We start from the raw sequence: 144,179 nt of genomic DNA, 5'->3' as shown, positions 1-144,179 counted from the left end.
CAATTTTACATAAATGTATGTTTTTGTTTTTGTATTCCAATTCTATTCTATTGACCTATATGTCTATTCTTATGCCAGTACCACACAATCTTATTTACAGTAGCTTTGTAGTAAGTGTGAGTCATTCAACTTTGTTCTTTTTTTTTTTTTCCAAGACTATTTTGGCTATTCTGGACCCCTCGAATCTCCATACAAATTTTAGGATCAGTTTGCCTATTACTGAAAAAAAAAAGGGATTTTAATAGTGATTGCATTGTAACTGTAGATCAGTTTGGGGAACACTGCAATCTAAGCAATATTAAGTCATATGATCCATTAACACAGGATGCCTTTCCATTTATTCAGGTATCATCTAATTTAACAAGGTTTTGTAGTTTCCAGTGTAGAAGTCTTGCATTTCTTTTGTTAAATTTATTTTTAAGTGTTTTTTTGATGTTATTGTAAATGAAGTTGTTTTCTTAATTTCCTTTCATTGCTAGTATATAGAAATGCAATTGACTTTTGTGTATTCTTCTTGTTTCTTGCAACCTTTCTGAACTAGAACTATCAGTTCTGATAGTTGTGTGTGTGTGTGTCAGTGTGTGTGTTTGCATTTCTTAGGATTTTCTATATACAGAATTGTGTCATATGCAAATAGGTATATTTTTACTTCTTTCTTTCCAACCTGGATGCCTTTCATATATTTTTCTGGTCTAATTAGCCTATGTAGTGCTGCCAGTAAACTGCTTAACAAAAATGGCAAGAGTGGATATTTTTATCTTATTTTTGTTTTGTTCCTGATCTCAGGGGCAAAGCTTTCAGTATTTTACTATTAAGTATGGTGTTAGCCATGGGCTTTTTATAGTAGTCCCTTGTCAGGTCAAGAAAATTTCCTTAGATTTCTAGTTTGTTGACTTTTTTTTTTAAATCACAAAAGACTGTTAGATTTTGTCAAATGCTTTTTCAGTATCTATGAGATGACCACATGGTAGTTTTTTTCCTTTTATTCTCTTAATAAGGTATATCATGCTGATAGATTTTTAAATAATGAATGAGCCCTGCATATGTGGGATAAATCCCACTTGTTAATGACATCTAATGCCTTTTATATATTGTTGGCTTCAGTTTGCTAGTACTTTGCTTAAGCTTTTTGCATGTGTATCATAAGGTACATTGGCATTGTCTGGTTTTGGTATTAGGTTATCACTGGCCTGACAGGGTTGGGAAGTGTTCCTCTTCCTCTTCACTGCTTCTTCTTCTTCTTTTTTTTTTGAAAGAGTTTGTAAATGATTCATTTTAATTTTACTTTAAATGTTTGATGGAATTCACCCATGAAGCTATCTGAAACTAGGCTTTTCTTTGGGGAAAGTTTTAAAATTACTAATTGACTATTCTTTTCTTGGTATAGATCTGTTTGGATTTTCTATTTCTTCTTCTTCCTTCTTTTTTTTTTTTTTTTTTTTTTTGAGACAGAGTCTCACCCTGTCACTCAGGTTGGAGTAGAGTGGTATGATCACTGCTCACTGCAGTCTCAACCTCCTGGCCTCAAGTGATTCTCTCACCTCAACATTCCAAGGAGCTGGGACCACAAGCATGCACCACCATGCCCGGCTAATTTTTGCTTTTTTTTTTTTTTTTTTGTAGAGACAGGGTTTTGCTTCTTGTCCAGGCTGGTCTCGAACTTTTCAGCCCAAGTGATCTGCCCGCCTGAGCCTCCCAAAGTGCTGATATTACAGGCATGAGCCACCATATGCAGCCTAGGTTTTCTATTTCTTCTTGAGTCCAGTTAAGTAGTTTTTGTTTTTCTTTGAATTTGTCTATTTCATCTGTTTTCTTATTTGTTGGCATACATTTACTCATAATATTGCCCTGTAGTCACCTTGCCTGACCTATCGGTAGCCTATGACACAGCTGATCATTCTCTCCACCTTGAAATCCTTTTTTTTACTTAGTTCCTGAGACACTGCACTCACCTGTTTCTCTGAGCTCCTCATTTCAGGTTCTTTTGTTGTCTCCTCATTCCCCAAATCTCTAAACATCAGAGTGTCCCAAACCTCAGCACTGGACTTCTTCTCTTCTCTATCCATTCTTCCTCCTTGGTGCTCTCATCCAAACTCTTGATTTTAAGTATCATCATTAATTAGGTGACATCTTCAAGATTTATAACTCCAATTCCAATTGCTCTTCTGAATTCTGGCTCAAATATGCAATTGCCTACCTGACATCTATACTTAGATGTTGCATATCCATTTCAGACCTCACCTGTCCAACACTAAACTCTTGATATTCCCATGTGAATGTGCTGTTCCCTTAGACTTCCTCATCCCAGTAAATGGTGTCTCCATAATTTCAGGTGCTCAGCCACAAACCTTGGAGTCATTCTTAACTCCTCTGTCCTCTCATATCCAATAGCTAATCTTTTTAAGAATCCTGTGGACTCAACCTTTAAAATATATCCAGAATCTGGCCACTGATTTCCACCTCCATTGACTACCACCACTGCCACAGGTCATCATCAACCCTCACCTACACAATGAACGGCCTCCTCAGTGGTCTTCCTACTTCTGTCCTTGTCTCTTTACAATCCATCCTCCATATAATATCTAAACAGAGTACACTAACGTCTTTAGTCAAGTCATGTCATTCCTCTACTGAAAATGCCCTCAACTGCTCTCGTGTCTCTCATGAGACAGAGTCCTTACAGTGGCTACCAGCCCTTTACAGTTCAGCTCTCAGTATGTCTCTCATGTCTCCTGCTTTCCCCCTCATGTACTCTTCTCCAGGAACACTTGCCTCTGTGCTGTTCCTTAGACATGCCAAGTATTCTTCTGCCTCGGGTCTTTTGCACTTACTGTGCCCTCATACAGGGCCAGAGATTCTCACGCTCCTTCCCTCCCTCTTTCAGGGATTTCCTTCAATGCCACCTTTCAGTGTGGCCTTCTGAGATTTTCTCCCTCTCCCTTTGCCGGCATGCTCTATCCTTTCTTTTGTTCCATTGTTCTCCGAAGCACTTACCACCACCAGTAAAACACCATGTATGTTTTCATTGTTTGTTTCCTATCTCTCCCACTAGAGTCTAAGCTCCATGAGGGCAGGAGTTTTCGCCTGTTTCATTGTGTACTCTATTCCAAGCACCTAGAACAGTACCTGGCTCATGGTGGCTTATATGATGGTTCCCATATCTGGCTGTGCTTCGTTCATTCATTCAACAATATGCATATTGCATGTGCATGAATGAATGATGCACAACCAGGTATGGGAACCACTATTAGGGAGGGCATTCAAACAGCATGAGGGTAGGTGGTCTACTCTTGGGGCCAAAATTATGATATTGTGTGATTTGGGGAAATGTGTACTGAGTGTCTACTATGTGCATGACACTGTGGAAGACAAAACAAGACATTGACCGGACCCTGATCCTTTCGATCAATTCAATTTGACAAGTGAGCTCCTGCAGAGAGTCTGACATTGTGCAAGTTGTTGGGATTCAGGGACAACTAGGACACACAGTAACTGCCCTCAGTGAGCCTGTCAAGAATTCAAAGAAGCAAATACATTATTATAATACAGGATTATGAGTGCTTCTTTGGAGGAAAATACAAAATACAAAATTGGGCCACTAGATATTTCAAAGGTTGGCAGGGGCCCTCAAGGCTTCCACTGGAGATGATTTTTAGCTGGCTCATAAGTAAATATATGTCAGAGAAGCTTATTATTTCATAGGATGATGAGTAACATTAAAGACAAAACAGTAGTTACAGGAAGTGTGCCACTCATCTTTGAGTTGCCTCATACCAGCTTGAGAGAGCTGATTGCTAAATTTTCAGAAATTTCAAGAGTTGATTAACATCATGTTGGTAGCTTGAACTTGGCCATGGTGGGAGAATACAGCACATAAACCAGCTGCATATATATCAGGGTTTCCCTGCCAGCACCTACTCAGTGGAGCTGTTTGCTAAACATTTACCAGTGCACCGCTGGGCATAGGACAGATGTGTGCCCATGGTTTATACCATGGGATGGTCATAGCAGCTGTCAGTTAGGGACAATACACCTAGGTGATGGAATCTGAGCTGGGCCTTCCTGGTGGGCAAGACTTGAACATCCCAAAGTGAAGATACTGGGTGGAATAGAATCCCCCAAAAATTCAAGTTAATCTGGACCCTTAGAATGTGATCTTATGTTAGAAATAGAGTCCTTGCAGAGGTCACTAGTTAAGGTGAGGTTATATTGAATCAAGACCTTAAATTCAACAACTGGTGTTTTTATATGAAGAGGGAGATTTGGATACAGAGACGCAGAGGAAACCCAGGAAAGAATGTCATGTGAAGAGGGACACATGGAGATATGTAGCAATTAGGTTGGTGCAAAACCAATTGCCATTACTTTTAATGGCAACAACCGCAATTGGTTTTGCACCAACCTAATACAAGCCAAGGAATGCAGAGGATTGCTGTCAACCATCCGAAACTGGGAAGAAGCAAGGAAGGATGCTTCCCTGTAGGATTCAGAGAGAACACAGTCCTGCTGAAACCTCGATTCTTGATTTCAGACCTCTAGCTTCAGAACCGTGAAAGAATAAGTTTTAAGCCACCAAGTTTGTGACAGTTTGTTACTGCAGCCCAAGGAAACTGACACAGAATTGGATGAATAAGGAAAAAGAGGTGGGGATGTAGAAGGTATGCCCAATGGATGGGGAAGGATAAGAACTGTTCCCATGTATTGAGGGCTTCTATAAGCCTCCTCCATTCCTACGATGTGCTTCCTGCCTCTTAAACATCATTTCTGTGAATCCTTAAAATACTCCCATGAGGCAGAGTTCATTATGCTCATCTTGAAGATAAAAACAGCACAGTTAAGAGATGTTAAGCAGGTTGGGCATGGTGGCTCATGCCTGTAATCCCAGCACTTTGTGAGTCGAGGCAGGTGGATAACCTGAGGTCAGGAGTTCGAGACCAGCCTGGTCAACATGGTGAAACCCTGTCTCTACTAAAAATACAAAAAAAAAAAAAAAATAGCTGAGTGTGGCGGCGGGCAGCTGTAATCCCAGCTACTTGGGAGGCTGAAGCAGGAGAATCACTTGAACCTGGGAGGCAGAGGTTGTAGTGAGCCGAGATTGTGCCATTGCACTTCAGTCTAGGCAACAAGAGTGAAACTCCATCTCAAAAAAAGAAAAAAAAAAAGCAATTTGCTCAAGGTGACACAGCTATTTATGACAGAACTCTGCTTTGAAACAGCCTTGTTGGCTTTTAATGCTCACATTCCTTCCTCTGCCTGGCTGATGTTCTCTTCCAGGTGGGCAAGAACCATCTCAACAATCTCAAGTGATGGAGATGGAAATGAGATATTAAAATCTTCAATGTCTACATCAAGGAAGAAGGACAATGAGATTTTAGGGCCCAAGTAGAGTTCAATATCTTTTGCATTGCAAAAATCACCTCAACCTGGTAGAAAGATTCGGAAGTCATTAAAGAATAACACTTCAAGTAATCACAGACATGCTAAGAAAAATTCTATAGGGGAACTGAGACCCTTTGTATTGGAGGAAACCCACCATCATGTTAAGAAGAGATAGAGCAGCTGAGGTATATGTTGATTAAAATCTTTTCTCCCCCCAAATGGTGCCTTTTATGTGGCATTGCAGTCAAATGTCACAGTTAAGGGAATAAAAATCTGGTTACTAGAACAGCAGGCCACAGGGAGACAACATTGTGCACATTTGTACACATAAGACAAACTTCAACTGTGAAAATGTTTCCAACAGAGTTAAAAGGGAAGAATCACATCAAGCGACTGTGGTGAGTATTGCACTGCATTCAGGATATATTTAATGGATAAAAAGCCAGTGACTAGCCAGGCACAGTGGTGCATGCCTATGTATAGTCCCAGCTACTCGGGAGGCTGAGGCAGAATGACGGCTTAGCCCAGGAGTTCAAGGCTGTAGTGCAGTGAGCTATGATCTCATTTTACCATTAGGATTTCATTTGAATTTGTATATGGATAAGGGTGATCAACCAATTATGTAATATAAGGGAACATTTCTAACATATGTGCACTAGTTAAATGGGAGGAGCAGGTAACTATAATTTTCTGAATTCCTCACCTTATCTTGTTTACAAATACGTAGCCTACATATGGGATATGATTTTTCTCATCTAATTACTAAATTTATTAAAAGTCTAACATTAAAAATGATGACATTTTACCTATTTGTTTTTGTTTTTTTTTTTAATTATGGTGGTTAGAATGTTTTAATCTGTGATTCTAACTCTCTGGGGTCTGAAGTTGGCTTAGCAACAAGAATTGGCTTCCATTAGGCCCATATCTCACTGGAGTATTCAACAGAGAGATAAAAAACTAGTAGCCTGAGGGCAGCTTGGCTGTCACTAAAGTGAGTTATGTTTGGCTCTTACTGGTTGGTTGTCTTAAACATTTGAATTCAAATGCCTTTAGTTGAAGTTTGACCACACTCTGTCTCCACCACTCTTTATGGTCTCACAACCAGCCCAGTGCCCATAGTTTGTCATCTGGGTGGCCCTTGAAAACCTTTGCTTCTGCTATCGTTGAAGGGAATGCTTTGTTGGACTATTTTTTCCCATACTTGCAGAAATATTTGTTATTTTGATTATGCTTCTAATTCCTACAGAAGGCATATTAGTTATTCATACTTCAGGGTGAAATAGTTCAGTTGGATCGCTGTTCTCTTCAAGTCTAAAGTCCAGCCTGGAGAATCCTGGAGTTTTTCTGTTAGGGAGTGTGTATCCTTGAAGCTTAAATGATTAAGGGAAAAGGGTAAGCCGAGAGGGACCAGGTAGAAGGGAAGTTTGGGTGGTCAGAGCACCAGGCCAGGAAAGAGGGAGTCCCCACTGATGACCTGATGAGTAGTGTGGCCATGAGAAAATTCCTTCCCAGCATTTCTGGACAATTTATATACTCTTCTACATCCCAAATTCTGAGACAAATCAGTTGAGAAAATGGAAAAAATGTATTGCAATTCTGCGAGAATTAAAGCTTAACAATCAGCAGAGGCCCCAGTGGTTTGAGAGATTCATCGAGGGATCCACTGAAGGCAAGATCAACTGACACAGCAGTTGAAGGTTGAGGTCAACATTTCTGAGAGCAAGGCAGGGAGCACATGTAGAGAAGGTGCCATGGGCTGATCAGTCTGCCTTGCTTATAACTGATACCATGTTACAAGCATGTGTTCCTGGCCCTGTCTGCTGCTAACTGGGAGGCGTTCTTGCAAATAAAATAAATATTAAGAACTTTACACTTTTTAGGTCAGGTGCGGTGGCTCACACCTGTATTCCAAGCACTTTGGGAGGCTGAGGCAGGTGGATCACCTGAGGCCAGGAGTTTGAGACCAGCCTGGCCAACATGGTGAAACCCTGTCTCTACTAAAAGTATAAAAATTAGCGGGGCATGATGGCGGGTGCCTGTAGCCCCAGCTACTCAGGAGGCTGAGGCAGGAGAATCACTTGAACACAGGAGGCAGAGGTTGCAGTGAGCCAAGATTGTGCCACTGCACTCCAGCCTGGGCAACAGAAAGAGACTCCATCTCAAAAAAACAAAAAAAGAGAAAGTTTTAAAAATAAAATTGAAAAAAGAACTTTGTACTTTTTATAGCATACTTTACACAGACCCTAAGAGTGATGTTCCAAGAAATAACAACTTTTGGAAGCAAAAAAATCTATAAATTGATGATTTTGAATTTGCGATTTCTATGTAATGCTGTTAACTTTGCTGGGCTAGATTTGAATGTTAGATTATTCAAAAACTACTTAGTAATGTTTGCTAGCCTTTGACAAGGTTTGGATATTTGCTATAGGTTATAGTTCTTTGTAAATACTACTAGACAGAATATTTCTTATTTATTAAAATATGTTAAATCTAGGCAGGCACGGTGGCTCATGCCTGTAATCTCAGCACTTTGGGAGGGCGAGGCAGGTGGATCACTGGAGGCCAGGAGTTTCAGACCAGCCTGGTCAACATGGTGAAACCCTGTCTCTACTAAAAATACAAAAATTAGCCGAGCGTGGTAGGGGGCACCTGTAATCCTAGCTACTCGGGAGGCTGAGGCACAAGACTTGCTTGAACCCAGGAGGCGGAGGTTGCAGTGAGCCGAGATTGTGCCACCGCACTCCAGCCTGGGCTAGAGAGCCAGACTCAGTCTCAAAACAAACAAACAAACAAACAAACAAACAAACAAAAAATGTTAAATCCAGAATAATGAGTAAATAACTTCTGATTTCTCATTTCCAAGTTCTAAGTATTAATATTTATTGAGAATTTGAAAACACTACAAAAAATGAGAATATAAAAAGGTGAGTAAGAGTCTGTTTTGAAACTTTGCCTCAGGCCAATCTTGTTCCTGGAGGAAAAATAATGGTCTCCAGGAGGCATGGGTTTCTACCAGGAAGCGAAGTTATTGAGTAAATGTCACAGGCTAAAGAAGCCACAGGGATTTGCTCTTGTTTGTCCATCTCCCGTGTTCTCAATTTCATCTAGAAACATCACTTGACTTTTATCTTGGCTGACAAATCAGCTCATGTACCTAAGGAAGCTTAACTGAACGTGGCAACCCGAGCTGCTGTTTTGGTCATGGAATCAGATGTCTTTTACTATTCTGAGGCCCAAAGAGCCCAGGGTGAAATAGCAGGATCTGCGGCTTCCCATGTGTCAACTGCATGTTTTCCAGCCCAGACCAGTTCCGGTGGAACAAGATGTGATCAACCATATCAGGTTCTCTAAGTGCAGTGATCGCTCTTCTGAGAAGAAACTATTCTTTATCACCATTGTGATGAATTGTGAGACAAGTGTCTCTGCATCTGATGCCCTCTCATCCCGGGATGCTGGCAAGCAAAGACAGAGCAGGAATGAAATTTATCAGGCACGTGTTTAACTTCTCACTTCGACCCAAATCAAAATGGAAGCCTCCTTCGTTGCTTATCAAAGCCCATACACCAACAATATTGAGGTGTTTGCTAGCAAGGACAAAGTTGGAAAACAGCTCATGCCTCTTATACTTCAAGGAGTATAATAGAAAATGATTGGCCTCTGTTCTACTCCCTTTTTTAAAAAAACGGGAGAGCTGGGCGCGGTGGCTCATGCCTGCAATCCCAGCACTTTGGGAGGCCGAGGTGGGTGGATCACGAGGTCAGGAGATCGAGAGCATCCTGGCTAACACGGTGAAACCCCTTCTCTACTAAAAAAAAAAATACAAAAAAAATCAGCCGGGCATGGTGGTGGCGCCTGTAGTTCGAGCTACTCCGGAGGCTGAGGCAGGAAAATGGCGTGAACCCGGGAGGCGGAGCTTGCAGTGAGCCGAGGTTGCACCACTGAACTCCAGCCTGGGCGATAGAGTGAGACTCCGTCTCAAAAAAAAAAAAAACAAAAAACAAACAACAACAACAACAACAAAACAGGGGATAGTGAGAACATAGTTCCCACTGCCGCAAATTATGCAGTTGCGTTTCCCACATTTGGGGAAATCACAGGATCAGCACCTCTGGAGTGCAGTGGAACCTCACCCTGGGAAAACCACCTTCATGATCATGGTATCTCCCCTGCCAGGTAAGGATCTGTTCCACTCACGTTTTATGTGTGTGGCCAGTGGAGGGAAAAATTAAAATTAGATTTGCTTTCTAGTCTAAAAGGACCACTCATTTTGATATAACAAGCATGTGTTGATTATTATATCATGTATATAATTAGATATAGATGTGCATGCAAAGTTTAGATCCCGTAGCTGTGGATGATGTACATGGAGTGGATGATGTCGATGTAGTTGACATAGATATTGTAGATGCTGTAGAGGTAGCTGTCGATTACGTAGATGCCAATGTAGAGTAGATGGTGTAGATATATACACAGATTTAGATAGAGTAGATGCAATTACAGATGCAGATGTGCATGGCATAGCTGTAAATATGGATGCAGATGAGGTAGGTGACGTAGATTAGGGTTTCTTAACCTCAACGCTATTGATATTTTAGGCCGGATATATCTTTGTTGTCAGGGACTATCCTGTGCATTGCAGGATTTAGCAGTATCCCTGGGATTTAGCAGCATCTCTGGCCTAGATGCCGAGGGCATTTCTTCCCCCAACCCTGAGTTGTAACAATAAGAAGTCTTTCTGGAAGTTGCCAAATGTCCCTGGGCAAAGTTTCTCCAGTTGAGAACCACTGGTACAGAAGGTGTAGATAAAAACATTGATGTAGATAATGATGTAATATAAGCATAGGTATAGGTGATGTAGATAGTAAAGATGAAAATGTAGCTGTAGATGATAAAGCTGTGAACACAGATGTAGGCAGAGTATGTGTAAATATAGAGGCAAATGATGTTATAAGATACAGCCTATAGATAAATGATATAGCTGTAAGCATAGACATAGATGACATATTTGATATAAATAAGGTAGATGTTATAAACTTTATGATCTGGGCAGAAAAATATAGGTGCTGATAATGCAGATGGCATTTCTTTGACCCCCTTTTGTTTTGTCTTGTTTTGTTTTGTTTTGTTTTGAGATGGAGTCTCGCTCTGCTCCCAGGCTGGAGTGCAATGGCGAGATCTCGGCTCACTGCAACCTCTGCCTCCTGGGTTCAAGCGATTCTCCTGCCTCAGCCTCCCGAGTAGCCAGACCAGCTGGGCTAATTTTTGTATTTTTAGTAGAGATGGGGTTTCATCATGTTGGCCAGGCTGGTCGGTCTGGAGTGAGCCACTGCACCCAGCCTGACCCCACTTTTGGAAAAATTTCCAGACCGTGGATAAGCAGCGTCCTGTTAGGAATAGTTTAAGCACGGTATAGCCTGGAGACTGAGAGACTGCCCAGGTGACCTATTAAGGTTCTTTTTGATGAAACCACCTGATCCTGAGATATCACAATTTCTATTAAAGGCTGATACTCAGGATGAAAAAGAAAAAAAAATGAATGATGAAAACCAGCAAGACATGAAACTCAAAGATATCCCTTCATTAATATAAGATCACATGGGAAACCTTAGATGGTCTTTCAATTCCTTCAGTAAATCTTAGTAGGATGTTCATACACCAGACAAAACTAAGCAAGTGTTTCTGCTTTCCCCACAATCCCAGCCTCTCACAGACATCCCCAAGTTGCCAGCTCACAACTAGCTGACCCACAGTTTAAGCAAATTCTATCCATAGTCCTGAAGGAACCCGACCTATGTCCCAGAGAACAGAAACATTCTATTCTCCCAAGGTCATGGTTCTCTACCAATCCCAGACTCAACACATTTAGCAAATTGTAAACCTCTCCAAATCATTTTTCAGGACCTGCTGAAAGTGCATTGGCTGTGAACTGTGGCATTTCCAAATATCCAGGACATTTGCTGAATAGAAGGAAATGAGAATTAGTCAATTAGTCAGCATTTATTCAGTTATGCCAGGGCTGTGGTCAGGGTCTGTGGGCTGCTGATGAGTTTTCTGGCAGGGTTGAAAGAAGATTAAACCTGAGTGACTCTGCAACACGGGTGGAGAGTTATTGAGCAGTAAATAGTGAAATAAGCCACCTGTACCAATTAGGAATCTGGTGGAGGATGTGCACCTCCTGATTGATTCTGGGAAGAATTTTTTTTTTTTTTTTGAGACGGAGTTTGTTGCCCAGGCTGGAGTGCGAAGGTGCGATATTGGCTCACCACAACCTCTGCCTCCCGGGTTCAAGCGATTCTCCTGCCTCAGCCTCCTGAGTAGCTGGGATTACAGGCATGCACCACCAAGCCAGGCTAATTTTGTGTTTTTAGTAGAGACAGGGTTTCTCCATGTTGGTCAGGCTCGTCTTGAACTCCCGACCTCAGGTGATTCGCCCGCCTTGGCCTCCCAAAGTGCTGGGATTACAGGCGTGAGCTACCATGCCCGGATGATTCTGGGAAGATTTATGCTGGGCTTTGAATGAATGATGAACAGGAAGTTTGTCCACAAGTCTGGAGGATGAGAGTGGACACAGTACAGCAGATGTTTTGGGTGCCCTGCCCGTGCCCCCTCGGGCCTTAGCATTTTGTGCCACAGCACCTGACTTTCAACTGCCAGCATCTGCCTCTTTGCCCGAGGGCTTTGTCTGCTGGCCAGAGCTTGCTTTGCCCATTCAGACAGCAAGCTGGAAGCACTGGGAAATTAGTGCCCTCCCAGTTTCAGCCTTCAACCAAAGATGGATGGGGACTGGTGTTTAAATACCCTAGCTGCCTTACTCCTTTTGCAGGATAACCTTGAAGCTTACAATCTGCACTGGCTCCAGTAGGCTTAAGTTCCAGATGCCCACAGTGGTAACTTGCTTGATAATGTACCTTTTACTGCTTCTTTCCCTCTCCTTTCTCAGTTCCTTGCTTTCCCACTCAAATAAACTACTTGCACTTGAATTTGTGCCGGAGAGTCTATTTCTGGGGGGAACCTAAGACACACAGGCCGTGGATAGATTCTCTGAAGGTCCTTCTGGCTCCTTATTTTCTATCTTGATATCCATTAAGGCAAACAGAAAGCAGAGAAGGCAGGATCTGCCAAACTTTCTTACCTCAGCCCAGAAAATTCAAGGGCATCTTTTCCTGGCAACGAAGAAACTCTGTGCCTTTGGGAGCAACTGCCACAGTGTCAGCTCTGGCCTCATGTTACTTAACCACAGACATCAACACCTCCCCTTATGGAATTTGAGAGGCATCAGAAATACACTGAAAGAACAATGGCAGAATCCTGGCTGTCACCTCAACACATCTCTCATGTTCCAGTTCATCTCTGTCCCAGTCTGATACGTGGCAGCATGACATACTTTAAAGTGCACGTCTCATCACTAATGGAACCCTTGGAGAAGAAGTTTCCATGCCCCTGGAAGCTAACTGCACACTAAGCATCTGAGCAAAAGTCAAGTGGACAGATTGATCTTTGGTTTTCCCCCAGACATTGGGCCAGAAGAAGGCAATCAGTGAACTAGCGAGACAGAAGAAGAAATTCTTTCCCCTTCAGTGAGGTTAAAGCCTTTGCAAACTCAGCACTTAGAACAGTGCTTTTTGTGGGGGGTGTAACTCATTTGAGGAGTGATAGGAAATGCCTCCATGTTTTGTAGAAATAAAGTAACTGCCAGGCACAGTGGCTCATGCCTCTAATCCTAGAATTTTGGGAGGCCAAGGTAGGAGAATTGCTTGAGCCCAGGAGTTCAAGACCAGGCTGGGCAACATTGCAAGAGCTCGTCTCTACAAGAAATTAAAAAATAAAAAACTAGCCAAGCATAATGGCTCATGCGTGCAGTCCCAGGTACTCAGGAGGCTGAGGCTAGAGGATTGCTTGTTCCCAGGAGGTCAGAGGCTGCAGTGAGACGTGATAATGCCACTGCACTCCAGCCTGGGTGACAGAGTGAGACCCTGTCTCAAGAAAAGCAAAACAAAAACAAAACTGTTGGTGATGTCTATATGCTCACAGAAGTCCAAATGGGGAGGTGAAATAGTCATTTGCGGTTGTGAGGGTTACTTAGCATCCTAATGCCCTTCCCTCTGTGATGTGGTCATGAAGGCAGGCAGGATCTACTTCCCACTATAGAAAGGAGCCGAGCCAGATGCCCTTTCGCTGGTCCCTGGCCACTAGAGGACAGTCATATTATCTAGTCTCAGCAAATTCAAATGCTCCCACCCAGGAGGAAGGGGTGGCCTGCCCCTCCACACCTGTGGGTATATCTTGTCAAGTGGGACGAGAGACTGAGAAAAGAAATAAGACACAGAGACAAAGTATAGAGAAAGCACAGTGGGCCCAGGGGACCGGCGCTCAGCATACGGAGGACCAGCACCAGCACCGGTCTCTGAGTTCCCTCAGTTTTTATTGATTACTATTTTCACTATCTCAGCAAGAGGAATGCGGTAGGAGAGCAGGGTGATAATAGTGAGAAGATCAGCAAGAAAACATGTGAGCAAAGGAATCTGTGTCACAAATAAGTTCAAGTGGAGGTACCATGCCTGGATGTGCATGTAAGCCAGATTTATGCTTTTCTCCACCCAAATATCTCAGTGGAGTAAAGAATAACAGAGCAGCGTTGCTGCCAACATGTCTTGCCTCCCGCCACAGGGCGGTTTTTCTCCTATCTCAGAATAGAATAAATGTACAATCGGGTTTTATACCGAGATATTCAGTTCCCAGGGGCAGGCAGGAGACGGTGGCCTTCCTCTTTCTCAACTGCAAGAGGCTTTCCTCTTTTACTAATCCTCCTCAGCACGGACCCTTCACGAGTGTCAGGCTGGGGGACAGCCAGGTCTTTCCCATCCCACGAGGCCATATTGCAGACTATCACATGGGGAGAAACCTTGGACAATACCCGGCTTTCCAGGGCAGAGGTCCCTGCGGCTTTCCGCAGTGCATTGTGCCTCTGGCTTATCGAGACTGGAGAATGGCGATGACTTTTACCAAGCATACTGCCTGTAAACATTTTGTTAACAAGGCACATCCTGTACAGCCCTAGATCCCTCAAACCTTGATTCCATATAACACATGTTTCTCTGAGCTGAAGGTTGGGGCAAAGTTACAGATTAACAGCATCTCAGGGCAAAGCAATTGTTCAGGGTACAGGTCAAAATGGAGTTTCTTATGTCCTTTCTACATAGACACAGCAGCCGTCTGATCTCTCTTTCTTTTGCCTACACCAGGACTTTTAATTTAGACTCAGGGATAGTTTAGAATTTCAAGCAGTCGCGGCATCTGGCTCCTGTGTTCAGTTGTGTTGATGTCCAGCAGCCAGAGTGGCAGCAGAGCCACAGTTAGGGACATCCTACCCAGACTGCCCCTGAAGCATGGCCTAGGCTGTGTCCTTGCTACCCGGCCTCCCTCAGAGCCTGCCTGATTTCAAAACCTGGTTACCCATCCTGTCAATTCTGTTAGCCACCTACTATCCTTCTATTAAAGTCAGCCAGAATCCTCTTCTGTTATGTGCAACTGAGAACCCTGAGTGGCATAGAAATTGATATCCCATATACACAGAGCTTCCTCTGGAGGTCAGAGACCTGGGCCCTTGTCCAGGAGGCACCTAGATAGCTGTGGGGGCTTTTGTCTCCATCCCTTCAGGGGCCTGACTGCATAGTTGCTGAGATTATTTTTCTGTTCTATGATTTTTCTATGATTCTTCCTAAAATGTTGGCCAGTGAAGACCCAAAGCTACCTGAGCTCCTGTAGCCTTAGTGGTGACGAATATGGAAAAAGATGTCATTGTGTGACAGCCACAGATGGGTCTGGTCCAAATCAAATCACTTGAGTATCTCAAGTCATATTCAGTTCCTCACTTTCCCACTATGCCCACTATATGTCTGCATAGGTCCCCGAAGAAATGAACGTACCTGGTAAACACTGCTTTGGCACATCAAGGGCAAGAACATCCATGGTTCATTTAACAACGTGCACAGATATCTGCTCAATGAATGGGCCCATTGGAGACAAAGAGAACCAGAGATGATAAGACAGTGAGAGTGACTGGCACTTTTTTAATACATGGTAATCTAAATAGTTCTGGTGCCCTGGCAAAAAGTCTGGGGAATATAAATGTGCCTCTAATAGGCACAGATAATGGGCATTTTTAGGGGGAAGAAGTAATTTGTTTTTAAGCCACAGTCACACTGTGGCACAAAGCAAATGCATGGAAAAACTGCTTGAAGCAATATGGGTCAGGAAGCCTTTTATAGTTAATGGTAAACCAATCTATTTGGAGAGTGGCTTAAAAACAGCTTTTAAAGGAGAGAGAGACTACTATAGTTTGGCTTAAAAGGTATGTCAACCAAATGCAAAATCCTTGTTTGAATCCTGATTCAAACAAACCAACTGTAAGAAGGCATTTTTGAGACAATTGGGGAAAATTGAATATGGACTAAATAGTAGATGATGTTCAGGAATTATTGATTATTTTCTTGGGAGTATTATATTCTGGTTGTTTTTAAAAAGTACGAGGCTGGGCACCATGGCTGATGCCTATAATCCCAGCACTTTGGGAGGCCGAGGCGGGCAGATTGCTTGAGCTCATGAGTTCCAGACCAGCCTGGGCAACATGGTGAAATGCTTTCTCCACCAAAAATACAAAGAAATTAGCCGGGTGTGGTGGTGCATACCTATAGTCTCAGCTACTTGGGAGGCTGAGGTGGGAGGATCACTTGAGCCTGGGAGGCAGAGGCTACAGTGAGCCAAGATCACACCACTGCACTCCGGCCTGGGTGACAGAGCAACAACAACAAAAACATACTTATCCATTGGAGATACATGCTGAATTTGCAGCTGCAATAAAATAATGCCGTAGATTTTATTTTAAAATACTCTAGCGCATGCAGTACTACTCAAAGTCTGAGGATTGGGGCCAGTTTGCAAATTGTGTGCTCTTGGTCTGTAATAAGTGCAGAAATTGACAACAAATATTTAGAAATGGCTATAGTACTTTGACATTGCCATGGCATCCAAGTAGTGAGTGGTGGACTCTAATGAGAATAGAACTTAGTTTGGGTGTTGTCGAACCTGCATAGTGTGTTATGTGTGGCTTGGGTGTGAGCTGTGCGCTGGTATTGGTCCATGGCAGATCGGAAATTGAACAAAAGAGTCCTTAGCTTGAGGAGCAGTGTCTTGGCGCACACACACACACACACACACACACACACACACACACAGAGGGAGGTGCTGGTGGGATCTGCTGAAAAAGAATGGCAGAAAGCTGATGGCTGTTGAAGGTAGGTGATCAGTACATGGAGTTCATAATACAATTCTCTCTATTTTTGTGTATATTTGAAAATCTACATTATTTGGTATATTGAAAAGTTTTAAAAATCAGCCTGTTGATGGAGATATTTAAAAATATACATTTTAAATGCATATATTTACATTGAAACATACTGTGTGTGTGTGTATTTCAAATAAAATAACATAGAAATGACACATAGAACACACAGCTCCCAGGGGTATTATACGTAATGATTCAAGTAAAACTTTCTTATTTTACAAAAGAAGGCTTAGGTAAACAAACAATGCCATTTGCCAGATCATGAGCTTGGTGAGCTTTTATTATATAATAAACTCTAATTACATAATAAACGTTTTGAAGCTATGGATCTGGTGAGATACAACTTCTGTGTCTCCATAGCACTCCACCCATGATACTGCAGAATAAATAGTGCCTATTAAACATTGGTTGATAAACAAACTCAGGAAATGAACTGTTATGGACAGCAGTTTAACTCTCCGTGCAATAACTCCACACTGCTCAATTAATTTGAAAATTAGTTTCCCGAATCCACCCTCTTAGAGATTTGTCACAGAACGTTTAAGCCTGAGGGGGACTGGGAGCTTTGTTAATGTCCTCATTTGCAGACACGGAAATGAAGTTCAGAGGAGGTAGATGAGCCTCACTGGACACCCTGCTCGTTAATGGAAGTGCTTTAGCCTCTCACGCCTGCAACTGGACTCTTCCTTCCGCCATGATGTCTTTCAGAAGGTACGAACCCATCTCCGACACTGGCCCCTTGCTCTTGGTTTTAAAATTATAGTTTCAGTTGTAGGAAAGAGAAAGATGTTGTCAAGCTGGCTCCACCAGGAAGCTGAAAAGGAAGTGTGAATACAGAAAAAAATGATGTCTTGGTTGCTATTTACCCAGCACTAGTCTGTGCCTGGTATGGGTGGTATAAGCTCTCCAGCCTTCAAGAACTTTCTGCCTGTTCAAGGAAGGCAGATGTACACATGTTAACAGTTAAAGGACAGTCCTGCTGGGTAGCAGTTAAAGTGCAAATGAGTAGTTGGGTAGAGCCGTGGGAGCTAGAGAAGGAAAGGAATGTTTTGGCGGGTCCAGTCTCAGAAATGTGGAGAGGGCAGGACATCTGGGTTCGATCAGTGTGGACCTGTGGTGGCGCTTCCTTTTGTTGGCATTAAGGAGCTTTCTGTGGGGGATGAGATAGGATACCCTCGGTGATTTGGGAAAATCAACGTGGTAGCAACAGTGCATGGAAGAGGCTGAAAAGGGGAGAACTGGCAGCAGGGAAAACCTTCAGGAGGTCCTTAAGGAGATGAAAATGATGCAGGTCACGTGATGGTGTTGGGAAGAAAAAGACAAGGAGGTGTAAGAGGTTGTGTGTGTGTGTGTGTGTGTTTGAGACAGGGTCTCACTCTGCCCCCCAGGCTGGAGTGCAATGGCACAATCATGGCTCACAGCAGCCTCTATCTCCCAGGTTCAGGTGATTCTCGTACCTCAGCCTCCCAAGTAGCTTGGACTACAGGCACACGCCTCTCAGCCCAGCTAATTTTTTGTATTTTTTGTAGAGTCAGGGTTTTGCCATGTTGCCCAGGCTGGTCTCAAGATCCTGGGCTCAAGCGATCTGTGCACCTTGGCCTCCCAAAGTGCTTTCTGGCTGGGCGCGGTGGCTCACACCTGTAATCCCAGCACTTTGGGAGGCTGAGGCGGGCAGATCATCTGAGGTCAGGAGTTCGAAACCAGCCTGATCAACATGGAGAAACCCCGTTACTACTTAAAATACAAAATTAGCCGGGCGTGGTGGCACACGCCTGTAATCCCAGCTACTTGGGAGGCTGAGGCAGGAGAATCGCTTGAACCTGGGAGGCGGAGGTTGCAGTGAGCTGAGATCACACCATTGCACTCTAGCCTGGGCAATAAGAGCAAAACTTCGTCAAAAACAAACAAATTTTAAAAAACCACTATATACTAGGTGCTGTTCTGAATACTATATAGATGTTCCTTGATTTAAGATGAGGTTATATCCCGATAAATCCATCATAAATTGAAAATATCTTAAGTCGCTTGATTTAGAATATTTTCAATTTATGATAGGTTTATGAAATTGTAATCCCATCAAAAGTTGAGGAGTGTACTGAATGATTTCATGCCATTGTAAAGATAAAAAACCTTAAGTTGAGCCATAAGTCAGGAACTGTCTGTAAAAATCTGAACTCATTTGTGCCTCCTGAACTAAGCACTATTGTTGTTCCTGTTTTACAGTTGAGGAAGCTGAGGCACAGTCAGGTTAAATAACATGCCCAAGGACATACACTAATAAATGGCCAAGTCAAAATTCACACCCAGGCAGGCCGCCTCCTGTGTCTCAGCTCTTAACCACCACTTCTTGCTGTATACAGTGAGACATTTAGAAGTAAAAGTCATAATGAATCCACACTTCGTCAAGCCTGAGTGACTTAGAAAATGTTAGTGCCATGGATAGATTAGAGGCATCAAATGAGAATATTAACTTGTGGGAAAGAGGATACATTTGATTTTCTATACATTTTCTTTAAAGTGACAAGGACACATATGAGTAGAATGTTCCATGGGAAATTAGAGTTATATAGGATAGAAACTTGGTAAAGACTTGAAAATTGGCAGATGAATAATAGCTGGAGTTTTGAGGGAAGATAAATTCAAAAGAATGATGATATGGTTTGGCTGTGTCCCCACCCAAATCTCGTCTTGAATTGTAGCTCCCACAATTCCCATGTGCAGTGAGAGGGACCAGGTAGAGATAATTGAATCATGGGGGCAGTTTCCTCCTTACTGTTCTCATAGTAGTGAATAAGTCTCATGAGAGCTGATGGTTTTATAAATGGGAGTTCCCCTGCACAAGCTCTCTTACCTGTCACCACGTAAGATGTGACTTCGCTCCTCATTTGCTTTCTGCCATGAGTGTGAGGCCTCACCAGCCATGTGGAACTGTGAGTCAATTAAACCTCTTTTCTTTATAAATTACCCAGTCTCAAGTATGTCTTTATTAGCAGCTTGAGAACAGACTAATACAAATGGCAAGTGTGAAGTTGAAGACTATGGAATTGCTAGTTCTTGGCTATTTTGACCAACAAAAATAGCGGTTTCATACGGATCAAGCAGGGCTCAAGATTGTGCTTCAGGGAAAAATGAGAGGTCAAGGTCAGGAGGGAGAGGGACTGCTTGGGAGACAGACATTAAACAGGGATTGGGGAAGATTTAGATCACACCCTTTTACATTATTCATTTTTAAATTACATTTTTGTTTATTTTTGAATAGGCAAGACCGACATATAGCTGATAATTCAAAAAGAGATTTTTATCCACCAGCGTTACCACCTGCAGACAACAGAATCCACTGTAGGGGTGAAGGGAATTTTTCTTCCCCCTGCTTCTGAAGGTTCAATAATTTGGGTCTGTAAAACACATGGACAATAGACAGATTAATAGGAGAAGAGGCATATAAATTTATTTACATGCAAATGCACAGAAGCCATACAAAATATGAGACTCAAAGAAGAGCCAGATGACTGAAGTTCTTATACCATATGGAAAGAAATAGGAGCTTGGGGCTCCTGGGGGTAGGTGGTAACAGGTTATGGGAGGGTGAAGGGAAGAAAGGCAAGTCAAGCAAAGCCTGTCTTACTATGCAGATGAAATCTCTCAGATAGCAGTCCTGAGAATAAAATAGATGGCAGCCTGTGGTAAAGGTTTCTCTGTCAGACCTTTAAAAGTATCAGGCTGGGCATGGTGGCTCACACCTGTAATCCCACTGCTTTGGGAGGCTGAGGTGGGAGGATTGCTTGAGGCCAGAGGTTCAAGACTAGCCTGGGCAACATAGCAAGACTCCATCTCTAAAACAATTAAAAGAAAATTAGCTGGGTTTGGTGCCATGTGCCTATAATCCAAGCTACTCAGGAGGCTGAGTTGGAAGGATGACTTGAGCCTAGGAGTTCAAGGTTGCAGGGAGCCATGATCATGCCCCTGCACTCTAGCCTGGGTGAGAAAGTGAGACCCTAACTAACATAAATAAATAAATAAACAAAAATAAAAGTGTCAGACCACCAGTCTCATTTTCCTGTGAGTTACTCTTTCCTAGATATGGATAAGAGAACCTCAGAGAAAGCCTGTGCCTACATCTCCTGTTTGCTTTACTAATGTAGATAGATGTAAATTTCTTTTACAGGAGGGTAGCTTTTTCAGAGCTATTCCCATCTGCAGCTTTTCTGAATAACCAACTTGAAATATGCCAAAGAAGTATATTTTGGGGTGGCATATTTTGGTTTCCCACACCACTCTAGCTAATTTAAGGAAGAGGGATTTGCTAGAAATGCATTAAAATGTTGAAAGGGCTACAGGAATAAGCTATAGGCTGGGATTATAGCAACAACTTTCCAGCTCACACCACAGAACTAGAATGGCAAGGGAAATGTGGCTGCCTCTGACTTCTGTACGAGGCTTCCTTCATCCTGGTCAGGAAACCACCCTCACCCTCACCAAGCCCTGAATCACACCACCTCTGCCACAGTCAAGAAGCTGTTGTTGCCACCCCTTCCGAAATATGCTATTTCCAATTGCCTCAGCTTCAACAAAATGGATGCCCAAATGCCCTGCCTGTTTCTTCACAGGTCATCTCTCAGCCTCACACTTGTGTCTGGTTGGCAGAGCCAAGTCCTGTGTGTGCAGCACATTGACAGGGGAAGCTGGGAAAGGTGTTTCCCAAGGCTGGGAAATATCTAAATGTGGAAAGGTGTTCAAAAATATGTGAGCAGGCCGGGCATGGTGGCTCATGCCTGTAATCCCAGCACTTTGGGAGGCCAAGGCGGGCAGATCACCTGAGGTTGGGAGTTCAAGACCAGCCTGGCCAACATGGAGAAACCCCATCTCTACTAAAAAATACAAAAATTAGCTGGGCGTGGTGGTGGGCACCTGTAATCTCAGCTACTCAGGAGGCTAAGGTAGGGAGAATTGCTTGAACCTGGGAGGTGGAGATTGCAGTGAGCTGAGATTGTGCCACTGCACTCCAGCCTGGGTGACAGAGCAAGACTTGGTCTCAAATAAAAAAAAAAAAAAGAAAGAAAGAAAAGAAAAAGAAAAATATGTAGCAGATCCAAGTGATAGATGTTCATAAAGAAATATGATTGAAAAATATTCTCAGCAAGGCACAGTGGCTCACACCTGTAATCCCAGCACTTTGGGAGGCCGAGGTGGGCAGATTACCTGAGGTCAGAAGTTCGAGACCAGCCTGATCAACATGGAGAAAACCCATCTCTAATAAAAATACAAAATTAGCTGGGAGTGGCAGTGCAAGGCTGTAATCCCAGCTACTCGGGGGGGCTTAGGTAGGAGAATCGCTTGAACCTGGGAGGCAGAGGTTGTGATCACGCCATTGCACTCCAGCCCGGGCAACAAGACCAAAACTCTGCCTCAAAAAAAAAAAAAAAAAGAAAAAGAAAGAAAAATATTCTCACCCTTTGTGGGAGATCATTTTAGAAATGGCTGCCAATGAATCATGCCTCCTTGTGTTACATGCCCGTGTGTAGTGCTTTCCCATAATGACTCTGAGTATGGTCATGTGACTTGCTTTGGCCAATGGGGCATGTGATGTAAGCAGAGGCTTGAAAAGTGCTTGTGTGGTGGGATATGCCCTCTAGGAATTCTACCTCCATGTAATGCCCCAGTCAACACCAGCCCTAACTACCAGAAATGCAAACAAGGCCATCTTGGAGCATTCAACACCAGGTGATATAGCAGGTGACTGAAACTGCATGAGTGACCCCAACTGCTCAGATGAAACTGGCCCAACTTGTTGACCCTCAACATTTTAAAATTAAACTTTTTATTTTGAGATAAATGTAGACAAATGTGCAGTTGTAAAAACTGACAGAGATCTTGTTTATTCTTTACCCAGTTTCCTTCAATGATATCATTATGCAAAACTGTAGTATAATATCTACAACAAGGATATTGCCGTTGATACTGACAGCTTTTATGCCAATTTCTCCATTTTGACTTGTACTTACGTGTGCATATTTAGTTCTATGCAATTTTGTCACACATGTGTAAGTTTATGTATCCACTATCATACAGAATAGTGATATCGGTGATTTTTACAGTTTCTCTATTTTTGAAGAACCAGCTTTTGGTTTCACTGATTTTCTTTTATTTTCTTTTTTATTCTTCTTATTTTTTTTTGAGACAGAGTCTCACACTGTCACCCAGGCTGGAGTATAGTGGTGCACATGTGGCTCACTGTAGCCTTGACCTCCTGAGGTCAAGTAATTCTCCCTCCTCCACCTCTTAAAGTGCTGAGATTACAGGTGTGAGCCACTTTGCCCTGTCTGATTTTCTGTATTGTTTTCTTTTTCTCACATTTGTTGACTTCTGCTCTTATTTTTATTATTTCCTACTTTCTGCTTACTTTGGATCTATTTTGTTCTTCTTTTTCTAATTTCTTGAACTAAGAACTTAAATTTGAATTTGTTTTCCTAATTTCTAATGCAAGCATTTAGTGTTATAAATTTCCCACTCAGCACTACTTAAGCTGCACCCTTCTTTAAAATGATGTATTTTTTCATTTTAATTCATTTCTGTGTGTCTCCCCTGCAACACTTTCAGACTTCACCTTTGACTCATGGGTTTAGAAGTTTGTTCATTTATTTAGAAGTGTGTTACTTAATTTCCAAGTGTTTGAAGACATTCCTGTTATATTCTGTTATTGATTTCTATTTTGATTTCATTATGATTGAAGAAAATCTCTGTATGATTTCAATTATTTTAAATTTATTGAGGTTTGTTTTGTCATTCAGGTTATTGTGTATCTTGCTGAATGCTTTCTGGAGGCTTGTACAGAATGTATGTTCTACTATTGCTGGATAGAATATTCTATAAATATCAGTTAAATCTTGTTGATTGATGGTGTTGTTCATTTCTTCTATATATTTGCTAATTTTATGTCAAGTAGTTATATTAATTGCTGAGAGCAGGGTGCTGAATTTCCCAAACTATAATTGTGGAGTTCTGTTGTTTGGTGCATATACATTTAAGATTGCTTTGTCAGATTGATTGTTTCATAATTGTGTAATATGTTTTCTTTGCTTTGAAGTTCATTTTATATGATATCAATATAGTCACCCCTGTTTTTTGTTTGTTTATTTATTTATTTATTTATTTAGAAATAGGGTCTCACTGTCACCCAGGCTGGATTGTGGTGGTGCAATTATAGCTCACTGTAGCCTTGAACTCCTGGGCCCAAACAACCTTCCACCTCAGCCTCCCTAGTAGCTAGGACTAACAGGCTTGTGCCACTATGCTCAGCTAATTGAAAAAATATATTTTTTAAGAGATGGGGTCTGGCTATATTGCCCAGGCTAGTCTCAAACTCCTGGCCTCAAGCGATTCTCTCATCTTGGCCCCCCAAAGCACTGGGATTACAGGCACCACTACCACTTTTTTACAGTGAGCCACTACTCCCATTTTTTTACAATTAATGTTAGTGTAATATATATTTTTCCATTCCCTGAATTTAAACCTACCTGTTGTTATATTTGAAGTTAGTTTCTTTTAGACAGTGTATAGTAGGGCCATGGTTTTTTGTTTTTTGTGGGAGGGGAGAATTCTGACAATATCTGTACCGTAATTTGTGTATTTGGACTGTATACATTTAAAGTGATTAATGATATGTCAGGGCTTAAGTTTGCCATTTTAGCATTTCTTTAATCTGTATTTTTATTTGCCTTTCTAGGAGTTACTTGAACATTTTTGAGGGTGTCACCTTGGTGTTTTATTTATATGTGTTTGAATAAATCATTTTGTATAGTTTTTTTTAAGTTGTTGCTCTAGGTGTTAAAATATATACACATATTTTATTGCAGCATCCTATATTGACATTTTATCAGTCAGTGACATACTGAAACACTACTTCCATTTAGGTCCCTTTACCTGTGTGTATGGGAGGAAAAAATAAACTGACTGCTTTCTCCTACTCTACTCTCATACTCAACACACTACACACTTCTGTGATCAGATACGAGAATGTTTTTCCTTATACCAAGCAATTCTCCAGCAGACACCGAGTGTGCTAAAATTTAACTCAATTCTGACACTATTTACCTAGAGATAGCATCAGATCCCGCAGGTTAAGGCCCCAGTCACACAACACTGACCCCCACTTCAGACACCAATCTCATGCCCCACATTGTCACCTATACTTCTAGCTACGAATTGGGATTTCCAAAACCCTCTCTCTAGATTTGATAATTTGGCAGCATGGCTCACAGATCTCAAGGAAACACTTACATCTACTGGTTTATTATAAAGTATATGATAGACCAGGTGCGGTAGCTCACTCCTGTAAATCCCAGCACTTTGGGAGGCCGAGATGCGTGATCACTTGAGGTCAGGAGTTTGAGACTAGCCTGGCCAACAAGATGAAAAAAAATACAAAAATTAGCCAGGCATGGCGTTGCACGCCTGTAATCCCAGGTACTTGAGAGGCTGAGGCAGGACAATCGCTTGAACCTAGGAGGCGGAGGCTGCAGTGAGCTGGGATCATGCCACTGCACTCCAGCCTGGGTGACAGAGCGATACTCCATCTCAAAAAATAAAATAAAATAAAATAAAATTAAATTAAATTAAAGTATATGATAAAGAATACAGATCAACAGCCAGATAAGAGAATCATAGGGCGAAGTTTGTGGCAAGGGCTGCAGAGCTTCCCTGCCCGCTCTGGGTACATCATTTTCCTTGCCCCACCATGTGTTCAGCAGCCCAGAAACTCTCTGAACCCTGTAGTTCAGGGATTTTTATGGAAGCTTCATCATGTCTATATGATCTATTATTAACCCAGTCTCCAGCTCCCCTCCCCTTCCCAGAGAATGGGAGGTGGGGCTGAAAGTTTCAAGCTTCTACTTATGGCTTGGTCTTTCTGGTCACCAGCCTCCATCTAGGAATCCACCAAGAGTTGCCTCAATAGAACAAAAGACCCTCCCATCCCCCAGGAAACTCCATGATATTAGGAGCTCTGTGTCTGGACCTGGGCTTAAAGACCAAATATTACAGTGCACTCCAGCCTGGGCGACAGAGTGAGACTCCATCTAAAAAAAAAAAAAAAAAAAAAAAGACCAAATATTAGAACAAAAGATGCACTTGGCATGTCTTTTGCTCAGGACTTTACAATGGTTTTAGCAGCTCTGTGTGAGAAACTAGAGCCAGAGACAAATATGTATCTTTTATCACATCACGATATCGTAACCTGCCTCTCTTTTTAAGTATAATTACCTCAAGTATTTCCTCTGCATCTATTAAGCACCACAACAGATGTTGTATTTTTTGCCTCAGCTATCAAATACGAGTTAAGAAACTCATAAGGAGAAGAATAGTCTATTATATTTTCTTTTCTTTTTATCCCTTCTGTTGTTCTTTCTTTTCTGAACTTCCAGTCTTCTTTTGGCATTTCTTTTCTGTTTGGAGAGCTTCCTTTAGGCATTCTTTAAGGGTAGGACTGCTGGCCACACATTGTCTTATTTCTCCTTCATTCTTAAAATACAGTTTCACTGTATGTAGAATTCATGGTTGACAGTTCTTCTCTTTCAGCACTTGAAAAATGTTGAGCCACTTCATTCTGGCCTCCCTGGTTTCAGATGAAAAATCTGTTCTCATTCAAATTGGTATTTGCCTATAGATAATGCATTCCTCCTTGGTTGCTCTTAAGATTTTTTTCTTTCATCTTCAGAAGTTTAATTATAATGCGTTTTGGTGAGGATTTCTTTTGATCGGTCCTATTTCGGGTTCACTTAGCTTTGTGAATCTGTAGGTTTCTGTCTTTCACCAAATTTGGGAAGTTTTCAGCCCTTATGTTTTGAATACTTGTTTAGCCCTCAAATCTTTCTGGAGTCTTTCTGGGGCTCTGAATGTTAGGTCTTCTGTTATTGTCTCGTAGTTCCTTCCTTCCCTCCCATCCTCTACCTCATCCGTCTTCTCTCTGTTGATCAAATTGAATAAATTCAGTGGAATTGTCCTCAAGGTCAGTGACTTTATCTTTTGTCATCTCCACGCTACCGCTGAGCCCACCTGGTGAGTTTTTAAATTTTGTTGCTGCATGTTTCAATTCTGTGATTTCCATTTGATTCTTTTTGTAACTTCTATTTATTTGCTGAGGTTTTCTATTTTTTCATGTTTCAAAGGATTTTATAACTGCTTACTGAAACTACACTATGGGAGTTGCTTTAAAATCTTTGCAGATAGTTCCACCATCTGATTCATCTCACTATCAATGTCAGCTGATTGCCTTTTCTCGCTCCAGTTGTGATTTTCCTGGTTCTTGGTATGACAAGTCATTTTCAATTGTATCCTGGACATTTTGCACATTATGTTACGAGACTCTTGATTCTATATAAATCTTCTATTTTAGCAGGCAGCCACCCTGTTTAGGTTTATGGTGTCAGTTTTGCCTACTTTTGTGGGCTATAGTTTTAATGACAGTTGTGTTTTCTGAGCCTTCGCAGTGCTATTCTGGTCTGCTTTGCTCTTGGGGCTCCGCTTAAGCTCCTACTGGGTTGCTACATATGGTGCCTACAGAGGCAGAAGGCACTGCTCTAGGTTGACTGGTGTCATTATGTGGGTGTGGGGGATGCCCTAGATCGCCTTCTGCCTCTGCGTGAATGGCTGAAAGACACCAGACCTGCTGGCACTGCTTGTGCAAGTGAAGGAGCCTACCTGCTGTCACCTGGTGTGGAGCAGTAGTTGACCTGGCCTGCATGGGTTTCACTGTTACCACTAATACGGGCAGATTGAGCCCCCTTCTGCTGGTGGAGATGGGATGTGAAGTGGGTTGGCCCGTTTGGATTCTTCTGTTGCCACTGCTGCAGGGATACTGGCCTGCTGCTATCTGTGGCTGTGGAGTAGGGGAGTGGTTGGAAACTCATTTCTGCTGGTGCTAGTGCTGTGAGCAGATTGGGTCCACCACTGCCACTGGGTGTGGATCTCCTCACTGAGTTCTCCTTTCCTGGTCCCTTAGCCAGAGGGAGAAGACCCCTTCCCCCTTCCCCCTTCCCCCTTCTTCCCCCTTCCTCCTTCTTCTCCCTTCCCCCTTCTTCCCCCTTCCCCCTTCTTCTCCCTTCCCCCTTCTTCCCCCTTCCCCCTTCTTCTCCCTTCCCCCTTCTTCCCCCTTCCCCCTTCTTCTCCCTTCCCCCTTCTTCCCCCTTCCCCCTTCTTTCCCCTTCCCCCTTCTTCTCCCTTTCCCTTTCTTCCCCCTTCCCCCTTCTTCCCCCTTCCCCCTTCTTCCCCCTTCTTCCCCCTTCCCCCTTCTTCTCCGTTTCCCCTTCTTCCCCCTTCCCCCTTCTTCCCCCTTCCCCCTTCTTCCCCCTTCCCCCTTCTTCCCCCTTCCCCCTTCTTCCCCCTTCCCCCTTCTTCCCCCTTCCCCCTTCTTCTCCGTTTCCCCTTCTTCCCCCTTCCCCCTTCCCCCTTCCCCCTTCCCTTCCCTTCCCTTCCCTTCCCTTCCCTTCCCTCCCTTCCCTCTCTTTCTCTCTCCTATGCCTGTCTGTGGTTTCAGGCTGGCTGGTGTCCAGGATATATGGAAGATAAAGAAAATCCAGAAAACCAACTGTTGGGTTATTCTTCAAGTCCTGAGTCCCTAGTCCGTCCATCTTCTTTCTGCCATTCAGAGTCCTTTTATGATTGCTGAATTCTTTCCGTGGTACTTGGTTGTGTTTAACAAGAAGCCAGAAAAAGTAAGTCTATAACATCTTCTCCTGAAACTGGAAGTTGCCTCAGGATTTTTACCAAATGCTTGTTGGTTTAAGCCAGGGGTTCCCAACCTAGGTCTTCCAAATTCCAGCAGCTTCTTGTGTTTTGGTTGTGGGTCTAGAAGATGGTACCAAAGGGGAGAGGAAAAGCTGAACAGAAGTAAATCATGATTAAATCAAGTTTTTAAGAGTGCATGAATATGTGTGTGTGCACAATTTTCTTAAAATAATGAAGACCTTTAAATATATGGTGAAAAAGAGAGAGGAAAAAGGAGAGGGCTTGAAGATATGAGATAGTGGGAAAATAATGTGAAAATCAGGGCAGGGTTAGTCATTTTTGCATACCGGGATTCTAACTAGAGCAACTGACAATTGCGCACCTGACATCCTAATGGTCCTCATGCCTTCTAGAGAAAAATGTAACAATAATTAATCAGGATCCCAGGAGGAGCTTGTAAGGGCAACCAGAAAAGTCCCACAGTTTGAATACACATTAATTACATCCTGGTGAAATAATCTGTGCTTAAGGCATCTGACATTCAGCTGCAAATGCTGAAGGAAGAGGAGAAAATAACAAAGAGAGCAGGAATGCTAAACTGTGTGCCTTCGTCAGTGCACTGCCTACTGAGACAGCAGATGGAAAGGATTCACTTGGGAGGATTTGGAGAACTCTTGGTTCGGTTGCTGGTAAAACTGCTATCTCTGATGCACAGCTTTCGGGGATTTAAGAAAAAGGCAATGAGAGAATAAGGCCTTTGGGTGTTAAACAAGCAAACAGGCCTGGTCTGGTCCACAAGCATATTTGCAGAGAGAATCATCTATCCCAAAGGGGCCATCATTCAGATGGCCTTAATATGTTCTTTCTCTGACTGTGACCTTGCTCATGAGGACTGAGTTCTCAGATACACAGGGAGGGTGATTTTCCACTAGAGAAAGAAAGCAAAGTGAGAGAGAGCCATGTACTGTGAAGTGACCTGACAGAATGAGAATTGAGAGGGGAAAAGGAATAAACAAGTATTTTGAGACAAAATGCATATGCCTATAATCCCAGCACTGTGGGAGACCAAAGCAGGAAGATTACTTTTGAGACCAGGAGTTCAAGACCAGCCAAGGCAACAAAGCAGACCCTATCTCTCTCTCTATATATTAAAAAAAAAAAAAAAAATTAGCAGGGCATGGTAGCATGCACTTGTGGTCCCAGCTACTTGGGAGGCTGAGGCAGGAGGATTGCTTGGACCTGAGATCAAGGCTGTAGTGAGCTATGATCACGCCACTGCACTCCAGTCTGGGTAACAGAGTGAGACCTTGTCTCTAAATAAATAGTTTGAAAATTTCATACATAGAAAAGTGGAAAGAATAGTGAACCTTCATATACTCATCATCTGGATGTGATAACTTGTTAATATTTTGTCATATCTGCTTTATCTTGTTTCTGTTGAAATATATTTAAAGTAATTTACAGATGTTAAGATATTTTAGTTTAAATATTTCAATATATATTTCTAAGAAATAAGGATATTTTCTCACAAAACCACAATGCTTTTATCATATATTTATGATATCTTTCACTCTAAATTTTAAATTTGGCCAGGTGCAGTGGCTCAGACCTATAATCCCAACACTTGGGAGGCTGAGGCAGGAGAATCACTTGAGCCCAGGAGTTCAAGACCAGCCTGAGCAACACCGTGAGACCCTGATCTATTTTAAAAAATAAGTTTTAAATTTTTATGTAGTTAAAACTGTTAATCAGGCATGGTGGCTCACACTTGTGTAACCCCAGCACGTTGGGAGGCCAAGGCGGGTCGATCACCTGAGGTCAGGAGTTCAAAACCAGCCTGACCAATATGATGAAACCCTGTCTCTGCTTAAAAAAAAAAAAAAATGCAAAAATTAGCCAGATGTGGTGGTATGCGCCTGTAATCCCGGCTACTCAGGAGGCTGAAACAGGAGACTCAATTGAACCCGGGAGGCAGAAGTTGCGGTGAGCTGAGATCTTGCCACTGCACTCCAGCCTGGGCAGCAAGAGTGAAACTCTGTCTCAAAAAACAAAAAACTGTCAATCTTTTATTATTTCGCATTGCTATCGGTTTTAGGAAGGCCTTTCTCATGCAGGACTATAAAAACACTTAGGTATATTGTCATCTGTAACTCTTATAGTGTTATTTTTTACATTTAGATCCTTAATCCATCCGAAGTTTTTTCTCTGTGTATAATGTGAGGTAGGGATCTCACCATTTATTGGATATTTAGGTAATTCATCGTTTACCAGCACTTAAAAATGTTAGCCATAAATTTCCATAAATTTGAACACCTATCTTATTCTCTTGCTTAAAATCCTTAAATCACTTCACATTGTTCTTAGAATAAAATTCAAATTCCTTCCCTTGGCCTAAAAAACCATAGCCTGCTTCTGAAATTCATCTACCCCTCTGCCTCTGAGGGTTGTCCTCCAGCCACATGGGACTCCCTCTATCCAGACCCTTCAGCTCATCCCAGGCTGAGTTTGCACTAACTTTGCACATATTGTTCCCTCTGACTGGATGCTCCAGCCATTTTCTGCCTGGCCCTGTGACTCCTGCAGCTGAAAGCTCAAATGCCACTTCTTCAGAGTCTTCCTCACACCAGTCTGTCCAGAGTGGCCACCCCAGGCACTACTACATCATTCTTTATTATCCCAGGGTGCTTCTCACTATTTGAAATGGACTTGCTTTTGTCCATCACCCCTCACTAGCAGGAGATCTTCCAGGCCTGGTTCACTGCTGCGGCCCTAGCTGTAGTAGAGATTTGGTCGCAGTCCTGGGATGACTACATCTAATCTGTGCTTTCCCATAGATTACATAGCACAAGCCTATATAAATATTTACATTTTAAAAGTGGATTAAATGAACAAAATTAAATTTATAATAGTGCATGTGACATACAGGTAAGTAAAAAAGTATAAAAGTGGTGTACCCAAAAATGACTAAAGCTTGGAATTCAGTGGGATGAATTACTGAGTCAAAGATATCCTCTAGGCCAGGTGCAGTGGCTCACACCTGTAATCCTAGCACTTTGGGAGGCAGAGGCGGGTGGATCACCTGAGGTCGGGAGTTCGAGACCAGCCTGGCCAACATGGGGAAACCCCATCTCTACTAAAAATACAAAAAATCAGCTGGGCATGGTGGTGGGCCCCTGTAATCCCAGCTACTCAGGATGCTGAGGCAGGAAAATCACTTGAACCTGGGAGGTGGAGGTTGCAGTAAGCCAAGATTGCGCCACTGCACTCCAGCCTGGGCGACAGAACGAAACTCCATCTCAAAAAAAAAAAAAAAAAAAATCCTTTTATAATTTTGATAGAGGTTGCCATATTCTACTGAGAAAAGCTATAGCAATTTACATTCCCACTGAGAGTCAATCAGAGCATTTTTCTCTCAGCATCATGGCCAGCACTAGATTCCTTTTAACTTTTTACAGCCCTACAAAATGTAAGAATCAAGAAACAAACGCAAAAACAAAGAATATCTCATTGGTGTTCAAAGTTGTAGTTCCTTATGTTTGAGTGTAGTGGCACGTGATTTCATGATCATTTTACATATATATGTATATTCTGTATATATTCTTAACCACGTGTTCATGTCTTTTGTCAATGCTTCCATTCGGTTGTTTTTCTAATAATTTGTACAACTTGTTTCTTGAAAAAGTTCCTCTGCTAGACGTGTTCTAAGTATTTTTCCTAGTTCTGATCTTGCGTATGGCTATAGGCAGTTATTTTTATCAAATTTGTCCTTTATGATTTTTAGGTTTTGTGTCAGTCTTAGAAAAATCTTCCCTGTTCCAATATATCTATATATAGATATCTCTATTTAGGTATCCATATCACCTGTGTTTTATTCTAGCATTTTTGTTATTTTATTTTTTTATTTTGAGTCTTTAATCCATCTAATATTCATTTTGATATGAGAAATAAGATGGGGAATCCAGCCTTTTTCACTCTCCCTCCCCCAATGTGGGGAGCCAGTGACTAAGAGCAGTTGCTAAAACCTCCACCTTTCCCTTATGGGTTTGCAATGCCACCTTCGCCATATACTCAATTTCCATAGGCATTTATACCTATTTATGGACTGTACTCTTTTCTTTTGTCTATGCCTTTTTTGCTGCTTTAATTACTACAGAATTAAAAATGTTTTCACATTTGAGAAGGCTAGTTCCTTCTTTTAAATTTTTTGGCTATTCATGCATGTTTAGCTTTTTAAAAGAATTTGCATTGTGGCTGCAGGGTAAAGAGAGGCAAAGGTAGATATGGATTGACCAGATGGAAGTTTCTTGCAGTATTCCAGAAGAGCAATGGTGGGACACTAATGGGGTATGATGGATCACCTATCCCACTTGATGTGGTTTGGCTGTGCATCCACTCAAATCTCATCTTGAATTGTAGCTCCCATAATTCCCATGTGTCATGGGAGGAACCAGGTGGGAGGTAATTGAATCATGGGGGTGGGTCTTTCTCATGCTGTTCTCATGATAGTGTTAAATAAGTCTTGCAAGATCTGATGGCTTTATAAAGGGGAGTTCCTACACAAGCTCTCTTGCCTGCCGCCATGTAAGACGTGACTTTGCTTCTCATTTGTTTTCAGCCATGATTGTGAGGCCTCCTCAGCCATGTGGAATTGTGAGTCAATTAAACATCTTTCCTGCATAAATTACCCAGTCTTGGGTATGTCTTTATAAGCAGCATAAGAACAGATTAATACACCACTGAATTCCAAACCTTAGTCATTTTCAGGTATACCACTTTTATACATTTGGACATATATGTTACCTGCACTATTATTAATTTTTAAATTAATTCAGTCCAGTTTAAAATTTCAAATACTAATATTAGGCTTGTCCTATGCAATACATCTGAAAGCATGGACTAGATGTAGTAGTTCTATTTTTCTAACATATTAAACTGAATAGATTACCAATTAAAATAAACATTGTTTTTCCATGTAGTATCTAAAATTATTTGTGCTACTAGCAGTTTGAGAAACACTGGTCACAGCAAACTGTTCTCATCAGTTCTCTACTTAAAAGGGGGCCTGGGCTGGTGGGTAATATCTGTTGCTTGATCAGGATGCTGGCTACACAGGCAGGTTGTTTGTGAAAATCATCAAGGTGTTCACTTGTATGATATATGTATGTTTCTGTGTAATCATTATTATCCAATAAAAAGTTTTAAAAGCTTTAAAAAGTTTAAAAAGCTGGCCGGGCACAGTGGCTCACACATGTAATCCTAGCACTTTGGGAGGCTGATGTGGGAGGATTGCTTGAGGTCAAGAGTTCAAGATCAACCTGGCCAACACAGCAAGATCCCATCTCTATTTTTTCAAATAAATTATTTTAAAATAAAAAAGCATAGCTCTATTGTTTTGTGCTAATTACTGGTAATAAGATCTGTTACATGGGCCTTTACATAGGTTATGCAAAGAAATAGACTAATGAAATGAGTAATAGCACATGAATTTAAGACATCGGTAGGAGTTCTCTTCTTAAGGGTTCTGATGTTTCTGCGCTCTTAGTTCTGATGTCTCACAAAGACCTGAAAAGAGCCACAGATGATATCACAGGCCAGTCATAGCATGCATGAGATGGTATAATGTTGGTGAATTTATCTGTAGGGCAGAATTAGACAATAATGCCAAAGGCCAAAGCCTCAATATCCTTATCTGTTAGCCTTTATTAAAGATTCACAGAAATAAATGGAAAATGCCATCCTAACCTCACAGAGATCAAATTAAGCAGTGAGTTTGCAGGGAATCAAATATCTTGTATTGACCTGTCACAAACACTTATTCAGATGCAAGTAAACACATACCACACTCTTTTTAAACCTAAGGTGATTCTGACTTTGAGACTTCTAAATTCTCTACTTTTGGGCTATCCTCTCACTGGGCACTCTTGGCACACATATTAATAAAGGTTATGAAATGTTTGACACTAAAATCTCATTGCCAAATAGAAGCTGCTGCTTCCCAACATGAAGATTCAAATAACTCGTATTTTTTGTCCTTTTAAAAACAACATAAAATAATCCAGTTTCCTTCTGTGGGTAGCCATGGAGACTAACTGCAAACATTGCAGTGACTGAGTCATACTAAAAATGATAGCATTCTTCAAGGACATCTATTAATATGCCTCTCATTAAAAAAACAATAAAGCTAGCTACCTTAAAATTTAATTGTCAGGTTTTCAATTATAAGTCCCCCTGGCTTCACGATTATTTGGGGGCCAGTTGAATAGGAAACGCCCATGGAGAAAGAAGCAGATGATTGCTTGTCAGAGGAAAACCTGAAGTCTTGTTTTCTCCAGTGTCTCTCAAAGACCTGTTCATTTCCTATTTCTATCATTTGGGTCTCCTTCCAGGGGGTGCCTCTACACTTCAATTTGGAACACTGTTTCTTACACCTAATCTCCCCAGCACTGGAAGCCTGAGTGTGAGTGTGTCATTCCTAACCTTTAAAAGGCTTCTCTCTCCATCCAAGAGTCCCCGGGAGATCTTCCTGAGATGGCACACTCACTCTCAATGTATACTTTAAGGCTGACCCGTTTGCATAATCCGCTTTCTGGAAAGCTTTTGGAATCTTAGGCCAATTAAATTTCACCTCAAGTGTCTCAAAATCTAGTTGCTCAGGGCTGCCAGCTTCTTTTGTTGTTCCCCCCAACCCAAAGGCAATATAACCCTTTCTGCCAATGCAATTTGTTGAAAGCACTGCTGAGATAGGGATTAGCATGAGGCTTCCAATTGCAGCTTCAGAGATCCCGGTGCCAGGTGATGTAATTCTACCAACTGAGTCTCAAATGGGGGTTCAGGACACAACCCGCAGAGTGGAGCACCTGCCAGTGCAAACCTGCACTGGCTATTTAAAGAGCTCCCTGGTGAGGAAGGGCTCCTGCCTGGAGGACAGGGACAAGGTGGCCAAGAAGTCCTGCTCTGGGCAAGCCTTTGCAAATGGAGCTCAGGGTGTTGGAGGCAAGGACAGGGCAGGGGTGAGGGGCCAAGCGTTCACAAGGTGACAGAGGGTGCAGGCAGGCAGAATACAAGAGAAAGTAGGGCCCCACCTGGGCAAAGGATTATTTATTCTCTTCAAATACAACTTGACAAGGCCACGTGGCATCAGCCTAGCGTAGCATAATTGTGCTTACATATACTGTGGTGTGTGGCGCACATTTGTTACCTTCTCACCTTTCACATTTGCAATCTGATAAAAGACAAGAGATTTTAAAAAGAATTGTGAATTTTCGCTGTTATTTTAGATTGTCCAAATGTTCCTTCCACACCCAGTTAGTATAAAACATGGATTTCTAGCTTTGGAGAGGAGGCAAGGGTGTGATCGAGATGTGATATACTTTTCTAAACTGTATTTCAATCTTTATATTATTTTAGGACATGTATTCTCAATTACATGGTCTCAGTTTTACAACTTGATATAATTCCTTATACCTGATTCAGTGTAGAGCTTTGTATCCTTCTCAAACCTCATCTCACAGAAGCATGCTCTCTCAGGCTGAATTCTCCCAGAAGTAGACTCTGAGTCAAGGATTCAGATATAAGAGGTTTATTAAGGAAAGGCTCCCAGAGACACCAGTAAATAAATGGGAGGGTAGGGAAAGGGATTAAGCCCAGCAAGGGTGTGATTTCATGTAATGTCCCAGCCTCAGGCCGATCTAAAGGAAAGGGAGTGCTAGAGCATAAATTACTCCTCAGAGAATGTCCTTCCTTGAGGCAAGGGAGCTGGGCTTTTGACTCGTAGCCCAGTCAGTCAGTGGCCTTGGCCAACAGGACGGAGAACTCCCAGACCCTGCTGGCTCTCCATATGGGCTGACTGGCTCCAATACCAGGTCACAGGTGCCAGCCTTTAACCTCAAAGCACTTAATTGGGATTGGGCACACAGAGCTGGCCAGAGACCCTAGGGGATCTGGGTGGCCACCAACACTGCTGGTCATGGCGCAGCACCTCCATTACTACCCTGCACACCGCCCGGCACCAGTTACAGGTCTTTCATTACATTCTGCTGCAAGAGGAAATGAGTAATATCTTTTGACAGTCCTGGGTTTGGCTTTTCATCATCCAAAGATGTACTTCCTTCCTCCAGTGGGTAGAAGTGGGTGTCCCTGGAATGCCTCTGTAAGACGGAGCAGCCGTCCCGGTTGAAGATCACCCGGGCCATTTGAAAACTGCGGAGGGCATACTTTTGGCTCTCCTGGCCTCTTAGTTGAGTGATTTTCTGAGACAGGCACTTGCAGACAGATGCAGAGAGTGAGTTTGCAGAGCCTGGCTGCGGGTGGCCAAACATTTCATAGAACCTATCCAGGGACTTCCGGAGGCCATCGCCCTTGTCCTTCTCTGACTGGCCTTTCACAGCAGGGTCAAGCCAGAAGTTCTCAGAGGTCCAGGAGTTATTTTGTTCTGTATTTAAGTTACTGGTGTCTGCAAGACAAAACATATTCCAACACTCAAACACACAATCAAAAATATCAGACAGCAAGCCAAGAGCAGATGATGTCTATTTTCAGTTCAACATGCTTACTGTTCCTGAGTAACTGGCAATGGGAAATATCAGCTGATTTCAAAATCTGTTCTCACCATCCTGAGGTTATGCCACTTGCTTGCTCACAACGAGAACATATTACTTGTGTGGACCAAGGATTCTTAGCCCGATGTCCCTGTATAGAAATTCAGGGTGCCTGTGAACTTGGATGTAAAAAATATACATATATATTTATTTATTTTCACTAACCACAACCTGAAATTAAGCATTTCCTCCCACGATGAATGTAGGCAGCAAACCACAGTATTAATAGCAGTACCTGCAACTTTGTCACCAATAGATCTCAGCTGTTACAGGAAAAACTTGGGACTGTAGTACCCACCCCCAAACTGGCAAGGTGCTGAAAGACCAAAGAATAACTTGGACAAGTCCAGCTTGATGAGTAGTTGAGTTTATTAGGACTTATAACAGGGCACTCCTGGATGGCAGCAGGATAGCTCTAGAGATCCGTGCGTGTGCACGATGGGACTGTTTTCCTTGGTAGGTTCTCAGATTCTCTCCGGGATGTCTGGGTTCTCAAGGACACCTACTCCTCAGCTGGGCACCATGGCCTTGGCTCACTGCTCAGCCTTCAGGGTTCAAGCAGCAGACATACACTCTTAAGTCACCTGGTGGGGGACCCACTACACACTACAACAACTATTTTCATATCATATTATAGTATGTTGAAGGTGTTTTACATTTTTACGCTATCACTATGCTATGGACTGAATTGTGTCTGCAAAAAATTCACGTGTTGAAGCTGTAACCCCCAACATGACTACATTTGGAGAGAGGGCTTTTTAGGAGGTAATTAAAGTTAAATGAGGTCTATAGGTAGAATCCTAATCTGATAGGATTGATAACCTTATAAGAGGAGGAAGAGAAAAGGAGATCTCTTTTTTCTTTCTCTTTGCAAGCACTAAGGAAAAGCCATGTGAGCACACAGTGAGAAGGCGGCTGTCTACAAGCCAGGAAAGGAGCCCTCACCAGAAGCTGACCAGGCAGGCACCCTGCTCTTGGACCTCCACGCCTGACCCTGATATAAGCTTTTATAAATCACTAGCTTTGACATTTCCCTGCCCCTACGAACTCAATCAGTAGCTATAATAAACATATCTGTACTTGCCAGTGCTGAAGTAAGGTGCATGGTACAGTGGGTGGAGCTTTAGGAAAGGAGGTAGGATTTTGGTTTGGGCCCTAGTTTTGCTACTAGCTGGAAATGACATCTTGGACAAGTCATACAACCTTTCTGGGCTTCAACTTTCTCAACTTTAAAATGAGGGTTTTACTAAACAATCTCTCTTCTAGAATGTCTATGGTAATGTAAAGATCAGAGAAATAGATTATCCGGAAGTTATCAGCACATTCTAAAAGAATATGGACATGTGTTCTTTGAGTCACACGCAGGCCTACACATGGACAAGCATTCATCCATTCAACACATATTTATAGAAAGCTGATATTAAGGGAACTCATTACAAGTTGTTGAAGATAGACAGATGGATGCTGAAGATCATGTCCCTCATCTGAGGTACTTGGAATCTAAGTAGGAAGAAGAGACATCGTTACAGACTTTAAACAACTGAAATATAGTCACAGGATGTACATAGATATGAAATGATGTAGTGACATTAACTGGGACACTGTGGACTCAGTGGAAACATGCAGTGCCAGGGTAGCAGAATGAGTGCATGCTCCCTCTTCAGAGGAGGTGACCTGCAATCTTATTCTGAAAGGACCAGGCAATGGAGAAGCAGGGTTGATGAACAAAAGGCCAGTGGCAAGAAGAAATAGAAACTAAATGTCTCCTTGGCTGGTTCCAGTTCTCCTCCTCTGCCAACTGGCCTTTCTTCAGCAGCCTGAGACCCAGCCTGGAGGCTCAAGGAGAGAGAGAACTCAGAATGGCCAGGGGGCACCCAAAACAGAGAACACGCTTTGTAAAAAATTCGATAGCAGGGATGGTATTTCCACTACACTGGTTTCCAGAAAGCTTAAAGCTACGTCCCAGGCCCGTCTTTTTTTTTTTTAAAGAATAGTAAAGAAACTTTCCTTGACCTTGCTATGCCCAGAGCTTTTACCCAAGTTCTTCCCAAGAACACTATCACTGGACTGAAGCCTCCAGGATGGGTGGAAGGGGAGGGAGACAGATGCTGGTCTCTTTCTTGTTCTGATGGCATAGAAGCAGCAGGAGAGGAGTTCTTGGCCTGTACTCTTCAGAAGTGCCAGGTTTGTGAAAACCAAGGAAGGACTGAGCTACTGTCCCAGAATGAAGGAGGCTAAAACAGCCATGACAGCCAAATGCAAAAAAAAACTTTTTTTAAACTTCATCTTTTCATTGTAAAGCACATTACTGGGGCGACTGGAGAGCTGTGAATGGGGTCTGAGGATTAGAGGGTAGTAATGAATCACTGTTAATTTCTTGAGTTTGATGATTTTATTGTTCTAGAAGAGAATGTCCTTGTCTGTAGAAAAATCAGGATTGGTGGCCTGATTTTTTGTGAGCAAATCTCAAATAATTCATGAAAAAGGGCTCTTTGTTTTAAAAAATTGTTGTAAAAAAATTAAAACAAACCTCTGGGGAGATAGATGTAAAAACTTCCTTTGCTGGCCTACTTTAACATCAAGCAACCAAATAAGAAGCCTTAGCTTGGGTAATTGCCTAACAAATGATGTTGCTGTTAGAAAGCTGAAGGGAGAAGGTGAGGGAATGGGGTCCCGTGATGGCAGGATGAAGGGTCCCTTCCTACCTTCTTCCCCGCAGATGACCTTGTCCTGGGTAGGGGTTGGGGGGTGGTGGCTGGAAGACAGAAGCTGGGAAGGGCCAACGGGGTGGGTGGGAGAGAGCGGGGGATGCCCACCAACAACACTGGGAAAGTTGAACCCTCAAAACTGTCCACGTACAATAGAAAACGCCAAGCAACATGGCACGTACTTGGTAAGTAAATTGTCAATGTGCTTTGATATGCAGGATTTAAAATTTTCATCTGTGTTTCATTTAATTTAAAAATTTTGAAATCCAGTGTCCACAAAAGAGGCTAAAAGCTAGCTGTCTCCTATACTTTTCATGCACACGTCAGGCAGTCTGCCAGTCGTCTTCAGAGAAACAACCCTTCCCCTTCAGAAGACCAATGACATACGGGTTGAGTCATTTACTATGTCAGTTATTTTGAATGCTGCCTGCTGTCCATTTCAGTTTTTGATTTCCTTTTAAAATTTGCTTTACTACCAACTATAAAGCCTCCTCTCTAATCATAAGGCTGTTGTAGCTTTTGGATGTTACCATTTCTTTGCCAGCAAATGTAGCTAATTGCTTTTCCTTTCCTGATGTGTCCATGTGTGGAAAGAATGATGGTACTAGTCAGTTCGTGCTCAGTGATGCATCCTCCCAGTTACGTTCAAACTCCACCTTATTCTCTCTGTTGGTATATTCCAACCTTGTAGAGCTGTCAAAGGGGGATAGCAATGTCTTCAGGGAGAGTCTAGGGATGTTTTTGTGTCAGGGATTGCAAAGTGCTACTTGCATTTAGTGAGTGGGGTCAAGGATGTAAACATTCTACAGTGCACAGGACAAACAAAGAATGGTCCATCTCCCAAATACCAATAATGTCCCCCTGCCCCTCACCCCTCCCCTGGGTCAAAGGATGGATCTTGAAAGGAGTGGGAACTCAATGTCGACTCCCGCTGCACTGTAATATGTTGATTTGCCTTGAGCTCCCTAAGAGACTTTTGCTGTTGGTCCCCATTCCCTGCACAGCACCCTTCTTGCTGGTACCTATTCGAGTTACACATTTTCCCTTCTCAGACCTTGAGATGGCTTTTCTACCCCACAACAATGGTTGAGGGGAAAAACCATTGGCCCTAGTCCCTATGATTCTGGTATTATTTAAATTGAATGGAACTTCTCTTTTTATATGTTTTCCATCATGAATAGGATTTCTTTAGAAATTTACAAGAAGAAAAGGAGGAGGGCAGGGCTTGATATCACAATGCTTTTGCATGCATCCAATTGTTAAATTTTCTCTTTGCCAACAAGAAAAGAGATAACATATAGATACTTCAGATTCCTTTTGAGGTGAAGTCTTACTCTGTCACCCAAGCTGGAGTGCAGTGGCATGATCTCAACTCACTGCAGCCTCCACCTCCTGGGCTCAAATGATCCTCTCACCTCAGCCACCCGAGTAGCTGGGACCACAGGTGTGTGCCACCATGCCTGGCTAATTTTTTGTATTTTTGGTAGAGATGGGGTTTTGCCATGTTGGCCAGGCTGGTCTCGAACTCCTGGCCTCAAGTGATTTGCTCACCTTGGCCTTCCAAAGTGCTAGGATTATAGGCATGAGCCACCACGCTCAGCCTGATACTTGAGATTGTTATACACCTAAAAATATTTTTATATATTTAGGAGTTGTAGGTGCTTATTTGAATTCAGAAGACAGTCAACTGGCATGGAGCACTTGAGATTAATAGTTGTGTTCTGCAAGAGATGCCATTAGCCTTTAGAAACCCAGATATCTAATGAGGGATTCTTCCAGAGAACTTTCCATGGCTATTTCTGTGGTTCATAAATGCACAGCAGGGTTTCATCTCTGTGAAACATTTTTGCCTTCAACTGTAACAAGTTTCTACTAAATAGATTTCATATTTAGAATTCTGCCTTCTGCATGCATCTGAATCAATGGCCACCCACCCACCCTGCTTGATTGTCCAGAGTTTCTTTTACTAGCAATTGCTGATTAAGAGGACCTATGTCTGGTTTCAAGGATGTTACAAAGCTGAAAGAAATCTAAGGCTTTTTTTTTTTTTTTTTTGAGACGGAGTCTCACTCTGTCGCCCAGGCTGGAGTGCAGTGGCGCGATCTCGGCTCACTGCAACCTCTGCCTCCGGGGTTCAAGTGATTCTCCTGCCTCAGCCTCCTGGCTAGCTGGCACTACAGGCACCCGCCACCACGCCCGGCTAATTTTTTGTATTTTTAGTAGAGATGGGGTTTCACCGTGTTAGCCAGGATGGTCTTGATCTCCTGACCTCGTGATCCACCTGCCTTGGCCTCCCAAAGTGTTAGAATTACAGGCGTGAGCCAGGGCACCCGGTTTTTTTTTTAGACAGGGTTTTGCTCTGTTGCCCCCAGGTTGGAGTGCCATGGCGCAACACAGCTCACTGCCTGAGCCCACCTTCTGGGCTCAGGCGATCCTCCCACCTCAGTCCTGAGTAGCTGGGTCTACAGGTGCATGCCACCAGGTCCGGCTAACTTTTTTCTATTTTTTTGTAGAGACGGGGTTTCACCACGTTGCCCAGGCTGATCTCAAACTCCTTAGCTCAAGTAATCTGCCCGCCTCGGCCTCCCAAAGTGCTGGGATTATAGGTGTGAGACACAGCACCTGGCCAAGACTTAAGTTTTTAAAAATGAAAAAGTATCAGGATTTAAGGAAAGAAGGAGTATGTGGCTTATTAGGTTTCCTTCTATGCTGCTTGGATGGGAAGCTGTCCCTTTTTCAGGGCCCTGCATGGCACACTCCTAAGTTCCCAGGCCCCGCTTCCTTGGTTGGTCTGTTGGAGGCTCCCTGGGCTTGTGTGGCTCTAAAAATAGTCATGGGTCCCCTTTTAAACTAATGTTCATAATGGACTTATATGTTTAAAACATTTTAATTTGGCCGGGTGTAAGGCGGGTGGATCACCTGAGCTCAGGAGTTAGAGACCAGCCTGGCCAACATGGCGAAACCCCGTCTCTACTAAAAACACAAAAATTGGCTGGGCATGGTGGTGGGCACCTGCAGTCCCAGCTACTCGGGAGGCAGGAGAATCACTTGAACCCAGGAGGCAGAGGTTGCAGTGAGCCGAGATTGCACCACTGCACTCCAGCCTGGGCGACAGAGTGAGACTCCATTTCAACAAAACAAAACAAAACAAAATAGAAACAAAAACAAACAAACAAAACCTTTAATTTACAAATTAAATTGCAAATGGGAATATAAGATTTAGTTTAGACTTAGGTGAGTAGCAATACCAGTAAACTTAAATTACGTAACTTTTTGCAACCACAAATCCTGTAATATGCTGTACAGTAACAAGTGTTGGCATTATCAGTTGAACTGCAAATATAAAATGCTTCTTCCAATTAAAAAATAAAATTAAAAGAAAAATTTTTTTTAAGTCACAGGCATGAAAATGACAAGGTGAACCAGGGAGTAGTGGGGGATGTTCCGGTCATCAATGATCACTTATCAGCAACTCTTGATGCACTATTCATCTTATGACAGAAGTCAGACTTCAGAAGCCTCACCATGCCCTGGATAAGGTGCCTGCATGTGTGATACTATCATTTTTAGTATATGAGGGGCCATGGGCCATGGATCTGGGCTAGTCTGCATCTTCCTGCTCCACGCTTCACTTTTTTCTCCTTCATTCCTTTTTCTACCCCCTCACTACTGCCACCCATTCCATGCTCCATGGTGGAAAGGAGGAGGGAACAGAATCATTGGGTGAACAAGATTCAGTCCCACCTCCAGCCCAGCCCTATGGGCTGCATGAGAGTCTGACTAGCACCTACCACTCTGTCTGTTTCACTGCCTCCTTCATAAATCTGGCTTCTTTCCTGAGCCTTGAAACAAACTTCTCTTTAGAATCTTTGCACTTGCTGTTGCTCTGCCATCGAACATGCTTGCTCCACGTATCATGTCCTCTAGGTCTCTGCTCAGATGTTAATCAGTGAGGCCTTCTCAGTCAGAATGGGCCAGGTTATGCTGCCTAACAAGCAAGCCCCAAATATCCAGGGCATGAAACAGCAAAGGGTTAATTCTCATTACCCAGAGACCTGTGTCATACTACAAGTATACACATATACAAGTAGATCTGTTCATCCTCACCCTCACTCCAGAACCCAGACCAACAGAGCAGCTACTATCTCAACATTGCCTAGTGACTATAGCAGAGGAAAAAAGAGTATGGGGAAATCAGCAGTGACTGAGACAGCTCTATTACTTCTGTTCATATTTCACTGGCTAACGTGAAGTCATATGGCCAAGCCTGATTTCAAAAGGATGAGGATGAAAGAATATCCTGTAGGGAGAGGCAGAGAATATTGGTGAACAATAATTCAGTTTACCATACATTTCCTGGGCACACTATTTCAAATTGCATTTCTCATATTCACATCAGCCAAGAGTTAGAAGCAACCCAGCTATCAACAGATAAATGGATAAATAAAATGTGGTTGGCAGGCCAGGTGCGGCGGCTCATGTCTATAATCCCAGCACTTTGAGGGGCCAAGGAAAGTGGATCTCTTGAGCCCAGGAGTTCAAGACCAGCCTGGGCAACATGATGAAACCCTGTATCTACTAAAAATACAAAAATTAGCCAGGCGTGGTGACATGCACCTCTAGTCCCAGCTACTCGGGTGGCTGAGGCACAAGAATCTCTTGAACGCGGGAGGTGGAGGTTGCTGTGAGCCAAGATCATCCCACTGTACTCCAGTCTAGGTGACAGAGCAAGACTCTGTCTCAAAAATAAAACAAAATGTGTTAGTATGTGCACACAATGAAATATTATTCAGCCTTAAAAAGAAAGGACACTCTGACATGCTACAACATGAACGAACCCTGAGGACATTATGCTAAGTGAAATAAGTCAGCCACAATAGGAAAAATACTGTATGATTCCACTTAGATGAGGTACCTAAAGTGGTCAGATTTATAGAGACAGGGTTGGGTGCTATGGCTCACACCTGTAATCCCAGCACTTTAGGAGGCCAAGGCAGGAGGATCACTTGAAGCCAAGAGTTTGAGACCAACCTAGGCAACATAGCAAGATCCTGCCTCTACAAAAAAAAAATTAAAAATTTAGCCGGCCATGGTGGTTCATGCCTGTAGTCCCGGCTACTTGGGAGGCTGAGGTGGGAGGATCACTTGAGTCCAGGAGATCAAGGCAGCAATGGACTGTGATCACGCCACTGCCACTGGACTCCAGCCTGGGTGACTGCACAAGACCTGTCTCTTAAAAAAAAAAAAAAAAAAGAGTCATAGAGACAGAAAACAGAATGGTGGTTACCAGAAGCTGGGGAGAGGGGAAAAGGTGAAAATGCAGATTTAGTGTTTAATGGGTACAGAGTTTCAGTTTTACATGATGAATTCTGGAGACTGGTTGACAACAATACAAATGAACTTAATACTACAGAACTATATGCTTCAAAATGATTAAGACTTCATGTTATGTGCATTTTATCATAATTTTTAAAAATTACATTTCTGCCACTCCCCTGAGTCTTGGCTGTCGCTATCTCCCTTCCCTGCCTTATATTTCTTACAAAGCTAATATCTAAAGTCCCACTCATAGCTTGATTGCCTTTCTTGGGTTTCTGTGTTCTGCTAGTTTAGAAGCCTTAGTAACTTAAGGAGGAATGCTTCTACCAAGGAACACAATTTTATCACAGCAGAAGTGGAGGCTGGGCGCTGTGGCTCACACCTGTAATCCCAGAACTTTGGGAGGCCAACGCGGACAAATCACGTGAGTTCAGGAGTTTGAGACCAGCTTGGGCAACATGGCGAAACCCTGTCTCTACCAAAAAAAATACCAAAAAACATAAGGCCGGGTGCGGTGGCTCACGCCTGTAATCCTAGCACTTTGGGAGGCCGAGGTGGGCGGATCACTGGAAGTCAGGAGTTTGACACAAGCCTGACCAACATGGTGAAACCCCATCTGTACTAAAAATACAAAAATTAGCTGGGCATGGTAGAACATGCCTGTAATCTCAGCTTCTTGGGAGGCTGAGGCAGGAGAATTGCTTGAACCCGGGAGGTGGAGGTTGCAGTGAGCTGAGATCACACCATTGCACTCCAGCCTGGGCAACAAGAGCAAAACTCTGTCTAAAAAAAAAAAAAAGAAAAATTAGCTGAGCATGGCAGTGAATGCCTATAGTCCCAGCTACTCGGGAGGCTGAGGCAGGAAGATTGCTTGAGCCTAGGAGGCGGAGGCTGCAGTGAGCAGTGGCCACATCATGCACTCCAGCCTAGGCGACAGAGCCAGACCCTATCTCCAAAAAAAAAAAAAAGTAGAAGTGGAGACTCTGCTATTACGAACGGGCAAATAAAAGGTGGTTGCAGTGCTGGCTAGGGTGTTTATCAAAGATCACCCTGAGCAACAGAGGCAGGGGACATAGTCTAGGGAATCCCCAGGCAAACCTTCTGACACTAAGGGGCAGGTTAGTAGATGACAGCAGCCCAACCCTGGCCACACTACTGAGGGTATACTTACATCAGTAATAAAAGTTTGGATCACTCTGTCACCTAAACAACGCAATCAGTCAAAGTTTTAGATTAAGGAAAAAAGATAACCGTGGCCTTGTAACTATTTTCATAAAAGGTCTTGAATGAAAAACAACAAACCTAATATCACCTAAATACACACACACACACGATTTGTTTATTATTTATTTATTTATTTTTGAGATGGAGTCTCGCTCTGTCGCTCAGGCTGGAGTGCAGTGGTGCGATCTTGGCTCACTGCAAACTCCACCTCCCAGGTTCAAGCGATTCTCCTGCCTCAGCCTCCCGAGTAGCTGGGACTGCAGGCGTGCACCATCACACCCAGCTAATTTTTGTATTTTTAGTAGAGATGGGGTTTCGCCATGTTGGCCAGGCTGGTCTTGAACTCCTGACCTCAAGTGAGCCACCATGCCCGACCATTTGTTTATTTTCTATCTTCTCCCACTCAAGGATTTTTGTCTCTCTTGTTACCTGCTGTTTCCCCAGGGCCTAACACAGTGTCTGGCACATGGTAGATACCCAGTATATTTAAAAATTTGGATGTTTTTATTTGATGAGTTTTATTTTCATAGGCATAATAAACGTTTAATACACAATAGACCTCTTTCCTGTATGTTTAATAATTCCAGAGCCCAGGAACTTGGTACATTTGTGGAATGAATAAACAAATGAACAAAACAAAGGTAACCACTTCTGAATGAGAAACACAAGCAACAAAAGTTAAAAGTATGAGTAGCCAAACTCCTCTCTAGTCCCAACACACATAATACTTGGGGATATTTCCTAAAGACTGACATAGTTCAAGGATTTTTTAAAAAAAACTTTATAATAGCAATAAAAGTAAGGAAGTCTACACACTCTAATGAAAGTGATTTGAGGCCAGATGCAGTGGCTCATGCCTGTAATCCCAGCACTTTGGGAGGCTGAGGCAGGCGGATCACTTGAGGTCAGCAGTTAGAGACCAGCCTGGCCAACATGGCAAAACCCTGTCTCTACTAAAAATACAAAAGTTAGCCGGGAGTGGTGGCATATGCCTGTAATCCCAGCTACTCAGGAGGCTGAGGCAGGAGACTGTCTTGAACCCAGGAGGTGGAGGTTGCAGATCACACCACTGCACTTCAGCCTGGGTGACAGGGCAATACTCTGTCTCGAAAGAAAGAAAGACAGAGAGAGAGAGAGAAGGAAGGAAGGAAGGAAGGAAGGAGGGAAGGAAGGAAGGAAGGGAGGGAAAGGAAGGAAGGAAAGGAAGGTGATTTGAGCAACATAATGCATCTAGATCTGTACTGTCCAAGAAAGAAAAGAAAGAAAGAAAGAAAGGAAGAAAGGAAGGAAGAAAGAAAGGAAGAAAGAAAGAAAGAAAAGAAACGTGATTTGAGCAACATAATGAATCTAGTGCCTCTAGATCTGTACTGTCCAATACAGCAGTCAGCCACTAGCCATATGTAGCATTGGGCACTTGAAATGTAGCCAGTCTGAATGGATCCATAAGCAGAAAATCACACCAGACTTCAAAAACTTAGGATGAAAAAATAATATTGTATTAGTCCGTTCTTGTGTTGCTATAAATAAATACCTGAGATTGAGTAATTTATAAAGAGAAGAGGTTTAATTGGCTCATAGTTCTGCAGGCTGTACAAGCATGGTGCTGGCATCTGCTAGGCTTCTAAGGAGGCCTCGGGGAGCTTTTATTAACGGTGGAAGGTGAAGCTGGAGCAGGCATGTCACACAGCCAAAGTAGGAGCAAGAGAGAGAGTGGGGTGTGAGACGCTACACTCTTCAACAGCCAGGTCTCATGAGAACTCACTCACTATTTCAAGGACAGCACCAAGCCATGAGGGATCCACCCTCATGGCCCAAACACAATACTACTCAGGGATATTTCCTAAAGATGTTAATTAATTTAATTTTAATTAAATTAAAATTTAATTAAAAATTTAAAAATGCCCCCCCGCCACCAGGCCCCACCTTCCAACACTGGGGATTACATTTCAACATGAGATTTAGATGGGACAGACATCCAAATGATATCAAATATATATCTCAGTAATTTAAAAATATCAATTACATGTTAAAATGAAAATATGTTGGATATATTGAGTTAGATAAAACATATTATTAAAATTAATAGTTTAGGTTTTTATTTTTTCTTCTTTTTTGTTTTATGTTTTAAACTATAGCTACTAGAACATTTAAAATGACCTATGTAACTCACATAATATTTTTATTGGACAACGGCTGGTGTAGACTTCTCTTTTCTTTTTTTTTTTTAAGGAGACAGGGTCTCACTCTATTACCTAAGCTAGAGCACAGTGGCATGATCATAGCTCACTGTAGCCTCGAAGTCCTAGGTTCAAGGGATCCTCCCACCTCAGCCTCCTGAGTAGCTAGAACTGCAGGCATGCACCACCATGATGCCCGGCTAATATTTAAAAATTTTTTGTAGAGATGGGGTCTCACCATGTTGGTCAGGCTGGTCTCAAACTCCTGGGCTTAAGTGATCCTCTGGCCTCAGGCTCCCAAGTAGCTGAGATTACAAATATGAGCCACCATTCCTAGATAGACATTCTTTATAGTTGTGGTTTAAGAAAGCTTTGGTTCCAATAATCTTTCCTGAAGGTTTGTGTTGAAGCTCCCAGAGATCAGGTGGCATTCGGATGGCAGCCATGTTGATTTGTGCTGTGCTACAATGTCCCCCACTGTTAGAGAGCATGAGACGTCCATACTGGTTGGTCTGTGTGCTGTATTGTCCTCCTTGGCCAGCTGCCCCTGGAGACCACTCCTGCAAAGAAGCAAGGACCAGCCTTCCAAAGTGGCCCACTTGTCCCTCCCTTTCATACTCAATAATTATGGAGCATCGACCAGCCAATGCACAGGTTCAGCTCAGTGAAGGATGGCCAAGTTCCAGGAGGCAATGCAGAGTAAAGCCGGATGAGAAGTAAAGCTGGGACTGGGCGACAGGTGCGGTGGCTCATGCCTGTAATCCCAGCACTTTGGGAGGCCCAGGCAAGAAGATCGTGAGGTCAGGAGTTAGAAACCAGTCTGGCCAACATGGTGAAACCCTCGTCTCTACTAAAAATACAAAAATTAGTTGGGTGTGGTGGCACACACCTGTAATCCCAGCTACTCGGGAGGCTGAGGCAGGAGAATTGCTTGAACCCGGGAGGTGGAGGTTGCAGTGAGCCGAGATCACACCACTGCACTCCCACTTGGGCGACAGAGCAAGACTCCATCTCAAAAAAAAAAAAAAAAAAAAATTAAAACTAAAAAAAGCTGGGACTGGGAAGGCAAGTCATCCTCAGACAGACCAGGTCGAGGAAGAAAGTTACTTCAGGGAGGGGAAGCCCAGTGCTAGGTGCAGACATGAGAATGCCCAAGAGCCTAGTGAGAGGTGGTCTGGAAGGTGCAAAGAATCCTTACAAGACAGGAAGAAATGGGGTTAGGCTCTGGAGGGCGTGGGGGCTAGACTAAGAAGCCAGGTAAACACTTCTGCTAACCTTTCAACTTCAGGCATTCCTTTCCATAAACGTGTGCTCTTACTAGAGGGACTGGTACTCAATAGAGTGACTGGAAAGTTTGCCCAGGACAGTCCTGGTTTAGGCCTGTTGTCTCAGTTAATTATTATTATTATTATTATTATTATTATTATTATTGAGACGGGGTCTTGCTATGTTGCCCAGGCTGGTCTTGAATTCCTGGGCTCAAGTGATCCTCCTGCTCCGGCCTCCCAAACTGCTGAGATTACAGGCATAAGCCATCACCCTAGCCTCAGTGAATTATTAATGGCACCACTTTTCATTTTCTAGAGGGCCCTTGATCACACAATTCGTTACATGTATACATGTATTATGACACATTATGCAACCTGGTGCTGGAGGAGTGGGGCTGATATACCTGGGTTAACAGTGGAAAGTTCCTACCACACAGTTATGTCCCAGAGGGCTGAGATTTGATGCTGGAAATCATCCCAGTCCATGTTATAAACAATAAGTTGTCTACAGACTTTTGTTTTTGGCTAAACCTCCATGGATTTGTCCTATGACACTCCAAGCCAATCCTCCTTTCCTTTTCCCTGTTTTCACCACTGGCATTTCTCCCACTTCCTAGCTGTACAAACCTTTTGGTTACTGTCCAGCAAGTGAATTGGCCCTGATTCACTCTGAACCATCGGCACCTCGCTGGAGTTCTCTTTCTGGTTTAGTCTGGCTTTTCCCTGCTGCGTCGTAACACCAGGGTTGGAGTTCTAGGGCACCTTACATCCTATCTTATTAGTTACCTAAAATTAGTGACAGAAAAACAATAAGCTTAAGCTTCCTTTTTCCTAATAGCAACCCTGCCTTCCACGATTCATATATTTTAGAATTTGCAACTGTTCCTTTAAAGGACAAAACCACATCCTCACAAAGTGAGAGTGTGTGGATATCAAGATATTTAATACAAATTAACATTTCAAAGGGATGGATGGTTTGGTCAGGTGCTTTTGAAACCACAGTCTCTGTACTTGTTTATATCTGAAAGTTCAAACTGGATGAATCACCCAGAGGGCAAGTGGCATATGCTATCACCCTTCATCCTAATGACACACAGATGCCATGAGCAGAGGACGGGGTCCTCTTAAGAGGCCACCACGGAGGAATAAAATGAATGCCGGAAAAAAAACAAAGACAGGTGTGTTTAGTAAATAGTCCTGAAAGTAGGCGCCAGGGCAATTTAATAAGACCAATGTTCTGATTTGTAAGCAATCTTCTACTTTGGCATTTTATATTTTTCTTGAAAAATTAACAGAGAACTGTAACATCCAAGCTCACACCACCCCAAATTGGCAATGAACACATTGTCCTATTTGCTTCAAAACTTTCTTCTTATGAAACACTTAAAGCTGACTGTTTCTTCACAGATATTATAGGTTGGTGCAAAAGTAGTTGTGGTTTTGACATTGACCAAAAGCCCCTCCCCCACTTTTTAAAAATTAATCTTGGCTCATTGCAATCTCTGCCTCCCGGGTTCAAGTGATTCTTGTGCCTCAGCCACCCTAGTAGCTGGCATCCAGCTAATTTTTGTATTTTTAGTAGAGAGGGGGTTTTGCCATGTTGGCCAGGCTGTTCTCAAACTCCTGGCCTCAAGTGATCTGCCCGCCTCGGCCTCCCAAAGTGCTGGGATTACAGGCATGAGCCACCGTGCCCAGCCCTCAGCCCATTTTTGATACCATATAAATATATACACACATACACACACATATATATGTATCCATATGCAAGAGTGTTGCTTTGTGTGTGGTAGTCATTTTAACTTTCAATATGCAAAGTTTTGCATTTTGTTTTCAAAATACAAAGTTTTGCATGCTACTTTATGATGTTTTACTTTTAGCCATTGCTGATTATGTAAAACTGCTCTATAGTATTCTAATATAGGAACATGCTACATTATTTTTCATCCATTCTTTTCTGATAGACAGGTAGGCTGTATTTAATTTTCACTATCACAAATAAGGCCTCAGTGAGCCTCCTGATAAATACCGCCTTGTGCACATGTATCAGGAGACTTTCTCCAGAAATACATCCAAAAGGAGAATTATGGAATCGAAGGGAATGTGCATTTTCGACTTGACTAGATCCTGCCAAATTGCTCTCCAAAATGGTTGTAGAATAACAATCACACCCCCACCAGCAGTGTTTGGGTTTTCCTGTTTCTCCACATCTTTGCCAAATTCTGATACTGTCAGACACTAAAGTTGTATCTCCAATTTGGGTTTCCATTTCCCTGACAACTTCTATGGCGGAGCTGCTTTTCATACAGTTAGGGGCCACTTGTGTTTCCTTTTCTGTGAACTGCTTATTCATATTCTTGACCATTTTCCTACTTTTTTTCACTCTCTCTTTTTATCTTATTTCTTTTTAATGGCATACAAAATGAATTACACAGAAAACATTTTTGTCTGATTTCTCTGATTAATCTCACAATTAGATTATTTCCATCTCTTACATGGAAAGCGATAAAAAGAAGGTGAGGGTGAAACAAGGACCTCCGGAGAAGCCACAGGGTTTGTTTTTGTTTTCTCAAGCAAAACAACCCTCACGGCGTCGGCTTATCACTACCAAAGGTGATACTGGTTTTCTATTCTATTTAATAAAGAAGTCATGTACCAAGCTGGATCCAAGAGCAGGGAAAATATCCAGCTCTCCTGTGTCTTATTTTCCAGATAAGAAAATTGAGACCAAGACCAAGTCTCCAGGATCACTGGAAGAAGGGGTTGGCAGTTAGAACACAGAAAAGGTCTATCTGCTCATTAATTTTCTTCATTAATATGATCTTCATACCAAGATATGCAATAATTAACAACAAAGAAAAAAAAACCCTAATATGATCTTCATATGGCTATCATCTGACATCATTAGAACCAGTGCTGGTGATGATGGGCCGAGCAGGGGAGTTCGAGGGCTTCCCTAAAGGATTCAGATAATAAAAATTTAGGAACTACCGGCTCACAGCATAAAAATGATTAATAATCTCTGTCTTCTTTTCCATGAAACTGAGGCTTACCCCGAGGCTTGTTTTAAAACAGTGTGGTTTTGCATTTTGCAATAAAGAAATAACCAAGTTAAAGGATCGGAACCTAACACTTTATAGCTAGAAAAGCCATGGGGAATTATCTGGATCAACTCTCCCACTTTCTGGACCTTGCAGCTTCAGCTGGAATAAAGCTATGGTTCCCCCGATCCCGTCCACGTGTGGGGAACAGCTCTCAGGAGGCAAAGCTGTCAGACAAGAGAACCAGGGAGGCAATTTCCTTCAGGAGCCATTAGGAGCCAGGAGCTTCACTGAAACACTTAAAACAATCATTCAGGGATGTTTTTCCCCAGTGGTTTTTAAACTTTCATTTCACACAGGAGGTTTCAGCAGATTTGTTTCATATCCTTGCCTAGATGGTAAGCAGCACTTGTGAGTAGAAAGGAAAAGCAATTGAGTTGGATCTTGGTTGCTATGGCAACATTGCTATTTTGATTACGACTGTTTACTGCGGCCGAGTTACATTAAATGTGAGCAGCTAATTAAGATGATGCTTCAAACGTCAACCTTACGCGTAAGAAAAATATAAGCACTTTAAAAATGACACCAGAGGGTTGCTTGATACATACATATTCAGCAGAGAGATAATTCCCCGTTTCCTGGGGAAGCAGAAACCTGATCCTTTTTCCTTCAAGAGGAGATTGTGGGCCTCCCACAATCTGTCCAAATCAACAAGTCAATATTTGGTAGTTCTTAGATTTAAAGAGAAACAGAACAAGATTTCTATCAAAACAGAGCCAGTTTCAGTGTTGACATTTGTAATAAGCCTTTCCCAGAGAAGGTAACATCTGTAATAGATGAGGAAAGTCTGGCGTTTTTCCATATGCCATAGAAGTTTTGTTAGATGTGGATTTTTGTAAACAGATTTCATTCCATATCAAGTCGACATTAAGTATATCTATGAAGTCAGAGAATGGATTGTAAACAAACACACTAGAATGTACCGATACAGCCGAGCACTTCCCCTTTAAAGTAATCACCCCAAGGGCCGAGCTCTTATTTGTAAAATGACATCGCTGAGAACCTGTTGGAGCCCCTTAGGAGTCATCTTCACTCCCTCTGGAAGCTTCTTATGAATGTCCTCATTGGTGACAAATCTCCATCCTCTGGGGACAGAATCTCCTTTTTAGAAACTGTTAAGAGGCATGAGGAGTGAAATCTGTAAATAATGTAGGTGATCAAGCAGGATAACATGGCCTGGGGTGAAAAGCAAGGTTTGTCTACAAAAGAAAATTGATTTTCTTAGGTTACACATGCTGGTTCTCAAAGCAGTTTTCGCAAAGGTATTCTAACATCAGTTCTGTGCAATGCAGGCAACACAGTTTTACTTTCAAATATGTTACCTTGTAAGGTAGATTTAAGTTCTGGCCTTTGCAAAAGTTCATTGCCATAGATCAGAAATCTGGTTTTGTCCTAAGAGAAGAGATGTCTGTGAGCATGGACTTGGGAAGAAGCCTTGAGTTTGAGTCCTAGCAAGCCCTTTACTGGCTATGAGATCCTGGGCAAGTTACTTCACATCTCTGAATCTCCATGTCCTCATCTATAAGATGGGGATAATAACAGCTCCTACCTCACAGGACTCTTGTAAGGATTAAATGATTTATTAGCAGGAAGCCCAGCACATAGTAAGTGCTCAATAAATAAAAGATACTTTATAATTAGTACCTTAGTAACAAGAATAGTACCCACAGCAGAGTTGTTAGAGTATTAAGGTACTTGTTCTTTAACATCTGGGATTTTTCAAAGTGAATAGTGAATGCTTCTATTAATATATGTCTGGCCGGGCACGGTGGCTCATGCCTGTAAGCTCACCATTTTGGGAGGCCGAGGCAGGTGGATCACCTGAGGTCAGGAGTTTGAGACCAGCCTGGCCAACGTGGTGAAACCCCATCTCTACTAAAAATACAAAAAATATTAGCCAGGCATGGTGGTGTGCACCTGTAGTCCCAGCTACTCGGGAGGCTGAGGCACAAGAATCATTTGAACCCAGGAGGCGGAGGTTGCAGTGAACCGAGATTGCACTACTACACTCCAGCCTAGGCGACAGAGTGAGACTGTGTCTAAAAAAAAAAAAAAAAAAAAAAAAAAAAAAATATATATATATATATATATATATGTCTACTACACAGTGATAGATATTATATCAAAAGGAAACTCCAGAAAAACAAGCATTTATTTGTAACTGTAACTGGAAGGAACATCAGCCTTACCAATAGCTACTGCTCCATCCTGGCATTAGAGTTGAAGGGATGAATCATAGTGAACGTTACCCATCTCACAGCAGGAGGACTATGATTATACAGAGGTCCCTGGTGCACCCTCTGCAAAGTAAACATGATCCTAGTGTGGGCAGAAACAGCAGGTGCCTCAGTGTGTGGGAGTGTCAAACACAGAAGTCCAGGCTGGTAGAGCCCTCCAGCCATCCCCAAACACATCCCTCTAAGGGGGACCAGCACCAGGATGTGGGTGGGACTGAAATGACTCAACCTCCAGAGAGCCTGATGGTGGCAGTGGTTTTTGTAAGTTGATCACAGCTATAAATCAAGCAAAGAGCTTCAGGAAAAGTTTGAGTTAGTAAATACACTGAAGAAGAGAAACAGGCAGCATTAAAAATAAAACAAAAAATTGTGAAAATAGGCGGAGAAGATCTAGAGTTCACAGAATGACTGCTGGCTGAGTCAGAATCACAGCGCTGAATTAAACGGGCAAGACAAGAAGGAAACACCATGAGATCAGTTACAGGAGATCACTCTCAACACCCATGCCTCCCATTTACACTTGAATTTAAGGAGAGCAAAGCTTTGAGCCTTCTCTCCTGAAGCACATAACATTGGAGAACACAGAAAACTCAAAGAAACTGGAAAAAAGCCACAAAATCTAAAATTTGCGTGATACAACTTACGCAGAAAAGGAATATAGACAGAAGACAAGTGAAAACTGAGGCTAAGTGACAGAGAAAGCTGGGTTTGGGATGCATTTGTGTTGGGAAATTTTCTAACATGAGTTATTAAGGGCTAGAAGTGAGGAATACATGGAACTGAATTTCCACCTTCGCGAGGATACCTCTAGTGTGGTCACAGAAATAGTTACTTATTTTTGACAAAAGAATATGGTAGACAAGATATTCTGAAAATCCTTCCTGTTACCAAACATCTAAAACTGTTGGATAAAATATTTTTGAAAAATCTTTTAAAATGTTTGACTGAGCTGGTAACAAAGCAAGGAAAGCCTGTAGAGACCAAAAGCAAAGTGAGAATAGAAGTTCTCAGAGGTCTGCAAACCCTGAGCTGGTGTCTAGACCTAGCATGTCAGCTTCAACGTCCACACAGGGTTCAGGACACAAAGCCTAGGGCCGTGGCAAGGTGGGGGTGCTTAACAAGAAACCACCACATAAAGCTGAGAGCCCTGAAGTTACGCCACCAGAGAAAAAGTGAACTAGAGAACAAAATACGCCTTGTAAAAGGTTATAGTAAAACAAAACAAACAAAAACTTGTCTTGGCCTTGGCTCTGGGTAGAGAGAGAGAGAGAAAAAAGAAATATCTGCCCCAAGATTTAACCTGATAAAAGAAAATAAAAGGAAAAAAAAAAAAGAAAAAAACAGTTGATCATGAGCCAGAACTCACATGTGTTTGTGCTCAAATGGAAACTATTTTTGTGGTCTAAAAACCTCCAAGCCAGCTATTTATTTTAATATGGTTCCAGACTGACATGCCCTCATATGTCCAGTGAAAGCAAGTGTAAACCTTAGAGGGATGTACTTTCAACCAAACACCAAAAGAAACCGTCCACACAGAGTTCCATTGAACATGAGCTCAAAATGCACAGGGAAAAAACAAATCTACCTTTACCGAGTGGGAGTAAGCAAAGTGAGCCAGCAAACAAGGCCCATAGCGGCTTCAGATATTGGCGTTAACACAATCAGGATATAAGGCAAATATGCTTAATATGTTAAAGAAATAAAATGGGAAGTTGAAAGTTTGAGTTAGGAACAAGAGACTACAAAAAATGAACAGGTAAATGAGAAAAATAAACAAAAAGCACAATGAGAAAATGTTAAATTACAGAAAAAGAAAAAATATACTAATAGGTATTTATACCTCAGCAAATAGGTAAAACAAGACTAGAGTCCAGTGGAAAGATAATTAGAAAATAGAAATCAGAGTTGAAGATATTACTTACAATTTAGCATAGAGAGAGAGATAGAGAAAAAAATAAGAGATATGGAAGTCAAAGTGAGATGGTCCAACATGCATGTAATTGGAATTTCAGAAAGAGCTAACAGAGAGAACGAAGGAAAGGCAATGCACAATGAGACAACGAGTTAATGGGTGGGAATTTCTCAGAACTGATAAGGCACAAATCCTCAAATTTATTAATCACAATGTTCTGTAAGCAAGAAGGCAATGAAACAAGACCTTCAAAGTTCCAAGAAAATAATTACCAACTTAGGGACGTGCAGGCAATGGTGAAGGAGTTAAGACATCAGTCTCTTAACTGGCCAGATCGACCAAAATAATAAATGTCATACCCAGATTGCCCTTATATCCAAAGCTCATTTTCTAAAAGTGCTTGAAATAGACAATATTCATATCACTTAGGCTGATGTACAGAAATTTTATCTGAAGGTAGAGGAAGGAGCTACATACAATTTCAAGGTTTTCTATTCCTTTAGTGACACATCTATTTAATTCACCAAGGTAGTCCAGCTATCCTTGAAACAGTATTCCAATGCTAGACTCTGATCTCAAATCACACGTGATCATCTTAAAAGTATACAGTTCATCTCCACTCTATATTTTGTTTCTGAAAGTTTCATTCCATAATAAGCCAGTTATGCAAAATCATTCAACTTCAAAGTTGTTCTAGGTTGGTTTTATAAAAATTGTAAAGGCTATTAATGTTTTGTAGACAATGTTCTCTTTCTCCACAGTCAACTATTTCCATTTGCTTTTTAAGTAACTTTATCTTCCTAACTCAGCTCACGCGTGCTGCTCTAATAGCCTCTGCATTGCACTACTGAGTGTGCAGCCATTGGCCCACAGACAAAGATATCTACTCCAAACACTCTTTTGGAAAAAAGAGAAAATAATTATTTCTACCCTTTCATGATATTCACTCTTTGAAGAGATCATGAGAAAGAAGCTGTTTAAGCTTCAAGAAAGCAGTTAAATGTTCTTTTAGTCAATAAATTATGCCAATCGTAAGATAAACAGAGGCAGAAATTATGAGTCATGGAGTTATTACTGATAACATTTACTGCCTTATTAACATTTTAGAATTTTCTGTTATCTAAGGTTCTCCATAAATTTCATTTCACATATAAATGCATAAACCTAAAAAGGAATAGAAGGATGCTATGAAGAAGAAAAAGAAACGAAAAATAACCTAATTATACTGGTCATTCTGGATGACTAAATTTTTTTGACCTCTAAGTGGCAAAACCTCAAATGCATTTGAAGCTTTAGCTCCTAATGGGGCCCCCAAAACACCCATGCACACAATAAATCTTTCATGCAAATTTCTGTTTTTCTATATTTTGATCTAGGTAGTGGTTATGTGGGTATACACCCACATATATAAAAATTCACCAAACTGTAACACATAAGATTTATGTACTTTACTATATGTAAATGGTATTCCAATTAAAAATATATTTATGTATACATATGCATGTGCACACAAACACACACGCACACACACACTCGCTGTTTTCAGTAAGTTATGGATGTGGCATAGAAATTAAGTTTTTTCAAAAAGATTCCTAGATGGTTCTAATTGGTAACCACTATCCTAAGGCTACTGAAACATGCCTTGACAAGACATTCACTAAATATTTGTTTCAGTGAATGAATAAATGAATGAATGAATGAACGAAGAAACTAATAAATATCTTTTATTTATGGTTGTAGGTGTTCCATTGACTAAGGCCAGAACAAGCCCTAAGAATATTAAAAAAAAGAAATAGCAATCCAGATAATGTTCTAAGCACTTTAAATGCCTTACCTTATTACAACTCACAAAAGCCCTATTAGGTAAGTTGATTCTTCTGGGTTTTTAGTTACAACCAACATAAATCACTTTGGCTGCTTCAAGCAAAAAGACATATTAAGGAACACATAGTTGACATCATTGTTAGGAGAGCTGCAGAAACGGACTTTAGGCCTAGCTTTTAGGAATTACTTCTTAAACCATTCAGCAGAAATGAATGGCCAAAGGGGCTGCTGCCTTGATCACTATTAAGAACCTAAAGAATTAGGAAGCTGCTGGTTCAGATGTTGCTCCAAACTAACAATCTGGAAGCTTCCCAATAAAAACGCTGACTGTTAAATCAGGATGCTATCACTACAGCGACTAGTTCCAGAATGATGCTGCCTCTGCCACTATCCATACCAGCAAAAAATGAAGGTCCTATGCCCCATCTCTCATCCCACACAATCTAGGTCTGAATTCAAAGGTTTATGGAAATGCATTTAGTTAACAAACCCTGAACACTAGCTTCGAGGGATTCTGGAAATGGAAAGTTTCCATTCTCTGTCAGATGAAAAAAAAAATCAAGCTAAAAGGGGATTGGAATAGGTATTGAGTGGACTAATCAATAGATTCACAAATTATGAAACTGAGGCACAGAGATTAAGAAACTTGTTCAAAGGCATGCCTCTAGCTAGTTAGGTGGCAGAGCCAGGATTCAAACTCAAGAAGTATGGCTCCAAAGACTAATAAAGCATGCAAGAAAATAACAATATGGTGAACAGGCAAGCTCATGGGGATGAAGTCTCTAGTCATACATACTTTTGCTCATAAATAGCAACTTCTAATTTACTGTACTCAATTATCCTGCTATTACCTCTAGGAATTAAAAGTCTCACCGTTTCTCATCTTCAAAATGCAAACAGATGTCATTAATTTACTTGGGCATTTTATTCTGGTCTAGAAAGTGTTCTCAAGTATTGTGGGGGTGCAGGGACAACCTGAAAAAGGTTCTTCCACCAAACAGTGACTGGAGACATCCATTCCCAGGCTTCGATAACCACCTCCAACTGCCAGCTCCTCACATTAGTTCCATGGCACAAATGAAAAGAATACTTAAAAGTATCCTGAAGTTATTTTAGGAGTTTCTAATGGAACATCTTACTAATCCTACATCAACAAAGTTTGGGAAGCTATGTTGGATGCAACAGAATGACAGTTATTTAGCCTCTGCTTTGGAAAGCTGACCATTCTATAAGCTTTTATGGTCTAGGGAGCTTGAGACTAAAGCTTGCAGTGTATTTTCTGTTACCTGAACATGTACTTCCACACATCTGTGGTATACTTTGGTCTGCTTTTCTGTCTGTCTATCTGTCTGTCTATCATCTATCTATCTATCTATCTATCTATCTATCTATCTATCTATCTATCTTCTATCTTTCTATCTAATTTATCCATTCATCCATCTCTTCATTTATCCATTCATCTCTCTATGACCCAGATATAAGAATAAAAACATTAAACTGTATCCAAAATAAATATATCAGTATGTATAGGCTAAAGCTGGAGAGGAGTGAGAAGGGTCAGTTTCAAATCACAGGATAGAAATGTTGAATATTCCCCACAAAGGAGAATGTGTCAGCTATTTTTTAAAAGATTATAATTTTGAGCAGAAATCCTTCTAGGGGCAAAGAAAAGAGAAAATATTTCATTTGACATGACAAGTTATAAAACGCAAATCTGCCAGTTTTGGAAGGGTAAATATTTGCTGAAGATTAAGTACATGACAAAGGTACATCATTAAATCTAAAGAAATTAAAGAGCTCAATTTAATATCACATGCATCTACTCCATTTCTAATAAGCATACAACCTCAACTAGCATGAGCCACAGTCCAATCTATCTCCATGGTGTAGGAGGAAATGATAGATATCTTCAGCATGACTTCCAGCAATGTGAGTCTGAGTTAATTACTCCAGGAGCAAGTTAAAATGGATTTAGCTAAACACATGAGCCTGACAGGGACGTCAGCCACATGCTGGACAAAATTTAATATTAATCAAATGTACAGCAGACTATCAGTGACATGTACACAGAAGCAGGGCTGCTTAAAATTTATCTTTTATTTTTATTTATTTATTTATTTTTGAGACGGAGTCTCGCTCCGTCGCCCAGACTGGAGTGCGGTGGCGCCGTCTCAGTTCACTGCAACCTCTGCCTCGCTGCAACGTCCACCTCACAGACTCAAGCAATTCTCCCGCCTCAGCCTCCCGAGTAGCTGGGATTACAGGCGCCCGCCACCATGCCTGGCTAATTTTTGTAGTTTTAGTAGAGATGGGGTTTTGCTATGTTGGTCAGGCTGGTCTTGAACTCCTGACCTCAGGTGATCTGCCTGCCTCGGCCTCCCAAAGTGTTGGGATTACAGGCATGAGCCACTGCACCCTGCCAAAATTTATCTTTTAATTCATAACTAATTTTTATCTACATAATATATACTCATAGCTTTTAAAAGTCAGATGAGACTAAAAGTCTTACAATGAAAAAGAATAGTTTTCTATTCCTTCCATTCTCCTTTCCATTTCCCATAATCTACCACTCCAACTTACTATTCCTTTTGGCTTTTAAAATCTTTATATGTCTAATTAATATGCTCATATATGATAATGTATCAGTTTTAGACATTATGTGTTGACATTCTATTACAGCAGGTAAGAATATAAGTCTCAGGCACACACATGCACACAAACTCATATATGCACAGATACGCAGGTGCTTCCCTTGCCCCATTCTCTAAATATGCTCATATCCAATTTTTATTAGAGCAATATTCAGTGTTTATACTATTATAACTATACAAAGATTGATCACTACTAAATGTACTATGTTTCATTTACTGTACAATGTTATTGTTTCTGTGGTAAATAGGTATTTTTCTTCCATCTTTGCCTGCTTTGTTTTGTAACTACAGCTGATCCTTGAACAAGGTGGGTTTGAACTGTGCAGGTCCACTTATATGAGAATTCTTTTCAATAAATATATTGGAAAATGTTTTGGAGATTTGCAACAATTTGAAAAAACTTGCAGACAAATTGTGTAGCCTAAAAATATGAAAAAAAAAATAAGAAAAATTAGGTATGTCATGAATGTGTAAAATATATGTAGATACTAATCTATTCATGTTGTTAATCCACTGTTCATATGATCTGTAAGGCTTCTGGTCAACAGCAGGCTGTTAGTAGTTAAAGTTTTGGGGAGTCAGTGCAGCCATAAAAAGGAACGAGATCATGTCCTTTGCAGGGACATGGATAGAATTGGAAGCCACTATCCTCAGCAAACTAATGCAGGAACAGAAAACCAAACACCACATGTTCTCACTTATAAGTGGGAGCTGAATGATGAGAACACATGGGCACATGGAGGGGAACAACACACAGCGGGGCCTGTTGGAGGTGGGGGGTGTGTGGGGGGAGGGAGAACATCAGGAAGAACAGCTAATGGACGCTGGGCTTAACACCTAGGTGATGGGATGATGTGTGCCGCAAACCACCATGGCACACACTTACCTATGTAACAAACTTGCACATCCTGCACATGTAACCCTGAGCTTACAATAAAAGCGAAAGAAAAAAAAGGTTTTGGAGAGTCAAAAATTATTGCAGGTGGTGGACGGAGGGGAGGCCAATACTCCTAACCCCTCTGTTGTTCAAGAGTCAACTGTATCCTAATTTTACCCATACCCTCCAATAGCCTCTCAATACAAATTTCCACATGTAGCCTGTTGCGATAGCTCCTCAGGACCCCAGCCCTCCCGGAGAATCTTCTGTCCTATTGCTCCAGTTGGCCTGGCTGCCCTCCAGGCTTGCTCCATAGCTGCTGACCTGGGCCCCACTCAGTTCCACTCCTATATTTCTTGTATGATTTCTAGGATGCTTTCCTCTGCCCCATTGCCCCATTTTCCATTTTTTTGTTTGTTTTGTTTTGTTGCAGATTTCTCCTGCTCCATCCTTGTCTCTGTTTCTTTCAAGTTCTTTATTTATTAGTCTTGGTCTCTATATTTTGTAATAGGGGATTTCCTCAAATAGCTGGTGATTTTTGGCTGTGAGTTCAAATCTAAGGGTGAGGCATTAAAATGCTCATTGGAAGCTCTTGCTATGGGTAGGGCTTATGGTCTGGGGAGTTTCATATAGGATGACTGAACTGTTTTTCCAGAGAGGGATCCTCCCACGTCCTGACTGGCCAGTGACAAGTAAGGATGGTGTTTTAGACAGGAAGGTCCAGGAGGAGAAGGTGGCATTGAATCAGAGACATAAATGCAAGGAGGGAGCGGGCAATGCGAATATCCGGGGTAGGCAGATTCCAGGCAGAGGAAATGGCAAAGGCCATGAGATGGGAACAGCTTTGCAAGGATGAGAGGCCACTGTGGCTAGAGCCATGGGAGCAAGGGGGAGTGCAGGAAGGAGGACATGCACTTCTGGTATATGGAAACAACTTTCACAGAGACCTGGTCAGGGACATTAAAAAGCCAAATATTAAAATATTCCATGATATTGTGTAAAAATGAATTGGAATCATTTTTTACAGTATTTGACATCAGACATGGAAAATCACTACTGATTTGCCTTTGTTTGGTTAATCAGGCAGGCTAACAGTTTTGTGCAATTATCTACTCTGTTCAACACTGAAGATTCTGAAAAATAAAAAATTGGTATCTCATAAACATTTACACTAGAGACTTTCTGAATAAGATATAAATCTGTACACATGTCTCAGCTCAACCAAAGGAAGCAGCTCATGTTGTTGAAAAAAATCAAAAGCTTAAAAAAAAAAAAACCAGTTGTCAAGGCAACTAGAAAAAAAAATAGACAGAAAATAGTTTCTATCTCAACCACTGTTACATAGTGAAGCTGAATAACTCCTGGTCCTGCTTTGGAAGTTTTATTTAACCTCTGATCAGTCATGTTAGTAGATTGAGGCATGAATGGAGAATCCAGGGGCAACTTGCTAGCATAAAGCCCCTTAGGAAAAATGTGAGCTCTTTGGTTTACAGGTGAAGGCAGGAGAATGATTTTCTTTCTCTAACAATTTTTCTGCAACTTTTCCTGTATAACACAATTTTGCAGAGAATGTGAAGGCAGGAGAATGATTTTCTTTCTCTAACAATTTTTCTGCAACTTTTCCTGTATAACACAATTTTGCAGAGAATTTCCATTTATCAGCTAGATACCAAATGCTTATTGAGAGACCAGAAGGTCAAATAACTTGTTGGAGGATTTCCAGATCCTTCTCTTTGAATTTCTGTAATTTCAGAGAGTGACTCAGAGTTGACTTTAAAGGCCATCTGTGCTCCTCCACCAGCCCCCACTGCTGAAAGCCCTGGCACTCACATGCTGCCAAACATATTCTCAACTCTCTGCTTCCCAGTTTTCTTCACCTGGAGGACTCCACTGCTCCCTGGGGATGCTGTGCCCATCCCCTCCCCTAGGAAGCCTTCCCCAGTTCCCCAGGTAGAGCTGGCCAGCCCCCACCACAGCTTCTGCAGTGCTCAGTAGATGGTACTTGGCAGGTCTTACCTCCCTTTGAATATCTGTGTTTGTTTTCTTATGGCACGGGGACTTCCCAGAGGCAGGGACCCTGTTCTAGCTATGGTCTCCTGGCACAGTGTGATGGTAGATATTTTTTAGTGAATGAGAATGAATGAATTAGTGTGTATAGCCCTAGCTTTGAATGTGAAAGAACAATCCCAAATCACCATCAACACAACTAGCGGGAAGAATCTGGAAAGCTAGATAGTACAAAGGGGAGGCAAATGTGTCTGTTCCCAGCTCAACCCCTAGCCAGCAGTGTAGAGGTAGACTTCTCTTATTTCCCAAACTGTGTCTGCAGAATACCACCTATGTTCTCAGGGATGGTTGTGGGGGTTCCATGAAAAAAAAGGACTCCATTTTCTAATAAGTTTGAGAAGAGTAGCCTGCTATCATCTGAATGTGTTCCCCTATTCATATGTTGAAATCCCAACCTCCAAGGTGATAGTATTAAGACATAGGGCCATTGGGAGATGATTAGGTCATGAAGGAGGAGTCCTCATGAATGGAACTCATAAAGGAGACCCCAGAAAGCCCCCCTGCCCCTTCCACCATGTAAAGGCACAACTAGAAGGTGCCCTCTGTGAACCAGGAAGTGGTCTTCACCAGATGCTGAATCTGTTAGCACCTTGATCTTGGACTTCCCAGCCTCTAGAACTGTAAGAAATAATATTCTATTGCTTATAAGCCACATAATCTACAGTATTTTGTTATAGAAGCCCAAATAGACTAAGACACAGGGTGAAAAACATCAAACAGATCTTTACCAAAGACCTTTGCACAACAGTATCTAGCCCACAGAACTGTAAGAGGATGGGATGAGGCAATCCAGGCAAAGTGCTACTAAGCTTGATTAATACTAACTACTGTTTTCATTACCATTACTCTTCTCAAACATCTGTACTTCTGTAGATTGTTTTTTCACATTGAGGACAAGTACTTTTAATTAAAAAAACAAAAAAAGAATGCTACTTGACTCAGCTCAGTCAAATTAGAATGCAACCCAGCTGGATGAGTTTGTAGCATTTTTTGCCAATATTATTATATAAATAATCTCTTTCCTAAGTTCTTCTGCATAAAAGTCACACATGCTAATTTCTCTATTCAAAAAAATTAACTTGGAAAAGTTATATTTGAAGAGAAGGACTCACAGGATAGGAGAACCCACTCCTGGAGGCAGGAAGACTCTTCCATAAACCTTTCTCCTGGAGGCAGGGAGCTCTGTTCCCTGCTAAGTCCCGACACCCTCCCGGCCTCCAGGAGAAGGCTCAGACAGGAATGGTAGCTCCCGATCTGCTTTCCCCAAAATTGAGCACTGTTCACTGAAAATCAGCAGAACATAAATATCACATCTACAAAGTAGGCAGATATCTGGATCCTAAGGGTCACAAAGCTGAAGGGAATCAAATGTAAATACCACTTGAAGTTTCGCCTCCTCAATGCCAATGACGGAAGTATTATCTGAGATGAATGGGGTTCCAGAAGAGAGGGTTATAGGACCATTTTAGGTAACTGAATGTAGGCTAAGCGTTAGAGCAAATGGAAATGACAAAGATGTGAATCTAAATTATGTTTCTTTTCTCTTTTCTGGACAACTATTCCACCCCTCACCTGCCCCCTCTCTCTTTCTCTCTCTTTTTCTCCCTATCTCTGTCTAGACATGAATCCAAATTACGTTTCTTTTCTCTTTTCCAGAAAACTATTTTCTCTCTCTCTCTGTTTCTCCCTGTCTCTGTCTCTCTCTCTCTCTGTTTCTCCCTGTCTCTGTCTCTCTCTCTCTCCCTCTTCCTACAGGCAGCAGGACACTCAGTTAGATGGACTCTGTTCAGGACAGACAGTAATTTATAGCAACATAATTAAGCAGAGGCCTAGAGAGATAATGCAAATGTCACATTGCCCTCAACCAGGGCAGAGCGGAACAAACAAAACAATGTACCCATTAAGGTCTTTTAAAGGTCAGGAGAAACAGTCTGTCAGGGTTGCAGGAGTGATTTTTCTTCTCACCAATGGACAACCTCATTTAAATGAGTATTATTTCAACATTTCGGAAGTCCGAAATAATCTGTACACCAAACCCGAGTTGTGAGTTTACCTATATAATAAACCTGCACGTGTACCCCTCAACCTAAAATAAAAGTTAAGATATTAAAAAACGAATAAATATTTCAGGAGTCTAAAGCAAAACTGGGGACAAGCTCAGAGGAGTCTCGTGGAAAAAAAGTCAAAAAGGAGAGAAGCCGAGGAGTCTATTTTAGGACTGTTTTAGGAGTCTATTTTTAGGAGGAAAGAGCAAGAGTACTAGCACTGTACGGTGTATGCACCAGGAGCACAGCAGCCCGGGAGCTCCAGGTCAGGAGAAGGAGGACACATCAGCCATGCAACACTGGCCAGTCACCGCATAGTTCCAGAAATGTAAGCAACAGCACAGCCTTGCACAACTGCTCAGATACCCTCTACCTGGAAAAGCAAATCTTCTGTTATAATTCTCAGGAGAGGACCAGGATTAATGGGATTTTAAGGTCTAAAATATGTTGGATACCTGCTTTTTCCCCCATTTATTTATTTATTTATTTATTTATTTATTTATTATTTTGATTTCCAGCTTTTAAGTTCAGGGGTACACATGCAGGCTGAGCAGGTTTGTACGATCCCTGCTTTCAGGATGAGACTGAGGATGATTATATTAGTAGACTGCATGGTTTTACCCCGGAAGAATACTTTTTTTTCGTGATTTGGAGCATAATGTATATACTAGCCAAACTAATCTTAAAAAAGTAAGCGGTAGCTGGGTGTGATGACACATGCCTATAGTCCCAGCTATTCAGGAGACTGAGGCAGGTGGATCACTTGAGCCCAGGAGTTTGAGACCAACCCAGGCAACATAGCAAGATCCTGTCTCTAAAAAAGAAAATTAAATAAATAAAATTTAAGTGGTGAATAAGAGGAGCTGAGTTACAAATTATGGCTTACTATTTTCCAGCAAGACGTGAAAGCCCCGATCTTAATCCAAGTTACACCTTTGTATTTGGAGTAAAGAAAATCAAAGTGGCAACACGTGCAGTTCCACTCTGCCCGAGGAGCTTTTAACAATGTGGAGAAGTCTGTCTCCTGGATTCACTTCCATTATTCTCAAGAAATGAAGAGAGGCCCAGCGCAGAGGCTCATGCTTGTAATCCCAGCACTTTGGGAAGCCAAGGTGGGCAGATCACTTGAGGCCAGGAGTTTGAGACCAGCCTGGCCAACATGGTGAAACCCCATCTCTATTGAAAATACAAAAATTTGCTGGGCGCAGTGGTGCACGCTTGTAATCCCAGCTACCTGCGAGGCTGAGGTGGGAGGATCACTTGAAGCAGGTAGGCGGAGGTTGCCAAGACAGCTGCACAGCATTCCAGCTTGGGCAAAAGAGCAAGGCTCCGTTTCAAAGAAAGAAATGAAAAGAAAGGCTGGGGAACACGGGGCAGAGAGCATGAAAGCACATGTATTATAGGAAAAGCCAAAGAAGAAAAAAAAAATACAACAAAATAGTAAGAGCTTCCCTCTGTAGAAGGATTATGAGTGTTTACCTTTTTCTTCTTTGTGCTTTTTTCACATTTCCTAATCTTCTACAATGAACATGTAAACAAGAAAATTGAGAGCGAGAGAGAGAGAGATCAAAGGGATTCGGCAACTGAAATGGAGACAACTCCAGGGAAGCAACACAACTACTGTCACTTAAAAGCGAATCTTTGCTGCTGCCTCAGGTAGGGCTTCTGTTCATCTTCCTGTTTCTTCAAGGCCACAGTCCATCACTTGTCCAGTATTTATTAAATGTTTGCCAAATCTGGCCAGTCACCGCATGGTTCCAGAAATGTTAAGCAACAGCACAGCCTTTCATATCTCCTGAATGGAGATATGAAAGGTGGGCTGTTGGCTTCAACAAACTTGTGGTCAAGGAATATTCAAAAGAAATAAAATACCTAAAGTAGTATTAACCGCTAAACTATGCTCTTTTGGTGATGGCTGTAAATTAGAGCTTACAGAGAACAGAAGCTAGAGGTGCTATAAAGACTTCACTGAGCCAAGAAACCTGAGTTGACCCCCAAAGGAGGTGGGGAGTTGGATAAATGCTTATGGTTCTTCACAAAAAGCCCATGGCTAGGCTGAAGTATCTCAACAGTTTCTTTTGGTAGGTAATAAAGTTCTGCTTAAAGACAATTAAATACTTGTGTGACCTTTAACCTTGGATCACTGTCATTTTCAATGGTCTGCACTGCTGTGGTGTTCCTTTTCTCATAAGCCAGCACGAAGCACCCACCTAGAGGTGAAGCACAGAAGGATGGTGACCAACTCTTCCTTAAATTATTGCAATGCCTTATTTTCAAACTGATTTTTTTTTACTTTTTATTAAATTATAACGTGCGTATATCAAAGTGCCTAATGCATAATGTAGTCCCTAAAAAATTAAATAAATAAATAAAATTTAAACGGTAATAAGAGGAGCTGAGTTACAAATCATGGTATATAATATTCATGGTATACTAAATCATAAGCTCTATTAACTTTCACAAACTGAATATACCCAGTATAATCAGCACTGAGATCAAGAAACAGAACAGCACCAGAACCCCAGAAGGCCTCCTTTTGCCTCCTTTCAACTATTACCTTCTAAGACTTACCACCATTCTAACACCTACATTGCTTTTTTTTTTTTTTTTTAAGACGGAGTTTCACTCTTGTTGCCCAGGCTGGAGTGCAATGGCGCAATCTCGGCTCACTGCAACCTCTGCCTCCTGGGTTCAAGCAATTCTCCTGCCTCAGCCTCCCGAGTAGCTGAGATTACAAGCATGTGCCACTACGCCTGGATAATTTTGTATTTTTAGTAGAGACAGGGTTGGTCATGTTGGTCCATGTTGGTCAGGCTGGTCTAGAACTCCCGACCTTAGGTGATCTGCCCGCCTCAGCCTCCCAAAGTGCTGGGAGTACAGGCGTGAGCCACCGCACCTAGCCACATTGCTTTGTCTTTTATACTTTATATAAATGGAATCATGCAGTATGTACTCTCTGCTATCTGGCTTCTTTCACTCAACCTTATATGCATACAGTGACAGTTTGTTCATTTTCAATGATGAATAGTATTCCGTGATGTGAACACACTACCATTTATTTATCTGATAAAGGGCAGGTATAGAGTTTCTAGTTAGGGCCGTTATAATGAGTGTTGCTGTGACTTTTTCAGTGCATGTCTCTCCATGAACATACGGATGCATTTCTCTTAGGTACTTACCTGGGAGTAGAACTGTCTATGTATGCTCACTTTTGAAGATACTGCAAATAGGTATAACAGCTTATCTGAGAACTGAGGGCCCAGTTCTGCTTTTGCCTGCTTTTAGTCCTAATGATGGGGTTCTATACCAGATCTGTACCAAATCTGATCTTCTATCACCCAAGATTGAAAGACTCCCAAACCATTCTATTGCATCTACCTTAAAAATATTATCTTCACAGATATTGCCTGTGTTTTTTTTTCCTAAAGAAGAGGCTGTTAACCAAGAAGGGTAGAATAAATTATATTGTAGTTCAAGGCAAATTCTATTATAAAGGACAAGCTGCCTAGCAAAACACAACTTATAATTACATTTAACTTCAAAATAAATCAAATTATTCATACAAACCCAACCACTCACTGGTAAATTAATGAAAAACATGACAGTATTGAGCTTTGAATTGCTTCTATGCAAACCCCCAAACTTAAATTTAGGTTATTAAGGCCGAAAAGAGGCAATTAATTTGCAACAAATGCATCCGTAAAAACCTGTTACAACATGGCTGCGGAGTTAATCTTCTCTAAGTTTATAAAGACCATCTGCCCAATTTTTTTGCAGGTTTCCCTTTAGACAATCCTGTTTAGACAGTCCCTCCAGACTAATTGCTTTCTTGCTTTTTGAGGGGAGAGGGAGATTAGTATCTTTTTCCAATATCTCCAGTATATAAGCTTCATAAGAGCTCTGTTATCTCAAATGTTGAGTTTAATTTCCTTTCCAGAACATATTTGTCAGAAATGTTAAACCTCAAATAAAAAGATTCGTGAGTAATAGTAGGGCTTAAATAAATTAAGGCTTGTAGGCTATGTTGCTACTTTCTGTTTCCAAAAGATAATCTTTTTTCATGTTATTAAACATCATTTGTGACCTTTAAAAAGAACTCCCTGAACTCATTAATTAATAATAAAATCTGGCTGGGCATGATGGCTCACACCTGTAATCCCAGCACTTTGGGAGGCCAAGGCGGGCAGATAGATTGAGCCCAGGAGTTGAGACCAGCCTGGGCAACATAGTGAGACTCTGTCTCTACAAAAATAATTCAAAAAATGAGCCAGGCATGGTGGTACATGCCTGTAGTCTCGGCTACTCAGGAGGCTGAGGTGGGAGAATCACCTGAGCCTGGGGATGTTGAGGCTGCAGTGAGCCAACATTGCACCACTGTACTCCAGCCTGGGTAACAAAGAGAGATCCTATCTCAAAATAATAATAATGACAATAATAATAGAATCTGGCTAGACTATCACATTAGTGAAATGATATAAAATGACATAAAATCATGCCAATTTTCAATTTTAAGACCTGATAATGCCTATTACACATCTTCAAAATTACTAAATCGATTTGAAATGGTACAAACTACAATCAAATATATTTTACTTGGCACCATCAATTTAAGAAACTGCAAATCAGCACAATAAGGACAGTGAAATGAGAAGCAAAAGAATTGCAGAAAAAGAATAATTCCCCCAATATTACTATATTCCTTATGGTGACAGAAGGAAAAGGAAATTTGTTCTTCTTGGTACAAGACCTACTTCCATGCAAGTGGAAAGGGTGGCTGCTCTAATGATGGGGGAATGGAGTCATCAAGAAATGACTCCTTCCAGCAGCAGGAAATGGTTTGAGGGGCATGGAAAGGAACCTCATAGGCCCTTCCATGGCACCTAGAGTCCCCATTCTGCAGGCCTTTAAGGTTACGATATGTTATAATGTATTATGACCAACATATTTATTCATTCAACAAACAGCTATGAAAGACCTATCACCTACTACACACTGTTCTAAGGTCTAGAGACTCTGTGATGACTAGCACAGATATGGCCCCTGCCCTTATGGAGTTAAAGATCTAGAAGAGGAGGTAGAACCCAGGATAAATAATTATACAGATAAATTCTAATAAGTGACACAAAGGGTGTCCCCAGAGGAAATGACAGTGACTAAATCTAGATGTATGTTGGGGGGAGGCAAGTCAGGGAGTGACTTGGTTACATACAACATGCAATATAGTCAATCAGTGTTGAATATGCTGACTCTACTTTTTATAACTAACACCACCTTTAACCAAGTAAATGATATTCATCGTATCTTTGCATCAGTCATTTCAATGCAACTAATTTTTTGAGCACTTGTTTTTATTTCAACTACTTGGAGGTACCACAAAGGAATGCAGAGATGACCATGGTGTAGTTTCTATCCAAAAAGAGTGAATGATCTGGTCTATAGAGGAAGTGGTCCACAAATAACTGGCAAGACCACGGCATGAAGTGCACCCTAGTGAAGTACGCACTGTAATGAAGTACGTGTCGAATCAGCCGTAAGGGAAGCTAACCGGAGGCAAGGGAAATCTGCAGAGAGCAAGGGGATTCAGGCTGGATCCTAGGACTACATAGCATTTCTCCAGGCCTAGGAGGGAAAGGCACTCCTGGGAAAGGGAAGAGGTGTGAAAAGTTGAAAAGAAGTGCAAAGGTCATTGTGTATTTGGTGAGCAGGCTGCAGACTGGCAGAATGGCAGGGGAGGAGGGTATGGGGACAGAGATGGGGGGCCTGTGGGTGAAGGCAGGTGGGCCACACTGCGGGGGCCCATGACTCCAGGCTGAGTGGGGGCTGCAGACCGGGGGTGCCATAGGGCACTGTGCAGAGCTCTTCCACTTGACCTCTGGTCTATATCTGCTCTCCCCGTCTCCACCCTGCTCTGCCCTTGGGAGGCTGACTACGTGGACTATGGCTGATGGCTGCCCTTGCCCTCCAGCTTCGGGTTGGGAGCCAAGAGGAGGCCTGGCAGGAGGTGGAAGCAGGGAGGAGGCAAGGTTGGACTATTTACATCCTTGGATCCCTTCCTGGGCTGGCGGCATCCCTCCAGCAGGCCCACGGCTCGCATCAGACAGCCCCTCCACACAGCTGCTGCGAGCACGCACTCTCATGGTGGCGGGCCACGGGCTCTGTGCTTTCCCTGTGGGTGCCCACGCCCACTCATGCCTTTGTACATAAGCTCTTCATTAAGCTCTCCTCACTTTACCTGGTTGGACTGTTTTATCTCTTTTCCACCAGGACTTGAGCTGATACAGTCAAGCAGCAAGGAAATGGGGTGGGAGTGGGGGCTACTGAAGGCATTAGGGGCAAATGCAGAGAGGGAGGGTCTGGGAGAAAGAGGGGACTGGGGGATGGCAGGTGGTGATGTGGTGAAGGGGGGGATATGAGGGAGGGGCGATGACAGACTAGCCACAGACGACAGCACTTACGTGAAACCTATGTGTACCAGGCTCTCTTCCCCAGGCTTTCACAGAATTCATTTAACCCATGCAGATTCTGTATGAGGCATCCTATTTAACAGATGAGGACACTGAGGCACAGAGAGGCCAAGTGACTTGGTCAACATCCCAAACTAGTAAGTGGTGAAGTTCAGATTCAAACCCAGGAGAGTCCGGTATCAGAGTCATATTCTCAACTACTGCACTGAACTGACTACTCCGATTGAGGTCAAGGAGGACTTCAGAGCTGGAGATGTTGGGGGAGGCAAGGGACTGTGATGGCAACTCACAGGAAAGCCATCTGTGAGGACTGTCAAAGGAAAGCCACTTGGAGAAGATCTTGCTATCCTATACAAACTGCCTCAATGACAATGCATAATTTTTTTCTTTTTTTTTTTTGACAGTGCATAATTTTGTACAGGTATCAGAATGGCAGTAATCCTCAATGATTTGGATCCTTGCATTCAAACATATTACAATTAGCTCTGCTATAATAACTATGTTCCTAAGAACTTCACATTATAAAAAAATCATATAAATAGCTATTTCAATATGGGAAAAGGAGGGCTGTGGTTACAGAGTTGATAAAACTAGATAATTTTTTCCTACAGGATCTTCAACAACAAACAACTTAATTATATTTTGTTACCATCTGCAAATAATAAACAGCTTGATCGGACCAACAAAAGAGAAATAAAAGCAAAACCTGAACAGCACAGAAAAATAACCTGCAGTCGTATTCACACCCACTGATGGTAGAGAACAGTGCTTGATGCCAGCTGGCCTCCCACCACTCATACAGTACCTCCGTGTGGCCCTATACCCATGTGCAGCCCTTCCTTCCTGTGGGCCAAGGGGCTCTCCAGTGGCACTCACATCCCAACCCTGAGTGGTCCAGAAGATTCAAGCCCCACTCCCCATGTCGTCAGTTGCATAATACTCAGTTCTGAGAATGAAAACTTACACTGTCAGGAAAATATTGATCAATATCATTTAAGGTCTCTTGCAGCAGATAAGATCATAAAAACAACCATGCTCTGGAAAATAAGGAGTGGTTTATAAATGTAACAATAGCACAGCACACCCTATTACTTTTTTCTTTTAGAGGCAGGGTTCTGCTCTGTCACCCAGGCAGGAGCGCAATGGCACAATCATAGCTCACTACAGCCTTGATCTCCTGGGCTTAAGCCCAGCCTCCCACCTTGGCCTCCCAAAGCACCGGGATTACAGGCATGAGCCACTGTGCCGGCCTTGTTATTTTAAGTGGCATATCACCATCTTAACTCAGGTTGTCTTACAGCCACATGCCAACATGGCTATTAATGTCAGAAACTTCCAGAGCAATCACTTTCCTCTCTTTACGGAAAAAGACAGAAAGGGAAAATGCTCCCTAGTCAGACCTATGTATTTTTCATTTGCACTGCGGGCTGTTAAATGTGCTAGCTTAACCAAGACTGTAATGAGGACTCCATTAACCAGCTCTTAGAAACGTGGTCAGCCAGGAGCCTGCAGCCACCCAGTGGGCGTTCAATAACAGCTACCGACTGTATTGACTGGCCTCGACCTGATTCTGTTGTTTCTGAATAGCCTCATGCTGGGTCCCACATATGTAAAGACAGGATGAAACAGAATGGTCCATTTCTGAAGCTGTTCACTCTGCGGCAAAGGCAGGTTGCTGCGATTATATGCATGCTCATTTTTTATGTGCAAGAGAAGGCAGTCAGCCGACGACACTTGTTAATGAATGATGTTCCATGCCTTCATAGTCATAGAAACCAACAAAGGCTGAATCTATTTTGAATTATTTATTCTTTCAGGTTCCAACTGCTAATAAGGGAGTACATCTTCTCTTTGGGGTATAACAGGAGGGACTCAGTAAAGTAGTTTGAAAGGACATGGTTTAGCTAAGCCATCCTGTGGTTTTGAAAAGGAAGCTTCTAGTGACCATAGCAGTCAAAGTACGTACAGAAGTCACAAGAATTCATCCACAACTTTAGATCTGAAAAACAATCTAAATGTTAGGATTTGGAAAAAGCAGTATGAATTTTAGGATCTTCGAATAAAACTGGGAAGACACAAACTTCAATCCATGTTACAGAAAATTGGAGATTTTGTCATCAAATTGTTCCTTGGGTACATTTATTTCCCTTAAAAATGCAACCTTCATCTCCTGAAGTTGAGGTTGGGAGCCAGGTTTGTCCCAAAAAAAAAAAAAAAAAACAACAACAACAACAACAAAAACATAGCTCTTCAATGATCATAGAAGAGAAATAATAATTAATTATTCATCATTTTGCACAAATTTCCTGAGCAGCTACTGTATGCCAGGCTTATTCTAGGTGCTGGAGATACAGGAGTGAACAAGAGAGACAAGCTACTTGCTCTGTGGAGCTTATATTCCAGTGGTGAAACAGAAAATAAACAAATAAATAAGGAATTTAACCACAGGCAGTGATAAATGCCATAACGAACGATAAAATACAGGAAGGGGATAGAGAGCGAGGTGAATGGAGGCCCAGGGTTGGATGGGGAGGGCAAGAAGGCTTCTTGGAAGTCACATCTGAGCAGAGATCTGAAGAAAGTGAGGGAACAGGTCTTGCTGTAGTGGAAGAACATTCCAGACTAAGGGACCAGCAAGTGCAAAATCCCGGAGGTGGGAGTGAGCTTATGTGTGAAGACCAGAAAGAAGGCCAGTGCGGCTGGGAAGAGGTGGGAGAAGCAGTCACAGCCAGGCAGGGAGAAGCCAGATCCTGTGGGGCCCAGAGAGCTGATGGAGCAGCTTGGATTGTGTCCTAAGCGCACAGAAAGGTTTTAAGCAGGTGGAAGTGACATTCTGGTGCTGCTGCTGGAAAGGAGACCAAGGAGGGTAAGCATGGGACTGGAGCCCAGGTACGAGGCTACTGCAGGAGTTGTGGAAGATGGTGGCTGGGGTTTGGGTAGAATGGAGGAGGTGGTGAGACATTACTCTATTTGGAACACATTCTAGAGGTGGCCTATGGGGACAGATGCAGGCAGTGGAGGAAGCTTGCCCATGCAACCCAGGATGGCTTTGAATGCAGCCCAACACAACTGTGTAAACTTTCTTAGAACATTATGAGATTTTTGGCTGGGCGCGGTGGCTCATGCCTGTAATCCCAACAGTTTGGGAGGCTGAGGTGGGCAGATCACTTGAGGACAGGAGTTCGAGACCAGCCTGGCCAACATGGTGAAACCCTGTCTCTACTAAAAATACAAAAATTAACTGGGTGTGGTGGCGGGCACCTGTAATCCCAGCTACTAGGAAGGCTGAGGCAGGAAAATTGCTTGAACCCAGGAGGCAGAGGTTATAGTGAGCTGAGATCGCGTCATTACACTCCGGCCTGGTGACAACAGCAAAACTCCATCTCAAAAAAAAAAAAAAACAACAACAAAAAACAAGTCTATGCTAGACCAGGCACTATGACTCATGCCTTTGGGAAGCCGAGTCAGGTGGATCACTTGAGGTCAGGAGTTTGAGACCAACCTGGCCAACATGCCAAAATCCTGTCTCTACAAAAAAATACAAAAGGGACTGAAGGCAGAGGGGTGGAGGGAAGAGGCCTGAGGCCTGAGGTCAGTAAGAAGTGCCTTGAAGAGCCAGCAGAGGAGGATGAGAAACAGCAGCCAGTGAGGGCAGGAGGAGAAGCTGAGGGAGGGGTCCCAGGAGCCAAGGGAAGAACAGGCGTCCGGGAAGGGAGGGATCAACAGTGTAAAATGCTGCTGCTTGGTCAAATACAAAGGACTGGGAACTGACCACTGGATTTGGAAGGACAAAAGACACCACAGTTCCATAACAATAGCAGTGGTGGAGTATATATGGGGGTGGGGGGTGGGGTGGGGGAGGGAAGGCAAAAGTGTGACTGGAGTGGGTTGGAGAGAAGTCGGGAAGGTAAGAGGTGGAGAGAGTGAGTATAGACAAATAAGACACATCTTTCATAGCCTTCTGCTATAAAAAGGAACAGAGAAACAGGGCAGGACCTAAAGAGGAACCTGGGGTCATGGATTTTTTTTTTTTTAGATGGGAAATATTACATCATCTTTGTATGTAGCCAAGAATGAGCCAGTCAAGAGAGAAAGACTGATAATGCAGGAGTGAGGGGTTAACGGTGGGTGTGAAGTCCATGACTAGGAGAGAGGAGATGAAGATTAAGTGGAGGGGCTGGCCTTAAGCAGGGCATAAACAACTCACCCACTGTAACAGTCTTCTTGGTGGCTGCTCCCTGCTTCTCAGGTACGATAAGGAACCACACAATTTGTCTCACTGCTGGGACTTAGGGACACAAGCACACACACTCACACACATGCACACACAAAGCAACACAGCTCTGAGCACTCACTTTATTCATTTATTTATTTTTAATTAATTAATTTTTTTGAGATAGAGTCTCACTCTGTCGCCCGGGCTGGGGTGCAGTGGTGTGATCTTGGTTCACTGCAGCCTCCGCCTCCCAGGTTCAAGTGATTCTCCTGCCTCAGCCTCCCAAGTAGCTGGCACTACAGGCACCCGCCACCACGCCCGGCTAATTTTTTGTATTTTTAGTAGAGATGGGGTTTCATCGTGTTGGCTGGGCTGGTGTCAAACTCCTGACCTCAGGTGATCTGCCCGCCTTGGGCTCCCAAAGTGCTGGGATTACAGGCATGAGCCACCATGCCTGGCTTTGAGCACTTACTTTAAATCTCTCAAGAAAATTAAATTAAATGAACAACTGAAGCAGTAAATGTTAGTTCACCTGAGTCAACACAAAGAACTTTTAGTTAACAAACTTTGCCTGGCCAGTCGCCTATGAGGTAGCCAGCATCCAGGATGGCTCCTCACCTCCTGGCACTCACACCCTCAGGTGGTCCCCTTGCATGTGGTCCCAGGGTTGGTCTGTATGACTGTCGAGTGCAGCAGAGGTGATGGCCCATCACGTCTGAGATCAGATCATGAAAGACTCCAGGGCTTCTGTTTGGCTGTCTCCCTCTCTCACGACTCACTGTGGGGAAGCTGACTGCCACAGTTCAAGGACACTCAGCAGCCCTGGGAGAGGCCCATGTGGAGAAAAACTGAAAACTCCAGCCAAGCGTCCGGTGGCAGTCTTCTCTGAAGCAGCTCTTCCAGCTCCAGGGAAGGTTTCACTTGGCAGCCACCTCATGACAGACCCTGAGCCAGAACTACCCTATTAAGCCCCTCCTGGATTTCTGATCCTCAGAAACTCTGATATGATCGATGTTTGTTGTTTCAAACCATTGAGTTTTCCAGAAATCTGTTATTACTCCCAGCTGATAACTAAATTCCCTATCCCTCAATATCCAGTATACTATAATCAAGTTTTTTTGTTTTGTTTTGTTTTGAGATAGAGTCATTCTCTGTCACCCAGGCTGGAGTGCAGTGGTGTGATCTCAGCTCACTGCAACCTCCGCCTCCTGGTTCAAGCGATTCTCCTGCCTCAACCTCCTGAGTAGCTGGGATTATAGGTGCACACCACCACGCCCGGCTGATTTTTGTATTTTTAGTAGAAACGGGGTTTCACCATGTTGGCCAGTCTGGTCTCGAACTCCTGACCTCAGGTGATCCGCCCACCTCAGCCTCCCAAAGTGCTGGGATTATAGGCGTGAGCCACCACCACGCCCAGCCTTAATAAGTTTAAACAAACTATATTTTACAGGCTAAAAAAATGTTGGTCACAGACTTCCAGGCAATTTTTAAAGCCCCATGTTTAATATATTTGTCATTGATGGATCTGTAAATTTTTATTTTCTCAGTTGATTAAGCACAGATATTAAAAGATTTTCCACGGGACTAGAAGTTGCTGCCTTAACATCCAATACTTAAGCAAACCATAGATATCAAAGAAGGACTGGGAAGCTCTTTATTTTATGGGACTTTAGGGGAACTGCCTTCCCAGCAGGCTCTTCCTGAGCAGTCTGCTGGAAATTCTTTGTGTAGCTCTAAGACAGCCTAGATCTAGGACAATATATCAGGTTTTTAGGTAACAGCCTGGTTGGCTTTGTCATCCCTGGTCTCTTTCTCCAGAACACTGTAAATCAAAGGCCCAAGCTAAAGCTTGTACATCAAACCTAGAGACAAAAAGGAGAAAAGATCAAAGGAGACATAAATAAAACTTTTCCCTGTGAGACAGTATGGCAGCAGGCTAGGCCATCATTTAATATCAGTCTGAAATAATATTTTCCCTTCTTCACTTTGTGAACTTTGCCTGGTCTTTCACAACTATCCTTTTTTAAACCTTCTCATGTCAAACAACTCTCAGTTTGCCTGGTGAAAATGTCACTGTGGAAGAATTTCTTTTAATCTGAACATCTTGGAGGCTGGTTTCTTGGGTGTTCTATCACTGGGTGGTGAACTTCAAGAGGGCAGACACTGCCTTTAATTCACACTTCATCCCCAGGGGCTAGCACAGTGTCCAGCACATAGCAGCTGCTCATTGAATTTTTGCTGAATAAAGGCACTGAATTTGCTTTCCGTCTCTGAAGATCTACCAAATACTCTTTTGTATCCGTTGAGTATCCGTTGAGTGTTTATTGGCGTAGCATGGTGCAGGGAACCATCAGGGACATGAAGCTGAATGTGACATATATTTGAAGCATTTAATAAGACTGGCTGGGCATGGTGGCTCATGCCTATAACCCCAGCACTTTGGGAGGCTGAGGTGGGCGGATCACCTGAGGTCAGGAGACAAGCCTGGACAACCAACATGGTGAAACCTTGTCTCTACTAAAAATAGAAAAATCAGCCAGGCATGGTGGCGCACACCTGTAATCCCAGCTACTGGGGAGGCTGAGGCGGGATAATCGCTTGAACCCAGGAGATGGAGGTTGCAGTGAGCTGAGATCACAGCACTGCACGCCAGCCTGTCTGGGCGACAGAGCAAGACTCCTTCTAAAAACAAAACAAGAAACAAAAAAAAAAAAACACTGTCAAGTCCTCATTATGTATCCACCAGAACTCAGTAATTTTTTAGGCACAACACAAAGGTGTGGCTGTCTTAGCAAGTTACATGATGATTTTATTGTTGTTGTTTTTAAGAGACCAGGTCTCACGCTGTCATTCAGGCTGGAGTGCAGTTGCACCATCATGGCTCACTGCAGCCCTGGCTTCCTGGGCTCAAGCCATCCTCCTGCCTCAAACTCCCGAATAGCTAGGACTAAAGATGTACTCCACCATGCCTGGCTAATTTTTTTATTTTTTGTAGAAACAGGGTCTTGCTGTGTTGCCCAGGCTGGTCTCGAACTCCTGACCTCAAAGGATCCTCCTGTCTCAGCCTCCCAAAGTGTTGGGATTACAGATGTGAACCACCATGACTGGCCTACATGATGTTTTAATATGACAATAGCCAACATGACAATAGTCGGTGTTGTTCCTACAGTGCATGAAATCAGTAAGCATTCATTGAGTACTTCTTATGTGTGATGAAAGTGAAGCAATTACAAAGGCAAACATTACAGTTAATAAGCAAAGTTTGGAATGAGAAATAACAGATAAGGGTAAGAGTGTGGTCACACCAGATCAATCTGGTTCAACTTTTACGTAACAAAGTTGTGAGTTGTTTTTCAGTTGTCACGGACCCTCAGGTCTCATAACCTGAGCATGCCCAGATGAACCAAGCATGCAACCATGCTTAGTTCCACTAGGGGGAACCTAAGTGCTCAGACCGAGGAGTGGGACTGAATTAAGAAGTAGACACTGGCGGGGCACGGTGGCTCACACTTGTAATCCCAGCACTTTGGGAGGCCGAGGCGGGCAGATCACTTGAGGTCAGGGGTTCAAGACCAGCCTGGCCAACATGGAGAAACCTGTTTCTACTAAAAACACAAAAATCAGCTGGGTGTGATGGCACACACCTGTAGTCCCAGCTACTTGGGAGGCTGAGGCCCAAGAATCGCTTGAACCCAGGAGGCAGAGGTTGCAGTGAGCTGAGATCATGCCACTGCACTCCAGCCTGGACAATGGAGCAAGACTCCATCTCAACAAAACAAAACAAAACAGAAGTGGACACTGCATGGCAGGATCCAGGATCCAATCAGATTGAGCCCTGGAGTCACCCCATGGTGGATTCCAGTCAGATCATGACCCCCAACATCATCACCTTATTGTAAGATCCAATCAATCACCTCATTCCAAGATCAATCCAGTCACCTCATTCACGCCTCATTACCATATGCTTATAAACCTCAACCCAGGCCCCCATTTGGGGAGACAAATTTGAGCATTTCCTCCTATCTCCTTGCAAGGACCAAGAGTTCCTGGATCATATGACCTACCTACCAACCAACCCAGTATGTGATTCCAACCCTCTTATTTCTTGGCAACTCTGCATTATTTAACCTATAAAATGGGTACAGGATCCCTGCCTTTACTTACTACAGAAAAATGTTACAAGACAAATCTAAGTAAACAGCCTCTGGCAATGGCAGAGTTAACTATACCAAATTTGCCCTTCTGCTATAAATGGCTATAAAACTGGACAAAATGGCCTGGTGCAGTGGCTCACGCCTGTAATCCCAGTATTTTGGGAGGCTGTGGCGGGTGGATCACTTAAGGTCAGGTGTTCTAGAGCAGCCTGGCCAACATGGTGAAACCCCATCTCTACTAAAAATACAAAACTTAGCCAGGCGTGGTGGCAGGTGTCTGTAATCCCAGCTACTTGGGAGGCTGAGGCAGGAGAATCGCTTGAACCTGGGAGGCAGAGGTTGCAGTGAGCTGAGGAAATTGCACCACTGCACTGCAGCCTGGGTGACAGAGTGAGACCCTATCTCAAAAAAAAAAAAAAAAAAAAAAAAGAAGAAGAAAAAGAAAAAGTAATTTTGGAAATAAAGAACTTACTTGAAAGGATGTTAGCAATTTTACCTCAAAAGTTAAAATCTAGCTGAAAGTAGACAAGTCATTCATCTTTTTCAACTTTGGAATTATGTAAAAGAATTAATTCAATTCTATAGGGACTGTGCTCAGAAGAATTTTAAATTCTAGAACATTTAACAAAAAATATACAGATATTCCTAAATAAGCCACCACTGAGTGGTCAATATTTTTCTTTAAGATTCTTGGGTCCTATAAGACAATTTCACAGATGAAGCTTACTTTTGCCAGTGTGAGTAAATATTTAACACTTTCAAAGATGCTTCCTGGATTGATACTCAGGCAGCCATAAAGGAAAAGCAGTAATAATAGGTGTTTTGAGGGGCCGGGCGCGGTGGCTCATGCCTATAATCCCAGCATTTTGGGAGGCCAAGGTGGGTGGATCGCTTGAGCTCAGGAGTTCAAGACCAGCCTTGGCAACATGGAGAAACCCCATCTCTACAAAAAAATACAAAAATTAGCCGGGCATGGTGGCACACACCTATAGTCCCAGCTACTCTGGAGGCTGAGGTAGGAGAATCGCTTGAACCAGGGAGGCGGCGTTTGCAGTGAGCTGAGACTGTGCCACTGCACTCCAGCGTGGGAGACAGAGTGAGACCCTGTCTCAAAAAAAAAAAAAAAAAAAAAAGAAAGAAAAGGAAAAAGGTGTTTAAGAAAAGCAGGCTTGTGTCTTAGTTTAAAAGCCACTTAATTCAGTTTTTTGTTTGTTTCATTTTTGCTCTATAAATGGAGGAAACAGTGCCATAAGTATGTTACTATTTCTCTTGCTCTTTTCCAATATTTGCATTTTCTCCTCTTCCACAGAAAGGTAATAGAAGAGGCACTTCATCAGAGAATTAAGTTTACAAGCAAAAGAAAAATGTATTAATTTACTCCTTTAGTACCAAAATTCTTCCAGACTCTACACACACATTGCCTTATCAGAGAAACCTATTCAGGCCATCATATTTTAAACACACCCTTCATCTCTAACACTGCTTTCCTTTCTTCACAGCAGCAGCTGTTACAGATTTCTTTTAGTGTCTATATACCCCTTCTGCCCCTTCCAACCATGATCCTAAGAACTAAAATTATTTATTTATTTAGAGACATAGTCTTGCTCTGTCACCCAAGCTGGAGTGCAGTGGCACAATCTCGGCTCACTGCACCTCCACCTCCTGGGTTCAAACAATTCTCCTGCCTCAGCCTCCCAAGTAGCTGGGACTACAGGCACGTGCCACCACGCCTCGCTATTTTTTTTGTATTTTTAGTAGAGACAAGGTTTCACCATGTTGGTCAGGCTGGTTTTGAACTCCTTAGCTCAGGTGATCCGCCTGCCTCGGCCTCCCCAAATGCTGGGATTACAGACGTGAGCCACAGCACCCAGCCAAAGAACTAGAATTTAAAAAGCCCTTTAAAGACCAGGCATGGTGACTCACGCCTGTAATCCCAGCACTTTGGGAGGCCGAGGCGAGTGGATCACTTGAGCCCAGAAGTTTGAGAGCAGCCGGGGCAACATGGTGAAACCCCATCTCTACTAAAAATAGAAAAAAATAGCCAGGCATGGTGGCACACACCTGTGGTCCCAGGTACTCAGGAGGCTGAGGTAGGAGTGTCACCTGAGCCTGGGAGGTTGAGGCTGTGGTAAGCCACGATTATATCACTGCACTCCAGCCTGGGTGAGAGAGTGAGACCCCGTCTCAACAAAAAAATAAAAATAAAAATAAAAAGCCCCTTAAAGAAAGGCAGAGCCTTTGTCTATTTTGTTCACTGTGTATCCCCAACCCTAGGAACAGGGTCTGCAGCATAGTAGATACACAATAAGCATTTCGCTAATGACTGAAGGGACAACATTCACAACCTTGTAAGAAGCTAGCCATCAGGGTTCAGGTAAACAATCTAACATAATACGGAGAAACAGAAAAGAACTCTGCATTTGGTGAGGCATAATACCTGGTGAAAGTAATACACATGACAAAGCTACTTCCCATTCATGATGATTTATTTTATAAAGCAAAGACACAATTGTACTGAGCTCCTGAGGACTTCTGGCTCTGTTGTCTTACAAGAGGCCACTCGTTCACTTGTTCAAACATTGTCGGAATTTTTAGAAATGGAAAGGACTCTAAAGTTTCATATATCAAAACCTCTAAGTGTCTGTTATTAATAATAGTTCTTACCATCTTCCAGTTGCCTGTTAAGCACTGAGCACAGTAATCAGTGCATTTACACTAGATACATAAAAGTTTTCCAAGCAGTGGCCTATGGACTCATGCTAGGCCATGATGAAACCCTTACTAGTCCATGGATACGTGAGAAAAAAACACTAGGGACTACAGAAAACTGATCTTTATTTTGGGATTAGGTCCCTCTTTCATTTTGAATGTTAAAATATCCTTTCTTTTATGAAATGCTAATAGATTTGTGGAGATAGTGGTATAGGTTGTTTTTAAGATTTTTGCTTGGCAAAATAAAAGGTCGGGTCCTCAAAAAAAAAAAGAAAAAAAAAAGAAAAAGAAAAAGAAGTTCCTAGACTAGAACTCACAGATACATATTATCCCACTTACCCTTCATAGCAATCCTATGAACTAAGTATTAGTAATCCCCATTTTACAGATGAGAAAATTAAGGCTTAAGAGAAAGTAACTCGCCTTGGGTTATACAGCCGGCAGTGGTGGAGATGGGATTTAGTGCAGGTGTTCAAATTCATTTTTTTTTTTTCAGAGACACGGTTTCACATTGTTGCCCAGGCTGGAGTGCAGTGGCATGGTCATGGCTCACTGCAGCCTCGACCTCCTGGGCTCAAGTGCTCCTCCCACCTCAGTCTCCCAAATCGTTGGGACCAAAGGTGTGCACCACCACACCTGGCTAATTTTTAAATTTTTTTGTAGAGACACAGTCTCACTATGTTCCCCAGGCTGGTCTTGAACTCCTGGGCTCAAGCAATCCTCCCTCCTTGGTCTCCCAAAGCGCTGGTTTTACAGGCGTGAGCCACCATGCCCAGCCTCAAGTCTCCAGCTTGAAAACACATTTTTTTTGTCTACCATTCTACTGCCAGAAGAGACCAGTCTGGTCCTAATACACTTAATGTCAGAGATACATTATTTAGAGAACTGGAAGAGAAGGGAATTAAAAAGCTGTCCTTTTTAATTAAAACTCCTGAGGTTTGTGTCTATTTTGTGAGATTTCACCTTTCTGGGGGCATATGTTTTCTAATCTGATAAGTAAAGTTTCCACTCTCAGTTGCTGGCTGTGGCTCTCCTGTCCTATGACTTGGCAAGATCACAGAAGGAAGGTGCTCTCTCCAAGAATTAAGGGAGTCCTGGAAACATCTGTCTTGGAACTGTCACTTATGGAGTCATATGACCTGGGACATCTCTCTGAGCTGTGGTTTCTGGTATGTAATTTGGAGAGAATAAGCCTTTTCCTGCCTGGCTGCAGGATTACTATATGGATCAAATACTTGGCATCGATCAGCCCTCAGTAAATGTCTGATCAAAAGTAGATGTATGAATGAACTAATGCTATATATTACTGTTGCTGGAAAATGAAGTGTCTTATGTGATATATTATTATTAGGTCATCAGCACTTCTCAGCATTGGATGATCATACAGGACGATCTTAAAGCCAGGACATCTGCAGAGTTAACAAAAGATTATATAACAGAATTATCTTTTTTTTTTTTTTTTGAGACAGAGTCTCGCTCTGGAGTGCAGTGGCATGACATCTGCTCACTGTAACCTCCACCTCCTGGGTTCAAGCGATTCTCCTGCCTCAGCCACCCAAGTAGCTGGGATGTAGTTACAGGCATGCACCACCATGCCTGGCTAACCTTTGTATTTTTTGTGGAGACATGGTTTCACCACATTGGCCAGTCTGGTCTCAAAACTCTTGATCTCAAGTGATCTGCTTACCTCAGCCTCCCAAAGTGCTGGGATTATAGGCGTGAGCCATCATGCCAGGCCTACAGAAATACGTCTATTCGTAGGGGAAATAGAAAGAATCAATGGAACACCTGTATGTACCTACTGTTCATCCTTATCCCACTTAAAAAATATATGTGCAATGGCAGAGTAATGGAATATTTTAAGACTTAGAAAGACTCTAGGCAACTTAGGCAAATGCTCTCATTTCACAAAAGATAATTAAATGACTCGGAAGGTCCCATAGCTAATTAGAGGCAATAATGAGATTAGAACACCTATCTCCTAATTGCCACCTAGCCTAATGCTAAGATCACTCTACCACAGTATCAGTCCCCTTAGTTACTCGATGTCTAAGGTGGTCCATTATTGAACAATACAATTTTTTTTTTTTTCCAAGACAGAGTCTTGCTTTGTCACCCAGGCTGGAGTGCAGTGGCACGATCTTGGCTCACTGCAACCTCCACCACCCGGGTTCAAGCAGTTCTCCTCCCTCAGCCTCCCAAGTAGCTGCGATTACAGGCATGCAGCATCACGCCTGGCTAATTTTTGTATTTTTAGTAGAGATGGGGTTTCACCATGTTGGCCAGGCTGGTCTCGAACTCCTGACTTCATGATCTGCCTGCCTCGGCCTCCCAAAGTGCTGGGATTACAGGCGTGAGCCACGGTGCCTGGCCGAACAATCCAATTTTTGACAAAGGTGTAGTATGTGATAAACTAGATATGCCAGAAAACTGAAATAACAATGAGACCTCAGTATGTGACATCACTGTGTACAGCAGGGTTTCATACCCTCAGCGCTATCAGGCTAGATAATTCTTTGTTGGGTGGGGGAACTATTCTGTGCATTGCAGGATATTTAGAAGTATCCCTGGCCTCTCCCGACTATATGCCAGTAGCATCCTATGGCTTTAACAACCAAAAATGTCTCCAGACTCCACCAAATGTCCCCTGGTGGTGGCAGCACGGGGCAATGGCCACTGGTTGAGAACCAATGGTGTAGAGGAAATATTTAAGTTGTCTGTACAACTGAGGAAGGATGGATGCAGTTGTACAGTGTGGGGTAAGAGTGGTTAGAAGATAATTCATCCAGCTAGAGCTGGAGCTGCTGAGCTTTGACTGTATTGGTTGTTTTTGGTGGCAGAGTGACAATAACCTCTGGAGCAAGCTGGACTACAGAACTGGGGACCCACTTCAGGGGAGGCAGCCGGCTTTTCCTTTCAGGATGCTGCTAATCAGACACTTGGCAGTAGGGTGTGACATAAGGGGAAATGAGGATTTAACTGTGAGCTCAGAGCAAATACATCTAATTCTAAGAGTCTATTTAAGGAGAGCCATATCTATGAATGCTGTCAAGATTCACTCTAAACCATAGTTAGTATTTGTTTCATGGAATTAAAATGAGTTTCTTATTTTTGTGCAAACATGTACGTTAAGATCCTTTCCACTATTTAGTCATACATTTAGTTCTTTGGTGATTTTTAAAAGCTGTCCTTTTCATCACTTATGAGCATGGTTTTAGAAAGAAAAATCCACCCCCAACATTTCTCACCTCCTCTTATGAGAAATTATTCTTTTTTAGTTCTACCTCTGGAAGTACATTCTCATGAGGTATGTGCCACAACTCTGTATCTGCCACTATGGCAACTCATAAAAAATGCCACCCCCTTAAATTCCTTCATGGCATATTAATTTGATGTTCTAAAACAAACATTTTACTGTGAATTAACTCCTAACTGATAATATTAACCCAACTAAACTGGCTTCTGTAACACTTTCACCATCTGTAAGAATGTTTCTTGTGCAAATAAAGGCGATCTTTTGTTACTTAGCCATTAAATTTCATTAAAATATTTTCGGCTTAAATCCACTAAATCACTAATATTCAAAATACAACAATATAGTTACCAAGTTTGACTCCATGAATGAGAATATTCATTCACCAAATGCATTAGATAAGCTGTGTAAGAGGAGATTCCCTGCAAGATTGTTTATGAGTAAAAACATGGGTCAATCTAAACATCCATCAATAGACATCTCGTTAAATAAACTATGAGCCAATCATACAATGGGATACTATGCAGACATTAAAAATATGAGAGAGCTACATGTACCAACATGGCAAGCTGCCTTATTATAGCAATAAGTGAAAAAAGGGCAAGATGCAAGATAATATTTTGGTAAAATTCCATTGGTATTTAGAAAAAAAGATATACGTGCTGTTTGTGTGTGTACAATATACACATGTATATATGTATGTATGTCTATCTATAGTTATGTATATAGATCTGTAGGTGTGTATATGGAAGGATACACAAAAGTTATCTACAATAATTACCTCTGGGGAGAAGCATGAAGACCTAGGACTTTTACGTTTCTTTTTTTTTTGAGACGGAGTCTTGCTCTGTCACCCAGGCTGGAGTGCAGTGGCGTGATCTTGACTCACTGCAACCTCTGTGTCCCAGGTTCAAGGGATTCTCCTGCCTCAGCCTCTCGAGTGGCTGGAATTACAGGTGTGTGCCACCACGCCCAGCTAATTTTTATATTTTTAGTAAAGACAGGGTCTCACAATGTTGGCCAAGCCGGTCTCGAACTCCTGGCCTCGCGATCTGCCCACCCTGGCCTCCCAAAGCGCTGGGATTACAGGCATGAGCCACCGCGCCCGCCCTTACATTTCATTTTATACTCTTTTGTACTGTTTATTTTTATAACGATTTTTTAAAAGAAAAGGATGATTAGTGCTTTATCATTAAAAATAGGCTAACCTTATCACAAGTGTCACAACAATGATACATATACCCACCTGGGGACCTTCCTCCAAAGACTAGTAGCAGTAAGTCTACAAAAAGAAGAGAGATTTCCTCTTTCTAGCTCATTGCTTGAAATCACTTCTGGTTTCTAGGGAGCATAAATTCTGAGGCTGTGTTCTCCAAAAGGAAGTCGAAGGGGAACCTCTTTTCCAACAATGTTAAAGTAATTCTAGGGTTAACGTTTTGCCAAACTGGGAGATTCCACAGAAACATGTCCCAGTGACTCAGGAGGCTGAGGTGGGAGATCACTTTAGCCTGGAAGTTTGCAACCAGCCTGGGCAACATGACGAGACCTCAACTCTACAAAAAAAATGCAAAAACTTAGCCAAGCATGGTGGAACACACCTGTAGTCCCAGCTACACAGGAGACTGAGGCAGGAGGATGGCTTGAGCCCAGGAGTTCAAGGCTGCAGTGAGATATGATCGCATTATCAAAAGAGAGCAAGATCCCCAATTCAAAAGAAAGGAAAAAAGAGAAAGAGGAAGAAAGAGAGAGAAAGAAAAGAAGGAAAGAAGGAAGGAAGAAGGAAGGAAGAAGGAAGGAATGGAAAGAAAAGAAGGAAAAAATAAATAGGGTTCTGTAACTTATGAAACTGCTTTGAAAACCGGGATGGGTATTACGAGAAATTTTCAGAAGTTAGGAATTTATACTACATTTTCAGGTTTATTTTTTTAATTAGGATGATATAATTGTGCCAATTTTGAATCACAATTTGAGCTAATCATACATAACCAAGAGTTGCCCTCAGCCCAGCACAAGAGAGGCGTACCAGGCAAAGGCCACCCAGGAGGGCAAAGCCCTGCAGTGCTCCAGCTGAAAGCAGTGGGCATGGGCCTGGCTCACAGCTACCAGCCAGCTGATTTCTAAGCCAGTGCATTGAGGAATAAAATGAGAATTCAAGGCCAAGATTGCAGGTACAGGTTACACGACCACTCACTCACTCTTCGGTGCTAAAATCAAGTCCTTCAGTGGAAATACATAATACATGGCATTCTAGTGGAGAGGGTGGTGACAGAGGGCTGGCAACCATCACTGCCACCACTCTGTTCACATCCCTTGGGTGCGGAGAAACAACAACACAGGATGTAAATAAGAAATGTTGGTATCTTAACTGATCAGTGCATCACGGGCAGCCAAGGTGGTTAACAAAGCCAACTCTCCCTTCATTCTGCAATGACATGGTGATGCTGAATCTCTCTGTCCATGGCCAGAAGCAGGCGCCACTGCCCTCAACAGCTCCTGGGTTCCACTTCTATCAAAATTCTATTGTTTTGTTTATTTTAGGTGAAGCCTAATTCCTTCAGAACTTGGGAGGTAGTTTATCAAAACTGCATGCCTGACTGGTAGGAGAGGAAATGAACACAAGGCATTTATTGCAGATAATCCACTTCCCCACAGTAATACAGGAAAATGATCAGTGCTTCAAAACCATCACAAAGGATGGGGTAAGTGATAGAGGGACGGGAGATAAGCAAATGTTCTAGTTTTCAAATGGAAGGAAGAAGACACGATCCACAAATCCATATACTGTGGACCAATAGCATGATGCGTAAGCAACAGTTTTAAAGTTTGGGGGGGAGATTCTCACTTATGTCAGCTACCATGTGTCCACCCATCAGGTAGATATTATTGTCCCCATAAAACAGATAAAGAAACGCCAAGTAAAAAATTATAAAGCAGCCAGATGTGGTAGCTCACACCTATTATCCCAACATTTTGGGAGGCTGACGCAGGAGAATCACTTGAACCCAGGAGTTCTAAACTAGCCTGGGCAACAGAGCAAGGCCGCATCTCTAAAAAATATTTAAAAATTTAAATCAAAAAACATGTTTAAAGCGATAATGCCCTTCAAACCCCAAAGGCTGTGCTTTCTCCCCATTCAACAGAGAAATGGAGGTCACCAGACCCAGCCGTCACTCCTGCCATATTAAACACAAATTTAGGCCAGGCGCAGTGGCTCATGTCTATGATCCCAGCACTTTGGGAGGCCAAGGAGGGCGGATCACCTGAGGTTGGGAGTTTGAGACCAGCCTGGCCAAAATGGTGAAACCCTGTCTCTACCAAAAATACAAAAATTAGCTGGATGTGATGGTGCACACCTGTAATCACAGCTACTCGGGAGACTGAGGCATGAGAATCATTTGAACCCAGGAGGCAGAGGTTGCAGTGAGCCGAGATTGCGCCACTGCACTCCAGCCTGGGAAACACAGCGAAACTCTGGCTCAAAAAGCAAAACACAACAACACAACACACAAATTTAATCAACAGTTCAAGCATTTACATTCCTATTTTGTTGTCTGCCCCAAATAATTTACCTTTCCCTTTTTTAAGAAATTGAAAAATGTACCACTTGTAGAGTGGCCTAATTTCATAATATAAACAAACAAAAAGGATTAGGGGTCCCATGCCTGTAATCCCAGCACTTTGGGAGGCTGAGGTGGGCGGATCACCTGAGGTCTGGAGTTCAAGACCAGCCTGACCAACACGGAGAAACTCTGTCTCTATTAAAAATACAAAATTAGCCAGGCATGGTGGCACATGCCTGTAATCCCAGCTACTTGGGAGGCTGAGGCAGGAGAATCACTTGAACCCAGAAGGCAGAGTTCGTGGCAAGCCGAGATCGCACCACTGCACTCCAGCCTGGGCAACAAGAGCGAAACTCCATCTCAAAAACAACAACAACAAAGGATTAAGACTTTGATTGATAAAGAAGATTAAGGAGGGGAAAACAGAATGTTACTGCAGCTTCATGACTGTTAGACCAAGAGTTGAGCATGAAGGCACAACCCTCCTAGGCCAAGATAGTATTATTCTCCTGGGAGACAAAAAGGGCATTTGGGGTTAGTATTGTAAGCTCTTGTTTTTCCTTCAGCTGGTCACTGTGGAATGCTGCCAGGCCTCCTGCTGCCTGGACTCCACCAAGATTTCCTGTTCAGGGCAAAGGCTTTATTTTGCCACCAGCACACAGTTCTGTGTTAGGTAAACAAAGTGCTGGAGTCTTTGAATATGTAGAATCTCTTGGGTTGATTTGCTTTCCCCCTTGCCTTCAAACACTTCAAGTTTTCAAAGTCAATAGGAAACATCTCATGCAAAATTGAACAAGAGGCTCCTTCTTCATGCAAACTTTTGTTTGATGCACAGGCATAACTTTCCATGCCAGTCCTGAAATGGAAAGTGGCACTGGCATTCATGATTAGGTGACAAAAATGAATGACGGCCACCTTCATCAAGTATGATTTCTGCAATGGAATTTTTAGAGTACATATTATGTTAGGCCATAACTGAAATGTTCTTGTACGGTCACATATCAAGTCAAAGATAATGAACGATCACAGGATGTGGCAAACCCTGAACAAACAAAATTAGCCTGCAGGTGCCACAAGGTCATGTAAAAAACACACAGGAGCTAGATTTTCTTTTTTGTTTTTTGTTTTTTTTTTCTAGTTTTTTTTTACACTATACTAATGTCTTACAGTAACTGTATATATATATAGTTTTTTTTGCGATATACAAATGTCTTACAGTAACTATATATATATACAAAGACCTATAGTAAGTTACTATATATATATAGTAAGTACGGCTCATTGCAACCTCTGCCTCCTGGGTTCAAATGATTCTCATACCTCAGCCTCCTAAGTAGCTAGGATTACAAGCATGTGCCACCACGCCCAGCTAATTTTTTTTGTATTTTTAGTAGAGATGAGGTTTTGTTATGTTGGCCAGGCTGGTCTCAAACTCGTGGCCTCAAGTGATCTGCCCACCTCGGCATCTCAAAGTGCTAAGATTACAGGTGTGAGCCACTGCGCCCGGCCATACAGTAATGATATTGATCTCGCCATAAGACTGGATAACTTCCTTAATGATCGAAGGGGCAGAAGACAGGCCCTCAACCTCCAAATAGCAAGTCCACACCACCTGCTCCTTCGTCATTCTTGTTTTTGTTTTTTTTTTTAATCTTTTTTCTTTTTTTGAGACAGAGTCTCACTCTGTCATCAGGCTGGAATGCAGTGGCGTGATCTCGGTTCACTGCAACCTCCACCTCCCAGCTTCAAGCGATTCTCCTGCCTTAGCCTTCTGAGTAGCTGGGACTACAGGTGTGTGCCACCACGCCCAGCTAATTTTTTTTTATTTTTAGTAGAGATGGGCTTTCACCATGTTGACCAGGATGGTCTCGATCTCTTGACCTTGTGATCTGCCTGCTTCGGCCTCCCGAAGTGCTGGGATTACAGGTGTGAGCCACCGCGACTGGCCCTTGTTTTTTTTTAAATGTTAAATCTAATGCCTAGAATTCTGGAGACTCCCCTGAAGCCACAGGCTCCCACATTTGGGAAAGCTTTCATTCTTTCTATCAGATTTTCAAAAGGATCTACAGACTGGGCTTGGTGGCTCATGCCTATAATCCCAATGCTTTGGGAGGCTGAGACGGAAGGATCACTTGAGGCCAGGAGTTCAAGACCAGCCTGGGCAACATAGTGAGACCTTGTCTCTACAAAAGAATTTTTTTAAAAAATTAGCCAGGCATGGTGGTACTCATCTGAAGTCCCAGCTACTTGGGAGGCTGACGTAGGTCTGCTAGAGCCCAGGAGTTCAAAGCTGCAGTGAGTTATGATCACGCCACTATACTCTAATCTGGGTAACAGAGCAAAACTTTGTCTCAAAGAAAATGAAAAAAAAAAAAAAAGATCTGCAATCAAATAAGGTGAAGAACAAATGTATTCACAAGGCCCCCTGGTCTTCAGGAATGCTGGATTGAAATACGGCCCCTCTTGAGTTGCTTATTGACTGTATATTAAAGGCGAGAATAAGCCCAGAACAGCGAGAAGGGAAGGCCGGGACTGGTAATCAAGCCAGATGGAAGCCAGAGCAAAATGGAACCCATTTAACACTTTGTCTTGGTCCTGGCCCTGCAGTGAGTGATGAAGAATTCTTGGTATAATCATTAAAAGAAAGCTCAGGAGGCCGGGCACAGTGGCTCATGCCAGTAATCTCAGCACTTTAGGAGACTGAGGTGGATGAATTGCTTGAGACACTGGGCAATGTGGCGCACACCTGTAGTCCCAGCTACCCAGGAGGCTGAGGTGGGAAGATCACCTGAGCCCGGGAGGTCTAGGCTGCAGTGAGCCATGATCACGCCACTGCACTCCAGCCTGGGCAACAGAGTGAGACCCTGTCAAAAAAAGGAAAAGAAAAAGAAAAATAGAAAGGAAGAAAGGAAGGAAAGAAGAAAAGAAAAGACATGGATATAGCTTGGAGGAGAGGTGGTGATGACATCGATCGCTAACATGGATCAGACACTTACAAAGCACCAGGTACTGCTCTAAGCACTTTGTAAGTATCACTGCAACTCATACTAACCCTAGTACCTTATGATGTACGTACTAGTATTATTCAAAGTTTCCAAATGAGGAAAGTGTGGCCCAGAAGGATTAAGAAGCTTGCCCAAAGTCACAGAGCTAGTGGGTAGCAGATCTGGCCCCAGGAAGTCTGACTCCTAACAGTGTCTCAAGAGACCCAATCCAGATAGAGGCCACCAACAGGAAAGCAGGGCCTGGAGGACCAAGGACATCCTTTCACAAAGCTGAGAAGGTGCAAAGAGCAAGCATGGTGGCTGGGTCAGGGAAATTGCAAGGAAAAATAAGCAGCAATACAAGGGAAGTTGGGATCTGGACATGCTTTTTCTTTGGATCCTGGCAGCTTCCTGGGCAGGAGAAATTCCTTAAAAGGCCCTCTCAAGACTCTAACTTGTTTCCAAATCCAAACTTATCTGTAAGATAGAATAATGGTATAATAATAACAATCGGTAATTTTTAAAAACAGTGTATGCATTTTTCCTGTGGTAAGTTTAGAACCATCATTCAATTCAATGAGTACCCACTGAGAACATCCAATGTAGCACACACAGTACTAGGCACAATGCTTTTGAACACGGAACTTTATAGTGGAGACTTATGTAACTTCCATAGCACATTAAAGATCAAATGTTAAGACATTTCCAAATGTTAAAATAGAGCACTCCTCCTAATTTTCCCATCTATGGGATACGGGGGGCGGGGGAATCAATCTCCCAGGTTATTCCTGTGAGAGTGCTCTAATAAATTACTCTGTCTTTTGTACAGGGTCCTCTCCTCCCTGCTATATCTTCAGGAGCCACTCCCATCTTCCAGAGGAGCCCTGCCCTGTGCACACTTGAGCTGTGGCTTCTTCCTTCCAGTAGAGCCCATCTGTCCTGGCCTTTGAAGGAGTTAATCAAGCCATATGTCAAACATTTTCCATTCTCCCCTCTCCAGGCCACTGACAGGACTGCACGTCCTGGGGCCACGTAAGTAGTCCTGAGCAATGAACTGTGAGTAGGATACTTGATGCTCGTTCACTTCCAGGGCAGAGCATTCAACTGCCAATGAGAAGCCCTTCGGAGTTCTCTTTTTGCCTCTGTAAGGCAATAGCAACATTCAAGATGGTGGCTGGGCCAGGCATGGTGGCTCGTGCCTATAATCGTGGCACTTTAGGAGGCTGAGGTGGGTGGATCGCTTGAGGTAAGGAGTTTGAGACTAGTCTGACCAACATGGTGAAACCCCGTCTCTACTAAAAATACAACATTAGCTGGCCTGGTGGCACACGCCTGTAATCCCAGCTACTTGGGAGGCTGAGGCAGGAGAATGGCTTGAACCTGGGAGGTGGAGGTTGCAGTGAGCCAAGATCGCACCATTGCACTCCAGCCTGGGTGACAAGAGAGAAACTCTGTCTCAAAAAAAAAAAAAAAAAAAAAAAAAAGATGGTGGCTGTTAGGTCCCTAAACAACTAGCCCTCTGACAGTCCAAATGAGCATGAATAAGAAATAGTCTATAGTTTTTTAAACAACTTCAATTTGGGAGTTGTTACCACAGCATAATTTAGCCTTTCCTGATGCACAGTCTTTCAATGATGCTCAAAATTTCTGATCCATAGTCATCACCTCTTCTTCCTTTTCAGGAGATATAGACATACACACACACACACACACACACAGGTATAGATACAGATAAAGATTGATTTATACATAGATGTAATTTTTTTCTTGTCATCTCTTAGAGTTTGAGGTAGGAGAAAAGGGATGGAACTGGTGTGCCCTACAAGTCACCTTGATCCAACCTCTGTACATAAATTCTTTTTTTTTTTTTTTTTGAGACAGTCTCGGTCTGTTGCCCAGGCTGGAGTGCAGTGGCGCAATCTTGGCTCACTGCAACCTCCGCCCCAGGTTCAAGCAATTCTCCTTTCTCAGCCTCCTGAATAGGTGGGATTACAGGCGTCTGCCACCGTGCCCAGCTAGTTTTTGTATTTCTAGTAGAGGGTTTCATCATGTTGGCCAGGCTGGTCTCGAGCTCCTTACCTCAAGTGATCCACCCACCTCGGCCTCCCAAAGTGCTGGGAGTACAGGCGTGAGCCACCACTCCCGGCCCTATAAATTATTTAAATACAAAAAATAAATAGAAGTTGTAAAGAGCCTTTAAAGAAATCTCACAATTTGAATTTGGAAATATACAGATAGAAAAGTTGTTTATAGGAAAAAAGGCACAAATGATGTCTTGGAGTATAAAAAGCAATGTGCTTTGTATGAACTTCCAAGACAGCATGGGAAGAATCTTTGCTGTAGCTCAGGCAGCCTTGAAACTATTGACATGTTTGGGCTGCAATTCTTTGTTGTGGGAGAGGGCTGCACTGTGCATTGTATCATGCTTAGCTTCATCTCTGGCCTTTATGCACTACATGCCAGTAGCACTGCCCCCTACCCAGTTGCAACAACCAAAAATGTCTCCAGACATTGCCAAATACCCCCTGAAGGACAAAATCACTTTCATTTGAGAACCACTGCTCTAGCAATAATCACGTATGGCCTTAAACCCTTTCTTACAGAATTGGGCCACATTTTCCATTCAAAAGAGATTAGCTCTTTCATGTTTATGTACTGACACAAGTATGGTTCCAATGCCATACAACTGGGTCCAAGACAAATCATTCCAGGTTCTCATGTTTAGGTCAATGATATCTTACCACCTTTTCCAGAATTACTTCTAGGGTATGAATCTTGAGTTTGTAAGTATCCTTTTAAAAAGACTTACATTTCATGAAGGCAATTTGAAAGGAATATGGTACTGACCCTATAGTAAGAAGGCCATTCCCTATATGCACATGCCAGTCTCTCATCAAGAGCTGAGTCAATTCCTTCACTCTTTGAATTTGTGCTGGCCTGTGATAACAGAAGGCTGGGCGCGGTGGCTCACACCTGTAATCCCAGCACTTTGGGAGGCCAAGGTGAGCAGATTGCTTGAGCTCAGGAGTTTTGAGACCAGCCTGGGCAACATGGCAAAACCCTGTCTCTCCAAAAAAAAAAAAAAAAAAAAAATTAGCCAGGCATGGTGGTGCATGTCTGTAGTCTCAGCTACTTGGGGGGCCAAGATAGGAGGATTGCTTGAACCCGGGAAGTTGAGGCTGCAGTGAGCCAAGATGGTGCCATGCACTACAGCCTCAGGGACAAAGTGAGACCCTGGCTCAAAAAGAAAGAGAGAAAGAAAGCAAGAAAGAGAGAGAGCGAGAGAGAGAGAATAGGGGAGGGGAGGGGAGGGAATGCAACAGAAGTGAGGCTAGCCTTTAATTTTTTTTTTTTTTTCTGAGACAGAGTCTCGCTCAGTCATCCAGGCTAGAGTGCAGTGGTGCGATCACGACTAACTGCAACCTCCGCCTCCCAGGCTCAGGTGATCCTCCCACCTCAGCCTCCTGAGTAGCTAGGACTACAAGTGCACACCACCATGCCTGGCTAATTTTTGTATTTGTATTTTTTTGTAGAGACGGGGTTTTCCCATGTTGCCATGTAGAGACTCACAAATGGTCTCAAACTCCTGGGCTCAAGCGATCCACCCACCTTGGCCTTCCAAAGTGTGGGGATTACAGGCATGAGCCCCCACAACTGGCTGAGGCTAGTTTTTAAGAGAACTGAGGGAGGCTGAGGTGGGCGGATCACGAGGTCAGGAGATCGAGACCATCCTGGCTAACCCGGTGAAACCCCGTCTCTACTAAAAATACAAAAAATTAGCCGGGCACAGTGGTGGGTGCCTGTAGTCCCAGCTACTCTGGAGGTTGAGCCAGGAGAATGGCGTGAACCTGGGAGGCGGAGCTTGCAGTGAGCCGAGATCTCGCCACTGCACTCCAGCCTGGGCGACAGAGTGAGACTCCGTCTCAAAAAAAAAAAAAAAATAAGAAAACTAAAATGTTAGGCCAGGCGCAGTGGCTCACGCCTGTAATCCCAGCACTTTGGGAGGCCGAGGCGGGCGGATCACGAGGTTAGGAGATTGAGACCATCCTGGCTAACACGGTGAAACCCCGTCTCCACTAAAAATACAAAAAATTAGCCAGACGTGGCGGCAGGCGCCTGTAGTCCCAGCTACTCAGGAGGCTGAGGCAGGACAATGGTGTGAACCCGGGAGGCGGAGCTGGCAGTGAGCCGAGATCTCGCCACTGCACTCCAGCCTGGGCGACAGAGTGAGACTCCGTCTCAAAAAAAAAAAAAAAAGAGAACTGAGAGTTTCTACTTTTCTTCTCTTGGAAGGCTCACTCTTGCGACTTTCCCTCTCAGAACTCAGCCACCATGTTGTCAGAAGCCTGAGCCACATGGGCATGGAGAGACCACAGGTGGCCACTTCAGCTGACAGCCCAGCTGGGCTCCCAGCTGATGACTAGCATCAACTATCAGCCACGTGAATGAGCAGCCTTGAACATTCCAGACCATTCAAGCCCACAAATGACTGCAGCCCCAGCCAATATCACATGGACCATAAGAACCACTCAGCTGAAGCACATCAACCCACAAAATTGTGAGAGAGAACATAATGGTTGTTGTTCCACACCACTAAATTTTGGGGTAGTTAGGCAGCAAGAGATAACCAAAACAAGGCCTCTGATTCAACTGCTGTTGATGACAGAGAACAGAGGGTCATATCTACATGTATAATAGGCATAGAGCCTAAGCAGTAGCCCAGGAAATAGTGAACAAAGAGGCCTGGGACACTGGCAAGCCTAGGACTGCAGATATCAGTGAAATCAAGTGACTGGATGTTCATGAGTAGCAAAGGCATTATAAATGTGACTTATTAAACAAGTTAGACATGTCTCCAGTCAAATATGATTTGACTAAACATACAATTTTTATTAAACAAGTTAGACATGTCTCCAGTCAAATATGATTTGACTAAACATACAATTTTACATGCCCATCACTGTCACAGATACTATAATACAGTGTCTAGTAAGTAAGTAGGGACAGTGTGCTGGGACTGGGACTATATGGGACTTCACACATATTATTATTCTTCTTTTTTGAGATGGAGTGTAGCTCTGTCACTCAGACTGGAGTGCAGTGGTATGTTCATAGCTCACTTGCAGCCTTGACCTCCAGGACTCAAGCAATCCTCCCACCTCTGCCTCTTGAGTAGCTGGGACTACAGGCACTCGTCACCATGCCCAGCTTATTTTGTTTATATTTTGTAGAGATGGGGTCTCACTATGTTGCCCAGGCTGATCTTGAACTCCAGAGCTCAAGCCATCCTCCTACCTCAGGCTCCCAAAGTGTTGGGATTACAGGCATGAGCCACTGTGCCCAGTCCACACACATTATTCTTAATCCTCACAAGAGTATAAAATGTAAGCATACTAATCACTCCCTTGCTCCCCTCTCCCTCTTTCCTTTCCTAATTCCTTTCCTTCCCCCTTTTGTTTTTCCTTATTTTATCAAGAAGAGTAGTTTTAAATTTTTAAAATCACAGCATCCATTGTTAGATGAATAAAGCTTCCTATCATTACTTTGGAGCAAAAGATAGAATCCAGAGCTCTGGGTCTGTTTTTCTTCCAATTCTTCCTAATATGCTGAGAGATATGCAATAATACTTCTCATTTTCCTGGCTAGTTACAAACAACTTCAGCTTCTCACGCCTGTTGAAGGTTGAGTTAATATTTGAAAAGTGATATGCCGATTTACAGTCTAAAACTTTAGACTGTAAAACTGCAGCCAATTATCCTTTAACTCACCTCTCCACCTTTTTTTTTTTTTTTCTGAGACAGGGTCTTGTCCTGTTGTCCAGGCTGGAGTGCAGTGGTGCAATTATGGCTCACTGCAACCTCCGCCTCTTGGGCTCAAGCAATCCTTCCACCTCAGCCTCTAGAGTAGCTGGCACTATATGCGCATGCCACTCTGCCTGGCTAATTTTTTGTATTTTTTTGTAGAGATGGGGTTTCTCCATGTTGCCCAGGCTGGTCTCAAACTCCTAGACTCAAGTGATCCACCCGCCTTAGCCTCCCAAAGAGCTGGAATTACAGGCATGAGCCACTGCGCCCGGCCTCATCTCCCCCTTTCTAACTCACGCTGAAAATGTTTCAAATTCAAATTTAGGGAATTAGCTATGGGTTTTAAAAAAGAGATAAAGCAATGGAAAACCATAGGGTGCCTTTCATATAGACCACAAAAGAAAAAACTCTAGAGGGGCAACTCAAATCATAGTTTAGCAATTATCTGTTTCTTATTATGATTTTTCTATGCCTTTTTATAGTAATATATTAATAACATTAATAACTATGACCAATAGTTCAATTAAAAAAATACTTTAGATAATTTTGAGAGTGCTCACAGTAAGAAAACTCTGAGGTCTTGTAATAAACAGCTATAAAAATGTTTCCTCTAAGATCTGATTAAAATTTGGATTATTGCTCTTTTGCTTTGGTAAATGTATAACAACATTCTAATTTCTATTCCTTAATAATGATTTCTAGCACCACCCAGAATGTAATAGCTTCAACAGCTAATCTTTACATAGAGAATTCTGACGTGGAGAAATAAGTAGATATCTGCTGTTCCGGAATAGATGATATTTTCTTTCTTTCTTTTTTTTTTTTTTTTTTTTGAGACAGAGTCTCGCTCTGTTGCCCAGGCTGGAGTGCAGTGGTGCGATCTCGGCTCACTGCAAGCTCTGCCTCCCGGGTTCCGGGTTCATGCCATTCTCCTGCCTCAGCCTCCCGAGTAGCTGGGACTACAGGTGCCCGCCACCAAACCCGGCTAATTTTTTTTTTGTATTTTTAGTAGAGACGGGGTTTCACCGTGTTAGCCAGGATGGTCTCGATCTCCTGACCTCGTGATCCACCTGCCTCGGCCTCCCAAAGTGCTGGGATTACAGGCATGAGCCACCACACCCGGCCAATAGATGATATTTTTTGTAATGAGTTTGTTCATTTCTATTTGTTCTGTGTAGTTATGAAACTTATACAGCCTGATTTTTTTTTTTTTTTTTTTTGCGAGACCAGAGTCTTGCTCTGTCACCCAGGCTGGAGTGCAGTGGCATGATCTCAGCTCACTGCAACCTCTGCCTCCCGGGTTCAAGCAATTCTCCTGCCTCAGCCTCCCAAGTAGCTGGGATTACAGGCACGTGCCACCACATCCAGCTAATTTTTTGTATTTTTAGTACAGAGGGGGGTTTTGCCATATTGGCCAGGCTAGTCTTGAACTCCTGACTTCAAGTGATCTGCCCACCTTGGCTTCCCAAAATGCTGGGATTACAGGGATTAGCCACCATGCCCAGCCTATACAGCCTGATTTTATCACTTTGGTTTTGCGCGTGTGTGTGTGTGTGTGTGTGTGTGTGTGTTTTGTTTTGTTTTGTTTTTGTTTTTTTTGAGACAGAGTCTCACTCTATCCCTCAGGCTGAAGTACAGTGGTGTGATCTCGGCTTACTGCAACCTCTGCTTCCTGGGTTCAAGTGATTCTTGTGCCTCAGCCCCCCGAGTAGCTGGGATTACAGGTGTGTGCCACCACGCCTGGCTAATTTTTGAATTTTTAGTAGAGACAGAGTTTCACCATGTTGGCCAGGCTGGTCCCAAACTCCTGACCTCAGATGATCTGCCCACCTTGGTCTCCCAAAGTGCTGGGATTACAGGTGTGAGCCACCAAGCTTGGCCATCACTTTGTTTACATATGTAAACAAATATGTTTACATATCTTATTTTCCCAACTAGACCATCAACTCCATGAGCACAGGAATCCTGTGTTCTCACTGATTTATATCACCCTCAATCTGTAGCACGGTACAGAGAAAACAATTTTTAAAATGGTCTCATTCATTTCACTGATTAGACGTCTAATAAACATAGTATCTAATACAGTCTCACAAACATGGCTTTGCTTAAAGACACCCCAGATTAACAGGGATCCTTCATCATAAGATTATTTGTAGAATACAACATAGGAACACCTTTCAAATACAAATCAAAGCACTTTGCAAATAAGAAGGCATCTGTTGACAAATATACGTGACACTCACAATGAAGAGATTATATAAGAACAGGATGCAATAATTTGCCTAAAATTATATCCAAAGTTAGCAGAAAATATATATTTTCATAGCAAATGCTAAGAAGTAATTCTATAGATACTTTTGGTCAGTGTTAATCCGAATAACTTCTCTGTAAGGGGCCTGTCCCAGGAAAAGTCACTTTTTTGCCTCATACTGAGCAACATAAAGAAGTGGAAGTCTTAGACTCCTGAAAGGAACTCAAGAAAGAAGTGAATCCAGAAACCAACCCCAGTAGCACCACTAGTTGTAACAGCAGTGGTGGTAATGACAGCTAGCCTTTGCTAAGTCTACTCAGCTCCAGGTGTCTCACTCAATCCTCATGACAACCTATGAAGCAGAGAGTGTTATTGTGCTCATCTTATAGATGAGGAAACTAAGAAAGAGTGAAGTGCAGTCACTTGCTCAAGGTCAGAAAGCTAGCAGGTTTAGCTAGCTATAGAATCAAGGTCAAAACTCAGACCAGTCAGGCTCCAAAACAAACAAACAATCAGAAAATGCAGAACGTGATTTTTTTTTTTTTAAGTGAGGGGAACATCTAAAACCAGAGAGAAAGGGGCCTGGCGTGGTGGCTCAGGCCTGTAATCCCAGCACTTTGGGAGGCTGATGTGGGCAGATCACCTGAAGTCAGGAGTTCAAGACCAGCCTGGCCAACATGGTGAAACCCTGTCTCTACTGAAAATACAAAAAAATTAGCCAGGCATGGTGGCATGTGCTTATAATCCCATCTACTCAGGAGGATGAGGCAGGAGAATCACTTGAACCGGGGACGAAGGTTGAAGTGAGCCGAGATCGTGTCACTGCACTCCAGCCTGGGCAACAAAAGTGAAAGAAAAAAAAAAATACCAGAGAGAAAGGAATACAATGATTAAATAAATAACATTGAGACAACTGGCTTCCATTTGGAAAACAATAGAGCTATCATCTTGTTTCATACTTTACCCTAAAATAAAGACTTCAAAGTTGAAAATTAAACTTTTAAAAATACTAAGAAATGGAGGTGCCTATTTATATAATCTTGGAAAGCAAGAATGGTTTTCCTAATTTTATGCTAAAGCAGAAGCATTGATTGATAAGCTTGACTATATAGGAATCTAAAATCTCTATACATCAAAAAAAAAACCCACAACGTGAGCCACTGTGCCTGGCCTAATGTGGAATTTTAAAAGGCAAGTTGCAGAACAGCATGTTTTAGTTACAGGTTTTTTGTTGTTAAAATCTCTACATAAACAAATGTACTAAAATACATAAATTTACATGCACATATTTATCCACACTAAAATATATTTATAGGTACATCAAAAAAGAATACATACAGACCTCCAAATAGCAAAAACAATTCCGAGGAAAAAAAAGTGGGAGGACCCACACTTCCTGATTTCAAAACATAGCTACAGTAATCAAAACAGTGTGGCACTGTCATAAAGACAGACATACGGACCAATGGAACAGGACAAAGACCCAGAAATAAACCCTTACGTATATGCTCAAATGATCTTTGACGAGGGTGCCAAGACTACTCAATAGGGAAAAGAAGGTCTCTCCAACAAATGGTGAGGGGAAAACTGCATATCCACATGCAAAAGAACAAAGTCGAGGCCAGGCGTGGTGGCTCACGCCTGTAATCTCAGCAGTTTGGGAGGCCGAGGTGGGCAGATCACTTGACATCGGGAGTTCGAGACCAGCCTGGCCAACATGGTGAAACCCCGTCTCTACTAAAAATACAAAAAATCAGCCAGGCATATTGGCACACGCCTGTAATCCCAGCTACTCGGGAGGCTGAGGCACATGAATCTCTTGAACCCAGGAGCCAGAGGCTACAGTGAGCCAGGATCATGCCACTGGACTCCAGCCTGGGCAACAGACCAAGACTCTTTTTCTTTTTTTTTTTAAAAGAAAAGGGCAGATCACCTGAGGTCAGGAGTTCGAGACCAGCCTGGCCAACATGGTGAAACTCTGTCTCTACTAAAAATTCAAAAATTAGCCAGGCGTGGTGGCACACACCTGTAATCCCAGCTATGTGGGGGACTGAGGCACAAGAATCACTTGAACCCAGGAAGCAGAGGTTGCAGTAAGCCGAGATCACACCACTGTACTTCAGCCTGAGGGATAGAGTGAGACTTTGTCTCAAAAAAACAAAAACAAACAAACAAACAAAAAGATAAAAAGAACAAACTCAAAACCTTATCTTACACAATATACAAAAATTAATTCAAAAATGGATTAAAGACCTAAACATAAGCCCTAAAACTATAAAACTCCTAGAAGAAAGCACAGAGGAAAAGCTTCATGACATTAGACTTGGCAATGATTTCTTAGACATGACACCGAAAGTACAGGAAACAAAAGCAAAAATGGACAAACTCAAAAACTTTTGCACATCAAAGGACACAATCAACAGAGTGAAAAGGCCATCTATAAAAAGGAAGAAAATATTTGCAAATCACATATCTGATAAGAAGTTAGTATCTAGAATACATAAAGAACTCCTAAAACTCAATAACAAAAAAAATCAACCCAATTTTAAAAATAGGCAAAGGATTTCAATAGATGCTTCTTCAAAGATGGTATGCAAATGGCCAATAAACATGTGGAAAATATGTTCAATGTTACCAATCATCAGAAAAGTGCAAGTCAAAACCAGAGTGAGATATCACCTCACACCCATTAGCATGGTCACTATCAAAAAAGTAGAAAATAACAAGTGTTGTTGGCAAGGATGTGGAGAAACTGAATCGTGTATTGACCTGTAAAAGTGAACTGCATTTTTTTTTGAGAGTCGAGTTTTGAGAGTTCTTTACATATTGTAGAAACTAGTTCTTTGTCAGGTATGGGATTTGCAAATATTTTCTCCCAGTCTGTGGCCTGTCTTTTCATTCTCTTCACATGGGCTTTCACAAAGCAAAGGTTTTTAATTTTTATGAGGTCCAATTTATCAATGTTTGGCTATATTTTTCAGTTCTATCATTTATATCATTTCCTTTTTTTTTTTTTTTTTTGAGACAGGGTCTTGCTTTGTGGTCCACGCTGGAGTGCAGTGGTGCAATTACGGCTCACTGCAGCCTCGACCTCCAGGACAATAGCGACCCTCCCAGCTCAGTTCCTGAAGTAGCTGGGACTACATGAGTGCCCCATCACACCCAGCTAATTTTTGTATTTTTTGTAGAGATGAGGTTTCGCCATGTTACCCAGACTGGTCTTGAACTCCTGGGCTCAAGCGGTCTACTGCCTCAGCCTCCCAGAGTGCTAGGATTACAGGTGGAAGCCACTGCGCCCAGCTGACTTGCTTCTTTTTATAACTTTTATTTATTTGCTAAGATTTTCTGTTTTTTCATTGTTTCAAGAGAACTTATAATTGATTGTTCAGGCATTTTTATAATGGCTGCTTTAAAATCCTTGTCAAATAAGGTATTTCTCTGTTGCTCAAGATGGAGTATAGTGGCACAATCACAGCCCACTGCAGCTTTGAACTCCTGGGCTCAGGTGATCCTCTTGCCTCAGCCTCCCAAGTAGCTAGGACTAAAAGTGCGTGCCACCCTGCCTGGCAAATTTTTTTATTTTTTGTAGAGACAGGGTCTTACTATATCATCCGACGTGGTCTCAAACTCCTGGCCTCAAGTGATCCACCTGCCTCAGCCTCCCAAAGTGCTGGGAGTACAGGCGTGAGCCACTGCGCTCAGCCGTGACTGTCTTTTTTCATTCAAGTCATAATTTTTTGGTTCTTGGTATGACAAGTGATCTTTAGTTGTATCTAAACATTTTGTCTATTACATTTAGAGAATTTTGGTCCTACTGAAACCCTTTATTTTGGCCAGGTGTGGTGGCTCACACCTGTAATCCCAGCACTTTGGGAGGCCAAGGTGGGTGGATCACCTGAGGTCAGGAGTTCAAGACCAGCCTGGCCAACATGGTGAAACCCCGTCTCTACTAAAAATACAAAAAAATAGCCGGGCATGGAGGCAGGTGCCTGTAATCCCAGCTTCTCAGGAGGCTGAGGCGGGAGAATAGCTTGAACCCAGGGTGCAGAGTTTGCAGTGAGCCGAGATAGCGCCATTGCACTCCAGCCTCGGTGACAGAGTGAGACTCCAACTCAAAAAAAAAAAAAAAAAAAGAAATCCTTTATGTTAGCATGCAGGTCCTGGCCTACTTTTGTGATTGTGGTTTCAATGAAAGTTTAATTTTCAGTGCTTTTGCTGCTTTTTTTGATCTGTTTGATTTATCTGGAACTGCTGAGTTTCCACAGGCCCCTGCTAGTGCTGCCTGAAGGAATGGAAGATGTTTTCCCAGGCCTCATCCTCAGAGTATGGGAATCTCTAGGGGAGGAAGGAAGTTTCAGGCTCCCTGGGAGGAAGAAGGTCCCTGGGTTGGGCTGTCTGATATAGTGGGATCCCCTCTGCCAGTGCCCCCCAGCTCCCCAGTGAATGTAGGCAGGGGAGGGAGGCTCTGGCCCAGGGGAACAAAGAGGCTTCCCAGGCCAGATCATTTGTTGAACTGGCAGAATCCTCCCACATGTGCATGCTTGCCACAGAGCTCTCACTCAGCAGGGGAAGGAAGTCCCAGGCCCTCTGAAGGTGAGCACTTCCTCTGGCTACTTAGTGGCCTCCTATTAATCTCCCCCTCCCCGGGGCTGGGCTTTCCTGGTCATGTTGGATAGATAACCTGTCAGTCCTGGGGAGAAGGCCCCGGGCCACCTTCTTGTTGCTAGGTTGCAGGTTAGGATGCATCGGGTCTGGGTCACCTTCTTCAGTTGGGTAGGAGGACAGAAGACACTCGGACACCATATTGTTCCTCCAGTCCTGGGGCCCCAAACCAATTCACCTTCTTACTAAATCTCCAAGTTCTCTTTTGGTTGCCTCTTGCATTTCCAGGGTTCATAGTTGCTTAGCAGGGAAGAACAAGGAGAAATAGTTCCATGCCATCTTATTAGATTACAAGTTCCAAACGTTTTTTTTTTTTCAATTTTGTGATTACCTTTTTTTTTTGTTTTTTTTTTTTAGATCAAGTTTTGCTCTTGTCACCCAGGCTGGAGTGCAATGGCACAATCTCAGCTCACTGCAACCTACCTTTTTTTTTTGTTTTTTTTTTTTAGATCAAGTTTTGCTCTTGTCACCCAGGCTGGAGTGCAATGGCACAATCTCAGCTCACTGCAACCTCTGCCTCCTGGGTTCAAGCGATTCTCCTGCCTCAGCCTCCCTAGTAGCTGGGATTACAGGTGCCCACCACCATGCCCAGCTAATTTTTGTATCTTTAGTAGAGACAGGGTTTCACCATGTTGGCCAGGCTGGTCTCAAACTCTTGACCTTAGGTGATCTGCCCACCTTGGCCTCCCAAAGTGTTGGGATTACAGGTGTGAGCCACTGCACCTGGCCAATTACCCTTTAATGGTACCATAATTTCATCAAAAAAGTAAAATTTAAATCCTTTGGTCTTATCTTTGCCAAAAAAAAAAGCACAACTTTTATTGGCAAATGTATAAAGAAAAATCAGACATCACTTTTTCTTTTCTTTCTTTCTTTTTTTTTTTTTTTTTTTTGAGACAGTCTCACTCTGTCTCCCAGGCTGGAGTGCAGTGGCTCGATCTCAGCTCACTGCAACCTTCTGGGTTCAAGTGAATCTCATGCCTCAGCCTCCCAAGTAGCTGGGATTACAGGTGTGTGCCACTATGCCCAGATAATTTTTTGTATTTTTAGTAGAGACAGGGTTTTTACCATGTTGGCCAATCTGGTCTCGATCTCCTGATCTCAAGTGATCCACCTGCCTCAGCCTCCCAAAGTGCTGGGATTACAGGCATGAGCCACTGAGCCCAGCAAAAAAATTAGACATCACTATTCATGTGTGTATTCTAGCCTGAAATCAACCCAGCTGGATAAATGAAAAAAGATTTCAAATTACATAATTCATGTGCAGTGAATATAACTAACAGTGGTGACCTTAAGAGAAATTACCTCCTTGGATTTCAGTTGAGTAAAATAATCTCTGAGAACTTTTAATTCTACCTCGAGTAGGCACAGAACTCTGCAAAGAATAAATGAGAAAGGTTTAACACACATCTGGTACGTTTAAATTCTTTTTCTCAGTAAGGCTCAGGAAAGTGTAACAAGTAGCCACCAGAGGGCAGTAGACTCAAACACTGTCTGATAGCAAGAAATCGCCAGGCACCACCTCCAGGCCTAGGCTCAGAGCAGCTCTCTGGGTATTATTGGCTGAAAACATGCAATATTATTTTAACCAATTTTTCCTCAAACTCTACTTCTAAAATGGTGTGAGTCTGAGGGTCACTTCCTCATCTTATTTATACTGCATTTTACAATCCCTAATATTTTCCAATTTGTAAAAGAAAATTCTGGACAAAACAACAACTACTGAATATATTATGAAGAAATGGGGGTATACCTCTGTTTTTTTGTTTTTTACAATTTATTTAAATTTGCCCCTCAATTGTATTATTTTTAAGAAGGAAAAAACCTCACATACTTAAAATATGGAATACAGTTGTCTTAAGAAAATAGCTTTGAAAGCAATTTAGGGGTATCCTTAAAGCCATAATTGCATACATGGTTATTACAGAAATATTTGCTAAAAAAGAAACAACTCCACTAGGAACATGCTTTCTTCATGATGGGGAAATGTAGGAATAATATTCTATTCTCAGTAGCATTACATCTCCTTACAGCTGTTCATTTCTCTACTTGTTTTCTTTTCAAGGAAAAAAAGCCAGGGGCTTTTGAGAGAGACTAGTTGACTTTCTAGTCAAGAGTTAAACAAATCTGCAGGGCTTATGTAATAATATATGCTTTTAACTTAGAAATGTTATATTATCCTACACAGATCACACAGAGCTTTAAATTTTATGATAATTTTACAAATGGATGAGCAGGGCACTGTGATCAATACTTGATCTCCATTTTTAAACCTTATCAAGTTTCACTTATATGTGTTTTTCATTTATTCATTCACCAGCCTTTACTGAGCACCTACCATGTGCCAGGAACTGACTGACCCTTATTCCCTACTCACACCAGGCTCTAGGTGTAGCAGGCAGAAGCTGCAGGCATTGTGTGATTAGGCCAGGCAGTGGGCAAAACATGAACCTGGTCAGTCAAACATGGGGGACCCAGGAATTAACATAAAAGCCTTTATCCTTAAAAGTTATGTTCTAATAAGCTGGGTTTTTGTAACTTCAAGCATGTTACCAAAAGCCAACTATCAAAAACTCCAGGGAGCTAAAAGGTTGGCCAAGGGCAGCCACTCAGCAGACAAACAGCAACTTCAAGGGCAAAGAGCCAAGAATAAGAAGAGTTCTGGCACCAGATGAGAAAATTTCTTCTGGGTAGAAAAAGTGATCAAGGGCTTCATTGATTCCAGCAAAGGGAGTTAAAATTCCTGACTTGTTTTCTTCCCTGGGTTTTCACATAAGAAGTTGGATCCTACCTGGTATGAGAAATTTAACTGAGAAGGCAATGCCTTTGTGGGGACCAAGGCCCTTGGCCCCCTGGAGGGTTGTTGAAAATCACTGACATGAGGCAGATTGATTGATGGGAGAAAGGCATACAAATTTATTTAATGTGTATACACTGAAGCCTTCAGAATGCGAACCCAAAGATACAGGGGAAATTGTCCATTTTATGCTTAGGTTCAATAAACTATGGACTTTGTTGTAGAAATAAGACCTTCATATTTCTACAACAGCAGAAATAGCAGTGTGGTCAGGAGGCACACATGAGAGGATCCTGCCAATTCAACAAATGATCTGGCTTGAGAAGCCTTTTTGTCTTCCTGGGCCAGAGATTCCCCTTCCCTGCCCATATTCACTGGGGCAGATGGGAGGCACTGGCAAAGGGGAATCAAAGTGTAGAAATATGATTGAACAAAAAAGGTAAGATCTAATGTTAATAGATTCAGTGGGGAGCCCAGCAAGGCCTGTCTGTCTAGATTCTTCTTGGCCTCTCTGAGCAGCGCTCCTTCCTTCGGGGCATGGGACAGGACCTTCTCTGAAATGGGGGTCTTATCACCTACAGTCAAACAAGGTAGGTCAGATAATTTTTCTTTTTCTTTTTTTTTTTTTTTAATTTAAAAGAGATGAGGTCTCATTCTGTCACTCAGGTTAAAGTGCAGTGGCATGACTGTAGCTTACTGTAGCCCCAACCTCCTGGGCTCAAGCCTCCTAAGTACCTGGGACTGTAGGTGCATGCTACCATGCCCAGTTAATTTATTTTATTTGTAGAGGCGAGGTCTTGCTATGTTGGCCAGGCTGGTCTCAAACTCCTGGCTTCAAGCGAACCTCCTGTCTCGGCTTCCTAAAGTGCTGGGATCACAAGGGTGAGCCACTGCACCCAGCCAGATAATTTCTTTATGGCCAAGTTTTACCCAGAAAGGCAGAGGGAAAATTAGAGTAATATTTTTAGGTTCTATGGCTGGTTTGGAGAAAGGGGGTTCTGGTTTCTATGACCCACCTTGGAGAAGAGGGATTCTAGCTTCTATGGCTGGCCTTGGGTGGAGAATGAGACTCAGACAAGAGGGCAGACAAAGGTCAAAGGAAAACTTTTGCTTCTGAGGCTGCTGCACAGACCTTCATTTTGGGGTACTGCTTTCTGAGCCCCAACACCTTCTCTCCAATTAGTGCACAAGTAGTTCAAGCTTCTTCCACAACAGGAAGATGGGAGAAATGGAAAGGAGAGCTCAGTGAAGAGTGGACACAATGCTGGTCCAGTGGACCAGAGTCACAGTCACCCTGACAGGGTACCAATATCGGCTTAAAGATACTGACTTAGTAGAAAGATGCTAGCTCAGACTTAAAGAAGTAACTGCAACTATTTAAAGCTTCTTTTTTTTTTTTTTTGGAGACGGAGTCTCACTCTGTTACCCAGGCTGGAGTGCAGTGGCACGATCTCGGCTCACTGCAACCTCTGTCTCCCGGGTTCAAGCAATTCTCCTGTCTCAGCCTCCCGAGTAGCTGAGACTACAGGCGTGCACCACCATGCCCAGCTAATTTTTGTATTTTTAGTAGAGACAGGGTTTCACTGTGTTGGCCAGGCTGGTCTCGAACTCCTGACCTCAGGTGATCCGCCCACTTTGGCCTCCCAAAGTGCTGGGATTACAGGCGTGAGACATCGTGCCTGGCCTAAAGCTTAATTCTTAATGCATAGTATGTAATCATACCTAGATGTCTGCATTTCTTTAAAGGTTTGCCTTTGCAGTCAACCTGACCCAGGTTTGAGTCTCAGATTTCCACCAGTCTGTGGGTAACATTAATATGAAACGAGCCTCTCTAAAACTCTGTTTCCTCATGAGTAACAAGGAGATCATAATAGGATTTACTTCTTGGGTGTGGCTATGAGAATCAAAAGAACAACGTGTGTGAAATGCATAGCACAGTGCCTGAAATGTAAGTGCACAACAAATGGAAAAACCAGCCATCTTTTGGTCTTCCCTTGTGTATAGCCTTTATCTTATAAATACATAACAATGAATGAAACTAGTGACGGTGTCTGTTTGAAATGGGGGTCTTATGGCCTACAGTCTTTGGGATTGACTATTGTAATCAAGTTGTTTCCTTGTATTTTAAGAAGATACAGCTGAGTAAAAAGTCAGATGAATGTTTACCTGAAGAAGCCCTTGAGGGGAGCTATCAGGCCAGAACATGAGGTCACACTGCCGTGCACCTGGACTCGGCAGATAAGTGCCCCGGAGGTGTGGCTTGAGACAGTAACATGGCCAGTTTTTCAACTCATTTGGGATTTCTTTTTAAAACTGTGACTGCAGGCAAAGTACACAGAAGTAAATAAGCCTCTTCCCCCATAGCACGTGCCCTTGAAACTTAAGAGTGAGGAACAACGAGAGATGTCACAGGTGGCAAATAACATTCTTGAGCTTTTAAAAATAATTCTGGGCCGGGCGCGGTGGCTCACGCCTGTAATCCCAGCACTTTGGGAGGCTGAGGCGGGCGGATCACAAGGTCAGGCGATCGAGACCAACCTGGCTAACACGGTGAAACCCCGTCTCTACTAAAAATATAAAAAATTAGTCGGGCATGGTGGCGGGCGCCTGTAGTCTCAGCTACTCGGGAGGCTGAGGCAGGAGAATGGCGTGAACCCGGGAGGCGGAGCTTGCAGTGAGCGGAGATCACGCCACTGCACTCCAGCCTGGACAGCAGAGGAGACTCCATCTCAAAAATAAAATTAAAAAAATTAAAAATAAATAAATAAGTAAAATAATTCTATTATTATCCTCTCCAATGACTATTTAATGTGACACATAATTTAGCAGTACATATCGAAAGTTATAGAGAACTATACTTTTTTAGTTTTAAAGAAGGGATAGAGAAGTTACAGTTAGTCTGCACAGAGGGTCACCCAGAAAATAGGAGTTGCCAGGTTACTACATGGCCTTGGGTGATTTTCTTCATTATCCTGGGATTCAACTTCCCAATGTGGAAAATGAGAGGATTAGCTGGGCTCTGTGGTTTTTTCTTTTTTTTTTTTTTAAGACAGTCTCACTTTGTCGCCCAGGCTGGAGTGCCCGTGGCGCCATCTCGGCTCACTGCAACCTCCGCCTCCCGGGTTCAAGCAATTCTCCTGCCTCAGCCTCCTGAGTAGCTGGAATTACAGGCTCACACCACCAACCTGGCTAATTTTTGTATTTTTAGTAGAGACGGCGTTTTGCCATGTTGACCAGGCTGGTCTCAAACTCCTGGCCTCAAGTGATCCACCAGCCTCGGCCTCCCAAAGTGCTGGGATTACAGGCGTGAGCCACCGCACCCGGCCGCTTAGTGGTTTTCGAACTCCTCCTGGTCCTGGCACCCTTTCTTTGGATGAATGCCTGCCTGGATGCATAAGGTAGAGCATCCAGGGCCCCACAAGCTCATGACCCCCACTCAATCTCAAACTTGTAGTTCCTAAAGAGCTGTGAGGAACCACCAGCTCAGAGACTGTAACCTTCTCTAACTCTGTGAGCCTTAGTCATATACGCTTATGGTTTATCCTTCACGCCTCAGGCCATACAATTAAAATTCACTGCTGCCTTCTAACAGCAGCATGCAAAGAGCTCAAAATCCGATTTTGGAGCTGAAAATCCAGTCTAGATAGCTGAATCTGCATAACTCAATCTAGGAGGCTGGGCATGGTGGCTCTCGCCTATAATCCCAGCACTTTGGGAGGCCAAGGTAGGTGGATCAACTGAGGTCAGGGGTTTGAGACCAGCCTGGCCAACATGGTGAAACCTTGTCTCTACTAAAAATACAAAAATTAGCCGGGTGTGGTGGCGGGCTCCTGTAGTCCCAGCTACTCGGGAGGCTGAGGCAGGAGAATCCTTGAAACTGGGAGGCGGAGGTCGCAGTGAGCCGAGATCTTGCCACTGCACTCCAGCCTGGGTGATGGGAGTGAGACTCTGTCTCAAAACAACAACGACAACAACAAAAACCCCAAATCTAGGAAGAGGCAACAAAAGCAGAGAAGCACTGCCACACAGAATACCCAGACCTTCCAAATAAAGCCCATCTACTTGGTATCTGATAAAATGTGCCCAATTGTGTCCTCAGTTATTTCTCAGAGAATTGGTTCAATAACCATTGTTCCCTTCTTTCCTTTCCTCTCCGTACTCTCTGTATCTCAGGTTCAGTCTAGTGACTGGGTATTAGCCACTAGGTTGGATATCACTTAACGCAACTATAAAATGTCTTTAGCATTTTATGTATATATCTAAAATATACCCTGACTCCTATTTTAAAACTACAGCAACACATCAAGAATTTGACAACTAGTATATAAATTTTATTTTGAGTTTTTTTTATCTAAGAGCTTATAATTCATTCCTTTTGGAAATAAAATTTTATAGAATTCCAAAGAAATATGAATTATAGAGAGGAAGACAACAAACTTTTTTTTACTCTTAAATACTAAATTCCTTGGATGAAATGCCTAAATACACAAGTTACAAAATGGGCTTTGAAGAGTGGGATGTTGACAGATTCCCAGAATAAGACTAAAGGTGCATTAAATCACTATTTACTTTAAACTTATAACTGCCTGCCAGCTATGGCCTTTAATCATCAAAGACTTATTGTGTTTAACATTCAATTTGCTGTCTACATGCAACCAATTTCCCCGACACTGCTCTTAGGCAGAAGTTCAAGTTTGAGGAAAGGGCTGATATTTCCTACATCTGTATTGTTAATGTCTAACAACGACTTCAGAGAAACTCCTTGTCCTATATCAGAAAGTACCTTGGATGCTCTCCAGGACAAAGGTTCCAGAGGGCGCAGGTGAGATACGCCACACGAGCTACCCAGAGTTTATCAAGCTCCAGCAGTACATGTGGGACTGGGCCTTCGGGTGACCTTTGTGATCTTGCTTTTGAGAGGTTTAACCAAGATCATCTGTTTCTTAACTCAGCTCTTCCATTCTGTATACTCTGTGCTTCCCTTGAGCCAAGCAGCAAATGAGAAAGAAAACAAGTATCTAACAGGCAGGGTGTTCAAGTCCAGCAGCAAGTCTGTACCCGGGACTAATTAATGGATTCAATTCAGCCATCTCTGGAGTGGACTGGAGTTGACCAGGGAGGAGGAGGCACATTCCAGAGAGGGGAACAATGCAGCTAAGACATTAACAGTTGGCTCAGCCTAAAAGCAAGCCTGACAGGACTGGCAGGCCTGTGTTAATGTGCAGTTGGTCAGCAGCAGGGGCCTCTATTCAGCTCGTGTGCACCTGTACAGTTGTGCCGGTTGTTGAAATATTGCAATACTGCTGTATTGGTTATTAAATATTTTGAACAAATATTCCAGGCAGCAGATTACACAGAGTCCAGAAAACAAGGCAGAGGAGCTTTTTGATTGGAGCTGGAAGGAAAGAAGTAGTGTAAGATTGGCCGGGTGTGGTAGCTCACACCTGTAATCCGAACACTTCGGGAGGCCAAGGTGGACAGGTGACTTGAGGTCAGGAGTTCAAGACCAGCCTGGCCAACATGGTGAAACCCTGTCTCTACTAAAAATACAAAAAAATAGCTGGGCAGGGTGGTGGGTGCCTGTAATCCCAGCTACTCAGGAGGCTGAGGCAGGAGAATTGCTTTAACCAGGGAGGTGGAGGTTGCAGTGAGCCGAGATTGTGCCACTGCACTCAGCCTGGGCAACAGAGTGAGACTCTGTCTTGAAAAGAAAAAAAAAAAGTGATAATGTTTGTGAAATATTTAGCATGGAGCCTGACAGTATAAAACCTGACAGGTAGTAAATGCTCAATAAATGGGAGTGATCACTATTAATGTGCCCTAAAACACTGCAGTGTGGAGTGTGCAGAGAGCAATGATCACACCCAGAGCCTTCCATGGGGTAGGATGAGTAAACCAATGTAAATGTTTTTTTTTTTTATGTTTACTTATTTATTATTATTATTATTTTTGAGTCGGAGTCTTGCTCTGTTGCCGGGGCTGGAGTGCAATGGTACGGTCTTGGCTCACTACAATCTCCACCTCCTGGGTTCAAGCGATTCTCCTGCCTCAGCCCCCCGAGTATCTGGGATTACAGGCACCTGCCACCACGCCCGGCTAATTTTTGTATTTTTATTAGAGACAGGGTTTTACCATGTTGGCCAGGCTGGTCTAGAACCCCTGACCTCAGGTGATGCACCTGCCTCGGCCTCCCAAAGTGCTGGGATTACAGGCATGAGCCACTGTGCCCAGCTAGAGGTAATTAAGTTTTGAGGGTGGAAGCCTCATGATGGCATTAGTGCCCTTATAAGAGACATGAGAAAGAGGCTCTCTCTCTAGGCCATATGAGGACACGGGAAGACGGTGGCTGTCTACAAATCAAGAACAGGGACAGCACCAGACACCAAATCTGCTGGCACCTTGACCTTAGACTTTCCAGCCTCTGGAGCTGTGAGAAGCCACCCAGTGTATGGTATTTGTGATAAAAGCCTGAGCTGGCTGGGCGCAGTGGCTCACGCCTGTAATCCCAGAGCAGTGGCTCACGCCTGGGATGACCACAGCGGGTGGATCACTTGAGGTCAGGAGTTCAAGACCAGCGTGGCCAACATGGTGAACCCCGTCTCTACTAAAAACACAAAAATTAGCCAGCTGTGGTTGCGCTCACCTGTAATTCCAGCTACTTGGGAGGCTGAGACAGGAGAATCACTTGAACCTGGGAGGCGGAGGTTGCAGTGAGCCGAGATCACACCACTGTGCTCTAGCCTGGGTGACAGAGCGAGACTCCATCTCAAAAAAAAAAAAAAAAATCCTGAGCTGACCAGGCAGTACTGCAGTGTGCTGAGCACCCCAGCTGATGAGGAATTGGATCTCCTGAGAGTCCACTCCCTGCCACACACTATGCCTCATGCACTACCTTGTACAACCTTATAACCTCCCCAACAAGGAGGTGCTGTTATCATCTCCATTTTACAAATGAGGAGACAGGTACAGAGGGGCTAAGTGGCTCGCCCAAAGTCAAACCAGGGGAAGAAGCAGAACCAGAATTCCAACCAGGCTGTCTAACCCAGCACGACCACCACTACTACCGTGTAAAATGGTTGTCTTAGCGTTTGAGTACCCCTTCCCATGTTTAGACATGGGTTCCCCAAACAACCTTTTTGGCATAGAATATCCATATTTTTAACAAATACCCCTACATAAATATTTCAACATGCTCCTTATTTTTAGAGCTGTCAACCAGTTCCAATTAATAACAGTTGCTTTTCTACAGATTAGTCAACTAACAGGCAATAAAAAGTAAAAACTGAGTCCACACTGAATTCCCTAAGGGAATAGAGCCATTGCCTTGAAGTATTTCAACATGCTAATACTTCTAAAGTTCTGTTCAAACTGGATATGGTTGCTCACTCCCATTATCCCAGCACTTTGGAAGGCCATGGTGGGAGGATCACTTGAGGCCAAGAGTTCGAGACTTGCCTGGGCAAAACAGCAAGACCCTGTCTCTACAAAAAAATTTAAAAAAAAAAAAGTCATGTATGGTGATGTGAGCCTGTAATCCCAGCTACTTCGGAGGCTGAGGCAGGAGGATAGCTTCAGCTCAGGAGTTCAAGGCTGCAGTGAGCTATGATGGCACCACAGTATTCCAGCCTAGGCACAGAGCAAAACCCCGTCTCTAAATAAATAAATACATACACAAACAAAGTTCTGTTCAACTGCCTCCATTCACTCATTCTAAGAAATGCTGTTGCTACCCAGGGATGATGAACAAAATCAGTTTTAGGGATGGAAAGTCATGTAGAGGCAGCAGGATGGCAGGGAAAAAAGGGAAGGTTAAAGGAACTAAGATGTTAAGTCTAGAAAGGAAAAGGATAAAGAATTATCTAATTCTTGGTCAGTGATATGGTTTGGATTTGTGTCCCTGCCCAAATGTCATGTGGAATTGTCATCCCCAGTGTTGGAAGTGGAGCCTGGTGGGAGGTGATTGGTTCATGGGGCAGTTCCTCCTAATTGGTTTATAGCACCATCCCCTTGGTGCTGAGTTCCCATGAGATCTGGTTGTTTAAAAGTGTGTAGCACCTTCCCCCTCTCTTTCTTCCTCCTGCTTCAGCCATGTGAAGTGCCAGCTTCCCCTTTGCCTTCCACCCTGATTGATGCCTAGCAGGTGCTGCTATGCTTCCCGTACAGCCTGCAGAACTGTGAGCCAATTAAACCTCTTTTCTCTATAAATTACCCAGTCTCAGGTATCTCTTTATAGCAGTGTGAGAATGAACTAACACAGTCAGGTACTAAATTAAACAGGAGACTTACTGATCCTGATTACTCTGTGTCCTGAAAATCAGAAGAGAATCCCAAACATATTTCTCCATAGAATTCTTGAAGGCAATGACAGTTACACATCCTACCTGTAGTCATCACTGAATTCCTCATCATTAAAGCCTACATTTTCTTAGTACCCACAATGAGTTCTTTCTAAAAATATATATTTGGATTTGTTTTTTGTTGTTGTTTGTTTTTTGTTTTTTGTTTTGAGACACAGTTTTGCTCTTTCGCTCAGACTGGAGTGAAGTGGCACGATCTCGGCTCACTGCAACCTCCACCTTCTGGGTTCAAGCGATTCTCCTACTTCAGCCTCCCGAGTAGCTGGTATTACAGGCGCCCGCCACCACACCCGGCTAATTTTTGTATTTTTAGTAGAGACAGGGTTTCGCCATGTTGGCCAGGCTGGTCTTGAACTCCTGACCTTAGGTGATCCACCCGCCTCGGCCTCCCAAAGTGTTAGGATTACAGGTGTGAGCTACCACACCCGGCCATTTGGATTTTTTAATATTAATGACAACAACATTGACTGAGCACCCATCGATGGCAGAAAAACCATGCTAAGTATCTTACAGGTTTACCTTAAGCTAAACCTGACTGGGTGGAGCAAGCATTCTGATCACCATTTTGCAGACGACTCTGGAGCTCAGAGGGGTTAAGGAACACGCCCCAAGTCACATAGCCAGTAAGTGGCAGAGCTGAACTTTAAATCCAGGTCTGTGTGATAAACCCAGGGGATTAACCAAAACTAACAAGAAATAAATGAATAAATAAATAAATCCAGGTCTGCGGGCCTCCAGACTCAGATCAGGTAATTAATATGAAAGAGAGGGCTTTACCACTAAAGACGGTCACTACCTATGTCAGGGAATTATCATTAGTTTAAATAATAGATGTTTCGGCAATCTAGTCAGGAAACCTTGTAGAAAGGTTGTTACTTAAATCCACAGCATACTTCATACAAGGAATGCTAAAGTCTCTATTTTTATTACTCATCTCACATAACAGGCCCACATTGCTATTTTCTGAAGTTTTAAAAGAACAAAACAAAAAAAAAATTCCACTCTCTCTTTGTTGAACCAAATATTCCCCTGCTTCTGAATTCATTTTGAGGGAGATTAGAAAGAGACCTGAGATTAACAGCAACAATAACAAAAAGACATCCAGGAAACAGCTCCTTGTCATTGCTGTGCCAGGCAAGCTGTCCTTTGAAGTTCCTCCTGAAAGCTTTGCTTAGGTAAGATGTTTTTCTGCCTAAGACAATGAAGCATTCTCAGAGATCTGCTATTGGAAGAGAGAGAAACAAACTATCACACACCCGTATTGCTGCTAGTTGTTTTTAAGTTAGTTTGTTTTAAACTCTGCTTATTACCTGGATCCACATCAGAAGAATAAGGAAAAGAATGGAATTCCAAAGAACTGAAAGCCTCGCTGTTGGCTTCTTGGCTGGGTCTCTGCAGGACGTAATCTCTTATGTCACACGCTGATGGCAGGTCCAAAGCACTGCTCTCCTCTGACAGGCTGCCTGAAGTGGCGTCCCTGGCTGCCATAGTCCTGCCATGGAAAAAAGAAAACAATTCAGTACAAAAGGCACCACATAGCAGGATCCTTCACTGGAGACAGAGCTTGAAGAATTTTATTTGTTTTTTATTTTTATTTTTGTAGAGATCAGGTCTCACTAAGTTGCCCAGGCTGGTCTTGAACTCCTGGGCTCAAGCAATCCTCCCACCTCAGCCTCCCAAAGTGATGGGATTATAGGTGTGAGCCACCATACCCACCCAAAAAATTTTAAAGGTCAAACAACAGTGAAATCAGAATGATTTACGGTAGTCCCCCCTTATGTGCGATTTTGCTCTCTGCAGTTTCAGTTGATCTCACCCAATCGTGGTTCAAAAATATTACATGGAAAACTCCAGAAATAAACAATTGATAAATTTCAAATTGTGCACCATTCTGAGTATTGCGATGAAATCTCATGCTGTCCCACTCCATCCCACCTGGGACATTAATTACCCCTCTGTCCAGCATATCTGAACTGTACGTGCTACCTGCCCCTTAGTCATTCAGTAGCCTTTTCAGTTACCAGATGGACTGTTGTGGTATCACAGTGCTTGTGTTCAAGTAACCCTTATTTAACTTACTAATGGCCCCAAAACACAAGGGTAGTGATGCCAGCAAGTCAGATATGTCAAAGATAGGCCACAAAATACTTTCTTTAGGCAAAAAGGTAAAAGTTGGCCAGGCACACTGGCTCACACCTGTAATCCCAGCACTTTGGGAGGCTGAGGTGGGTGGATCACCTGAGGTCAGGAGTTCAAGACCAGCCTGGCCAACATGGTGAAACCCTGTCTCTACTACAAATACAAAAATTTAGCCAGGCTTGGTGGTGGGTGCCTGTAATCCCAGCTACTTGCGAGTCAGAGGCAAGAGAATCCCTTGAACTCGTGAAGCGGAGGTTGCAGTGAGCGGAGACCATGCTATTGCACTCCAGCCTGGGCAACAAGAACAAAACTCCATCTCAAAAAAAAAAAAAAAAAAAAAAAAAGGTAAAAGTTCTCAACTCAATAAGCAAAGAAAAAAATCATATGCCTAGGTTACTAAGATCTACTGTAACAATGAATCTTCTATCCGTGAAATTGTGGAGAAGGAAAAAGAAATTCATGTTAGTCTTGCTGACACACCTCAAACTGCAAAAGTTATAGCCACACGGAGGTTGTAGTGAGCCGAGATCGCACCACTGCACTCCAGCCTGGGCTACAGAGCAAGACTCTGTCTCAAAAAAAAAAAAAAAAGTTATGGAGTTATGGCCACAGTACATAAGTGCTTAGTTAAGATGAAAAAGGCCTTACATTTGTGGGTGGAAGATATGAACAGAAAGGTGTTCTGATAGCAATGTGTTGTACCAGAAAGCACAGAACCTACACAAAGACATCAGCAAGGATCCCCTGAAACAAGTGACACCAAGCCATTTACTGCAAGTAAGGGACAGTTACACAGATTCAAGAATAGGTTTGGGCTGAAAAGCATAAACATTACTAAAGAGGTTGCATTTGCCAGTGAAGAAGCTGCTGCAACATTTTTAGCTGACTTGAAGGAGTAGATTAAGGAGAAAAGATACCATACACGGCAAGTCTTCAATTGCAATAAAACTGGCCTCTTCTGGAAGATGACCAATAGAACCTACATTCATAAAAGTGCAAAGGAAGCACCAGGGCATAAAGCATGGAAGGACTGGAAAGTACCAGATTAACTCTGGTACTCTGTGGCAACGCTGCAGGGCATATGATAAAGCTAAGCATAGTGTACAGAGCAAAGAACCCATGTGCCCTCAAAAGCAAAACCAAAAATTATTTATGCTTGTGTTCTAGCCATATAATCAGAAAGTATGGGTGACAGCTGTCTTGTTTATAGAATGGTTCCACCAATGTATCAGTGGTTCCCAGAAGTGAAAAAATATTTGAAAGAGGAAGGGCTGGAATTTAAGGACCTATTAATAATAGATAATGTACCTAACCATCCTGAATCTGTTTGCCATGAAAATGAAAATGCTGAGGTTGTATTTTTACCTGCAAATACAACCTTTTGCTTCAGCCGCTTCACTAGGACATCATTCATTTTCTCAAGGCCACATACATCTGCCTGGTATTTGATCACATTCAACAGCAATTGATGCAGACCCTAAACTGGAAATAATGTAGTGCTGGAAATCATTCACTATTGCTGATGCAATAGCACTCATCAAGTTGCAATGGATGAATTAAACCACAAACTAAATGCCTGCTGGAAGGACTGATGGAGTGGAAGTTGTGAATGATTGTAAAGGCTTGCCTGAAATTGATAGAGGAATTAGGAAAATCATCCATGCAACAAGACAAGTTGATGGAGAAGGATTTGCTGATATGCTTGATGAAATAGAAGGACATACTGAAGGCCATTGAGAAGTGTTAACAAATGAGGAACTGGAAGAACTTTCATGTCCTCCACAGAGGAAGAGGAAGATGAAGAAAAAACTAAAGCAGAACCAGCCATGTGGACATTACTAAAATTTGCTGAAGTGTTTCAAACTGCACTGACATTAAAGCACAAAATTATGGCATATGATCCTCAGATGGAATGCAGCTTAAAATCGCCTACAACTTCGCAGCAACACTTTTGAGTTACAGAGAAAGGCAACAACCTCTGATTACAATGTTCTTCCAAAAGTTTTCATCAAAAAACACTATCAAGGATCCCCAAGCATTGAGATCTTCATGGCTCAATGATCCAGGATTGCCTGAAGCAGAGGATCCTCCTTCTGATGTAACCTCAGAAAGTCAATAGTAGCCGAACACTAACAGTGCCTGCGCCATTCACCTCCCTTCATCTCATCACATAGGTAATTCCTTTTTTTTTTTTTTTTTTGAGAAGGAGTTTCACTCTTGTTGCCCAGGCTGGAGTGCAATGGCACAATCTCGGCTCACTGCAACCTCCGCCTCCTGGGTTCAAGCGATTCCCCTGCCTCAGCCTCCCAAGCAGCTGGGATTACAGGCATGTGCCACCACACCTGGCTAATTTTTGTATTTTTAGTAGAGACGGAGTTTTGCCATGTTGGCCAGGCTGGTCTCGAACCCCTGACCTCAGATGATCCACCCGTCTCAGCCTCCCAAAGTGCTGGGATTACAGGTGTGAGCCACCGTGCTCAGCCACGTAGGCATTTCATCATCTCACATCACCACAAAAAGAAGGGTGAATATAGTACAATAAGATACTTTGAGAGAGAGACCACATTCACATAACTTATATTACAGTATATTTTAATAACTGTTCTATTTTATTATTAATTTTGTTGTTCATCTCCTACTGTGCCTAATTTATAAATTAACCTTTATCATAGGTATGTATATATGCATAGGAAAAAACGTAGTACATATTGGGTTCAGTACCATCTGCCATTTCGGGCATCCCCTGGGGGGTCCGTAGTCCACCTCAGGGGTAAGGCAGGACTGCTGTACTTTCCCCTGCTATTGATGGTCTTTAACTCAGTATTTGTTTACCCTGTTTTCTTCATCATGAGAAAGAATTGCTCTCAGCAGAAAAGAAACATTAATAATTTCAGCTGGAAAATAAACTGCATGTCAGAAAAGGGAATGGTTCAATCAGAGAGCACTCTCTCAATGAAATACCACACAGCACCATAATTCAAGGCCTACAAGAATATTTGATAAGGCTGGGTGCAGTGGCTCACGCCTGTAATTCCAGCACTTTGCGGGGCCGAGGCAGAAGCATCTCTTGAGCCCAGGAGTTGAAGACCAGCCTGGGCAACATAGCAAGACCCCAATTTTACAAAAAAATTTAAAAATTAGCCAAGTATGGTGGCATGTGCCTGTAGTCCCAGCTACTCAGGAGGCAGAGTTGGGAGGATCACTTGAGCCTGGGAGGTCAAGGCTGCAGTGAGCTGTGATTGTGCCAATGCACTCCAGCCCGAACGAGAGTGAGACCTGTGTCTTACCAAAAAAAAAAAAAAAAAAAAAAAAATTACATGAGAAGAACTGTCCATGATACGTTAAATGTGGTGAGCATAGCCGCCTTCCAAGCAGTTGACCTGGGCTTGATTCCCAGCCAATGTGCCCACGTGCATACACACACACGATATATTCAATGTAAAAAGGTTCTAAAACATTAAGTAGGGTTTGATCCAGATTATATAAAATAAAATGCCATGTGTAAGATGTATGTGTAAGAAATATAGAAAGATAAAGCTAGGAGGAAAAATGTCTAGAAGGGTATATCCAGTGAATTAATTTCACTAGTTATCTGGGTAATAAGATTACAGGTGATTTGCATTTTCCTCTACGGACCAAACATGCAGTCAGTCAATTATTTAATGTGACAGGCCTGGTGCTAGGCACTGGGAACACAAAGGTGAATGTCACAGACCCTTCCCTCCTAGTTTGGAGTGACCCAAACACAGACACATACCTTGTTAACACAGTGAGTCAAGACAGAAGAGCCCAGAAGGGGCAGGAGGCTTTCTGGAAGAGGTTCTCCCCAAGCGTGGGGCAGGCCAGCCATGGCTAGGGGAAAGTGTGCACTCAGGAAGAACCAGTTCGGACAAGCACAGTGCCACAGCGTATCAGGGGTTTAAAGTGAGTGTCAAGAATTGGCTGGGCGTTGTGGCTCAAGTGCTGTAATCCCAGCACTTTGGGAGGCCAAGGCGGGTGGATCACCTGAGGTCAGCAGTTTCAGACCAGTCTGGCCAACATGGTGAAACCTCTTCTCTACTAAAACTATAAAATTAGCTGGGCAAGGTGGCACGCACCTGTAATCACAGCTACTTGGGAGGTTGAGGCCCAAGAATTGCTTGAACCCGGGAGGCAGAGGTCGCAGTGAGCCGAGATCACACCACTGCACTCCAGCCTGGGTGAAAGAGCAAGACTCTGTCTCAAAAAAAAAAAAAAGAATTCGTCACTCAGTGAGTAAATGGGAAAGGACAAACTCTGTGGTCTCAGCTGGATGGCTACAGAGCCCTTCTCCTCCTGTAGCCAGCTCTGGGAAGGCCTGGCTGCTATCAGCAACTTGGATACAAAGAGTCTTTAGTTAAGCTCTGGAAACCTCCAAGGTGGCTTAGTGGATTCAGCATTTGGACATTTCACTAGGTGTTCCCTACCCCTCCATTACTCTCTGACTCATAAGTTGCTGTCATCAATAACTCTTATGATAGCTGGCACCAGGTGTCATGAGTGCCGTGGGCACATGCAGAGCAGTTATCAGGTCAGATCTGCAGATTTGACAGCTGGGTAGCAGGCGGACTTGTCACACTTAAGCCTGGTGGCAGGCAATCTCATGAACAAGAATTCATTCACCTGCAGTGGTCCGGGTGGGAAACGAAGAGCACATGAATGAGGTCAGGGACCCATGGGTCAAGAATAGATTAAGAGAGATGAAGAATAGATTTACTAACTGAAATGAGAGTAGAACTTAATAAGTGAATAAAGAGGCCAGGCGCGGTGGCTGATACCTGTAATCCCACCACTTTGGGAGGCTGAGGCAGGAGGATTGCTGCTCAAGAATTTGAGACCAGCCTGGGCAACATAGCAAGACCTTGTATCTATTAAAAATTTAAAAAACACATGTTAGCCAGGCAGAGTGGTGCATGCCTGTAGTCCCAGCAACTCAGGAGGCTGAGATGGGATGATCGCTTGAGCCAGGTGGTCGGGGATACAGTGATGCGAGATTGTGCCACTGCACTCCAGCTTGGGTGACAGAGCGAGGCTCTGTCTCAAAAAGAAAAGAAAAGAAAAGAAAAAGTGAACGGAGAAATGTGTTAAAGAGGAGCTGAGAGTCAACAAGGAGAGACAGTTTCAGTGACTGGGTTTTTTATCAACTGGGTTAGAGGAGACAGGAAAAGAAACAGTTTTCGGAGGAGGCAATATCCAAATTATGGCATCCTATGCAGCTGTTAAAACGACAGTCAGAACTTCAAAGATCTCAAAAACATATGTTTGCATGAAAGAAGTAATTTCAGACTGGGCATGGTGGCTCAAGCCTGTAATCCTAGCACTTTGGGAGGCAGAAGTGGGGGGACTGCTTGAGGCCAAGAGTTCAAGACCAACCTGGCCAACATAGCCAGACCCTGACGCTATAAGAAGAGAAAAAATATAATTAATTTAAAAAAGAAGTAATTTCAGAATAACATAAGCAGTGTAATCATAAGAGTAGTTCCCATTTATTGAATGCTTGTTAGAGGCCAGGCATTGTGCTAAGAGCTTCATCTGTCACAACCCTATGAGGCAGGTAATCCTATCAGTACCCTCTTTAACAGTCAGACCCCGACACAGAGAGTAGTAAAGTCACTTGCCCAGGGAAACACATCTCGAAAGCAGCCAAGCTAGGATGAACGCAGCCAAAAGTCCTCCCAGCATCCTGTGTCTGCATAGCCCCAGTGTTGCAGCCTAAACTACCACGCGATTAGGCAAAGATAGGAGGCATATTAAAACAAATCAACAGTGAGACCTGGCAAGATCTTTTTGTTTGAGGACACCCAGTCACATGCTGTTGTACACACTCGCTCAGGCCGAGAGTGAGCCAAGCTATCAGCTGGTTGGTCTTGAAAGGAATGGAGTGATCAAGGTTCCTAAAGAAGCAAGAACATCCTGTCTTTTCACAGGTTCTATATTAGCCAACCAAGCCTGAAGCTTCAGCAAATACCTCTGCACCAGGCAACTCTGTCCTCCCCCTTCTCCCTTCATGTTACCTAACACTCTGCTCTGGAGGCTTCTGGAAGGGAACAGACGGGTCAATGAATGATGCTGGCATATCCTGCCTGCCTGCAAAGGTGCCGTGAAATCAACCATCAACTGAGAGTGTCAACAGCAATATGAAATGAATGGAAACCTTTTTGAAAACAAATAGCACATTGAAATGATACCTATATTTTCTTTGTTTTCAGACTCACTTAAATGCCAAATACATCACAAACTGGGAACTGGACCACAAAAAGAAGACATGTCAGCTGGGCGCAGTAGCTGATGTCTGTAATCCCAGCACTTTGGGACCCCGAGATGGGTGGATCACGTGAGGTCAGGAGTTTGAGACCAGCCTGGCCAACATAGTGAAACCCTGTCCTCTACTTAAAAAAAAAAAAAAAAAAAAGGATTTGTGCGTATAAAATACATTATTTGGGACTCAGTGAATTTGTACGGAAGTAAAAAACCAGAAGTGGAGGCAGATTAAACCCTTCCTGTGGTGTGAACAACCTTGGGCCGGCAAGTAGAATGTAATGATTATCCTTTGTCCCAAACCTTTTGATAATGTGGTTCAACTTCCTTCTCTAGAAGTGCTTATTTTCCTCTCTTAAGGGTGATTTAATTACGTGGCCTGGCGTGGTGGCTCACACCTGTAATCCCAGCACTTTGGGAGGCTGAGGTGGGTGGATCACAAGGTCAGAAGTTTGAGACCGCCCCGGCCAATATGGTGAAACCTCGTCTCTACTAAAAATACAAAAAAAATTAGCCGGGTGTGGTGACGTGCACCTGTAGTCCCAGCTACTCAGTAGGCTCAGGCAGAAGAATCACTTGAACCCGGGAGGCGGAGGTTGCAGTGAGCTGAGATCGTGCCACTGCACTCCAGCCTGGGTGACAAAGTGAGACTCTGTCTCAAAAAATAAATAAATAAACAAATATGAAAAAAAGTTATTGTAAATATTCTTTTTTTTTCTGCACACAGTGGCTCACACCTGTAGTCCCAGCACTTTACGAGGCCAAGTTGGGAGGATTGCTTGAGGCCAGGAGTTCAAGACCAGCCTGGGCAACATAGCAAGACCTTGTCTGTAAAAAAAATTAAAATAATAAAAAAATAAACATTCTTTTTCAATACTGGAGAGTAGGGTTCCCTGGGTTGCAGGCACAAGATGTCTCTAAGTATAGGGCATAAAAACCTGTTTACCAGGAGGAGACAGCCATTCTTCTATTACTCTACAGATTCTTACAGACCTACAAATACAAGTCAATCAAGGTGCACACATAAGAAGTGATTTAACTTCACTTATTTTTCTTCCATTCAGCCACTTCCCTCCAAATATTTTGCATGAAAAGTTTCAAACATCCATAGAGCTACCCCTAGACTCTTTCTATGACTTGCTTCATCACACAACGATCCATCTATCCAACTTTCTACCCACTCATCAATTCATCATATTTTTAAAACACATTATTTCCATTTATATCATAATAAAAGGTCTGATGCCCAGGCTGGAGTGCAGTGGTGTGATCGTAGCTGACTACAGCCTCAACCTCCTGGGCTCAAGTGATCCTCCTGTGTTGGCTTCCTGAGTAGTTGGGACTGCAGGCATGAGACACCATACTTGGCAAAAAAAATTTTTTTTTTTTTTTGAGACAAGGTCTCACTATATTGCCCAGGCTGGTCTTGAATTCCTGGGCTCAGGCCAGCCATCTTCACACTCTGGCTCCCCAAAGTGCTGAAATTACAGGCATAAGCCACCTCACCTGGCCTTTACAATCTGCATTTTTGAACACTCTGTTAGCTGAAGGAAGCATGAATTGGAGAACCATACTCATTTGTGGAGTTAAAGAGAATGGGTTTGAACCCCTGCTGTCACTTTTTAGCTGTGTTACTTTGGACAAGTCACTTAACCTGTTCTATAAATAGACAAAGAAATATATATATATACACACAAATATATATATATAAATATATATATATATAAAATATATATATATAAATATATATATATATAAAATATATATAAATATATATATATATATAAAATATATATATATAAATATATATATATATAAAATATATATAAATATATATATATTTTTTTTTTTGAGACAGAGCCTTGCTCTGTCACCCAGGCTGGAGTGCAGTGGCACGATCTCGACTCACAGCAGCCTCCGCCTCCTGGGTTTAAGCAATTATCCTGCCTCAGTCTCCCGAGTAGCTGGGATTACAGGTGCATGCCACCATGCCCAGCTGATTTTTCTTTTTTTTTTTTTTTTTTTTTTTTAGTAAAGACGGGGTTTCACCATGTTGGCCAGGCTGGTCTTGAACTCCTGACCTCAAGTGATCCACCCACCTCAGCCTCTCAAAGTGCTGGGATTACAGGTGTGAGCCATTGCACCCGGCCAGTTTCCTTGTCTATAAAATGGCTTGATGATGTAAACCAAAAAGTATCTGAGACAGGTCTCAATCAGTTTAGAAGTTTATTTTGCTGACTTTAAGGACATGTCCAGAAGAAATAAACACAGAATCACAGGAACTGCCGGTGGTCTGTGCCTTTTTCCAAAGATGAAGTTGAGAGCTTCAATATTTAAAAGGGAAAAGTGGGCTTAGGGGAAAGAGGAAGAGTATGGTCGTCCATGTGTCACAAGAGAAAAGGAACAGGCAGGAGAATCGTCAATTACACATTGGTCTCATGCTCAGTAAATGGGCACTTTACAGAAGATAAGATGAACATACAGTAGCTACCTGTGGAGATATTTAACCTTTTACCTGTAGTATTCTACTTAGGAACAAAAGGAAAGACAGCTTCTTGCACGACTCAGCTTTCAGCTTAATTTGTTCCTTTTGGCAGAGTGAACTGGGGTCCCGACTTTTTATTTTCCTTTTACAATGATAATACTTATCTTACAGGCACAGTTCTTTTTTTTTTTTTTTTTTTTTTTTTGAGATGGAGTTTTGCTCTTGTTGCCCAGGCTGGAGTGCAATGGCGCAACCTCTGCCTCCCAGGTTCAAGCGATTCTCCTGCCTCAACCTTCCGAGTAGCTGGGATTACAGGCATGCGCCACTACGCCTGGATAATTTTGTGTTTTTAGTAGAGATGGGGTTTCTGCGTGTTGGTCAGGCTGGTCTCGAACTCCTGACCTCAGGTGATCCGCCTGCCTCGGCCTCCCAAAGTGCTGGGATTATAGGCGTGAGCCACTGTGCCCAGCCACAGACACACTTCTTCGTGGCAATTAGGTGCTATTTTTTTTTTTTTTTTTTTTTGAGACGGAGTCTCACTCTGTCACCAGGCTAGAGTGCAATGGCGCGATCTCGGCTCACTGCAACCTCCGCCTCCCAGGTTCAAACAATTCCCCTGCCTCAGCCTCCCAAGTAGCTGGGACTACAGGCGCGCACTACCACACCTGGCTAATTTTTTGTATTTTAGTAAAGACTGAGTTTCACCATGTTGGCCAGGATGGTCTCTGTTTCCTAACCTCGTGACCCACCCGCCTCAGTCTCCCAAAGTGCTGGGATTACAGACGTGAGCCACCACGCCTGGCCTGTGGTGCTATTTTTACTTTCTCTTTCACAGTCTGCTGCCTTCATGTGGCGGGAAATGACAAGTGCCTCCCCCACAATAGTCAAGGGACTCAGCAAGTACCCAAAAGTGTTGAGCAGGCACTGGTCCCCAAATCCTGCAGGTGAGAAAGACTAACATTTTTGTTACTAAATGTACCTGCTGGTTTGCTCACTTTTATTTCTGCCATTGGCCAAAAGCTCACCCCTCTACATCATTACCCACTCAGAGAGTATGGCTGGATTCCCAGATCCAGTGGGCCTGTGGGGTTAATTCGGGCTAGGGTGAGTTTAGAAGTGACTTAGGCATCAGCTTGTTATTTATTTAATTCTCTTCCCTTAAATGCATGTTGTGAAAAATCTAAAGAGAGAAGGATTTCTAAACCAAAACTGGTGTCAATAAATAAAAGAATTTTTTTTTTTTTTTGTCTGAGACAGACTCTCACTCTGTCACCCAGGCTGTTGTGCAATCTCGGCTCACTGCAACCTCTGCCTCCCAGGTTCAAGCAATTCTCTTGCCTCAGCCTCCCGAGTAGCTGGGATTACAGGTGCCCACCACCACACCCAGTTAAATTTTATATTTTTAGTAGAGACGAGGTTTCACCATGTTGGTCAGGCTGGTCTTGAACTCCTGACCTCAGGTGATCTACCTGCCTCAGCCTCCCAAAGTGCTAGGATTACAGGTGTGAGCCACCTGTAATTTTTAGTGAAAAAAAATACTTACCTTCTAGAGATGTCATAAGAATTATATGAAATTAATACATGAGGCCGGGTGCAGTGGCTCATGCCTATAATCTCAGCACTTTGGTAGGCCGAGGCAGGTGGATGACTTGAGGTCAGTAGTTCGAGACCAGCCTGGCCAACATGGTAAAACCCCATCTCTACTAAAAATACAAAAATTAGCTGGGCGCGGTGGCATGCACCTGTAATCCCAGCTACTTGGGAGGCTGAGGCAGGAGAATCGCTTGAACCTGGGAAGCGGAGGTTGCAGTGAGCCGATATCACACCACTGCACTCCAGCCTGAGCGACAAAGTGAGACTCCATCTCAAAAAAAAAAAAAGAAATTAAGACATGAAAAATATTTAGCACAGTATCTGTGGCTCACTGATGGCTAGCTCTGATAAGTAAAATAGTAATCATGAAGAAACAAATTACAGGCTCCTATCTTCTCAGCCTGCCTCTAGTTCACTTGCTCCTCTGTTTCCCATCCAGGGGCCATTTTGTTTCTTTCATCCTTTTTTTTTTTTTAATTTTACTTTAAGTCCTGGGATACATGTGCAGAAGGTGCATGTTTGTTATGTAGGTATACATGTGCCATGGTGGTTTACTGCACCTATCAACCCGTCATCTAGGTTTTAAGCCCTGCATGCATTAGATATTTGTCTTAATGCTCTCTTTCCCCTTGACCCCAACCCCTAACAGGCCCCAGTGTGTGATGTTCCCCTCCCTGTGTCCCTGTGTTCTCATTGTTCAACTTCCACTTATGAGTGAGAACATGTAGTGTTTGGTTTTCTGCTCCTGTGTTAGTTTGCTGAGAATGATGGCTTCCAGCTTCATCCATGTCCCTGCAAAGGACACGAACTCATTGTTTTTTATGGCTGCAGCTTCTTTCATCCTTATCCAGTACGTTCTATGATCCATAATCTTGTTAATGTCCTAAACTTCCCTCCCCCTCCCCATTTTGTCTTTTCATCACACCCCTTTGGCAAAACCCCAGCCTAGATGAACTCAACCACCTCCTCACTCTCCACGTGAGTCACCAAACAGGGCAGATTGGCTGTGCTCTAGGAGAATAAGTGTCAACCTGAAACAGGCTGTCTCACTAAATGAATACTAAAATGCTTATTTCATAACTGTCTCTTCTCTTCTCCTTGACCACTTCATGTTTTCTCCACTCTTCTTCAACGCAGACCCTCCTCCAACACTCACACACCTTCCTCCTCTTTTTCATAATCACCTTGTTTTTTTTTTTTTTTTTTTTAGACAGAGTCTCGCTCTGTCGCCCAGGCTGGAGTGCAGTGGCATGATCTCGGCTCACTGCAACCTCCTCCTCCCGGGCTCAAGCAATTCTCCTGCCTCAGCCTCCCGGATAGCCAGGACTACAGGTGCACGCCACCATGCCCGACTAATTTTTGTATTTTAAGTAGAGACAGGGTTTTGCCATGTTGGTCAGGCTGGTCATGAACTCCTGACCTTAGGTGATCCACCCGTCTCAGCCTCCCAAAGTGTTGGGATTACAGGTGTAAGCCACCAAGCCCGGCCTCATCTTGGTTCTTAATTCACACACACACACATACAGAAGCCAGCAGAGAGGAACTTCCTAAACTCCCCTATCAAACATAACAAAGCCTCCCACACCTGCACTCCACTTCACCTCTCCTTGCAACTGCGGAGCTGACCCTCCCCTAGCAAAGGCCCCCCTCACACACACACACCTGGGTTTTACATCCCACTCTCTAGACCTTTCCAGAAGCCTTCAGCAACAACAACCCCTTCTCTCTTTTCTGTTTGACTGGACCTTTCACTTAAACTCTTCAACATGCCCAAATCTCCCCCATTTTCAACAAAAAAGAGGATGTTCATTGGAAATGCCACTTAAATATTTAAAGATAAGGAGACATGATGTCTGCAATATACTGTCAAATATAGATGTATATCTATGTGTGTGTGTGTGTGTGTGTGTGTGTATAAAAATACAGAGACAGAGAATGATAAAGTAAATGGTTAAATGGTGCAAGTGTAGATAACTGATGAATCTGGAAAACATTATTTGGGAATTCTTTGTACTAGTCTTGCATTTTTTTTAAGATATAAAATTATATCAAAATAAAAAGTTGGCTGGGCACAGTGGCTAATGCCTGCAATCCTAGCAATTTGGAAAGCCAAGGCAGGTAGATTGCTTGAGCCCGATAATTTGAGACCAGCCTGGGTAACATGGTGAAACCCCATCTCTATAAAACAAACAAACAAAAAAAATTAGCAAGTCGTGGTGTCAAGTACCAGTACTCCCAGCTACTTAGGAGGCTGAGGTGGGAGGATCACTTGAGCTCAGGAGGTCGAGGCTACAGTCAGCTGTGATTATGCCACTGCACTCCAGCCTGAGCAGCAGAGCTAGACCCTGTCTAAAAAATTTTTAGACCATAATCCCAGCACTTTAGGAGGCCAAGGTGGGTGGATCACTTGGGGCCAGAAGTTCGAGACCAGCCTTGCCAACATGGTGAAATCCCATCTCTAGTAAAACTACAAAAAATTATCTGGGTGTGGTTGTGCACACCCATAATCCCAGCTACTGGAGAGGCTGAGGCATGAGAATCGCTTGAAGCCAAGAGGCAGAGGTTGCAGTGAGCTGAGATTGCACCACTGTACTCCAGCCTGGGCAATAGAGCGAGACTTTCAAAAAAAAAAAATTAATTAAGAAAAGGTGTCAGCTGGGCACCGTGGCTCATGCCTGTAATCCCAGCACTTTGGGAGGCCGAGGTGGGCGGATCACGAGGTCAGGAGTTTGAGACCAGCCTGGCCAACATAATGGAACCCCGTCTGTACTAAAAATACAAAAAATTAGCTGGGCGTGGTGGCGGGTGCCTGTAATCCTAGCTACTTGGGAGGCTGAGGCAGGAGAATCACTTGAAGCCAGGAGATGGAGGTTGCAGTGAGCCGAGATCGCACCATTGCACTCCATCCTGGTGGATGGCGCGAGACTCCACCCAAAAAAAAAAAAAAACAAACAAAAAAAACTTGTCAAGAAAGAAAGATGAGAAAAAAAAAAACCACACATTTGACATCTGCTCTCCTCATAGCCAGTCCCCTCCCCTCTCCACAAACTTCTCAAAAGACCCCACAATTGGCTCATTTCAACTCAGAACTCGTAGGTACTTCTTTTCTTTTCAGGATGACCTTCCCAAAGCGTGCTCCCACCTCTTTGCCTGTTCCTATCCTCCATCTCAAAATGGACTTCCTTAAAACTTGGCCCAAGGCCAGGTGCAGTGGCTCACGCCTGTAATCCCAGCACTTTGGGAGGTCGAAGTTGGTGGATCACGAGGTCAGCAGTTCGAGACCAGCCTGACCAACATGGTGAAACCCCCCATCTCTACCAAAAATACAAAAATTAGCCAGGCATGATGACGGACACCTGTAATCCCAGCTACTCGGGGGGCTGAGGCAGGAGAATCGCTTGAACCTGGGAGGCGGAGGTTGCAGTGAGCAGAGTTGGTGCCACTGCACTCCGGCCTAGGCAACAAGAGTGAAACTCCATCTCAAAAAAAGAAAAGAAAAGAATTGCTGTAATATGCTACATTAGTAGAATAAAGGACAAAACCCAAAACAGATACACACATATATACACACACACGTTTTTGACAAAGTCAAACACCCTTTCATGATTAAAATACTCCACAAAGTTAGAATAGAAATAAACTTCCTCAACCTGATAAAGGGCATTTTTGAAAAACCCATAGTTTATCAAGTAGGTTGCTAAGTAAAAAAATAAAAAATAAAGAGAGAAAAAGGCTGGGCATAGTGGCTTACAGCAGGCACTTTGGGAGGCCAAGGTGGACAGACTGCTTGAGGCCAGGAATTCGAGACCAGCCTGGCCAACCTGGTGAAATCCCATCTCTACTAAAAATACAAAAAGTAGCTGGGCGTGGTGGTGTACTTTGTAATCCCAGCTACCCTGTAACTCTCCTGCTAAGGCAGAAGAATCACCTGAACCCAGGAGGCAGAGGTTGCAGTGAGCCGAGATTGCACCACTGCACTCCAGCCTGGGTGACAGAGCAACTCTGTCTCAAAAAAAAAAAAAAAAAAAAAGAAAGAAAGAAAGAAAAAAAGAAAAAGAAAAACCCATAATTAATACCATACTTCATGGTAAAAGACTGAATGCTTTTCCCTCAAAGATTAGGAACAAGATAAGGATGTCTACTCTTATCACTTCTATTCAATATTGTACTAGAAGCCTTAGCCAGGGCAATTAGGCAGGGACATTCAGATTGGAGAGGGAGCAGTAAAACTATCTCTATTAGCAGATATGATCTTACATATAGAAAATCCTAGGCCAGATGTGGTGGCTTACGCCTGTAATCCCAACACTTTGGGAAGCTGATGGAAGACGGAGGTTGCAGTGAGCTGAGATTGTCATTGTACTCCAGCTTGGGCTACAAGAGTGAGACTCCATCTCAAAAAAAAAAAAAGAAAGAAAGAAAATGAAAATCCTAAGGAATCTGCTAAAAAAAACCTTATAGAATGAATAAAGTTAAACAAGGTCACATGATACAAGATCAATGCAGAAAAATCATTCATATTTATGTATGCTAGCAATAAATGATCACAAAATTAAGAACACAATTCCATTTACAATGGCATAGAAAAGAATAGAATCCTAGAAATACATTAAAGACATGTAAGATGTATACTGAAAACTATTTTTAAATGTTGGAAGAAATAAAAGATCTAAAGGAATGGAAAGCTATCCCATGTTCATGGATCAAAAGACTTAATATTTTAAGATGGCAATGTCCCCCAAATAGAAATATCTTTGATATTTAGGTCACTAAAGATCAATATAATGTTTAAAAATTTTTTTTTTTTGTAAAGATGGGGGTCTCACTATATTGCCCAGGCTGATCTCAAACTCCTAGGCCCAAGCAATCCTCCCACCTTGGCCTACCGAAGTGCTGGGATTACAGACATGAGCCACAAAGAGAACCTGAAAAACTAGTTCAGGCCATGATGGAAAGGGGGGTCAGAGATGCCTCCTTATACTTTTCTCTCTTCGAAGTGTAGGCACAACTGACCAGCCTTAACATTAAAATAGAGATCATAAGACTGACAAAACAGATTCTTCATAGCAATAAGATACGCAACTCCAACCTGACTCTGGTATAGCATCACATGACTGCAGGCCCTGAAGGAAATCAAAGGATTTTACCCCAAAATATATTTTCTTTGTCATAGTTTGAAATGGCTCTGCAAAGCCATCTTTTGAGGGGACATTTGCATGCTATCAAAATGTTTTTCCCGCCGGACGTGGTGGCCCATGCCTGTAATCCCAGCACTCCAGGAAGCCGAGGTGGGCGGATCACTTGAGGTCGAGAGTTTGAGACCACCCTGACCAACATGGAGAAAATTACTAAAAATACAAAATTAGCCAGGCGTGGTGGTGCGTGCCTGTAATCCTAGCTACTGGGGAGGCTGAAGCAGGAGAACCGCTTGAACCTGGGAGGCGGAGGTTGTGGTGAGCCTAGATGACACCATTCCACTCCAGCCTGGGCAACAAGAGTGAAACTCCATCTCGAAAAAAAAAGAAAAAGAAAAACAAAATGTTCTTCCCTTACTACAGTAGCCCCCAACCTTTGTGACACCAGGGACCAGCTTCATGGAAGACAATTTTTCCATGGACTGGGGGTGGGGGGACGGTTTTGGGATGAAACTGTTCTACTTCCGATCATCAGGCATTAAATTCTCATGAGGAACGCACAACCTAGATCCCTCGCATGTGCAGTTCATGATAGGGTTCACACTCATATGAGAATCTAATACCACCACTGATGTAACAGGAGGCAGAGCTCAGAGAGTAATGCTAGTTCACCTGCCACTTACCTCCAGACTGGTGCTGGTCCATGGTCTGGGGATTGAGGATCCCTGCCTTAGTAGGTCTCATCCAGAAGGCTCTTTTAAGGCCTTGTAAGAGATATTTAGTACCTATTCTCTCTAAAGCCTGTTACTTAGAGGCTTCATCTATACAACAAGAACCTTGGCTCCCACAACCCCCCCTTAACTCAAGCATTTCTTTTCTTTTTTCTTTTTTTTTTTGAGACAGGGTCTCGCTCTGTTGCCCAGGCTGGAGTGCAGTGGCACGATCTCGGCTCACTGCAACCTCCACCTCCCAGGTTCAACGGATTCTCCTGCCTCAGCCTCCCGAGTAGCTGGAATTACAGGCATGCGACACCACGCCCAGCTAATTTTTGTATTTTTAGTAGAGATGGGGTTTCACCATGTTGGTCAGGCTGGTCTTGAATTTTTGACCTCAGGTGATCTGCCCGCCTCGGCCTCCCAAAGTGCTGGGATTACAGGCGTGAGCCACCACGCCCGGCCCAACTCAAGCATTTCTTTTTGCTGATTTCAACACTTCAGGCAAAGCAACCAATTGCCAATCAGTTTGAATTCACCTATGACCTGAAACCCTCTCCCCAAACATTTATACATTTTGAGGCCTAAAATGTATAAAACCAAGCTGTAATCTAACTACCTTGGGCACAAGTTCTCAGGACCTCCTGATGCTGTGTTACCGGCCATGGTCACTCATATTTGGCTCAGAATAAACCTCTTTAAATATTTTACAGAGTTTGGCTTTTTTCATCAACAATGGGAAAGGAGGTCAGACATACCTTGTTATAACCACCTCTTTTTGGAGTTTAGGCACAAATGACCAGCATTAATGTTAAAAATAGAGATCATGGCCAGGTGCAGGGGCTGACACCTGTAGTCCCAGCACTTTGGGAGGCTGAGGCAGGAAGATCACTTAAGCCCAGGAGTTCGAGACCAGCCTGCGCAACATGGTGAAAACCCGACTCTACAAAAAATACAAAAACTAGCCAGGCATGGTGGTGCCTGCCTGTAGTCCTAGCTACTCAGAAGGCTGAGATGGGAGGATTGCTTGAGCCCAGGAGGTTGAGGCTGCAGTGAGCTGAGATGACACCACTGCATTCCAGCCTGGGTGACAGAGCAAGACCCTGTCTCAAGAAAAAAAAAGAGATCACATGACTGACAAAACAGACTCTGTGGCAATAAGATACCAAATTATGGCTAGGTGTGGTGGCTCATGCCTGTAATCCCAGCACTTCTGAAGCGGCGTCGTTTGTCTGCGGTAATACCCAAGGTTCACTGTCTCATGACAAGGAAATCAAAGACGCTAACACACAAGGAGTGTGTTTAAGAGAGGAAAGTCTAATAGGCAAAAGAGAAAAGCTCTCCCATGCAGAGGGAGGGGGGTTCCGAACGGATCTCCCCCATTTGGGGCAAGATGAGGTTGGTTTTATAGATGAGCTTGAGGAGCCAGTGTCTGATTTACACAGGGCACAGAGAGAGGGTTGGTTGGACCAGGTTTGCCTTTAACAAAGCATGCTAAGAGGCTGGCCATCCCACCCTAATCGTTTATTATACAAATAGAGATTTAACCTGGCCAGTGCCATGTTGCTTGTACAAGTGGCGACAAAGAAAAGGGAAGAGGAAACCTCTATGTTGAATATACCTGGCTCCCAGAAATCCCTTTTCTAGTGGCACAGCTGCCGGCATCTACCTATGCAAGCTTCCAGCTTGCTTATCTACGCTTGCAGCTTGATTTTTCAGGCTGTTTTTTGTTAGAAATGATTTGGGGCTGCTTTTTATGAAAAGGAAAACGTTACCAAGGACTCCCTAACCCTCGCTAACTGCCTAATTAATTTCTTTTTAGCTTCTGTATCACTTTGGAAGGCCGAGGTGGGAGGATCCTTTAAGACCAGGAGTTCAACACCAGCCTGGGCCACATGGCAAGACCCTGTCTCTATGTTTTATATTTATATATATTGTTAAAAAAGATACCAAATTATAAACAAGACCTAGGCCATGCAAGACATAGGTTAGGATACATCCTAAAGACCATAAAATCTTGTTAAATGGGATTTTCTTTTTTTATTAACCTGATATAATGTGGCTTATCTTCCAACCTGACACTGGTATAGCATCACATGACAGATAGCAAACCCTGAATGAAATAAAAATATTTTATGTCGGCCAGGTGCGGTGGCTCATGCCTGTAATCCTAGCACTTTGGGAGGCAGAGGCGGGTGGATCACTTGAGGTCAGGAGTTTGAGACCAGCCTGGCCAACATGGTGAAACCCCCCCGTCTCTACTGAAAATACAAAAAATTAGCCAGGCATGGCAATGCGTGCCTGTAATCCCAGCTACGCCATAGGCTGAGGCAGGAGAATCTCTTGAACCCAGGAGGTGGAGGTTGCAGTGAGCTGAGACTGCGCCACTGCACTACAGCCTAGGTGACAGGGCAAGACTCCATCTCAAAAACAAACAAACAAACAAAATACAAAAATTAGTCAGGCGTGGTGGTGCACACCTGTAATCCCAGCTGCTCCAGAAGCTGAGATGGAGAACTGCTTGAACCTGGGAAGCAGAGGTTGCAGTGAGCCGAGATCGCACTACTGCACTCCAGTTTGGGTGACAGAACAAAGACTCTGCCTCAAAAAAAAAAAAAAACCCCAAAATATATTTCTTTGACATATTTTAAAATGGCCCTACAAAGCTACAAAGCTGTCTTTTGTAACAGAAATTTGCATCTGTAGAGAATCTCCATTAATGCAGCCAGGATTTCCTTTTCTAGGCCTTTCCCAGATCCAGGAAAGATTAATTCTGACACCTAAATTTCCAAAAAGAGACATTTACCATCTATTCTCTCTTTTTTGTTTTTGTTTTTTTGTCACTCTGTCATCCAGGCTAGAGTGCAGTAGCGCGATCTCAGCTCACTGCAACCTTTGTCTCCTGGGTTCAAGCAATTCTTGTGTCTCAGCCTTCCAAGTAGCTGGGATTACAGGCGCATGCCACCGTGCCTGGCTAATTTTTTTATTTTTCGTAGAGATGGTGTTTCATCATGTTGGCCAGGCTGGTCTTGAACTCCTGACCTCAAGTGATCTGCCTGCCACGGCCTCACAAAGCGTTGAGATTACAGGTGTGAGCCATGGAGCCCAGCCCATCTCTAGTCATGGCGCCTGGCCCATCTGTTCTCTGAGGCTGCTACTCACGCTTCATCTACCTAACAAGGACCTTGAACCACACAACTCCCTTATCTTAGTTCAAGCATTCTTTTCTACTGACTTCAAGTCTTTAGACAAAGCTTAACTCTCTCAAGCAATTGTCAGCTAAAGAATCCCTAAAATCCACCTAAGACTTCTAAGACCACCCTTGGACATATCCGCCTTTTTGGGTCTAACCAATGTATACCTTCCATGTATTGATTTATGTCTTTGCCTGTTAACTCCTGTCTCCCTAAAATGTAAAAAAACAAACTATAATCCAACTGCCTCGGGTCACTTACTAAAGACTTTTTGGGTTTGTGTTTTCTCTCTGGGCGATGGTCAATCATACTGGCTCAGAATAAACCGCTTTAAAATAGTTTACAGAGTTTTATTTATTTGCTAACAGTCTGACACATGATACAAAGACAAGCTTTGAAAATATTATACATAGTATAAGAAGATAGCCAGGGGTGGTGGCTCACACCTGTAATCTCAGCACTTTGAGAGGCTGAGGCAGGTTGATCAAGAGCTGAGGAGTTCAAGACCAGCCTGGCCAAGATGGTGAAACCTCGTCTCTACTAAAAATACAAAAATTAGTCGAACGTGGTGGCAGGCGCCTGTAGTCCCAGCTACTCGGGAGGCTGAGGCAGGAGACTAGCTTGAACCTGGGCAGCAGAGGTTGCAGTGAGCCAAGATCGTGCCACTATACTCCAGCCTGGGCTACAGAGTGAGAGTCATGAGACTCCGTTTAAAAAAAAAACAAAAGTCATGAAAGAAGCTAGTCACAAAAACATTGACATTACACTTAATGAAAGAAGCCAGTTGCACTGTATGATTTCATTTATATCAAACGTGCGAATTGGCAAGGCTATACAGACAGAAAGTATACTAGCAATTGTCTAGGACTTGGGGTGGAGTGGACGTGGTGAATGTAGAATGACTGCTACTGGAGGCAGGATTTTTCTTTGGAGTGATCAAAGTATTCTAAAATGAGATCACAGTAATAGATGCACAATTCTGTCAACAACAACAAAAAAACCCTTAATGTTACCCTTTATTATTTATTTTTGGGTACGTTGTCTTGCTCTGTCTTCCAGGCTGGAGTGCAGTGGCGCGATCTGGGCTCACTGCAGCCTGGAACTCCGGGGCACAAGCGATTCTCCCACCTCAGTCTCCTGAGCAGCTGGGACTACAGGCGAATGCCACTATGCTAGGCTTGATTTTTTTTTACGCTTTAAATGGGCAAATTTTACTTAGTAGGTGAATAGAAATTTCCCAAGAAAGCTGTTTTTTTGTTTGTTGGTTTTTTAGCAGAACCTCCTGAAGTGGCAGGTCACTGAAAAAATTTTAAAAAAACAACAAAACCGAAGCTTATCCATACTCACTATCCACAAATTCCCAAAATTCCCCAAAGCACAGGCTGCAGACACCGTGTGTTGGGGCGGAAGGGGCGGGGAGCTAGCAGGAAATCCTGACATGCCTAGGAAAGCCTCCATAACTTCCTAATTGAGAGAGAACGATCAGATGCATTGCTGTGACCCCCGCCCCCACCACTCCAACCCCCCCATCCCATCCCGCGCTTACCTCTCCTCCAAAGCACTCCAGAAAACGGAGGAGAAAAGCCGCCAAGCCCCCCGACACACTCACCATCCGCAACCGGAACGCGGAAGCAATGGCGCCATCTTTTTTATGGGAAATGTGAGGTTCGAAGGAAGTCACCGGAGCCATCCTTACTGCGGGCAGTGAAGGGCAATGGAAGCCGGTCGCGGCCATGTTGACTGAGGCTTTTGGCCTGTCAATGAGGCTTGCCACATGTGGCTATTTTGGGCAATTTCCTGAGGAGGCTTGTCGATAAGTGTGCTTGGTAAACACTAAGGGAACAGAAAAAATATTCAAAAATTTAAATGTTGGCCGGGAACGGTGGCTTACGCCTGTAGTCCCAGCACTTTGGGAGGCTGAGACGGATCACTTGAGGCCAGGAGTTTGAGACCAGCCTGGGCAACATAGGGAGACACTGTCTCTACAAAAAAAAAATTTTTTTTAATTAGCGAGGCATGGTGGCACATGTCTGTAGGCCCAGGTAGTTGGGGGGCTGAGGTGGGAGAATTGCTTGAGCCTGAGAGGTCAAGGCTGCAGTTGGCCATGTTCTTGCCACTGCAGTCCAGCCTGGGCAACAGAGCTAGACCTTGTCTTTTAAAAAAAAAATTCGTCTGGGCTCAGTGGCTCATGCCTGTAATCCCAGCACTTTGGTAGGCCGAGGCAGGAGGATCACCTGAGGTCGGGAGTTCGAGACCAGCCTGACCAACAGAGAAACCCTGTCTCTACTAAAAATACAAAATTATCTGGGTGTGGTGGTGCAGCCTGTAATCGCAGCTACCCGGGAGACTGAGGCAGGAGAATCGCTTGAACCCAGAAGGTGGAGGTTGTGGTGAGCCAAGATCGTGCCATTGCACTCCAGCCTGGGCAACGAGAGCGAAACTCCGTCTCAAAAAAAAAAAAAAAAATTCAATGTCTTGGAGAGGGTGGGGTGGCATGCCCCTGTAATCCCACTGCTTTGGGAGGCCAAGATGGGAGGATTACTTGAGGCAAGGAGTTCAAGACCAACCTGGGCAACACAGTGGAGACCTTGTCTCTACAAAATGGTTTTGTTTGTTTTTTTTTGAGACGGAGTCTCGCTCTGTCTCCCAGGCTGGAGTGCGGTGGCGCCATCTCGGCTCACTGCAAGCTCCGCCTCCCGGGTTCACGCCATTCTCCTGCCTCAGCCTCCCAAGTAGCTGGGACTACAGGCGCCCGCTACCACGCCCGGCTAATTTTTTGTATTTTTAGTAGAGACGGGGTTTCACCGTGTTAGCCAGGATGGTCTCGATCTCCTGACCTCGTGATCTGCCTGCCTAGGCCTCCCAAAGTGCTGGGATTACAGGCGTGAGCCACCGTGCCCGGCCTACAAAATGGTTTTAATAAATAAATAAATAAACTTAAATGTCTACATTTTAAAAATATGAAAAGTAGAAATTAAAGACAAGGATGAAAATATTGTAATATTCTGATGCATGCAGATAACTACATAACTGCCACAACTGCAGGACCACAAAAAAGAGACTGTCTAAAGACAAAATTACAAAATTAAGATTTAGCTTAAAGATCTAATTGGCTTTTGTTTACAATTCTAGAATCAGGCAGCATCTCATTCTATAAGATTGAATGTTCCAATGAGCTGAGCAGACAAGGTTAGCTTCATAGGCAGAAAAGGGGCTAAAGAATGCAGAAAGAGATTTGAACAAAAAGCAAATTGATCGTTCTTTTTTTGTGGTTTTTTTTTTTTTTTTTTTTTTGAGACAGTCTTACTCTGTCGTCCAGGCTGGAGTGTCCTGGTGCGATCTCAACTTCCATCTCCTGAGTTAAAGTGATTCTTGTGTGTCAGCCTCCCTAGTACCTGGATCACAGGCATGCACCACCATGCCCGGCTAATTTTTGTATTTCTAGTAGAGACAGGGTTTTGCCATGTTGGCCAGACTAGTCTTGAACTCCTGATCTCAAGTGATTTTCCCGCCTGGGCCTCCCAAAGTGCTGTGATTACAGCCGTGAGCCACCGCACCCGGCCCTGCAAATTGATCATTTCAAAGTTACTTTCCTTGTAGGGTTAAAACAGAGGAGACTTCCTTATTATATTTACTCAGATTGACTGGAATCTCCCGTTTTCTGGAAGATGGGCTTGTTTCAAAGTTCAGTTTGATTACATGGCACTTAGCACAAGTAACTCAGTTCTGATTTGGCCTGGCCTGCTGGGGCCTAGTGGAGAAGGTCAGACCAAATCAATTGCCTCTTATAAAATTTAACAAAACTGAGGGCTATTTTCCCCTTTCACCATTTTCTTGAAAGAGTAGTGTATACTCATAGCCTCCTATCGATGCCTAAATTGGAATAATAACCCATAAATTAGGAGTCCTGGACTTAAGATAAATATTTTACCTATACACTATTTTCTTTTCCATTTATTTATTTATTTATTTATTTATTTATTTATTTATTTATTTATTGGAGATGGCGTCTCACTGTGTCGCCCAGGCTGGAGTGCAGTGGCGCGATCTTGGCTCACTGCAACCTCTGCCTCCTGGGTTCAAGCAATTCTCCTGCCTCAGCCTCCTGAGCAGCTGGGATTACAGGCATGCGCCACCATGCCCAGCTAATTTTTTAATTTTTAGTAGAGATGGGTTTTCACCATGTTGGTCAGGCTGGTCTCGAACTCCAGACCTCAGATGATCCGCCACCTTGGCCTCCCAAAGTGCTGGGATTACAGGTGTGAGCCACCATGCCTGGACTTTCTTTTCCTTAAATACTCCATGCTTGCCTTCTCTCAATTCTGAGCTCTTCCCCCATGCAATTTCTTCCCTTACGAACACTCTTCTCTCTTCTTTGATGTTTATCTTCCTTACGATCTCAGCTTTAACCAATTTTTCCTCCAGGAACCTTCTCTGACTTATCTGAAAAGAGTTAGTTGTCCCTTGCAAGAATAGCTCACTTTCCTCTGTTTACCCAGATTGCTCTAAACTCCTTTGTTCTTTCTGCTTTTCCCACCAAACTGTAAGTATCTCAAAGGCAAAGACCACGTTTATCTTTTTCTCTGCTTGTATTTCAGAGCCCAGCTCAGTGACTCACATATAAGTGAAATCATTGTTATATGCACAAATAAATAAGTCTTTTCCCAGGTCTCACCTGTTCCCCACTCCTCATTCACAACCCACTCAACTTTATACCCTCCAAGAAATCTCAGAAACATGACTTCTTCATGGCTTGTTATCAGTGAAACAAACCTTAAAGCCTTTGCTAGTGTCTACCTTCGCTTGAAAAAAAAGCCTGGGTATAAATTAACTCTTATTTATTCTGTTGTGGCTTTTCCATGATGAGCCTTATCTTTCTTTCTGTGGGCTGCTGGTGCAAATTTCTGAAGTCGATAGTGACTTTTTTTGCCACATAAGTGTAACCACCCAACGGGTTCTTCTTGCCCGTTGCCTAGACAGAG

General features: G+C 43.0%; 1 protein-coding gene and 1 non-coding gene across 11 annotated transcripts; both read right to left on the bottom strand.

Moving 5' to 3' along the window:
- Positions 1 to 9,401: 9,401 nt before the first annotated feature.
- LOC112206604 (U1 spliceosomal RNA) lies at positions 9,402 to 9,560 on the bottom strand. The gene has a single exon (XR_002941017.2). It is a non-coding gene; the product is annotated as a U1 spliceosomal RNA (small nuclear RNA).
- A 26,447-nt stretch (positions 9,561 to 36,007) lies between these two features.
- Positions 36,008 to 140,876, bottom strand: SHLD1 (shieldin complex subunit 1). Of its 10 annotated transcripts, none has more exons than XM_054674844.2 (4): positions 140,744 to 140,843; positions 134,413 to 134,549; positions 118,973 to 119,154; positions 36,008 to 36,896 (listed from the first exon to the last, which is right to left on the bottom strand). In XM_054674844.2, exons 1-4 carry the CDS (start codon positions 140,807 to 140,809, stop codon positions 36,457 to 36,459), a joined length of 825 nt encoding a protein of 274 aa, XP_054530819.1. In that variant the 5' UTR covers positions 140,810 to 140,843; the 3' UTR covers positions 36,008 to 36,456. The 10 variants fall into 10 exon arrangements, with proteins under 10 accessions (XP_054530819.1, XP_009435042.3, XP_001166641.3 ...); XM_054674845.2 differs by lacking the exon at positions 36,008 to 36,896 and adding an exon at positions 118,572 to 118,884 and having other exon boundaries at positions 140,744 to 140,848; XM_063802597.1 differs by lacking the exon at positions 36,008 to 36,896 and adding an exon at positions 118,742 to 118,881 and having other exon boundaries at positions 140,744 to 140,849.
- Between the last annotated feature and the right edge of the window lie 3,303 nt (positions 140,877 to 144,179).

The sequence above is a fragment of the Pan troglodytes genome, chromosome 21 (genome assembly GCF_028858775.2).
Source record: "Pan troglodytes isolate AG18354 chromosome 21, NHGRI_mPanTro3-v2.0_pri, whole genome shotgun sequence".
Classification (NCBI taxonomy): Eukaryota; Metazoa; Chordata; class Mammalia; order Primates; family Hominidae; genus Pan; species Pan troglodytes.
The sequence above is the reverse complement of the archived record's forward strand: the minus strand, read 5'-3'. Positions and strand labels throughout refer to the sequence as shown.

What these genes read in the sequence shown, in the direction of transcription:
- SHLD1 (XM_054674844.2), bottom strand. Translation starts at nt 140,809, where the DNA reads ATGGTGAGTGTGTCGGGGGGCTTGGCGGCTTTTCTCCTCCGTTTTCTG. An exon ending in TGGAGTGCTTTGGAGGAGAG is followed by an intron (nt 134,550 to 140,743) that starts GTAAGCGCGGGA and finishes TTTTTTTTTGAG; the next exon opens with ATGGAGTCTCACTCTTGTAG. An exon ending in TGGCCTAGGATTTTCTATAT is followed by an intron (nt 119,155 to 134,412) that starts GTAAGATCATAT and finishes TTTCCATGGCAG; the next exon opens with GACTATGGCAGCCAGGGACG.